General features: G+C 39.9%; 1 protein-coding gene, 1 non-coding gene and 1 pseudogene across 5 annotated transcripts; 2 read left to right on the top strand and 1 right to left on the bottom strand.

The window, feature by feature from the left end:
• The first annotated feature begins 26,205 nt into the window (after nucleotides 1-26,205).
• PIK3C2A (phosphatidylinositol-4-phosphate 3-kinase catalytic subunit type 2 alpha) lies at nucleotides 26,206-143,368 on the top strand. 4 transcript variants are annotated; one of them, XM_021925998.2, is made up of 34 exons: nucleotides 26,237-26,345; nucleotides 40,757-40,848; nucleotides 63,031-64,160; nucleotides 77,963-78,072; nucleotides 82,923-83,080; nucleotides 85,106-85,226; nucleotides 86,209-86,320; nucleotides 87,919-87,998; nucleotides 88,130-88,193; nucleotides 94,496-94,639; nucleotides 95,997-96,045; nucleotides 96,134-96,344; nucleotides 98,753-98,875; nucleotides 101,002-101,169; nucleotides 107,658-107,769; nucleotides 108,140-108,285; nucleotides 110,638-110,826; nucleotides 111,604-111,697; nucleotides 112,178-112,272; nucleotides 112,923-113,103; nucleotides 116,143-116,247; nucleotides 117,971-118,063; nucleotides 120,094-120,223; nucleotides 125,382-125,518; nucleotides 128,160-128,329; nucleotides 129,255-129,411; nucleotides 130,748-130,857; nucleotides 133,466-133,673; nucleotides 136,445-136,569; nucleotides 138,571-138,688; nucleotides 138,779-138,851; nucleotides 139,192-139,301; nucleotides 139,389-139,514; nucleotides 140,038-140,634. In XM_021925998.2, exons 3-34 carry the CDS (start codon nucleotides 63,096-63,098, stop codon nucleotides 140,218-140,220), a joined length of 5,067 nt encoding a protein of 1,688 aa, XP_021781690.2. In that variant the 5' UTR covers nucleotides 26,237-26,345; nucleotides 40,757-40,848; nucleotides 63,031-63,095; the 3' UTR covers nucleotides 140,221-140,634. The 4 variants fall into 4 exon arrangements, with proteins under 4 accessions (XP_021781689.2, XP_021781691.2, XP_021781690.2 ...); XM_021925997.2 differs by lacking the exon at nucleotides 40,757-40,848 and having other exon boundaries at nucleotides 26,206-26,345; nucleotides 140,038-143,368; XM_021925999.2 differs by lacking the exons at nucleotides 40,757-40,848; nucleotides 101,002-101,169 and having other exon boundaries at nucleotides 26,206-26,345; nucleotides 140,038-143,368.
• LOC116269751 lies at nucleotides 39,708-40,465 on the bottom strand (annotated as a pseudogene).
• LOC116269839 lies at nucleotides 114,860-114,971 on the top strand. Its single transcript, XR_004177659.1, has one exon. It is a non-coding gene; the product is annotated as a U6 spliceosomal RNA (small nuclear RNA).
• Nucleotides 143,369-144,179: the final 811 nt, after the last annotated feature.

The raw sequence follows: 144,179 nt of genomic DNA, 5'->3' as shown, positions 1-144,179 counted from the left end.
GGTGCCTGTAATCCTAGCTATTCAGGAGGCTGAGGCAGGAGACTCTCTTGAACCCGGGAGGTGGAGGTTGCAGCGAGCCTAGATTGCACCACTGCACACCAGCTGGGGTGACAATACGAGACTCCGTCTCAAAAAAAAAAAAAAGAATTTTATGACAAAGTATTTACCAAAACATTATTTGTAACAGTAGAAAATTGGTAAAAACCTAAAGGTATAATAATAGAAGATATATTAATTATGGTATTTCAACTGGATGGGCTATAACGCAGGCATTTAAAAAGATGTTTCTGAATAATTTATAAACCCCTAGAAAAACACTTAATAATATAACATTGTTATTAAAAATTAAGACATAGGCTGGGTACGTGGCTCACATCTATAATTCTAGCACTTTGGGAGGCTGAGGTGGACAGATCACGTGAAGCCAAGGGTTTGAAACCAGCCTGATCAACATAGCAAGACCCTATCTCTACAAAAAATAAAAAATAAAATTAGCCAGGTGCAGTGGCGCATGCCTATAATCTTAGCTACTTGGGAGGCTGAGACAGGAGGCTCACTTGAGTCAAGGAGGTCAAAGTTGCAGTGAGCTATGATGACACACCATTGCACTCCAGCCTGGGCAAAAGAGCAAGACATTGTCTCCTAAAACAAAACAAGGCTGAGTGTGGTGGCTCACGTCTGTAATCCCAACACTTTGGGAGCCAAGGCAGGTGGATCACTTGAGGTCAAGAGTTCAAGACCAGTCTGGCCAACATGGCGAAACTTCGTCTCTACTAAAAATACAAAAATCAGCTGGGTGTGGTGGTGGGTGCCTGTAATCCCAGCTACTCGGGAGGCTGAGGCAGGAGAATCCCTCAAACCGGGGAGGTGGAGATTGCACTGCACTCCAGCCTGGGTGACAGAGCGAGACTGTCTCAAACAAAACAAAACAAAAAAACCCTACAAAACATAAAATTGGATATACAATATGATTGCAACACACACACACAAACCTAGACTTAATTTTTTAAAAGTCAGGGGGAGGAAATAAACAAAAATGTTAATAGAGGTTAGTTACCTTTGGTTATGAGAGTACAAGAAGACTGGAATTATTTTCCCTCATTCTTTTTTTTTTTTTTTTTTTTGAGATGGAGTCTCGCTCTTTTGCCCAGGCTGGAGTGCAGTGATGCTATCTCGGCTCCCTGCAGGCTCCGCCTCCCAGGTTCACGCCATTCTCCTGCCTCAGCTTCCCGAGTAGCTGGGACTACAGGCGCCTGCCACCGCACCTGGCTAATTTTTTGTATTTTTAGTAGAGACGGGGTTTCACCATGTTAGCCAGGATGGTCTCCATTTCCTGACCTTGTGATCTGCCCACCTCGGCCTCCCAAAGTGCTGGAATTACAGGCGTGAGCCACCGCGCCCGGCTCCCTCATTCTTTCCATATGTATTTTTCAATCTTTTTTGTAAAGAACCTACTGTGTATTTTCCTGTTGTTTCTTCATCTGTTTTATTGCCCTGTGTAACTCTTAGAGCCCTGGGCAGCAGTGTCACAGCAGCTGTGCTGTGGAAGGATTAGTATAACACCAAAGGAATGGAGAACCCAAGGAGGACTCATCCAAAGCTAATATCAGACAATGTTTCTCATGCAAACTTTTAATTTGCTTAGAATCTGTAAAAGTTACATAAGTCCCTAAATGACAACGAAGTAGCAGGCTTAGAAAACAACCTATCCACATTAAAGGAGACTAAGAACAGAGCTCCAAGATCAGAGCATCTCCAGGAAAACATGAACTGTCTGATGTTTGACTCTAAAAGCCTGCAATGAGAAGCTGTTGGAGTTTATGGGAAGAATTAGCAATAGATATATAGAAAATTAAGTCAGGCATGAGCCACCCCAACACTTTGGGAGACTGAGGCAGGTGGATCGCCTGAGGTCAGGAGTTCGAGACCAGCCTGGCCAACATAGTGAAACCCTGTCTCTACTTAAAATACAAAAAATTAGCTGGGCGTGGTTGCTGTAATCCCAGCTACTCAGGAGGCTGAGACAGGAGAATCTCTTGAACTGGAGGGGCAGAGGTTGCTGTGAGCTGAGATTGCCACATTGCACCCCAGCCTAGGCAACAAGAGCAAAACTCCGTCTCAAAAAAAAAAAAAAAAAAAAAAAGAAATAAAATAAAATTAAATTAAATTAAGCAAATGTTAAAATGAGGCAATTATTAAATCTGGAGAAAAATAAATGTTAAGGAAACATAATTTATGTACAATACATGGCTCAGTAGTAAATGATACTTAGTCATATTGAATTAACTAAACATGTTTACATAACTATACTGGAAAAAGGGAGGAGTGAAACAGAGTGATTGAAGGATGCTAAATCTTTTTCTGCCATAATTACAAAATAATAATAATTTTAGAAGATAAATTAAGAAATAACACTATTAGGCCAGGCGCAGTGGCTCACGCCTATAATCCCAGCACTTTGGGAGGTTGTGGCAGGTGGAAACCCCGTCTCTACTAAAAATGCAAAAAGTAGCTGGGGGTGGTGGTGCATGCCTGTAGTCCCAGCTACTCGGGAGACTGAGGCATGAGTATCACTTGAACCCGGGAGGCAAAGGTTGCAGTAAGCCAAGATCACACCACTGCACTCCAGCCTAGGTAACAGAGTGAGACTTTGTCTCAAAAAATAAAAAATAAAATAGGGTGGGCACGGTGGCTCATGCTTGTAATCCCAAAACTTTGGGAGGCCGAGGCTGGTAGATCACTTGAGGCCAGGAGTTCCAGACCAGCCTGGCCAACATGGTGAAACTCTGTCTCTACTAAAAATACAAAAATTAGTTGGGCATGGTGGCGCATGGTTGTGATCTCAGCTACTTGGGAGGCTGAGGCAGGAGAATTGCTTGAACCCGGGAGGTGGAGGTGGCAGTAAGCCGAGATCATACCACTGCACTTCAGCCTGGGGGACACGGGGACTCTGTCTCAAAAAATATATATAAAATAAAATAACACGATTAGCATATTACTTAATAATGTGGGTTCATGGACCAGAAGAACAACTAAAAGTATTGAAAATGGCTGTCTGTAGGGAGCAGGATCGGGGGACAAAGAGGATAGAATAGGGCTGAGGACATTACAAACCTTGTAGAACTGCATTATTTGACTTTTTAACCTTATGCAGATTTCATGTTGATTAAAAAAGAAACCACAGAACCACAATGAGATACCACCTGACACCCATTAGTATGACTAATATAAAAAGAAAGAAAATAGAAAATAGTAAAGTTTTGATTAGGATGTGGAAAAATTGGAACCCTTATTTTCTGTTAGTGGAAATGTAAAATGGTACAGCCACTATGGAAAACAGTATAGTGGTTCCTCAAAATATTAAAAGTAGAATTACTATACAATCCAGCACTTCTACTTCTGGGTGTATGCCCAAAAGAACTGCAAACAAGGTCTGAAAATTTTTTTTTATATATCCATGTTCATAGCAGCATTATTCATGATAGGCAAAAGGTGGAAGACAACCAAGTGTCCACCAAATGCATACCACAACATGTGGTATACATATGCAATGGAATATTATTTAGCCTTAAAAAAGAACTTCTGAGACATTCTACGACATGGATGAACCTTGAGGACATACTGCTAAATGAAATAAGCCAGTATCACAAAAAGGCAAATACCGTATGAGTCCACTTATGTGAAGTACCTAGAGTAGTCAAATCCATAGAGACAGAAAGTAGAATTGTGGTTGCCAGGGACTAGGTGGGAGGGGGAAATGGGAGTTATTTAATGAGTACAGACTTTCAGTTTCTCAAGATGAAAAGAGTTCTGGAGATGGATGGTGGTGATGGTTGTGCAATGATATGAATGTCCTTAATATCACTGAACTGTATACTTAAAAATAATTAAGATGGTAATTTTTATATCACTTTATTTTTTTGTTTTTTTGAGACAGTCTCATTCTGTTGCCTAGGCTGGAGTGGAGCGGCATGATCTCGGCTCACTGCAACCTCCTCCTCCCAGGTTTAAGTGATTCTCCTGTCTCAGCCTCCTGAGTAGCTGGGATTACAGGCATGTGCCACCACGCCCAGCCAATTTTTGTATTTTTAGTAGAGATGGGGTTCCGCCATGTTGGCCAGGCTGGTCTTGAACTCCTGACCTAGGTGATCTGCCCACCTCAACCTCCCAAAGTGTTGGGATTAACAGGCTTGAGCCACTACACCTGGCCCATAAATGGGTAAATTTAAGCTGAGTCTTCAGCCTCAAATAATCTTTACACAAATTGACATTCTGTGCCTTGAAAAGGACTCAAAAAAGTGAAAGTTTTCTATTGTGACCTGTCTCAACTTCAGATTTATGCCCTGAAGTCTCAGGAAAGAGCGGCTCAGGGATTCCAAAGGAAGGCGGAAATACAATACTTCGGAAATTAGACGGCATTTTCTTTGAAACAGGAATTTCTTTGCCTGAACCTCCCATTTTTGTTTGTTATTTTTCTTTCTTTCTTGTGTTTTGTTTTGGATTTTTTGTTTTGCCTTTAATCAACATGGACCTGGCTCCCTCTGCTGGAGCTAAAGTAAAATGCTGCTTTAAAAATCAATTCGGGGCCAGATGCCTTGGCTCACACCTGTAGTCCCAGCACTTTGGGAGGCTGAGGTGGGCGGATCACTTGAGCCCTGGAGTTCCAGACCAACGTGAACAACATGGCAAAACCCCGTCTTTACAAAATACAAAACTTCACCAGGTGTGGTGGTGTGTGTCTGTAGTCTCAGCTACTTGGAGGCTAAGGCAGGAGGATTGCCTGAACCGGGGAGGCAGAGGCTGCAGTGAGCAGAGATGGCATCATTGCACTCCAGCCTGCAAGACAGGAGTGAAACCCTGTCTCAAGGGAAAAAAAAAAAAAAAAAAAAAAATTAGCTGTACACATGAGTCCTAGCTATTTGGGAGGCTGTGGTAGGAGGATTGCTTGAGCCCAGGAGTTTGAGACCAGCCTGGGCAAGATGATGAGACCCCCATCTCTACAAAAAAAGTTTTTAAAAAATAGCTGTGTGTGGTGGCAACTGCCTGTAGTCCCAGCTACTCAGGAAGCTGAGGCAAGAAGATCCCTTGAGTCCAGGAGTTGAGGCTGCAGTGAGCTATGATCTGGCCACTGCACTCCAGCCTGGGCGAGAGAGCGAGACACCGTCTTGCTCTGGTGATTCATTACCATTGAATCTCTTGAATTATATCAATATTGGGTACCGAATGTCTCCTGTGTGTACAGCAATATTCAGGGACCTGGAGGAGGCTAAGAACTGCCATGTTTCTCCCCTCAGGATCTGTGGGTTTATTGTTTTGTTTTGTTTTGTTTTCGAGACAGTCTTGCTCTGTCACCCAGGCTGGAGTGCAGTGGCACAGTTTCGGCCCACTGCAACCTCCGCCTCCCAGGTTCAAGCGATCTTCCCACCTCAGCCTCCTGAGTAGCTGGGATTACAAGCATGCGCCACCACGCCTGGCTAATTTTTATATTTAGTAGAGACTGGGTTTCACCATGTTGGCCAGGCCGGTCTTGAACTCCTAACCTCAGGTGATCCACCCACCTCGGCCTCCCAAAGTGCTGGGATTAAAGGTGTGAGCCACCATGCCCAGCCATGGATCCGGGGTTTTTAAGGGAACATGGATGCTGTATACAGCGATTAGCATGGTGTCTAACATGTAGTAAGTCCTCTGTGGATGTTCACTTACTTCCTTTTTCCGCCCCTGAGTGCGGCTTCTGTTCAGGGCTAGAACCTCTGATCCAGGCCTGGTGGAACTTTTTTTTCAGATGGATTCCTCCTGGCCTCTGCTAAATTGTCAATACCATGAGAACAGGAACCAAGTCTTATTCATGCTCCATCCCTAGTTCTTAGGATACCTGGCACATGAAACACACTCAAAACATTTTGTTGAGTTAATGATGTCTCAAGGAAACTTACTCTACCCGTTGCTTGCTCCCATTGTTTAAAAAAGGGAGGTGACCGGCTGGGCGCGGTGGCTCATGCCTAAAATCCCAGCACTTTGGGAGGCCGAGACGGGCGGATCACGAGGTCAAGAGATTGAGACCATCCTGGCGAACACGGTGAAACCCCGTCTCTACTAAAAAAATACAAAAAACTAGCGTGAGGTGGCGGGGCGCCTGTAGTCCCAGCTACTCTGGGCTGGGGCAAGGAGAATAAATAAACCGGGGCAGAGCTTGCAGTGAGCTGAGATCCCACCACTGAGGCTCCAGCCTGAAGTGACAGAGCGAGACTCCGTCTCAAAAAAGGGAGGTGACTGACATATTTGTGATTGAGAAACCATACACTAAAATCCCAACACTTTGGGGAGGCGAGGTGGGATCATCTAGGAGGTCAGGAGTTGAGACCAACCCTGAGTAGCATGTGGAGAAACCCCATCTCTACTAAAAACACAAAAAAATTAGCCAGGCATGGTGGTGGGCATCTGTAGTCCCAGCTACTTGGGAGACTGAGGCAGGAGAATGGCATGAACACAGGAGGCGGAGCTTGCAGTGAGCTGAGATGGTGTCACTGCACTCCAGCCTGGGCGACAGAGCAAGACTCCATCAAAAAAATAAAATAAAATAAAGGGAGGTGACGCCAGGTATGGTGGCTCACGCCTGTAATTCCAGCAGTTTGGGAACCGAGCTGTGTCGTTGCCACCTCTCCAGCCTGGGTGACAAGGTGAGACCTATCTCCCAGGAGGAGGTGAAACATATATCTTCCCTATGGCTTGACTTTGCTAATCCAGAGTGGTTCTGTCTCAATTCCCACCACTCCCCTTCTTGTCCTTCTATCATTGCCCACTTGCAAAAAATCAGCTTTCTTTCTTCTCTTCTTCTTTTTTTTTTTTTTGAGACAGTCTTGCTCTGTTGCCCAGGCTGGGGTGCAGTGGTGCGATCTCTGCTGCCACAGCCTGCTTCCAGGGTTCAAGTGATTCTCCTGCCTCCAGCCTCCCGAGGTAGCTGGGACTCCAGGCATGCACCACCATGCTCGGCTAGTTTTTGTATTTTTAGTAGAGATGGGGTTTCGCCATGCTGCCCAGGCTGGTCTTGAACTCCTGGCCTCAAGTGATCAGCCCACTTTGGCCTCCCAAAGTGTGGAATTACAGGCATGAGCCACCGCACCTGGCCTCTTCTACCCTCCTCTATTCAATTACTGGAGGCCTGCAAATGAAACTGACAAAAGACCAATAAGAGAGTTTATGCATGCGATGCACATATATGTGGGAATGCTCAGTAATGAGTAACACAAAGAGGTGGCTAGAATTTGTGGCTTATGGCTGGGCGCGGTGGCTCATGCTTGCAATCCCAGAACTTTGGGAGGCCGAGATGAGTGGATCACTTGAGGTCAGGAGTTCGAGAGCAGTCTGTGGCATGGGTGAAACCCCTCTACTAAAAATACAAAATTAGCCTGGGGCGTGGTGGCAGCACACACTGCTAGTCACGGCCACTTTCCGGGAGGCTGAGGTGGGAGAGTTGATTCAACCCAGGAGGCGGAGGTTGAAGTGAGCCAAGATTGCACCATTGCACTCCAGCCTGGTGACAGAGCAAGACTCTGTCTAAAAAAAGGGTTACACAGCTGGCTATATCTAACAGTAGAGGAAGGAGGAGGAAGAAAAGGACAAAGAGATTTTTAAAGGAAATGTAAGTGGGTTTTTTTGTTGTTGTTTTTTTGTTTTTTAAGGCTCAGAGTCTCTGTCGCCCAGGCTAGGCTCTGGCTGGTGCAATCTCAACTCCCTAAGCTTCCGCCTCCTGGGATCTCATCTCCTGCCTCAGGCGGCCACCTGGTGCTGGGACTTGGAGTGCTTACCTACCCCTGGCCCCAATTTTGTGACCCTGGCTCAAGTTGGGATTTCACCATGGTGGTCAGGTGTCTCGAGGCTCCTGGGCTGCGTCTGCCTCCTCCCGGGCTCCCAAAGTGGACTGGCGTGTTACCACCAACTGGTGGTTTGGAGAACTCAATGAGGGGTTAAGAGTTTGTGATAATATGTGGCCATATAACTAAGTCTTTCTGCCTTCTTCAGGGCCATAAGACTTCCCTAGAGGGAGAATTCATGATAGCCTCATTTCTCAGAAGTTACTGCTTTTAGTCAGATAAGGGAAGCTCCGAGAAGAATTCTTTATGAATCTATTGAATCTCAAATGTGTTCTGCTTACAATAATCTTTATACTAACTCTGGAGTTCTGAATTAGTATAAAGGTTCTTGCACCCTCATGAATATGAGACTATTTAAATCCCTTGCTGATATCCAGATTCTACTGCCTGTGCCTTCAGTGTTCCCCTAACAATCTATTAGCCAAATAATTTAAAACTTACAAAGTAACTGGGGAAATCCATCTTGAAACATGAAACAAAGAGGTATCGAGGCCTTTAAATGTGCTGAGTGACTAGGTTCAGACCAGATAGGAGTAAATTCAGGAGTATCAAAAAGGGAATATTCCTTGGAGTTAGAAGAGGTTTTCTGCAGTTCCTAGGCTCAACAACTTATTCATGCATCTGAAGACCTGGATTGCTGGGAACAGTGGCTCATGCCTTAATCCCAGCTACTCAAGAAGGTAAGGCAGGAGGAGGTTGAGGCTAGGAGATAAAGACCAGTCTGAGGCTGAGCATGGTGGCTCACACCTATAATCCCAGAACTTTGGGAGGCCAAGGCAGGTGGATCACGATGTCAGGAGTTTGAGACAAGTCTGACCAACATGGTGAAACCCTGTCTCTACTAAAAATATAAAAATTAGCTGGGCATGGTGGCAGGCGCCTATAGTCCCAGCTACTCATGAGGCTGAAGCAGGAGAAGCACTTGAACCTGGGAGGTGGAGGGTGCAGTGAGCTGAGGTCATGCCACTGCACTCCAGCCTGGGCAATAGAGCAAGACTCCATCTTGGAAAAAAAAAAAAAAAAAAGACCAGCCTGAGCCACACAGTGAGATCCTGTCTCTTAACAACAACAAAAAAGCAAAGAACATGGTACTTACCCTCATGGAGTTCACCCTCTAGTTGAGTAGACATATAACTACCAAAGGAATAAATTAAGATAATGATGACAGAATATAGCGAAGAAAGTAAGCAGGGTGCTGTTTATATGTGAGGTAGTGTGGGACAAGAGTCAGCTTTAGAGAGGATGAGGGTCAGGAAGTCTCTCTGTGTAGCTGGCAAGGAACTAATAAGGAGTCTGTCAGGAAAGAACATTCCATGCTGACAGAGCAGCTAGTGCTGAGGCCCTTCGAGGAAGATTTGGCAATGAGGAGAAGAAGGAGTAGAGAATAGCTTAAGAAAAAGCAAGGGTGGGAGCGGTTTGCAGCATGGGTTGGAGGAGAGAAGCAGTGGAGTATAAAGAAAGAAACAAGGCCAGGTGCGGTAGCTCATGCCCGTAATCCCAGCACTTTGGGAGGCCGAGGTAGGCAGATCACCTGAGGTCGGGAGTTCGGGACCAGCCTAACCAACATGGAGAAACCCCATCTCTACTAAAAATACAAAATTAGCCAGGCATGGTGGTGCATGCCCGTAATTGCAGCTACTCGGGAGGCTGAGGCAGGAGAATCACTTGAACCCGGGAGGTGGAGGTTGCAGTGAGCTGAGATTACACCATTGCACTCCAGCCTGGGCAACAAGAGTAAAACTCCGTCTCAAAAGAAAAAAAAAAAAAAAAAAGCTAGGTGCAGTGGCTCACGCCTGTAATCCCAACACTTTGGGAGGCTGAGGCTGGCGGATCATGAGGTCAGGAATTTGAGGGCAGCCTGACCAACATAGCAAAACCCTGTTTCTACCAAAAATACAAAAATTAGCCAGGCATGGTGGCACACACCTGTAATCTCAGCTACTTAGGAGGCTGAGGCAGGAGAATTGCTTGAACCTGGGAGGTGGAGGTTGCAGTGAGCCAAGATCGTGCCACTGCACTCGTGGCTGGCGGCAGAGCAAGACTCCATCTCAAAAAAAAAGAAAAAAGAATAGAAACAAACATGAATTCTAATGCAAAATTTTTAATGAAAAATATGCAATAATAGTGTTTAAGGGTACATGTATCTCAACATCTTTTGTTATTCCAAATATTTGAGCATTACTTTATATCTAAGCATATACATGTGAGTACATGCTCAAACATATAATTCCTATGTTTCTAAAGTCTTTGAAGCAATTTACAGAAATATAACATGAAATACATTAATAGGTTAAATAATTGGTGTGGAGGAAAGAAGGCAAGCAGGAGAAGGAAAATAAGCTAAAACCAACTGTTATGACACACAAAACTGCATATTATATAGTTCTAGACAATAGCTAGACCTGGGCCATAAATCTGATTCTGAGCTTCCAGGGACAAAGCCATAGGGAAATCTGAACAATGATTGATGAAATTTACTTTCCCTATGGAGTCTGGGTCTGTTGCCCAGGCTGGAGTGCAGTGGCACAATCTTGGCTCACTGCAAGCTCCGCCTCCCAGGTTCACGCCATTCTCCTGCCTCAGCCTCCCAAATAGCTGGGACTATAGGCGCCTGCCACCACACCTGGCTAATTTTTTGTATTTTTCGTAGAGACAGGTTTTCACCATGTTAGCCAAGATGGTCTCGATCTCCTGACCTCAGGTGATCTGCCCGCCTCAGCCTCCCAAAGTGCTGGGATTACAGGTGCGAGCCACCACACCTGGCCAAAATAAAGTAGCTCTTAAGAGAAATATAGCTTCCTGGTAATAAGATCCGAGAGAAATTTTCCCTAATTATGAGTCACTCTATAACACAGTGGTCAAAGTCCTCAACAATATCTTTACAATAACTACAACAGCAAGATTCCTAGGGCCATCTCTTACAACCAGCTTTGGTGTGTAAAACCAAAATGCAATTTAGCACAAGCAATTCTACAAGAGACAGGGGCAATCCAGCTACATAGCTTATTCTAATAGTCATAAATAAGGGATAACGTTTACATTGTTTAGAGAAGTGGATAGATTACTTATCTTTCAAGTAATCCCCAGTGAGTGTTATTTTTTTCACTTGAGTTTTTGATGAATAAAGTGCAGAGAAAGTTTGAAGTTATTTTTCTGGTATGAAACTAGAATGGAAATGATTTTGCTGCTGAGTAATAGTTGATTTAGCACTCAGTGGAGCTGAAGGTAGGACTGACATTCTTTCAGAACAATGAGGCATCTAACAGTGTGATAGCCCCAAAAGAAGGCCATCCTACTGCCATTTGGAAATGGGCCTAAGAAGTTGTATGTGCAAAGACAAGACTTTCTTCAGAAAATAGATCTAGACTCACTTAAACACATGGACAAGTGATGTCTCAGGCCCCAAAGTTCTTCCACACAAATGTAGTCGAGGTCATTCTAGCTCCCAGAAGTCAAGAGAATATCTTAATAAATTAGTTAAGAAATTTACTTACCAGATAAGGGCATTATTTGTATGCTATTTAAGTTTTCTGACAACAAATCAAAATATTGGAGAAAAGTTACCAAAAACAATATTTGAATGAAAAAAGAGTTGTTCTCAAGTCACGCTTTCTGACAATAATTATGCAGAAAGACTGGATGGTAATAATACCATATCTACAACATAAAAATAAAGGACTTTTCCTTCTTAACAAAAGACCATGAACTAAGCTCATCTAAAAGTTGTTTCAGTTTGTTAAGGAGCACCTTTTGAAAAAAAAAAGGAAGTTCTCTCCTTGAACCAATAAAGTTATCTGATCTGCTGGCATGACAAAGACTGGCTAGCTGGTTACCAAACCATTTTTTTCCCCTGTGGGACCAGAGTTCAGCTACATTTCCCAGCTTCCCTTTTAGTTAGTCATGGGCAAGTAGTTCTGACCAGTGGAATTTGATGCATTTAACCTTCAAATGAAGGTACAAGAAACCTCAGAGTGATCCTGATATACTGACGAGAGCAGACTTTCATCATTCTGAGTTTCTCAACACCCAACCTTATATTGGGCTTATGTGGAGACAAATACTCTCCTATTGTGTTAAGTCATTGAGGTTTCAAAGTTTATTTTTACAGCAGCTAGCATATAGTCAATATAGCATTTAACTAATAGTCAAGAATTATACTTCTAGGACAGGCGCAGTGGCTCACGCCTGTAATCCCAGTACTTTGGGAGGCCGAGGTGGGCGGATCACCTGACGTCAGGAGTTTGAGACCAGCCTGACCAACATGGCAAAACCTTATCTCTACTAAAAAATACAAAAATTGGCCGGGTGTGCTGGTGGGCACCTGTAATCTCAGCTACTGGGGAGGCTGAGGCAGGGAGAATTGCTTGAACCCGGGAGGCGGAGGTTGCAGTGAATTGAGATTGTGCCACTGTACTCCAGCCTAGGTGACAGAGTAAGACTCTGTCTCAAACAAACAAACAAACAAACAAACAAAAGAATATACTTCTTACATTTCAACTGTTCTGTACAAAAAAAAGTCTTTTAAAAAAGAAAAAAAGAATATACTTCTACTCTATCTTAGAGTAAGTCTTTTTTTCCCCCCCTGGCTGCTGGGTGACATGCAGGCCCAAATAAGTGTAATTTTTTTTTTTTGTTTTTGAGACGGAGTCTCGCTCTGTCGCCCAGGCTGGAGTGCAGTGGCCGGATCTCAGCTCACTGCAAGCTCGCTCCCAGTTTCATGGGTCTCACCACTCCAACTCGAGTAGCTGGACATGAAGCCGCCACCTAAAGCTAAACTAGTTTTGCCATTTTAAGTAGAGATGGGTTTCACCGTGTGCCAGGATGGTCTCGATCTCCTATTCTCGTGATCCGCCCGTCTCGGCCTCTAAAGTGTGGGGATTACAGGCTTGAGCTACCTGGCTTGACCAAGTGTAATTTTTTTATAAGAATTTTGCACTCCTACCTCTCTGCGCTTCGGTTTGTAAGATATGGGGTAGTAGCAGCACTTACCGCTTTGCAGGTTTTTCCTAACAGAGTTCAGGCTGTATTTAGTGCATGTAAAAGTACTGTACTCCTAACAGTGCCTGACAAATAGTAAACATTTCATTCATGTTAACTATCATTGTTATTATTACAAATCTTCCTAGTGGTATTAAGATGTAGCTTCCATGTAAGAATATCCCAAATTTTTTCTAACTCATTCAGACTGCAATTACAAATGATGTCACATTTATGTTTCTGTCTGCATAGTGCTGATCCATGCCTCCATCACTGTAGAGATTCAGTACATTTCTCAGCACCCTGGGTTGTCTCATACATGCTCCGAAATTGTTTTTCCTCTCTGACCTCCATATTGTTGTCAGCCCACCATGTTTGAAGCTCCTGGGGCAGAACTGGGGGCAGAATGAGGAGAGCTTGCTACCATGAGTATGCTGATCCTGCCCAGAGATCCTGCCTCTCATTTGTCCCCAAGCTGCAGACACTCAGAATGCCAAAATAGACTTCTATCCACTTGTAATTGTTTTTTTTTTCCTAAATTTGCTTTAACTTTGGAATTTTGTGTAATAATTTACTTCATTTGGGGAAACATTAGAAACACATCTAAAAGATTACCTCAGATATCACAGAAACAAATTTTACTTATTTTTTCATTGTCCTTTTTATTTTTTTGAGACAGAATTTCTTTCTTGTTGCCCAGGCTGGAGTGCAGTGGCGCGATCTCAGCTCACTGCAACCTCTGCTTTCTTTTTGGGCTATCACACTGCATTCTCCTGCCTCAGCCTCCCAAGTAGCTGGGATTACAGGCATGTGCCACCACGCCCAGCTAATTTTGTATTTTTAGTGGAGGCGAGGTTTTACCATGTTAGTCGGGCTGGTTTCAAACTCCTGACCTCAGGTGATCCACCTGCCTTGGCCTCCCAAAGTGCTGGGATTACAGGCGTGAGCCACCGCGTCTAGTCACTTATTGTCCTTTATCAATCATCAGGCTTATCGGAAGGGGAGACCAGTTCACACCACTGAATCCCTCTTCCCAGTAATTCCTGGTCAATTACCTGGGTCTACTTCTTGTCCATATACTGGGTCACTACCGTATACCTAGAAACTGCTCCCAGGCTTGGTGGCAGGGATTAATAACCTGGGGGTATATAGACCTGTCTCACCCAAAACTCCCTTCCCCAAATAAATCAATGGAGGGAATTCAAGAGGCCTATGAACTTGAATGGGAAGGAAAAAATATCATGTCTTCATCTTCACTAACCTCAAATAGAAACTTAGCAATTCCTTCCCTTACTAATGTAGGCCACAAGTCATAGCAGTACTAGCTATATCTGTAACTTTGTCACTAACAGATACCCCAGATATTTCTTTTCTTTTTCTTTTTTTTAAATGGAGTCTCGTTCTGTGGCCCAGGCTGGAGTGCAGTGGTATGATCTCAGTTCACTGCAACCTCCCCCTTCTGGGTTCAAGCAATTCTCCTGCTTCAGCCTCCCAAGTAGCTGGGCTTACAGGCATGCACCACCACACCTGGCTAATTTTTTATATTTTTGGTAGAGATGGGGTTTCACCATGTTGGCCAGGCTGGTCTCGAACTCCTGACCTCAGGTGATATGCCTGTCTCGGCCTCCCGAAGTGCTGGGATTACAGGTGTGAGCTACCGTGCCTGACCACATCCCAGATATTTCTATGTCATATTATTGCAGTTAAAAATATCTTGAAATATCATTTGTGTTCATATTGCTATGAAATTATGGTAGTCATTAGACTGCCATTAGATCTTTTTATTTTATCAACAAAAAAGCGTGTATATTTTATCCCATATGCTGATTTAATATTTTGAGAACTGTATTTCACTATAATAGGTTTCCAATTCTATTTTAGCTTTGTATGTAAAAACATTTTTCTGAGTAGGGGGTCTATAGACTCCCTGACTGCCAAAAGGGTCCATGGCATAAAAAAGGAAAACCTCTGGGATTTGGACTTGATTGGATTTGACACTTACCTCTACAACCCCATGTATTTTTCCTTATTTACTCTCCTCTGTAGTCCCAAAGGACAAACATTCAGACGCACTGACATGCATTCCCCAAGGCAGCATGGTAAGATGATTAAAAGCTCAGACACTGGAGTCAGCCTGCCCTACTCTACCACTCATTAATCATGTGACCCAGGCAAGTTACTTAACCTCTCTGTGCCTCATCTTTTAAGTGTGAATTATAATTGTCCCTCATAAGGTTGTTCTGAAGGTTAAATGAGTTAATCTATTAAATGTTGGTTGGGTACAGTGGCTCATGTCTATAATCCCAGCACTTTGGGAGGCTGAGGTGGGCGGATCACTTGAGTCCAGGAGTTCAGGACCAGCCTGGGCAACATGGCAAAACTCTGTCTCTACAAAAATATACAAAAATTAGCTGGGTGTGGTGGTGTGCACCTGTAGTCACAGATATTTGGGAGGCTGAGGTGGGAGGATTACTTGAGCCTGGGGAGGTCAAGGCTGCAGCAAGCTATGATCATGCCACTGCACTTTAGCCTGGGGAACAGACTGAGACCTTGTCTGAAAATAAAATAAAATAAAATAAAATAAAATAAAATAAAATAAATATCTAGCACAGAGCAAGCTCTCAGCAAATGTTAGCTGCTCTTCCAAGTACCTATCACCTGTTTCTTTATGACATTTCTGGGGAGGGGAAGAGGAGAGGAGAGAAAAGAGTAGGTTGGCTATTCCTCTTGTGAATCACAGCCTACACATCATACTTTTATGGTGCACAAAATAGACATCCTTTTTAAAAGCACACCAAAGAAACAGCTGATAGTTCTTTGAAATTTTTCTAACTTAAATTTAGGTTTTATATAGTAACTTACAACTGAATTTTAAAAAATGATTCAGTGCAATACAAATGCTCCTCACCACTGGGTACAAAGCAGGGCTTCCACTGAAATATTAGTCTTTCATAATTCATGCTCAGGCCAGATGCAGTGGCTCATGTCTCTAATGCCAACACTTTGGGAGGCCAAGTGGGGAGGATTGCTTGAGCCCACAGGTTCGAGACCAGCCTGGGCAATATGGTTAGACCCTGTCTCTAAAAAAATTATGTTAATTAGTCCAGTGTGGTGGAGAGCACCCATAGTCCCAGCTACTCAAGAGGCTGAGATGGGAGGATTGCTTGAGTCCAGGAAGTTGAGGCTGCAGTGAGATGTGATCATAGCACTGCACTCCAGCCTAGGTGACAGACTGAGATCCTGTCTCAAAAAAAAAAAAAAAAAAATCATGTGAATTTCTATACAAGAGGTGAGTCTTGGCTATGTTGTTTTAAGTGAAGGGGAAAAGGTATTAAATACAAACAGAAGTAATTTCATTCAGTCACTTAACAATTATTAGGTTCTCTGAGCCAAGCACTGCTCTAGATGCAAAGGAATTAATGGTGAACAAGACAAAGTCCCTGCTGTCATTGAGCTTACATTCTAGTGTGGGAAAACAAACAGCTAAAATAAATAAGAAAAGTATCAGGAGGTAGTCAGTGCTTCACAGAGCATTAAAATAAAGTCTTGCTATATATATAGGGACTAGGTGAGTGTTTTAGACTGGGTGGTCAGAGAAGTTCTCAGGAGGTAACATTTAACCAGAGATATGAAGGCCAAAAAGGAGCCAGTCACACTCAAAGGGACAGCATTTCAGGCAAGGGAATAGCTAGTGCAAAGTCATCAGAGCAGGAGTGAGCTTGCATATTCTTGGCTGTTTAGGAATAGAAAGAAGGCTGCTGTTGCTGGAACACAGTGGTCAAGGGGCAGAGCGATACAGGAGAGGTAAACTGGATCAGGTCTGCAAGGCTTTGGAAGCAAAGGGAAGGTTTATTCTAGGTGCAATGGAAAGCTACTAGAGAATTCAACCAGTTGGTGAGGTGATCTGATTTACCTTTTATTATCTTTATTTTGTAAGAGACATGGTTTCCCTTTGTTGCTCAGGCTGGAGTGCAGTGGTCCAATCATAGCTCACTGCAGCCTCAAACTCATGAGTGCAAGGAATCCTCCTTCCTCACCTTTCTGTGTAGCTGGGAGTACATCACCATGCCCAGCTATTTAAAAAAATTTTTAGAGATGAGAATCACTATGTTGCCCAGGCTAGTCTCAAACTCCTGGGCTCAGGCAATCGTCCCACCTCAACCTTCTTAGCAGCTGTGATTTACAGGTGATTTATCATTTCATTTTATTTATAGACAGGGTCTCACTCTTGTCACCCAGGCTGGAGTGCAGTGGTGCGATCATAGCTCACTGCAGGTTCGAACTCCTGGGCTCAAGTGATCCTTCTGCCTCACCCTTCTGAGTAGCTGGGACTACAGGCATGCACCACCACACCCAGATAATTATTTTATTTTTTGTAGAGATGGGGTCTTGTTATGTTGCCGCGGCTGGTCTCAAACCCCTGGCCTCAAGTGATCATCCTGCCTCTACCTCCCCAAGTGTTAGAGTTGCAGGCATGAGCCACCCACCCAGTGATTTACCATTTCAAATCACGCCAAGAATTGCATGGAGTACAAACTTAAGGGGTTAAGACTGCATGTAGCAAGACCAGTTAGATGGTGGCTTAGACTAGGATTACAGCAGTAACATGGCAAGAAGGGTCAGGTTTGGCTTTAGGAGGTATTTTGGAGATAGAGCCAGTAGGAACTATTAACTCGGATATGGGAGAATAAGAGGAATCAAGGATGACTCCTGACCCTCTGGCCTATGTAACTGGGCTGATGGTGCCAATTATTTAGGTGGGTAAATCTTGGGGGCAATGAGGGGATGCGGAAGTAGGGAACAGATACAGGGTGATAAATTGAGAATTCTCAATTTGTGCTCATTTTAATTTTGAGTTGCTTATCAAACATCCAAATGAGGTAGACAGTTACACAAATCTAGAGTTCAGAGGACGGGTCAGGGGCTGGAGATAAAAATTTCAGAATGATTGACTTAGGAATGGTACTTAAAACCATGGATCTTGGGTGAACTCACCTCACCTAGTTGAACCATAAAATCAAAGAACTAAAAAAAAAAAAAAAAAAAAAAGAGGTCAGGCACGGGGGCTCATGCCTGTAATCCTAGCACTTTGGGGGGCCAAGGTGGGTGGATCACCTTTGGTCAGGAGTTCAAAACCAGCCTGGCCAACATGGTGAAACCCTGTCTCTACTAAAAATACAAAAATTAGCCAGGTGTAGTGGCACACGCCTATAATCCCAGCTGCTCGGGAGGCTGAGGAAGGAGAATCGCTTGAACCCAAGAGGTGGAGGTTGCGGTGAGCCGAGATCAGGCCACTGCACTCCAGCCTGCGCGATGGGAGTGAGACTCCATCTCAAAAAAAAAAAAAAAAAAATGCTGAAGATGAAGTATTAGAGCTCTCCTACCTTTGGAAGTCTGATAGAAGGGAAGGAGCTGATAAGAGACAAGAGGTAAGCAGGGAGGCAGAAGGAAAACTAGGGGGATCTGGTGTCATAAAAGCCTGGAGAACAAAGTGCTTCCAGGAAGGAATGGTCACTACAGTCAAACACTGCTGAGTGGTCTGGAAAGATGGGGACAGAGACTTGACCAGACTTGGGCAAGATGTGGGTCACTAGTGACTTGATAAGAGACATTTCAGTATACAGAGGATATAAAATCACAATAGAGTAAGAAAGTAGGGTCAGCAAGTACAGGTAGTTCTTCTGAGTTTCATTATAATAGGAAGCAGGGAAGAAGGCAGAAGCTGGAGAAGGTGTAAGGTTAAGGGAGAGAGGGAAGTTATGTGTGTAAGTGTTAAAGGGGGAGAGACCGGGTGGGGGGGCTTCAAGAAGAGAAAACATAGACATCAACTTTATTTTATTTTTTTAAAATATTTATTTTAAGTGATATTTTCACTGTGTACAAAATTTCAAGGTTGGCATTTGTTTTCTTTTAGTACACTTGATCCTTGAACAGTGAGGACATTAGGAGAACTGACCCCTACACAATTGAAAATCTGTGTGTACCTTTTGGCTCCCTTAAATTTTTTTTCTTTTTTTTTTTTTTTTGAGACAGAGTCTCGCTCTGTTACCCAGGCTATAGTGCAATGGTGTGATCTCAGCTCACTGCAATCTCTGTCTCCCAGGTTTAAGCAATTCTCCTGCCTCAGCCTCCCGAGTAGCTGGGACTACAGGTGCGCACCCCCATAACCAGCTAATTTTTGTATTGTTAGTAGAGAGGGGGTTTCACCATGTTGGTCAGGCTGGTCTCGAACTCCTGACCTTGTGATCTGCCTGCCTCGGCCTCCCAAAGTGCTGTGATTACAGGTGTGAGCTACCGCACTCAGCCAACATCAACTTTAAAAACATAGACATAAACTTTAGTTTTATGCAGACTAAATATACTACATACCAAAATTACCAAGCTCTCTTATGCTTCTTTTTTTATTTTACTTTAAGTTCTGGGATACATGTGCAGAATGTGCAGGTTTGTTACATAGGTATACACTTGCCATGATGGTTTGCTGCACCTACTTCTTTTTTAATTTGAAAGTAATACATGCCCATGGTAACAAAGTCAACCTGTACAACAGGAGTATATAGTAAAAAGGCTCCCTCCTATTGCTGACCTTCAGGCTCCCAGTTCCTCTTTATATACGTAGCCACTATTGCCAGTTTCTTGTGTATCTTTCCAGAGATATCCTATGCTATTACAACACATTCCATTTTTTTAACATAAATACTGGCATGCCATAGATTACTTGGCAACTTGCCTTTTTCCCTTAATAAAATATATTGGAGATTATTCCATATTGGAAAATTTTCTTATTGGTACCTCTTTTTAACAGCTGCATAGTATTCCATTTTATGATATACCATAACCTATTTACCCATTCCCTATTGATGGGCATTTAGTTGTTTCACTCTTTTCCTATCACATGAGTTTTATGGTGTGGGGACAAGAGTGACTGTATTTTAGATGCTAATCTGCCATGTGACTCCTGACTAACCCCCAATCCAGGAATACCTACCTCCAAGATGTCTAGTTGATTTATTACTCTTTATGTAGAAACACCTATTCACTGTAAGTTTTGTCTTTCCTTCAAAACCACCCCGATGTCATTGCATAAATCACAAGCTATGAGATCCATAACCATCTACACATTTCTCCCAGAGCATGTATGATTCAAAATATAAGCCCTGGATTAGGGAGTTTGTGGTGTGAAGATCTACCTGTCTTGTGGCCACCAAAGACCATACTTTTGTCCATAAGCTCCCTAATAAAACACTCTATACCGACAAACCAGATTTGTCTCCCTTATTCTTTGGTTTCTTGGTTCCTTTTGTGTCTGCGGGTTGCTTTGCATATATAGCCCTTTCATGGAACATATGGATGGAATTGTGTACCCTCCTCCCAAACTCATATGATTAATTTCTAACCCTTAATATCTCAGAATGCGATCTCATTTAGACGCAGGGTCTTTACAAAGTAATTAAGATAAAATGACATCATTAGTGGGGGCCCTAATCCAATATGACTAGTCTCCTTAAAGAAGCAGAGATTTGGATAGAGACATTTAAGGAGGGAAGATGATATGAAGACAGGAGACAATGACCATCTACATGTCAAGGAGAGAGACCTGGAACAAATTATTTCCCTGGCAACCCTCAGAAGTTGGGTCCTCTGAAAGAAGCAATCTTAGGTCAGGTGCAGTGGCTCACACCGGTAATCCCAGCACTTTGGGAGGCCAAGGTGGGCGGATCATCTAAGGTCAGGAATTTGAGACCAGCCTGGCCAACATATTTAGACCCCATCTCTACTAAAAATATAAATATTAGCTGGGCGTGGTGGCGTGCATATAGTCCCAGCTACTTGGGAGGCTGAGGTAGGAGAATTGCTTGAACCCAGGAGACAGAAGTTGCAGGGAGCCGAGATCGTGCCACTGCACTCCAGCCTGGGTGGCACAGTGAGACTGACTCAAAAACAAAAAAAGAAGGAACCAATCCTGGTGGCATTTTGATCTGAGACTTCTAGCCTCCAGCATTTTGAGACAATAAATTTGTTGTTTAAGCCACCCAGTTTGTGGTCCTTTGTTATGATAGCCCTACCAAACTAATATGAAGATGGTGCTCTAATGAATATATTCATATGTATGTATTTTTCACAAAGATGCAGGTATATTGGTAGAATTCAAAGAAGTAAATGTATCACCTTTCAACCTATGATACTTTACCTCCTCTTCAAATTTCCTCAACTAAATCAATTATATTCCCCAAGCCCCTCTCACCTAGTCATAGAATGGCCAACAGCAGACCCTGAACACATTAACTTCTTCCATGCCTCTGTATCTCTGCACACATCCTTTGCTTTTCCTGGAAAGCCCTTTCTCCTGAAATGCTCCTGAAAAACTTGAATACAACTACTCATGTACTGCCTCTTCTGTGGAACCTACTGTGGTAGGCAGCCACTAAAATGAACTCCAATGATCCCCACCTCCTGCTATTCACACCTTTTTGTATTCGTCACCTTTGTGTATTTCCCTTTTCTTGAACGTGGACTGAATTTATTGACTCACTTCTAATAAACAGAGTATGGCAGAAGTGTAAGACCATTTCTGAGATTAGGTTACAAAAAGACTGTGACTTCTTTCCATGGGTGCTCTCTCTCATATACTCTTGGTTCTCTTGCTCTCTTTCTTGGTCACTTACATTGGGGAATGTCAGTTCCCATGTTGAGAGGAAGCCCTGGGGAGAGGACTGCCTATGTCGGGAGAGATCAAGGCCTTCTAACAACCACATGAGTGAACTTGGAAGTGGATCTCCCCCCATTCAAGCTCTTAGATGGGATTGGCAGCTGACAGCTTGACGGCAATCTCGTGGGAAATCTTAAATCAGAAACACCCACCTATGCCATGCCAACATGCCTGTCCCACAGAAACTGTGATCTAGTAAATGTTTATTACTTTAAGCTGCTAAATGTTGGGGTAATTTGATATGCAGCAATAGATAATGAATACATTTTCCATCTTCCCTCTTATCTTTTCTCCAACCTTTCAGAGTTATTTGGGCTTGCCTCTAGTAGTGCTCATAGCACAATATACTAGTTTTACTTCTAAGTTGTTCTCCCGTACTGGACTGTCTCCAAGGCCAGGAACCCTAGCTCAGTCAGCTTCACATTTATGTGTCTTTTTTTTTTTTTTAGATGGAGTTTCGCTCTTTTTGCCTAGGCTGGAGTGCAATGGCACGACCTTGGCTCACTGCAACTTCCACCTCCTGGGTTCAAGTGATTTTCCTGCCTCGGCCTCCTGAGTTGCTGGGATTACAGGCATGCACCACCGCACCTGGCTAATTTTGTATTTTTAGTAGAAATGGGGTTTTGCCATGTTGGCCAGGCTGGTCTTGAACTCCTGACCTCAGGTGATCCACCCACCTCAGCCTCCCAAAGTGTTGGGATTACAGGCGTGAGCCACACATTTATTGTGTCTTATCCAAGGTTCAAGCCACTGTCATCACTTCCCTACACAGTTGCAATAAACTCCAGACTGGGCTACCCAAATCCCCTAGACCCTTCTAATCCTTTCTCCTCCTAGCTCTATGAAATCTTTCAAAAATGCAACTCTGATCACTTGAAGGCTTAAAATCTTTCTCTTCATTCTCAAGATAAAGACCTAAATTCTTAATATAGCCTCCCAGGCCTGGCATTATCGTCCTGTCTCACTATAGTGCCTAAGATGCTTCTGGCCAGGCACAGTGGCTCACACCTATACTCCTAGCACTTTGGGAGGCTAAGTGGGAAGATTACTTGAGGCCAGGAGTTTGGGACTAGCCCAGGCTACATAGTGACATGCCATGTCAAAAAAAAAATTTTTTTTAATAAAGATACTTCCTTCTTCTCAGTATAACAACAACACTAGCCTCTCAGTTCCTCAGCTGAGCCATGCTCCTTTCTCAGTGTCTTTGCACACACTGTCCCCTCTGCCTGGTATGCTTTCACCCATCCTCAATTTCTACTTATCCTTTAGATCTCAGCTCAATGTCACTTTGTCAAGGAAGGCCTTCTTGTCTTCTATTCTAAATCAAAGAACACTGTAGTTTTCCTTCACACTGCTTATCATAATCGGGATTAAATAATTGGGCACAGTGGATCATGCCTGTAATCCCAGCACTTTGGGAAGTTGAGATGGGAGCATCGCTTGAGGCCAAGAGTTCCAGGCCAGCCTGGTCAATATGGTGATCTGTCTCTACTAAAAGTGCAAAAAATTAGCCAGATGTGGTGGTGTGCACCTGTAATCCCAGCTACTCTGGAGGTTTGAACCCAGGAGATGGAGGTTGTAGTGAGCACAGATGGCGCCACTGCACTGTAGCCTAGGCAACAGAGTGAGACTCTGTCTCAAAAAACAAAAATATATAAATAAATAGTTTGGTATAGTACCCAGCAGAGTCCTTCTACTCAGATGGGGATACGACATTGAGAAAGGGAAAAAAAAAAAACCTAACTATTATACTTATTAACAGCATTTTGTAGATGTTAAAATCTCCTTGGCCCGCTGGGGGAACTGTGAGGTTAAAAGAGCATGGGTTGTGCAGCCAGACCCAGTTTTGGATCCCAGCTCTACTCTTTAGTAGCTGTGTGACATTGGGCAAGTTACTCTCCTCTCTGTTCCTCAAATTTCTCAGCTATAAAATTAGGATATAATAATTATATCTTTTAGGAAGGTGGTTGGAGGAAGTCAATGAGACTCATAAAGTCAATGAGACTCATAAAACATGAAGAACAGGGCTTGGCCTTAGCAAATGCTAATCATTGTACGCCACTATATTTTATCTGTGGTTAAAAAAAAAAAGATTGCCCATTTCTCATGTGGTGCTAGAAGAGGCTGGGGAATATTTGTGGTACTGGGAAGTTGTCTGTGGGAAGTTAGGATTGAAACACTTAAAAATGTAAGGCCTCTGCCTGTAATCCCAGCACTTTGGGAGGCCAAGGCGGGCAGATCATCTGAGGTTGGGAGTTCGAGACCAGCCTGACCAACATGGAGAAACTCTGTCTCTACTAAAAATACAAAAATTAGCTGGGTGTGGTGGCACATGCCTGTAATCCCAGCTACTCAGGAGGCTGAGGCAGAAGAATCGCTTGAATCAGGGAGGCGGAGGTTGTGGTGAGCCGAGAGCACACCACTGCGTTCCGCCCTGGGCAACAAGTGTGAGACTCCACCTCAAAAAAAAGAAAAAAAAAAAAAAAGTGAAGCCAGTGGAAGAAAGGAAACAGGAGAAATGGTTGCCACGTATGTTCTAGTTGGTTCCAAATGACAGCAGCACCAGTTTGTACTGTCTCCCAGAAGTCTGTGTTCCTACTGTTTACATATGCATCTTCACAAGCCATTGCTGACAGATGAGATATGCTGAGAGAGGGTTACCTGTTCTGGTTCTTGACACCTGGCAACTTGAGAAAGCTAATTTTTTTGGAATCTGGAAAACCATCAAACTCCTTTTCTTTCTCTTCACCTTATTGGGAACCTTTTGGTTGATGAGAGGCTACCATGGATCAGCCATTCAAAAGCTATAATAATGAAGTGGGAACTGCAACAAGGAAGTGACTCAAGAACCAGGGCCCTCTGCTGCTGGGACTCAGGGGAAATATTTTTCATTAAAAAAAAAAAAAAAAAAAAAAATTAGAAAAAAAAAATCCAGTCTGTCTGGCTGGATCAAAAAAAAGAAAGGAGGAAACAGAAAGAAAGAGAAAGGGAGAGAGAGGGAGAGAGGAAGAAAGAGAAAGAGAGAAAGAGAGAAAGAAAGAAAGAAAGAGAGAAAGAGAAAGAAAGAAAGAAAGACAAATAGTTACCCTTCCCTGAAGACTCAGTGTTCTCTCAAGGCCTCTTCCTTCTTTCCTGAAGGCACACTCAGTTCTGGAGCAGAAGCTAGGAAGCTACCCTGAGATAAATCACTTTCCCCACCCTTTTTAATCTTGTGAAAGAGTTGCTGCCAATTTTAGAATTCCTCCTGTGATCAGAAGATAAAGCAGAACAATGCTGCGGAACTAAGTTGATTTCTAAGGGACATTCTTCTAGAACGTGTAGCCTGCCTGGAAGTGTGTGTGCATGGAGGAGGGGCGGGTCTGGGGGGAAAGAAAGGAGTAAGAAGTGGGGGTGCACAAGAGCCGGTAGCTACAGCCATAAGAAATAATCACACATTTGCTTCTAGAATTCCCCATAGAATAGAAACTCCATCCAATTTTCCCATCCCTGGGGAGGTGTAGGCATGTTTATTACAGCGCTATGAGGGATTCATCCACTCCACACTCCCCATTGCCCTAGCCCCCTTTCTCCGACCCCCGTCCCAGCCAAATCAGACCATTTTTTCTTTCCCGTTATTTGCTGAAGGTTCAACTTCTCTTAGAGCCTTCTAATTATGCGTATATACATATAGGCTGATAATTTTTAGTTTAGGCTGAGAAATGCAGGCTAAATCAGTCTGCTACATTAGATAGTGAACGTCTGGATGATGTGGACCCCCTTCTCCTATTGCTTAAAGGACAATCTGTTGTAAAACGCTATGGAATCTTTCCTCTCCGCTTAACATCTTTGTGCCCCAGAAGCACCATCTGTAAATGGGGATAATTTTCCTATCTCTTCCCATGGTTACGTAATTTTTAAATCTCACACATGAGGACCAAACGACAAGCATAATCTCATTAAATTCTCAATAAGAAGGTATTATTATGGACATTGCATGTGAAAATACTTTGTAATGTAGAAAGAGTCGTCTGGCTGTGAGTTATTATCATGGGGATATCTTCCTTACCTGGCTGTTGTGAGGATGAAACGAGACGCCGACCTGAAAGCGTTTTACGTGCTATCAAGCATTTTACAGAAACCACGTGATAGGCTACTAATTACCCACCGTACACCACCTGACCCACCGTGAGGCCTCGGTAAATGCTGGTTGGAGTGGAGAAGTTTAAGTCTCGCCTGTTCCTTTCAGTCTTCCAATCACAAAGTAATCTCGGCGCCGCCGGGGGCCAAGACACAAATCTGGGAACCTCAGCCTAGACGGAGGAGGGTGCGGAGTCCCGGGAGGGGGGTAGGAACAATAGGGTACTTCAGTGCCCAGGCCCGGTTTGCGGGGCTTCGGACCCAGGGCCCGAGGAGCGGCCAGCTGGGGTGTCCTGGGAGCTCCCCTCCCCAGGTCTGGGGTGTGCACGGAGAGGGTCCGGAGCCTGCTCAGCATTCCCCGGGAGGGATCCGGACCCTGGTCCCCTGGGCTTGTGCTCCCCAGCGCCCCAGCTCCCTTGCTCACGCCACACGGGCAGCGACAAAGCCCCGCCCGCCCGCTCAGGTAGGCCGTCCGCGCCAGCCAATTCACAACAAGCCCAGGCGGGGAAGGCGGTGCTTCCCTGGTCGGAAGTGACGTGCTGGCTTGGCTGGCTGTGGAGTCGGCCGAAGCTTTCGGCGGCGGCTGAGCCAGCTGAAGGGAAAAATGGCTCGGACTGTGGCGGCTTCGGCGGCTCAGGTTGTAGTACAGGCGGAGGCTCAGGCAGCTTGAGGTGAGGAGCGGTCGGTGCGGCTGGGGACGATATTCGGGATCCTGCTCTGCGAGGGTGGAGAGGGGCCCCGGGGTTCCCGGGCTGGAAGGGTCTCTTGTCGCGGCCCCCAGTGCCTTGGGTGCCAGCGTCTGACCCTCCATCCCGTGCTCTTGGCGCTGCCCAGCCCGACTCCCCTCCCTCCGGGCCTTACTTCCCCGCAGGCCGTCGGCAAGTGCTGCGCTGGAGGTGCTAGGAGCCCGCGTCCCCACCAGGCCCCTCTTGTCGGGAGCAGAGGTGCGCCTGGGAGTTAGTTTTGTCCCACAGAAGGAGGGCAGGCCCCCTGGCCCGCCGGCCCCCCTCCCCCGTCTTGTCCCGCGGGACCGGGCTGGAGCCGCAGTGGCCGGTCCTATTCTCTTGGCGGATTGTTCTGGCGAGTGTGTGTGTTGCACTTCTCAGTGACGGCCCCTTCTTTCACCTCCTGTCCCATGTCTGGCTCTGGGGACCAAGGATACTTTTTCTTCTCCCCGGGCCCCCCACTCCCACCGCGTTGCCTGTAGCTGCGAATCCACTTGCTTTGGGAAGACTTTTGTTTCAGTGTGTATTTAGCGCATCATCCTTCTGAGAGAGGGGTCAGATTAAAAAATACTAACTTAACTCTTCCTGAGGGACGGAGGAATAATAAATAATTGAAAAAAAAAGGCACATACTTATTTTCCTCACTGAATTTTTGCCTTTAAAAACGAGATTCTCTAGCTGTGGAATTATTTTGCAGGGGGCGGGGAGGAGGGATTGAGGAGGGAAATGAGGAAGGAGAAACTAAGGAAAAAAGTCTGGAGATGAACGTGGAAGAGAGAGCCTGTTGTGGTTCTTTTCCTATACTGGCCTGATATAAATTGAGGTTATAATTATATTCTTATTTTGAACAGTGGGGGTTTGAATTAAGTGAAACGAAGGAGGCCTTCCTCTTTGAACAAGATTAGTTATTAAAGAAATGTCCTGAAATCTTTCCTAGTGGGTTTCAGGCAGAAAAGCTCTATTGGGAAAATTTTTAAATATATTGTAGCATCAAAGGCCACAGCATAGAAGAGATGCAAGAAGAAAGCTGTTTGCAGGGGAATGGTGAAGACATAGTAGAAAGGGGGAAGGCTGCACAGAAGTCCAGGAACTAATTCCAGGAGAGACTTTGTACCTTTGCCTCCTTGGCTTATGGTTCAGGTCTCCACAAGAGACTCCTTTAGCAGCTCTGCCATAGTTGGGGTTGGTGCTCTTTTTTTTTTTTTTTTAATTTACATGGGGTCTCACTGTGTTAGCCAGGCTGGTCTACCATGCCCAGCAGAATGGTGCTTTTTTTTTTTTTTTTTAAATTTGATCTAACCCTATCTGGACAGGATGGTGCTCTTATTCACAGTAGCAAATTAGACGAAAGGACCCTAGTTGAGGTATACAAATTTTATATTTATTTTTATGCAAGATATTTATTTAATATCAAGACAGTGGATACATACTGAAAAACAATGTAACTGAATGAAAATAGAGAAATTTTATTTGTTAACTGAAATTTAGTTCAAAAGTGATTTTACGTAGGTACAAAGCACATGTGGAGTTTCTTCCATAAATTCCATACATTTTGGCTAAATTAATGTATTCTAAAGCAGGTTTTTTCTTATCAAAGTCTGTTGGTATTTGTGTTTTATATGCATGTTTCCTGCAGTTTTCTTTACAAATGACATGTTTTAATGTTTTCATCCACAGATTTTACAATTTTTTCTGTTTTGGTTTGTTTTGTTTTTTGAGACGGAGTCTTGCTCTGTTGCCTAGGCTGGAGTGCAGTGGCACCATCTCAGCTCACTGCAACCTCCACCTACAGGGTTCAAGCGATTCTCCTGCCTCAGCCTCCTGAGTAGCTCGAATTACAGGCACGCACCACCAAACATGGCTTATTTTTGTGTTTTTTCAATAGAGACTGGTTTTCATTATGTTGACCAGGCTGGTCCTGAACTCCTGACCTCAAGTGATCTGCTCATCTTGGCCTCCCAAAGTGCGGGGATTAAAGACTTGAGCCAGTGCGCCTGGCAGTTTTATCTGTTTTTTTTTTTTTTTGAGACAGAGTCGGATCTCAGCTCACTGCAAGCTCCGCCTCCCGGGTTCCCGCCATTCTCCTGCCTCAGCCTCCCGAGTAGCTGGGACTACAGGCGCCCGCCACCTCGCCCGGCTAGTTTTTTGTATTTTTTAGTAGAGACGGGGTTTCACCATGTTAGCCAGGATGGTCTCGATCTCCTGACCTCGTGATCTGCCCGTCTCGGCCTCCCAAAGTGCTGGGATTACAGGCTTGAGCCACCGTGCCCGGCCTTATCTGTTTTATAGAATACAAAAGTTGGCATGTTTGCATGGAGGAATTTTAGAAACTAACTTTTTGTAACGAGTAGCTGTATACTAAGTTTGTTTCTTCTGCAATTAATAGTTCTAAAATTTTCAATTAATTGAAGATTGCTTGCATTAATTCCCATGTCCAGGACTCTTTCTTTAATCTACCACACAGTTTTGCATTTAGGTAAGCACATTCAATAAGTGAACTTATACCTAAAGAGAGTGTTGAATTTCCTAGGAACTCAAGAGTTCTTATAGAGCATCAGAGCAGCAGTAGTGCAAAGCATTTTTTGTAACTTGTCTTTCTTTGGTAACATAAGTTATTCCTTTTCCTTTTTTTTTTTTTGAGACAGAGTCTCGCTCTGTTGACCAGGCTGGAGTGCAGTGGTGCGATCTCAGCTCACTGCAACCTCCACCTGCCGGGTTCAAGCAACTCTCCTGCCTCAGCCTCCCGAGTAGCTGGGACTACAGGCATGTGCCACTACGCCCAGCTAATTTTTGTGTTTTTGGTAGAGACAGGATTTCACCATGTTGGTTGGCCAGGATGGTCTTGATCTCTTGACCTCGTGATCTCCCCGCCTCGGCCTCCCAAAGTGCTGGGATTACAGGTGTGAGCCACCACGCCCGGCCCTTTTTTCTTTTTTGAGACAGCCTCACTCCATCACCCAGGCTGGAGTGCAGGGGCATGATCTCAGCTCACTGAAACTTCTGCCTTCTGGGTTCAAGCAGTCCTCCTGCCTCAGACTCCCAAGTAGCTGGGATTACAGGTGCACACCACCATACCCAACTAAGTTTTGTATTTTGGTAGAGGCGGAGTTTCACCATGTTGGCCAAGCTAGTCTCGAACTCCTGACCTCAAGTGATCCACCCCCCTTGCCCTCCCAAAGTGCTAGGATTACAGGTGTGAGCCACTGCACCTGGCCTATGCATTGTATTAATTTTGCATCTTCCAAAAATAATTTAAGACAGGCAAGTAATAAAGGTGAATGCTTTTGGGTGGTGCATCACATTGTAGGTGATTTCATTTTAGTAGTTGTACCTGCGTAGGGCTAAAAAATAACCCTCTGAAAGCTCTGAGAGTGCTGGAGGGCCTGAAGGAGTGCCTGGCACTTCAAAAGTTCCCAGGGATAAGAAAAATGAGACAGTGCTTGATCTCAAGAAGTCCTCATCCATTTGGAAGACAAACATACATTTTATAACAGTATAATTATAAGGGCAGGCTAAATAGGATATGGTCACCTGGGCTAGGATATGGAAAAGGAATGAGTGGGTTTGAGGAGGAAGAGGATGCTCAAGTTGAGTCTTAAATGATTAATTCCTTCTATTCATAAGGGCAGGATGGATAAAAGTGATCAGGTTCTAGGCCCTGCTCTGCTTCTATCAAGCAGTGAGATATTGAGCAAACTGCTTAATACTTCTGGTATCCATTTTCCTTATTCAGGATTTGACTACATATATAAAGCTGTACATTAGAAATATGTGAGCCAAAAATGGGAGTCACATAGGTAGGAGATTTTACATTATTTTTTTCTCCTAAATCTTTTAAATTTGGTGTATGTTTCATACTTGGTACATCTCAATTTGGAACAGCCACATTTCAGGCATTTAATAGCTCCATGTAACTAGTAACTACCATATTGGACAGTATAGATCTAGAGGTTGGGTGCGTTAGTGCATGCCCATAGTGCAGTGCTTTGGAGGATCGAGGCAGGAGGAGGATCGAGGCAGGAGGATCTCTTTTTTTTTTTTTTTTTTTTCCTTTGAGACGGAGTCTTGCCGTGTCGCCAAGGCTGGAGTGCAGTGGCATGATCTTGGCTCACTGCAAGCTCTGCCTCCCGGGTTCACGCCGTTCTCCTGCCTCAGCCTCTGGAGTAGCTGGGATTACAGGCGCCCGCCATCACACCCAGCTAATTTTTTGTATTTTTTTTTTAGTAGAGATGGGGTTTCACCATGTTAGCCAGGATGGTCTCTATCTCCTGACCTCATGATCTGCCTGCCTCAGCCTCCCAAAGTGCTGGAATTACAGGCGTGAGCCACCACACCCGGCCAGCAGAAGGATCTGTTGAGCCTAGGAGTTTGAGACTGCAGTGAGCTATGATCACCACTGCACTCCAGCCTGGGTGACTGAGTGAGACACTGTCTGAAACAACAACAACAACAAAAAAGATCTAGAGGCTATTCTGTCTTGGTTCCCTGCTTGAAAAAGGAAAAGGAACTCCAATGAGAAAATTATCACTGGTAATTTATAATTTGTAATCATTTTGATGGTACTTGTATATGATGTTCTTTTGATGAGAATTATGGTCATACTTGCAAGTATTGCTGTAAGTATCTTTCAGGTTGTTCATAGGATTATGGTTGGGAGGAGAAGAAATGTCTTTGTTTTCTCTGCCTCTGTAGTGGAGTCATATTTTTGTTATCTTTATTTTGTTCATTTATGTATACTTTGTATCTTTTTTTTTCCTGCAGTATGTTCTTTCTTTCTTTCCTTCTTTTTTTTTTTTTAAATAGAGATGTCTCACTATGTTGACTAGGCTGGTCTTGAACTGCTGGCCTCAAGGGATCCTCCCATCTTGGCCTCCCAAAGTGCTGGGATTACAGGCATGAGCCACTGCACTCGGCCTGCAGTTTGTTTTTCTTAGGTGATGGATTTAAAACACAATGAGAGAGTGCATATGGACATTTTAGAAAGTTAAAAGGAGATTTATACAATTTTAAACTACTTGGATTTCTTAAAATCTTAAACTGAGCTGTTTGGGTACAAAAACAAATGGGATTTATAAATCCTCTTTTAATAGATTTGAAGGCAGTTATTGTTGGCTTAGCAGCAAGTATTTATCTTTTAACCTTGAGACTGCATTAAGATAGTGTATAATTAACATGCTTACTGTTAAACATAAGGCTTTCTGTTAGTATTACAGTATAACAGTTACATTATTTATATGACTGATGTGCAATGTTGGTTCACTTAATTTGCTGTGCATTGAGTTTGTTTAAAAAACACTAGTGGCTAATTTTAGACAAGATAACTATGACTGACAATACTACATCTTTACACTTGTATTGACTGATGGTTATAGCTTAGCTAACACTGTTTTCCCTCCAAGACCTTATTACCTGTGAAGTAAATACAGCAAGTATTCTCATTTTGCTGAGGCCCAAAGATGTTGTGACTTACTTAACATAATAAATTAGAAGCATTGCTTGAATTCAGGTCTTACAATGCTAGGCCCAGTGTTCTGGTTTTTTTTTTTTTTTTTTTTTTTTTTTTTTTTTTTTTGGAGGCAGGGTCTCTCTGTGTCGCTCAGGCTGGAGTGCAGTGGTTCCATCTCAGCTCACTGCGACCTCTGCCTCCCACACTCAGGTGATCCTCCCACCTTAGCCTTCCAAGTAGCTGGGACTACAAGCACGTGCTACCATGCCTGGCTAATTTTTGTGTTTTTTGTAGAGAAGCGGGTTTGCCACATTGTCCAGGCTGGTCTTGAACCCCTGGGCCCACCTTGGCCTCCTAAAGTGCTGAGATTACAGGCATAAGCCACCACGTCCAGCCCAGTATTCTTTTCTTTTCTTTTCTTTTTTTTTTTGGAGATGAAGTCTTATGCTTGTCGCCCAGGCTGGAGAACAATGGTGCAATCTCAGCTCACTGCAACCTCCGCCTCCTGGGTTCAAGCGATTCTCTTGCCTCAGCCTCCTGAGTAGCTGGGATTACAGGTGCATGCCACCATGCTCGGATAATAGTTTTTGTATTTTTAGTAGAGATGGGGTTTCACCATGTTGGCCAGGCTGGTCTCGAACACCTGACCTCAGGTGATCTGCCTCCCAAAATGCTGGGATTACAGGTGTGGGCCACCGCCCCTGGCCCCAGTATTCTTTTCATTGCATCTCTTCATATGGCATTTGAGTGTTTAGATACACAGTACAAACCAGATTTTTGCAGTGTGTAATAAAGAAATGGTTACTTCCTGGCTTTAGGAAGTTTATATACCAACTAGGAGAGACCAACTAACTACAATCCATGTAGCAAAAAGTACTTCAGTTATTTGAAAAAAAATTGTTACAGGAAAGAAAAGATGTAAGGGATAATATAGTCAAATGGAAAATAGATAAGAGTTAATTAGACAAGATTTTTGAGTAAAGAGTTTAGATTATAAATCCTCACTATAGGAAGAAGATGATGAGGTGTTAACGATAGTGTTATTTCAATGCACAGAGAACAAGGGAAAACGTAGCTAAGGGAACATAAAATGTATGTTTAGGAAATAGTTTTTTTTTTTTTTTGAGATGGAGTCTCCTTCTGTCGCCAGGCTGGAGTGCAGTGGTGCGATCTCGGCTCACTGCAACCTCTGTCTCCCGGGCTCAAGCGATTCTCCTGCCTCAGCCTCCCAAGTAGCTGGGATTACAGGCACACATCACCATGCCCAGCTAATTTTTGTATTTTTAGTAGAGATGGGGTTTCACCATGTTGGCCAGGATGGTCTCGATCTCTTGACCTCATGATACGCCTGCCTTGGCCTCCTGAAGTGCTGGGATTACAGGCATGAGCCACTGCGCCTGGCCTAGGGAAGGGTTTTCAAGGCTTATTTTTTATTTTTATTTTTTAGGTGGAATATTGCTCTGTAACCCAGGCTGGAGTGCAGTGGCACGATCTCAGCTCACTGCAACCTCTGCCTCGCAGGTTCAAGCGATTTTCCTATCTCAGCTTCCTGAGTAGCTGGGATTACAGGCATCTGCCACCACATGTGGCTAATTTTTGTGTTTTTAGTAGAGACGGAATTTCACCATGTTGTCCAGGCTGGTCTTGAACTCCTGACCTGAAGTGATCCGCCCACATCTACCTCCCAAAGTGCTGGTATTACAGACATGAGCCACTGTGCCTGGCTTGAATAGCCTAGTTTCATCTGACTAGATCTCATAATGACATTCATCAGGCTAGAATTCTTTTTTTTTTTTTGTTTGAGACAGAGTCTCGCTCTGTCGCCCAGGCTGTAGTGCAGTGGCGGGATCTCAGCTCACTGCAAGCTCCGCCTCCCAGGTTTACGGCATTCTCCTGCCTCAGCCTCCTGAGTAGCTGGGACTACAGGCGCCCGCCACCTCGCCCGGCTAGTTTTTTTGTATTTTTTTAGTAGAGACGGGGTTTCACCGTGTTAGCCAGGATGGTCTCGATCTCCTGACCTCGTGATCCGCCCGTCTCGGCCTCCCAAAGTGCTGGGATTACAGGCTTGAGCCACCGCGCCCGGCCATCATCAGGCTAGAATTCTGTGCATAGTGAAATATATGACATGATACTACAATTGTTAAGGATTCTTTTTGAAGAGCATACTTATTAAGGTATAATTTACATATAGTAAAATTCATCTGTTTTAGGTGTAACGTTCTGTATAGTTCTGCTAAAACAGATGAATTACAAAAAACAGTGACAGTTGTGTAACTGCCACCACCACGATTAAGATACAAGACATAGAATATTTCCATCACTCCAAAAATTTCCATAATTATGCCCTTTTGAAGTAAATGCCTTCTGCCCACCCCTCACTCCTTGGCAAGAACTCTTTTGTTTTTTATCCCTGTAGTTTTGCCTTTCCCAAAATGCCATATAAATTGGCATCACACAGTGTATATAGCCTTTTGAGTCTGGCCTCTTTCACTTAGCATAACACTTTTGAGATTCAAGAAGAAGTCTCTTTTTTATTAATAAACTATTTTTTAGAAAGTTTATGGAAAAATCGTGAAAGAAAATTTGTAACTATAGTACAGAGAAATCCCTTAAACCCTGCACCTAGTTTCCCCTATTTTTAAATTTAAACTACTAATTTTTGCTAATTGTCAAACCTGCAAGGTTCTAGAATTACAGTTTGTTGAAAATGGGAAACAATGTGAAGATTTTGATGAAGACAATGACTTTCTAATTTTTTTGTTTGTTTGTTTTTGAGATGCAGTCTTGCTCTGTCGCCCAGGCTAGAGTGCAGTGGTGCGATCTTAGCTCACTGCAGCTTCCTCCTCCTGGGTTCATGCGATTCTTGTGCCTCATCCTCCCAAGTAGCTGGGATTACAGGCACGTGCCACCATGCTCAGCTAATTTTTGTATTTTTGTATTTTTTGTATTTTTCACCATTCCAAACAGAAACTCTGTAGCTGTTAAGCAGGTACTATTCATTCTCTTCTCGACCCAGTCCCTGGTAACCACTAATCTACTTTTTTTTTTTTTTTTTTTTTGAGATGGAGGCTGGAATGTAGTGGCGCAATCTCAGCTCACTGCAACCTCTGACTTCCGGGTTCAAGCAATTCTGCCTCAGCCACCCTAGTAGCTGGGACTACAGGCATGTGCCACCACGCTCAGCTAATTTTTGTATTTTTAGTAGAGACAGGGTTTCACCATGTTGGCCATGATGGTCTCAATCCACCCGCCTTGGCCTCCCAAAGTGTTGGGATTACAGGCGTGAGCCCCTGTGCCCAGCCTCTATTTTTTGTCTCTGTGAATTTACCTTTTCTAGATCTTTCGTTTAAGTGGAATCGTGTAATATTTAGCCTTTTGTGTCTGACTTATTTCACTTAGCGTAATGTTTTCAAGGTTCATACATGTTGTAGAATGTATCATTTTTATGACTGAATCATATTTAACGTACCACATTTTGTATATTCATTCATTGATGGATACTGCATTGTTTTCACCTTTTGGCTATTATAAACAATGCTGCTATGAGTATTAGTGTACTCCTATTTTCAGTTCTTTTGGGTATATATCTAGGAGTGGAATTGCTGGGTTGTTGTAATTCCATATTTAATTTTTTGAAGAAACACTAAAATGTCTTCCAAAGTGGCTGTACCATTTTACATTCCTCTAGCAGCAAAGTATCAGGGTTCCATTTTTTCTACATCCTTGCCACCACTTGTTGTTTTCCTTTTTTTTTCTTTTTCCAGTTACAGCCATTCTAGTAGGTTGACTAGTGATATTGAGTATCTTTTCATATGCTTATTGATAATAAGTTGGCTTTTTTTTTTTCTTTTTGAGACGGTGTCTCACTCTGTTGCCCAGGCTGGAGTGCAGTGGTGTGATCTCGGCTCACTGCAACTTCTGCCTCCCAGGTTTAAATGATTCTCCTGTCTCATCTTCCCAAGTAGTTGGCATTACAGGCACCTGCCAGCATGCCTGACTAATTTTTGTATTTTCGGTAGAGAGAGTGTTTCACCACGTTGACCAGGCTGGTCTCGAATTGCTGACCTCAAGTGATCCACCCACCTTGGCCTCCCAAAGTGCTGGGATTACAGGCCTAAGCCACAGCGCCCGGCCTAAGGTTGCTTTTTTTTTTTTTTTTTTAAATGAGGTCTTGCTGTGTTGTCCAGGCTGGGGCACAATGGCTATTCACAGAGACAGTCGTAATGCAGTACAGCCTTGACCTGATAGGCTCAAAGGATCCTTCTGCTTCAGCCTCCAGAGTAGGTGGGAGAACAGGTGCATGCCACCATGCAAAGTTAATGGTAGCAACATATTGATGCTTGTTTCAACAATGGTCAAGGCAGGGTGATGTTAACATTTTTTAAAAGGAAAAATAATTGGATGGCAACGTGTATTTTAAAATCCCTATTATATGCTAAGCATTTTATTATATAATTTTATTTAACTCTGAAAATACTCTATTATCTGTGTTTTACAGATGAGAAAATTAAAGACAAAGGGAGATCAAGTAACTTGCTTTAAAAATCACAGAGTTGACCAGGCAATGTGGCTCATGCCTGTAATCCCAGCACTTTGGGAGGCCGAGGTGGGTGGATCACCTGAGGTCAGGAGTTCGAGACCAGCCTGGCCAACATGGTGAAACCCTGTGTCTGCTAAAAATACAAAAATCAGCTGGGTGTGGTGCTGGGCACCTGTAATCCTGGCTACTTGGGAGGCTGAGGCAGGAGAATCAGCTTGAAGCTGGGAGGTGGAGGTTGCAGTGAGCGACAGAGCAAGACTCCATCTCAAAAAAAAAAAATCACAGTTTGTAAGAGGGAAGTCTGATATTTACTTGCTGCTACATGGTTCTTTCTCCTCTCCGCTACCACTATTATATAAAACTAAGAATTTAATCTACATGTTGATGTCATGTGAAAGTAAGACTTTTTTAGTCATAGAAATTGATGGAGTTTGGGGGAAGATTCCAGAAGTATTCATGTCAGTTTTTCGTTATTTATTATTTACTATTGAGGGTTTCTCAGTTGCAACTCAGTTTTATCTTCTTTCTACCTTAAGCCATGTTAAATGCAGGTATATACCATAACATTTAACACAGAAGCTTTACTGTTATCTGTCATGTTGGAATTGGGGTGATGTCAAAGTTTATTTAATGATTCATGTCAAATGAATGAACAATGAAGTAGATCAAAGTTCAGTAATTATCTCCACAAATCAGTACTACTGTTGGGATTCTGAGTTAGATTGAAAACTTCTTGGTGAGCAAAATGTCTTTCAACAGGAATCTCTTGCTGTGACTATATCCCATTTCCTTGTCCCCCTCCCACATACATACAGTGATACACATATGCAGACATAGAAAATTGGCCTTGTTGGATTCCCTGGTTGTGAATCACTTATGTGTAGGAGGTTGCTCCTAAAGACTGAAGATGGGATAATGACTACTAGTGGATATTAAGCTACAGTGCAACCACTGCCTTTTGTCAAAATAGAATTAAGCCCTCTATTAATGTGCTTGTAGTACTTGTGCAGTGGATAATCGTTTTAATAGAGTAATATGGAGGCTAAAGAATGGAGTGGGGGCCAGGTGCAGTGGCTCATGCATGTAGTCCCAGCACTTTGGGAAGCTGAGGTGGGTGGATCTCTTGCGCCCAGAAGTTCAAGACCAGTGTGGGCAACATGGTGAAACCCCATCTTTATGAAAAATACAAAAATTAGCCAGACATGGTGGCATGCACCTATAGTCCCAGCTACTTGGGAGACTGAAGTGGGAGGATTGCTTGAGCTGGAAGGTGGAGGTTGCAGTGAGCTGAGATCATGCTACTGCACTCCAGCCTGGGCAACAGAGCAAGACCTTGTCTCAAAAAAAGAAGAAGAAGAAGAATGGAGTAGGAGGCAGGTTAGGCTCACCTATCTTTTTTTTTTTTTTTTTTTTTTTTTTTTGAGATAGAGTCTAGCTCTGTCGCCCAGGCTGGAGTGCAGTGGCGTGATCTTGGCTCACTGCAGCCTCTGCCTCCTGAGTTCAAGCTATTCTCCTGCCTTAGCCTCCTGAGTAGCTGGGATTATAGGCGAGCACCACCATGCCTGGATAATTTTTTATTTTTAGTAGAGACGGAGTTTCACCATGTTGATCAGGCTGGTCTCGAACTCCTGACATTGTGATCCTCCCACCTCAGCCTCCCAAAGTACTGGGATTATAGGCGTGAGGCCCCGCACCTGGCCAGGCTCACTTATTTTTAAACGTGTGACGAAGCTTGGGAAGACTCTCCACTTTTCTCATGTCTCACTCTTTTTTATGTCCAGGTTGTGGCTCCAATTTTTTTTTTCCCTGACTACCCTATTAAAAATAGTATCCTCTCCGGGCGTGGTGGCTCACACCTGTAATCCCAGCACTTTGGGAGGCCGAGGCAGGTGGATCACGAGGTCAGGAGATCGAGACCATCCTGGCTAACACGGCGAACCCCCATCTCTACTAAAAATACAAAAAAATTAGCCGGGCATGATGGCGGGCGCCTGTAGTCCCAGCTATTTGGGAGGCTGAGGCAGGAGAATGGCGTGAACCCGGGAGGCAGAGCTTGCAGTGAGCCGAGATCGAGCCGCTGCACTCCAGCCTGGGCGACAGAGCAAGACTCCATCTCAAAAAAAAAAAAAATAGTGTCCTCCCCAACTAAATCATTCTCTCTCACATTACTGTTTTTTTCTCCTATGTCATTTACTGTCTATATGTATCATTTTGTTTGCTTGTTTGAATCAAATCACTTCTTAACATTTCCATTGCTGTTATCCTAGTCCACGTCATTATTCTAGACTTTTTCAGCTACCTGTTAATTGCTCTCCCAGTTTCCATTTTTGTTTCTTATGCCTATTTTCCACAGAACAACAGGGATCTTGAGCAATGTAAATAAATCAGATCGCATGACTGTGTCTGCCTAAAATTCACCCAGGGATTCCTATTATACCTAAAATTCAGTATAGCATCCCCCTTCTTGGGGGTATATTAAATTTAATAATTAAAAAAGTTTTTATTGATAGATGGAGATTTTAAGATTTTTTTGGAGAGAGTTCTGATTTTTGATAGTTGAGCTTAGTCATTTAACTTGTTTCTGATTTTTTTTCTTTCTTTTCTTAATCCCCAATGTGATAGTATGTTTTTTTTATTATTATATATTTTTTTCTTTCGAGACGGAATCTTGCTCTGTTGCCCAGGCTGGAGTGCAGTGGCGCTATCTCAGCTCACTGCAAGCTCTGCCTCCCTGGTTCACGCCATTCTCCTGCCTCAGCCTCCTGAGTAACTGGGACTACAGGCACCTGGCACCTCGCCCGGCTAATTTTGTATTTTTAGAAGAGGTGGAGTTTCACCATGTTGGTGAGGCTGGTCTTGAACTCCTGACCTCAGGTGATCCACCTGCCTCGGCCTCTCAAAGTGCTGGGATTACAGGCGTGAGCCATTGCACCAGGCTAGAATGAATCTTATCATCCAATGTCTAACAACTTTATATACTTGAGAAATTGAAGCTCAGAGAGGTGAAGTGCTTTATTCAAGTTGAAATAGCTAATTAATAATAATAGGGTTGGGGCAGAAACTCAGTTTTTCTTTTCTTCTAATTCAAAGTCCTCATTTGTTAGTTTGTGATGCCTATATTTAGTGATTTTTTTTTCTTCTTTTTCTTAAGCTGTGGCTCCCGAAGCATCTAGAACCGGAAGCTATATTCAGCAATTTTTAAGTTGAATTTCTGTTAATACTTTTTACAAATAGCACAGGAGGTGAGGACCCCAGCCCCATGCAGATGGCAGCCCGGGCAGGTTGCACCAGACCTTCTGTCCTCACGTTGGCAGACAGATACCTACTCTGAAGCCTTTGTAGGGGCCTGAGCACCTTTGTGAACCTGAGCCGGAACTGAAGCTGGAGTTGATCCTGGGCCTTGGTTTGATCCTTGGCCTTGGCCTTTGGCCAGCACAGCCCGAACCTCTTGGCAATGTGGGCACAAGCACGCTTCCTAGGCTTGGGGTGGGCAATGTAGGCAAGTCATTGGAGCTTGCTGCTGACACCCTTTGGGATCTTGGGCTTAACCTCCTTTACGAGGGCCTTCATAGCCTCAGCACGTGGACTGATGGCCTTGGCATTGTCGGCCTGGATCTTCTTTAGGCCCTTCTTGTTGTGCTTCTTGGCAAAGCACATGTTCCTCAGGAACTTGGGGTCCACCCCCTTAAGAGATTCGTATCTTTGTGATCAGGGTTTCTTTTCTAAGACAGAGTCTTGCTCTGTTGCCAGACTGGAGTGCAGTGGTGTGATCTCAGCTCACTGCAACCTCTGCCTCCTGGATTCAAGCAATTCTTCTGCTGCAGCCTCCTGAGTAGCTGGGACTACAGATGCACGCTACCATGCCAGCTAATTTTTGTATTTTTAGTAGAGATGGGGTTTCACCACGTTGGCCATGCTGGTCTCGTTCTCTTGACCTCATGATCCACCCGCCTCAGCCTCCCAAAGTGCTGGGATTACGGGCGTAAGCCACCACGCCTGGCTTGATTGTGGTTTCTTAATACCATTTCTGTGCCATTTGTGGGAATGGTTGTATGTGGTGTGGTTCTTGGACTTGGCCATGTCTGCACCTTAAGCCGTGGCTCCTGAAGCACCTAGAACTGGAAGCTATGTTCAGCAATTTTTAAGTTGAATTTCTGTTAATACTTTTTCAAATATAAAACTTAGTGGGATAACAAAGCTGATTTCTAAGGAAATATTCTTCAGGGAATTTCAGTTTCTAACTACAGCGTAAAAATCTCTTATTTCAGGATTAGTTTTTATTGGAAGAATGTCTTAGTTTGTTTTCTGCTGCTGTAACAGAATACCACAGATCGATACTTTATAAAGAAAATACATTTATTTGGCTTACAGTTCTGGAAGCTGGGAAGTCCGAGGGCATGGTAGTACCAACATCTGCTTGGCATCTGGTGAGGACATTCTTGCTGTGTCATAACATAGTGCAGGTGAGCATATATGATAGAGAGGAAATCTGACTGAACTCATCTTTAGTCAGGTACCCATTCCTATAGTTATGGCATTAATCCCACAATTATGACATTGTGTGAGTGCACTCCCACAATCATGGTCATGAGGACTATTCCCTCCTGGCCTAAACATCTCTTAAAGGTCCCACCTCTTAATATTATGACAATGGCAATTAAATTTCAACATGAGTTTTGGAGGGGACATTAAAACCATAGTTGTTTTCATAGTTACCACATAATAATTGGCTGAATGTTTAAAGTCAAATAATGTATTTGCTATAAAAGGTTGACTAGTGATGAGGTTTCAATAACAGTTGTTTTGTGGCCAGGCATGGTTGCTCACGTCTGTAATCCCAGCACTCTGGGAGGCTGAGGCAGGCCGATCACTTGAGATCAGGAGTTTGAGACTATCCTGGCGAACATAGTGAAACCCCATCTCTACCAAAAATAAAACATTTAGCTGGTTGTGGTAGCACACACCTGTAATCCCAGCTACTCAGGAAGCTAAGGCATGAGAATCACAAACCTGGGAGACGGAGGTTGTAGTGAGCTGAGATCGCACCACTGCACTCCAGCCTGGGTGACAGAGCAAGATTGTCTCAAAAATACAAAACAAAACAGTTCTTTTGTGGGGATTATTTGTAGTTGTTGGACCAGAAGCAATTATTTTTTTATACATTAAAAGAGTTATATAAAATATGAAATGGAGATGTACAGTATAGTAACGTAGCTTATTCAACTTGTTAAATTAAGTCCCCTGTTCTGATTTAGATTGACCCACAATGTTGAATTTAGCTTGGAGAATATAACTTTACTATATCAGCAATATTCCCCAAAGAGCAGGAGTGCCATCTTTAAACATATGGTTAAACAAGTAATAGGAGGATCCATACATTTCTATTACACCTCAATTATTAATTAATTAATTAATTTATTAAAACAGGGGTCTCACTCTGTTACCCTGGCTGGAGTGCAGTGGTGCAAACTCCGCTCACTGCAACCTCTGCTTCCTAGGCTGAAGCTTTCCTCCCACCTCATCCTCCTGACTAGCTGGGACTACAATCATGCACCACCACGCTGGCTAATTTTTCTATTCTTTTTTTTTTTTTTTTTAGGTAGAAGCAGGGTTACTTTATGTTGCCTAGGCTACTCTCAAACTCCTGGACTAAAGCAATCTGCCCGCCTCGACGTCCCAAAGTGTTCAGAGTACAGGCATGAGCCACCACGCTTGGCCAAGCCTGAACTTTTAGCTAGCTTTCATCATTGAATGAACCTAAAACTTTTATGAAGATCCTCTCCGAGTTAGCTAAACTCTAAAGTTTGAGGACACAGTCTTCCAGAAGACCACTTTCATTTCTGACACCAACTGCAAGTCTTTGGGAGCTGGGGAGGTTCCCAAAGTTTTGATAACTTGCTAAAAAGATGCTAGGAGAACTCACTGCTAAGAGCTATTATGTTCATGGTTACAGTTTATTTCAGGGAAAGGATACAGATTAAAATCAAGGCACGGAGCGGACCCAAGAAACCAGGTTTCGAGGGGTTTTTTTTTTTTTTTTTTGAGACGGAGTCTCGCTGTGTCACCCGGGCTGGAGTGCAGTGGCGCGATCTTGGCTCACTGCAAGCTCCGCCTCCCGGGTTTATGCCATTCTCCTGCCTCAGCCTCCGAGTAGCTGGGACTACAGGTGCCCGCCACCGCGCCCGGCTAGTTTTTTGTATTTTTTTTTAGTAGAGACGGGGTTTCACGGTGTTAGCCAGGATGGTCTCGATCTCCTGACCTTGTGATCCACCCGCCTCGGCCTCCCAAAGTGCTGGGATTACAGGCTTGAGCCACCGCGCCCGGCCAAGAGGGTTTCAAATGTTGGAGCATCTGGTGTTTGCTCCCCATTAAGTCAGGAGGTGTTACTCTCAGTATCAGTATGTGACAGTATGCATGGACTATTGCCATCCGGGGAAGCTCACTTGTGCCTCAGTGTCCAGATTTTCAAATTAGGACTTCATTAAATAGGTATATTTGATTGATGGGTTGCCCACATAGTTGAACTCAGTCTCCAGGTTGGATTCAGACTGATACTGGGTGACCCAAAGTCCCATCCTAAATCACATGGTTGGCCTTTCTGGTTGGCCAACCCTGCCCAGAAAGACACCTCTATTTAGTATGACATAGATTACCTCTCAGGAGCAGAGGGCACCTGTCTTTGGGCAAGGCTAAATTCTTTAATAGGTAGGATGTAAAATTAAAACTTACCTCCATGGTTTCTTTAGGAACAGACTTTGTAGATAATAAATGGATTTGATCCTAACTCCATGTATTAATAAGAACTGACATAATTTCTTTCAAGTAGTCACTTAAACTACATTATAACCTCATTAGGTGAATCCTCTACTATATTTTTATCCTGCTTGGGCTTCACTGAACTTCTTGGTTTTGTTTGGTTGATGTCTTTCTTCACTTATGGAGAGTTCTGGCCATTTCCTTTTAAAATATTTATTCTATTTCATTCTCTCTCCTCTCCTTCTTGGACTCCAATTACACATTATATTAGACCATTTGAAATTGTCCCACAGAACTTAGACATGCTGTTGTATCCCCTTCCCCTCTTTTTCTCTGTTTCAGTTTGGATATTTTCTGTTGATCTGTCCTCAGGTTTGTCAATCCTTCTGCTAAGTCCATCTAATTAATTATTGATTTCAAATATATTTTTCCTTTCCAGTATTTCTTCTCTATAGTTCCTATTACTCTGCTGAAATGTCTCATCACTTCATACATATGGTCTGTCTTTTCTACTAGATCATTTAATATTTTTATCATAATTTTTTGTTTTTGAGACAGAGTCTCGCTCTGTCACCCAGGCTGGATGGAGTGCAGTGGCGCGATCTCAGCTCACTGCAACCTCTGCCTCCTGGGTTCAAGTGATTCTACTGCCTCAGCCTCCTGAGTAGCTGGGATTACAGGTGCGCACTACCACGCCTGGCTAATTTTTGTATGGTGTTTCACCATGTTGGCCAGATTGGTCTCAAACTCCTTACCTGAGATGATCCACTTGCCTTGGCCTCCCAAAGTTCTGGGATTACAGGTGTGAGCCACCGCACCCAATCTATCATAATTATTTTAAAGTTACTATTTTTCTTTTGAGATGGAGTCTCGTTCTGTTGCCCGAGCTGGAGGGAAGTGGCATGATCTTGGGTCACCGCAACCTCTGCCTCCCAGGTTCAAGCGATTCTCCTGCCTCAGCCTCCTGAGTAGCTGGGATTACAGGCACGCGTCACTATGCCCAGCTAATTTTTGTATTTTTAGTAGAGACGGGGTTTCACCATGTTGGCCAGGCTGATCTTGAACCCCTGACCTCAAACGATCCACCTGCCTTGGCCTCCCAAAGTGCTGGATTACAGGCATGAGCCACCGCGCCTATCCTAAAGTTACTATTTAATAATAATTCCAACATTTGGAGCATCTTTGAGTTTGCTTATTTTGACTATTTCCTTTACTTTTATTTACCATTGGTCACATTTTCTTGCTTCTTTGTATATCGCATAATCTTTTGTTTTATACCAGACAACTTCTGTTTTTTTTTTTTGTTTTTTTTTTTGTTTTTTTTTCTGAGACACAACCTCACTCTGTGACCCAGGCTGGAGGCAGTGACTCAATTTCGGCTCACTTTTTAGTTTTTCATACTTCTCCAAAACTGTCTTCTTTTAAAATCACTAATATTAGGGAGGGGAAATATGACTGCTAATGAGTGCAGGGTTTCTTTATGGGGTGATGAAAAGTATTCTGAAACTTAGTAGTAGGTGATGGTCACATACCTCTCAATATACTAAAAATACACTAAAAACAACTGAATATACTAAAAACAACCGCAATCTCTGCCTCCCAAGTTCAAGCAATTCTCCAGCCTCAGTCTCCTGAGTTTCTGGGAGTACAGTCCTGTGCTACCACGCCCGGATAATTTTTGTATTTTTGTATTTTTAGTACAGATGGGGTTTCACCATCTTGGCCATGCTGGTCTTGAACTTCTGACCTCAGGTAATCCACCTACCTAGGCCTCCCATAGTGCTAGGATTACAGGTGTGAGCCGCCGTACCTGGCCTGTATACCAGACAACTTCTATAAAACAAAGGAGAACCTGAAGTCTACTTATTTTTTACTTAATATTTACCTCCAAAATGCCATTTATTCTGTCTGGCCACTAAATTAAGTCTAATTTATAAGATGAGTAAGATGAGTCTGTGCTTTGTTGCAGCTGTAGTTTGATTCAGTTTACCACTGGGTCTAAATACTTTGGGGCAGAATTATGACTTTCTCCTCAGCAGGATTTGGGATTTAAGCACTATTATGATTTCAGGTCTGTTTTGCCAGCTGAGCTGCCAGCTTTTTAGGTCGCTGGGAGGTTCTCTTTGTTCTTTAATTGTGCCTCTTGCCTTTTTGTGTCTCAGGAGATCTCTGCCTTGCTGCTCTTACCCTTGCCTCAGGAGGGCAGCTGTTTTACATTCTGTGAAGGCTTGGAATGCCTTGGAGGGCTTTTTCTCAGTTCTTGCCTCCACAGCCTTTGGTAGCCGAAAGCTTAGATTACCTCAGATGGATTTCTGTCTGCTCACTTGCCAGCCTCCTTTGGAAGATGACTGCCTTGTACTTCAGGGAGGCCTATATACTTCAAATGGGATCTCTTTCAGTTCTTCTGACCTGTCTTCAGCTTTCAATGTACTACCTGTGTATTTAGTAAGATCTGTAGGAGAGTTGGTAGATGGGTTCCGTGTCTGGGGCTCCTTGTAATTCTTATTCCAGCACATTAGACTACTCAGCTTTACCTCCACCATGCCTTGGAATTTTAATCTGTCATGCTAGCCTACATTTGGCATTAAAAATTTCTTAAAAGTCTGGTTTGTTTCTTCTTATCCCTATCTATAGTACATTTTCTCCTGCTGCTGCTGCACCAGGGAAGAGAGTAGTATTGGGCCTCTCTCTCCTATTAAAGGGCAATCACTTTCTGAAATTTAATTCATTAGGTGTTTGTGTGTTCTCTGTTCTGTGACATTTCTTTTTCTTTTTTTTTTGAGACAGGATCTCACTCTGTCGCCCAGGCTGGAGTGTAGTGGTGCATGATCTTGGCTCACTGCAATCTCCGCCTCCTGGGCTCAAGTGATTCTCCTGCCTCAGACTCCTGAGTAGCTGAGATTATAGGCATGCACCACCACGCTCGGCTAATTTTTGTATTTTTAGTAGAGATGGGGTTTCACCATGTTGGCCAGGCTGGTCTCGAACTTCTGATCTCAAGTGATCCATCCACCTTGGCCTCCCAAAGTGCTGGGATTACAGGCGTGAGCCACCATGCCCGGCCCCAAAATCCCTGTATTTATCATCTTTATTTTGAGGTAGTAAAACATGCAAATGATGAAAAATTTAAAACTACTGAAATTTAGCAAAAAGTAAATCTGCTTCCTACCATTGGCTCCCAGCTGTCCCTCATTTTTAGTTATTGACTTAGTAGTTTCTTACTTTTATCACCGTAGTCCCCTAAGGCGTCTCTTCCTTTCCAAGTAAAACCTTTCTATCTGTGTTTCTGATAGTATCCTATTCAACTATATCCAGTTTGTGAGCGAGTATGCATCTTCTGTCTCTGTGCGTCTCAGTCTTTTTCCCTGAATCCTTCCCTTCAGTCTGTGGCCTTCCCCATTTTAAACAGCCATTCTGATACCACCTCCTCCTATCTACCTCTCTCTCCTAGTTCCCTCTGAAAGAATAATATACTCTTGTTACTTATAATTCCTTACTTTTAGTTTTTCATACTTCTCCAAAACTATCTTCTTTTAAAATCACTAATACTAGGGGAAATGTGAAACCCTGCCAATTAGAAACTCTGCTAATGGGTGCAGAGTTTCTTTATGGGGTGATGAATGTATTCTGAAACCTGGTGGTAGTGATGATAACACACCTCTGAATATACTAAAAACAACTGAATAGTATACTTTAAAAGTGTAAATTTTATATTAAGAGTTATATCTCAATAAAGCTATTATTGTAAACATCACTGAGTTCTTAGACCTAGTGTTTTTTTCCAGTCCTTATCCTATGTCATCTTTCTGTAGTTTCTGACAATATTAACCATTTCCTCCTTAGGATACTCTGTTCCTTGTATTTATTTGATACCGGTCTTCATTTGCTAATGGCGCTCATGATTTTTTTCTTGTTTCTTTTTTATCTTCACTCTACACATTCTCCCAGGGCAATCTTCAACTACTTCCATGACTTCAGGTCTTCAGCTGTACACATAGATAACGCCTAAAGATTTATCTCTAGCCAAATTGCTCTGTTGAGCCCAAAGCCAGTATTTCTTTTTTCTTTTTCTTTTTTTTTTTTTTTTTTTGAGACAGGATCTGCTCTATCACCCATGCTGGAGTGCAGTAGCACTAGGGAGCCTTGATCTGGCTCAAGCAGTCTTCCCACCTCAGCCTCCTGAGTAGCTGGAACTATAGGCCCGCACCACCACACCCAGCTAATTTTTGTATTTTTTATAGAGATGGGGTTTCAGTATGTTGTCCAGGCTGATCTTGAACTCCTGGGCTTCAACTCCTGACCACTCGCCTTGGCTTCCCAAAGTGTTGGGATTATAGGCGTCAGCCACCGTGCCCGGCCAAGGCCGGTGTTTCTATCTCCAAGCAGACATGAACTGTATTTCTCACAAGTACTTCAAAATAGGAATGTGTTTTGGTCTGACTAAAAAGGGCCTTGTGGCTCTGAAGAACAATTCTGAGATATACATATGGATTTTCTTCTCTTAGAGGAAGACATTGATGGCATATTATTTGGCACATTTAAGATGGCTTCTAAATACTTTAAAAATGAATGCAACAAGAGTGGGTTAAAAATCTATTGTATCTCTTTATTGTATCTCTTAGGTTAAAATACTCATTTTGAATGTGATATTTTTGTTCCATATTAGATTTAATTTCACCTATTTGTTTAACAAATACTTGAATGAAAGCTTTGTTATTCCAGGACTAGAGTGCTGGGACTATAGCAGTAAACCAGACAAATAAATCCCAGCTTCATGAAATTTATAGCCTAGAGGGGGAAATGCAGACAATAAACAAAATAAATAAGTAAATATATAGTATACTAGATGGTAGTAAATGCTGAGGAGAAAATTAAGGTAAGGTGATAGGCAGTGGAGTTGGAGAAAATTGTAGTTTTAACTCGGTTATCAGGGAGGACTTTACACAAGTGTCACCTTCTCAGTGAAGACTTGAAGAAAGCAAGGGATTAAGCCATTCAGCGATTCAGGGGAAGAACAGCCTAGTCAGAGGTAACAGAAGAGCAAAGGCCGTGAGTTGGGAGCATAAGGTGTTTGAGGAACAAGGGGGCCAGTGTGACGGAAGCAGTGCAGAGTTACAGGAGAGAGATAATGAGAGGCCAAATATTAGTGTGCCTGGTGGGCCATTGTAAAGATTGTACCTTTTCTCTGAATGAGTTAGGAGCTGTTGAAAATTCTGTGCAGAGGAGTGACAGGTTCTAGGTTTTTCAAGATCACTCCAGCTACTGTGTTGAGGATAGTCTGAAGGTGAGGAATGGAGGGGTTATAAATATAGCAGGGAAACAGTTTGGGGAAGGCTATTTCAATAATCCAGGAAAGAACAAGAGGTGATGATTAATTGGTCTAGGATGATATTGAGAACATAATGAAGGAATGTTTACGTTCAGAAATATTTTGAAGATAGAGCCTGTAAGTTTCTGTTAAGTATCTGATATAGTGACCACTAAACATTGTTGCCTTCCTGATAAGCTATAATTGAATTAGAATTTTCTAATATAATAGAAATAAGCAAATTTACTAGATATGCATAAAATGATGAAAGTGTATAATCGTTTCTCTCACTGATTGTAATATCTTATTACAGTAAGATATTATCTTACTACAGTAGTTTTCCCACCTTATCTTTGGTAGGATATGTTCCAAGATCACCAGTGGATGCCTAAAACTTCGGATAGTACCAAACCCTATATATACAGTCATATGTTGCTTAACGACAAGGATATGTTCTAAGAAATGCATCAGTAGGCAATTTTGTCATTGTGTGAATATCATAGCAAGTACTTAAACAAATCTTGATGGTGTAATCTATACACCTAGGGTATGTAGTATATAGCCTTTTGCTCTTAGGCTACAAACCTTATGGCATATTGCTGTATGTATATTAAATGCTGTACATACTATAGCATGTTACTAAATACTGTAGGCAGTTGTAACAATTGGTAACTATTTGCATATCTAAACATAGAAAAGGCACAGTAAAAATATGGTATAAAAGATTTTAAAATGCACCTGTGTAGGGCACTTAACTATGAGTGAAGCTTGCAGGACTGACAGTTGCTCTGGGTGAGTCAATGAGTGAATAGTGAGTGAATGCAAAGGCCTAGGACATTATACTACTGTAGATTTTATAAACACTGTACATATACTATCCTATATTTGCAAAAATATATTTTTCTTTTTAATTAAAAAAAAATCTTTTTTAGACAGTCTCACTCTGTTGTCCAGGCTAGTGCAATGGTGTGATCACAGCCTGGAATTATTGCAGCCTGGAATTCCTAGGCTCAAATGATCCTCCTCCCTCAGCCTCCTGAGTAGCTAGGAATGTAGGTGTGTGCTACCACACTCGGCTAATTATTTTTTAAACTTTTTGTAGTTGAGGAAGGTGTTCTTGCTACATTGCCCAGGCTGGTCTCAAACTCCTGGGCTTTAAGGATCCTCTCCTCTTGGCCACCCAAACTGCTGGGATTATAAGCATGAACCACCATCCCCAGCTGTTTTTCTTTCTTTAGTAATAAATTAACCTTAGCTTACTGTAACCTTTTTACTTTATACACTTTTTATTTTTATTTTTTTAACTTTTGACCCTTTTGTAATATAAGAACATAGTACAGCTATACAAAAATACTTTATATCCTTATTCTACAAGTGGCTATTTTCTATTTTTTAAATTTTTAATTATTTTTTACTTTGTAAACTTTTTTGTTAAAAACTAAGACACAAACACACGTGGTAGCCTAGGCCTACACAAGGTCAGGATAATCAATGTAGCTGTTTTCCATCTCTACATCTTGTTTCACTGGAAGTCCTCAGGGGCAATAACATGCACGGAGCTGTCATCTCCTAGGATAACAATGCCGTCTTCTGAAATACCTCCAAAAGGACCTACTTGAGGCTGTTTTACAGTTAACTTTTTTTTCTCTTTTTTTTTTTTTAAGTAGAAGGAGTGTACTATAAAGTAACAATGAAAAATATAGGAAACATTACTAGGAGTTTTTCATCTCTGTTATAACATTATAATCTTTTTTTTTTTTTGAGACAGGATCTTACTCTGTGCTCAGGCAAGAGGTACAGTGGCATGATCATAACTCACTGTAACTTCAAACTCCTGGTTTCAAGTGAGTCTCCTACTTCAGCTTCCCAAAGAGCTGAAATTGAGTGGCTAGAACTGCAGGCATGTGCCACCATGCCTGGCTAATTTTTTTTTTCTTTTTAGGAGGATTCTCACTATGTTACTCAGGCTGGTCTCAAACTCCTGGGTTTAAGTATTCCCCATCCTCGACCTTCCAAAGGGAGGGTGCTGAGACTATAGGTGTGAGCCACCACACCTGGCCCATTATAATCCTGAGGGCCCACTGTCATATATATGGTCTGCTGTTGACTGGAGTGTCATGTGGTACATGACTATACTGTTTTTTCCTGTATGTACATACTTACGATAAAGTGGGTTTTTTTTTGTTTTTTTGAAACAGAGTCTCTTTCTGTTGCCCAGGCTGGAGTGCAGTGGCATGATCACTGCAACCTCTGTCTCCCAGGTTCAAGGGATTCTCCTGCCTCAGCCTCCCAAGAAGCTGGGATCACAGACGTGTGCCACCACACCACGCCTAACTCATTTTTGTATTTTTAGTAGAGACGGGGTTTCACCATGTTGGCCAGGCTGGTCTCGAACTGCTGACCTCAGGTGATCCACCCACCTTGGCCTCCCAAAGTTCTGGGATTACAGGTGTGAGCCACTGTGCCTGACCAATAAAGTTTAATTTAAGTTAGGCACAGTAAGAGAATAACCATAAGTAATAATAGAATAATTGTAACAGTATACTTTCATAAAAGTTATTTAAGACTTATGAATTGTTGATATCTGGAATTTTCTATTTAATATTTTTGGACCACTTTTGACTGTGGGTGACTGAAACCTTGGAAAGGGAAACTATGGATAAGGGGGAACTTCTGCATTCATTTTTTAATGTTTTACTTGTGTTTTAAAATACATTGAGGCCAAGCTTGGTGACTCATGTCTGTAATCCCAGCACTTTGGGAGGCCAAGGCAGGAGGATTGCTTGAACTTAGGAGTTTGAGACCAGCCTAGGCAACATGCATGGGAAAACCTCATCTCTACAAAAATTACAAAACTTAGCTGGGCATAGTGGTGCATGCCTGTAGTTCCAGCTACTCTGGAGACTGAGGTGGGAGGATTACCTGAGCCTGGGAGGTCGAGGCTGCAGTGAACTGTGATCATGCCACTTCACTTTAGCCTGGTGACAGAGTGAGAACCTGTCTCAAAAATAAATAATAAATAAATAAAAATGCGCTGAATGTTTTACATAAATTGATCATGTTATGTGCAGTGCTCATTAATTCACAGATGATGAACATTTGAGAAACTCTATTTTATAAAGTTTGTTATAGTCTTATCCTTTCCCCATATCTCTTAATGAGTAAGGGCAGTCTCCTTAATTTAGCCTCTAGATTGGCAGATCAAAGGGAGACAGTATAGCTTTTATTTGTATTTTTTAATGTTATCACTAAAAAAATAAACTTTCCAAGTTGAACTTTTTTTTTTTTTTTCTTTGAGGCAGGGTCTTGTTCTGTCATCCAGGCTGAAGTACAGTGAATGATCTTGACTCTCTGCAGCCTCACCTTTCTGGGCTCGAGTGATCCTCCTACCTCTCAGCCTCCAGAGTAGCTGGGACTACAGGCGTGCACCACTATGCCCAGCTAATTTTAAAATTTTTTGTAGAGATGGGGTTTTGCCATGTTGCCCAGGCTGGTCTCAAACTCCTGGGCTCCTCTTGTCTCAGCCTCCCAATGTGTTTTGTGAGTCACTGCACCCAGCCAAGAGTAGATTATTCTTTATGGTTAAGTAATGCACAGAAAGTGCATAAATCATATATGATTACTTAACAAATAATTATAAACACTTGTGTAACCAGTCACTAGGTTAGGAAGCAGAATATTGCTAGTACCCGAAGTCCCCACTATATTTTTTTCTGATTATAACTTTCTCTATCAGTAACTACTATTCTAACTTTTTTTTTTTTGAGACAGTTTCACTCTTATTGCCCAGCCTGGAGTACAATGGCATGGTCTTGGCTAACTGCAACCTCTATTTCCCAGGTTAAAGCGATTCTCCTTCTCAGCCTCCCGAGTAGCCGGGATTACAAGCATCCGCCACCACACCTGGCTAGTTTTTTGTATTTTTAGTAGAGATGGGGTTTCTCCATGTTGGTCAGGCTGGTCTCGAACTCCTGACCTCAGGTGATCCGCCTGCCTTGGCCTCCCAAGGTGCTGGGATACAGGCGTGCACCACCACCTGTGATAATCATTTCCTTCACAGTTTTGCCATAATGTAAGCATTCTTAAATAAAATAGTTTTTCATGTTTTTGAACTTTGTATGAATCAAATCGTGTGTGTGTGTGTGTGTGTATATAAATATACCAAATGCTGGGATTACAGGTGTGAGCCACCGCACCTAGCCTTTTTTTTTTTCTAGTAGTTGATTTTAATGTATTAGAAAGATTAGCTCTTTGTGATATGAATAGCAAAAATTTTTTCTTGGTTTATTGCTTTTCATTGACATTTTTATGGTTCTGTTGTTTTTATGTATTTATTTCTGACAGAGAGTCTGGCTATGTGGCCCAGGGTGGAATACAGTGGCACGATCATAGCTCACTGCAGCCTTGACCCCCTGGGCTCAAGCAGTCTTCCCATCTCAGCCTCCAGAGTAACATGTGCCACCACGCCCTGCTGATTTATATATATACATATTTTTTTCCATAGAGATATGGATTCACCATGTTGCCCAGGCTTGGTTCAGTTATTTTTATTTTTGGTTTTCATTGCCTATAGCAGTGCCTGATGCATAGTATACACCCAATAAATATTTACTGAGGAAATGAATACATTCACTGGTGCTTTTTTGCCAAACAAAAGTTATTTTAAAAGATGTTTGTGTGCTTGAATCTTTTCACATGTGGCTTCTAGATTTTGAGTCATATTAGGAGGCCTTTATGCTGAGGTTACAACGGAATTCTATGTTGTCTTTTGTTTTCACGATTCAATTTCTTTACACTTATTTAGAGCCAGGACAGTGGCTCACACTGTAATCCCAGTGATTTGAGAGGCTGAGGTGAGAAGATCACTTAGGACTAGGAGTTCGAGATCAGCCTGGGCAATATAGCCAGACCCTGTCTCTATAAAAAATGAAAACATTAGCCGGGCCTGGTTATACTGGTAATCTCAGCTGCTCGGGAGGCTGAGGCAGGAGGATCCCTTGAACCTCTAGGAGTTTGAGATTACAGTGAGTTATGATGATGTCACTGCCCTCCAGGATCAGTGATAGAGTGAGACCTTGTCTCTATTTTTAAACATTTAATCTTTTTGTAACTTATCCTTGGTGGTTGATTGTGAACACGTTTCTCTCTAAATTGTTAACAGTTTTCTAAATCTTAGAATATTAAGGTAATTAGGAGTATATACTTTAAAAATTAAAAAATTATAAAGGATAAGACCTCATTTAAAGGCTATAGGTTGGCCAGGTACAATGGTGTACACCAGTAATCCCAGCGCTTTGGGAGGCCTAGGTGAGAGGATTGCTTTGAGCCAGGAGTTTGAGACCAGCCTGGACAACATGGTGAGACCCTGTCTCTACAAAAAATTTAAAAAGTAGTTGGATGTAGTGGTACATGCCTGTAGTCCCAGCTACTCGAGAGGTTAAGGCAAAAGGATTGCTTGAGCCCAGGAGTTCTAGGTTACAGTGAGCTATGATCGAGCCGCTGCCCTTCAGCCTGTGCAACAGAGCTAGACTCTGTCTTCAAAATAAATAAATAGGCCAGGTGCAGTGGCTCACACCTGTAATCCCAACATTTTGGGAGGCTGAGACAGGCGGATCACCTGAGGTCAGGAGTTTGAGACCAGCCTGACCAACATGGTGAAACCCCATCTCCACTAAAAATACAAAAATCAACCAGGTGTGATGGCTAGTGCCTGTAATCCCAGCTACTCTGGAAGCTGGGAAGCAGAGGTTGCAGTGAACTGAGATTGTGCCACCGCACTCCAGCCTGGGGAACAGAACAAGACTCTGTCTCAAAAAAAAGTAAATAATAAATAAATAAATAAATAAATAAATAAAGACAGTAAGTTATCTGTGGGACTTAAAAAAATAAAAAGAAAATTTTGTTCTCCCCCAGAATAACAGGAATTTGAGATATTTTTTTGGCATGTGGAAAGAGATGACTGTTGAGAAGATACATTTTTCCTTACCACCCAGAAAGCAAACATACTTGTTCACCATGTTTTTTTGTTCCTGTTTCTCTCTTCATAAACTGTAACCTTGCACTGTTCACTAGATACCTTTGGCTGCTGAGCACTTGAAATGTAACTAGTCCAAATTGAGATGTGCTAATGCATAATATACACCAGATTTCAAGGATTCGTGTTTTTTAAAACCATGAAATATTTCATTCATATTTTATATTACCTGTTAAAATGACAATATTTTTCATATATTAGATTAAATATCTTTTTTTTCAAATTAATGTAGCTGTAGAAACTTTTATATGTGGCATTCATTTTTTTCTTTTCTTTTTTTTTTTTTTGAGGATGAGTCTCCTCTGTTGCCCAGGCTGGAGTGCAGTGGCGTGATCTTGACTCACTGCAACATGCACCTCCAGGGTTCAAGCAGTTCTCCTGCCTCAGCCTTGGGAGTAGCTGGGATTACAGACACCCACCACGATGCCTAGCTAATTTTTGTATTTTCAGTAGAGACAAGGTTTCACCATATTGGCCATACTGGTCTCAAACTCCTGTCCTCAGGTGATCCATCTGCCTTGGCCTCCCAAAGTGCTGGGAATACAGGCATGAGCCATCGCTCTCGGCCTCTTTCTGTTTCTTTTGGACAGTGTTACTCTAACCTAATCACATCGAATACCTGGACATTCTTTTATTTTTGTCTTTGTGACAAATTTTTATAGTTCCTAACACCAGAATACTTGCTTTCTTTCATCAGATGACGTTTTTTCCTTCCATGAATCAGTAGAGTTAGGAGAATATTATCTTGTCATGTACTGGAGTTTTTCCTTTTAACAGAAATGGAACAACTTTTACTTTTAGTTTTCTATTACCATCTCCCTCCTAGTTTTTAAGATAATCTGCTCCCCCACCCCACCTGTTTATTCTAAACTCAACCATGTTATTTTTTAGTAAAGTTTGAATTATTAATAAATGAGTCATTTTAGCCTTTTTTTTTCCTATTTCAGAATTTGAGCTTCTCTTTGATAAAAGGAATGGTGTCTTATGTTCTCTAGTCATTGATGCATTCATTCAACTGCATTAGAAGTTTGAGAGTAGACGATGAAAAAAAGTTCTTGCCCTCAGTGAAATTACAAATTTGCTAGTCATCTGGTGATGATAAATTAACTGATAAATTGGTACATGTTATTTTTATTTTTATTTTTATTTTTGAGACAGAGTCTTGCTCTGTCACCTAGGCTGGAGTGCAGTGGCGCGATCTTGGCTCACTGCAAGCTCCACCTCCCGGGTTCACGCCATCCTCCTGCCTCAGCTTCCCAAGTAGCTGGGACTACAGGTGCCCCGCCACCACGCCTGGCTAATTGTTTGTATTTTTAATAGAGATGGGGTTTCACCATGTTAGCCAGGATGGTCTCGATCTCCTGACCTTGTGATCCACCAGTCTCGGCCTCCCAAAGTGCTGGGATTACAGGCGTGAGCCACCACGCCCGGCTGGTACGTGTTATAACTAAATAACAGTATTAATTACCTCATGATATAATTAAAAGAAACAAATTTATTAAAATAACGCTATGATTGAAGATGAAAGTTGATATTTATAGTAGATAGATTATAGTAATTTAGACACTCAGATAACTTTAAAGTACATTGTGGAGAATTAGTTCTGCCTGAATTTGAGTCCTGATTTCATCACTTGCTAGCTGCTGTGAGACTGAGCAGATTACATAACTTGTATGCTTAAATTTCTTCATTTGTATACTAAGGATACTAATAGCTACTTTATAAAATTCGTGAGGATTAAATTAGTTAATGCATTGCTTAAAGCAGTGTTTGGCATATAGTGTCTATAAATCTCTCTGCATAGATAGAGATATGCAGATATTTGCTACAGTTTTATCAAATACTTTCCATGGTTACTGCAGTCGTAATTATTTTATTTTGGTTTGGTTTTTGTTTTATTTTTTAGAGACAGAGTCTCATTCTGTCCCCCGGACTGGAGTGCAGTGACACAATCATAGCTCACTGTAACCTTGAACACCTGGGCTCAAGTGTTCCTCCCACCTCAGTCTCCTGACTAGCTGAGACTACAGGCATATTCCAACACATCCAAATAACTTTTATTTGTAGAGATAGGGGTCTTGCTATGTTGCCCAGGCTGGTCTTGAACTCTTGACCTTAAGTGATGCTCCTGCTTTGGCCTGTCAAAGCCTCAAAGTGCTGGGATCATAGGCCTGAGCTGCCATACTCAGCCCATAATCTTTTTTTTTTTTTTTTAATTTTTGAAATTTATCTATTTATTTATTTGTAGAGAGGGGTCTGACTATGTTGCCCAGGCTGGTCTGGTACCCATGGGCTCAAGCAATCCTCCTACCTCAGCCTCCCAAAGTTTAAGAGTCACCTCGCCCAGCCCATGATTTTATTTTTAATGGTGGTATAATATTCAGTTCTGGCTGGGCTTGGTGGCTCACGCCTGTAATCTCAGCACTTTGGGAGGCTGAGGCAGGTGAATCACCTGAGGTCAGGGGTTTGAGACTAGCCTGGCCAACACGGTGAAATCCCATCTCTACTAAAAAAAATATATATATATATATAAATTAGCTGGCATGGTGGTGGGCACCTGTAATCCTAGCTACTCAGGAGGCTGAGGCAGGAGAATCCTTTGAATCTGGGAGGTGGAAGTTGCAGTGAACCGAGATCACGCCACCACACTCCAGCCTGGGCGACAGAGCAAGACTCTGTCTCAAAAAAAAAAAAAAAATTCAGTTCCATGGAAGTACCATAATTTATTTTACTTTAAGCTTTATATTCATTTGGGAGGACAAATATCTGTATTGTTCAACTCAAATAATTCTTTTTTAGTTTTCTTAGTTGTCTTGAAATTTTAAGATCAGGAAAACATTTAGATGGGTAGCAGCACCGACTTGCTTTTTTCTGTTTTCTGGGGTTTAAATTTAAATTGTAAATGACTGTCTAACACAGAAGAAGCCAAGAACTTTTAAATTAATTCTTCTGTTTTGGGATATGCAAATGGTGTCCAAACGTTTAACTCAATAGTTTAATTACCCACTTTTGAAGAATTTTAAAGTAGCTACAGCCTTGTGATCTTCACTGGGTTACTTTATGTTGAGAAAATTTTGGCAGATGATTTGCAGGCCTCATTCAAATACTAGTTATATTGTCTTTCTCAGCTTGAATTAAGGGGACATTAGCATTGAAGTTTTCATTTTGAATTAGGATGTAGGAAATTATTTCCTGCTAAATGTTTGTCATCAAATGAAGTTTTATTTTTAAAAATTAATGGAGCATGTCAATGCAGCAGCCCCAGAAAAATAGCTGAAGCACAGGGTTACTTTTGGACAAACTGTTAAGTTCTTTTATTGCCATTTTAGTATACATGCATGATAACCTCTTGGAAAACTAAAATATGGTAACTTAGCTGGTAGCATTCAGCTCACTTTTACTACTTAGAGTTGAATTTACTTTAGCATGTACTACTTTGGTTGTTGGTACTAGAAACAGGGCAAGCAAATAAATTGGTGATGTGAGAAAAACCCATACTCAATATTAAAATATATTTCAAATGACTAATTTTATACTTTTATCAGTAAATGAGAGTTAACATTCATTTGAAATACTTAGAACAAGTGTATTCTCCAGTGAATAAACTATTGTAAACTAATTTTAAAAAATCTAGATCCTTCTTTCAGAATAATGCTGCATTGTTCATTACCAAATGTGGCAACAAGGAGACTACTTAAATAACAAATTGACATTATGCTTGTGGAAGATGAATTATATCTAAGTAGCCTTTCTCTTTGTAAAATGCTATTGTGTTATTTTGTTTTGTTTTGTGGTATTGTGTTTTTTGAGACAGAGTTTCGCTCTTGTTGCCCAGGCTGGAGTGCAATGGTGACCTTGGCTCACTGCCACCTCTGCCTCCCGGATTCAAGGGTTCTTCTGCCTCAGCCTCCTGAGTTGCTGGCATTACAGGTGCATGCCACCACACCCAGCTAAATTCTGTATTTTTAGTAGAGACGGGGTTTCACCATGTTGGCCAGGCTGGTCTTGAACTCCTGACATCAGGTGATCCACCTGCCTTGGCCTCCCAAAGTGCTGGGATTACAGGCGTGAGCCACTGTGCGTGGCTGCTATTTTGTTTTAATACATCTGATTTTATGAAAAATAGGCAGTATACTTTGGTGTTCCACGATAGGTGATTATACTTGTTTTATTTTTCCTACCATATATCCATCCTCTTGTGCCACTGGAAATGCCTTCTTTAAGACTGTCCAATAGCCCTCATTCCCTCTTGTTAAAACACATGTTCAGCCAGGTGAGGTTGCTCACGCCTGTAATCCCAGCACTTTGGGAGGCTGAGGCAGGCGGATCACTTGTGGTCAGGAGTTCAAGACCAGCCTGGCCAACATGGCAAAATGCTATTAGTCTCCACTAAACTTTTTAGTCTCTACTAATAATACAAAAATTAGCCAGGTGTGGTGGCAGGTGCCTGTAATCTCAGCTACTCGGGAGGCTGAGGCAGGAGAATTGCTTGAACCCAGGAGGCAGAGGTTGCAGTGAGCCGAGACTGTGCCACTGCACTCCAGTCTGAGCAACAGAATGAGACTCTGTCTAAACAAACAAAGAAACAAACCCCACATGTTCAGTAAATTAAGTTTTCATTCATTAAGCAAGGTACTTTTAAATGTTATGGGGAACTCCAAAAATAAACAAGTAGGCCTTTGCACTTAAGCTTATTTTAGTCTGTTGGGTGTAGACACATAGGTTCACAGATTCTGTGTTCATCAGGACATTTTTTGTTATGGCAGAAGCTTATTTTAAACTGGCTTAAGCAAAAAAGGAGACTTACTGGCTTACATAAATGAAAGGCTGGCTTTGGGCTTGGTTGGATCCAGATGCTTAATGTAATATTAGCCAGAATCTGTCTTTCTTCGTTTTATCTTAGCTCTGCTTTCCTCTGGATTGGATTCATTCTTAGGCAGTATCTCCTCAAGTGGCGACAAAGACGGCCACACCAGGGCCAGGCTTACATCTGAGTTTAGTAAGCTCAAAGAAGAGCTTTCTTTCCAAATAGTTTCAGCAGAAGTCCAGGAGTTAACTCTGATGGGCCAGATTTGAATCTTCTGGAGTGGATGGGGGTGGGGGACAAGGGTAGAGATGGCCAGTTCTATTTTAACTATGTGGGATAAAGGGAGATCAGTCTCCAAAATGGAAGCTGTAGGTTCAACAACGAGAAGCAAAGATGTTGATAGGCAAAAACAGCAAAAGGTCTACAGAAGTGAAGAAGAGAAAGCTGTGATAAAAATGTTTTGGTTAATCTAAAAAGATGAATTCTGATAAGAGCTGCTTAGGGAAAGCTAAAGAGAGGAGACAGTATTTGAATTGGGCCCTAAAGTACAAGTGGAGTTTTTCCAAGGCAGGATGTGTAAAGAAAAGATTTTCTAGGTCACTCATTGGAGAAGTATGGCATTGAAAAAAGAAAATTAAAATGGAAGCTTCTGGAATCTAAAGGGGAATGTTAAGATTTCTCCCCCACTTCAATATGGAGAAGACTTAAGCATTTTTGTGGCACAGGACCCTAAGCAAGTAAATAAGTTAACAATGCAAAGGAGGTAATCATTGATGAAGAAGTGGAGGGGAATTCAGTGGTGTTAAGGATACACATAGAGGAGGTCTCCTTAGAAAGGAAAAGAAAACCATTTGTTCCCTGAGGATAAGTTGAGGAAGGTGGTGGTGGAAGTTAAAACAGAAGTTTGTTGCTAAATAGTAAAGTGGCTTGCACTTTGTTTTCTAAAAGTAATAAGAAAAAGTTTATCAGTTATCTATTGCTATATAGCAGATCATTCCAAAATGATTCTGTAGGTTATCAATTTGACTTTAGCTCAGCTTGGTGGTTTCTTCTGCTGGTCTCACCTTTGGTCACTCATGGAATTGTGGTCATCTGGAGCGTGGATGGATGGTCTAAGATCCATGTTTGGTCTAAGATCACATGTTTGGTGGTTTGTGCTGGCTGTTAGCTGGCCCCTGTCATCCACAGTGAGCATTCACATAGCAGTGGCTGCATTTCAAGAGACAAAGAACTGAAGTAGTAAAGCCTTTTAGGACCTAGATTTGGAACTCCTATTCCCACAGTGTCACTTCCATTTCATTGGTAAAAGCCAAGTCACAAGGCCTGCTCAGCTCAAGAGAGTAAAGAAATAGAGTCCTCCTCTTTATGGGAGGAGCAACAAAATCATGGGAGTATGTGTTGAAATGGGAGGAATTTGTGCTCCTCTTGTTCCCTACTACCTAGCCTTTTATTTTGAAAATTTTCAGACTTGGCAACCAAGTTAAAAGAATTTCAAAGTGAACACTCATATTTGTATCACCTAGATTCTACTATAAACATTTTTCTTTTTTTTTGAGACAGAGTCTCGCTCTGTCACCCAGGCTGGAGTGCAGTGGCGCGATCTCTGCTCTCTTCAAGCTTATCCATCTATTCTGCTGTCCATTAATTCATCTTTTAAAAAAATGCATTTCAAAGTAAATTGTAAGAGCGAGGCACAGTGGATCATGCCTGTAATCCCAGCTGAGGCAGGAGGCTCGCTTGAGGCCAGGAGTTCAAGACCAGCCTGGGTAACATAGTGAGACACACCCCCCCATCTCTAAACGTCAAGAACAACAAATTGTAGACATTAGTACTTTCCTCTAAGTACTTTGTGCATATTTAACAAGAGTTCAATATTTACAGCATTTTCTTTTGATATAAAGTTTACATACAGTAAAGTGTGCATATTTTAAATATACATTGTGCCCATGCTTTGTAGTCTACCACAGAAGGGAAAATAATTGTATGAAGGATTGCAAAATAATACCCCCCAAGAACATTCCAAGAACATCCTTTGAATTCCTCTTTCTTCATGACCTCCTCACTAATGTTTTTTTGTTTGTGTAGTATTACCTCAACACTTCGATTTTTGTTTGTATTATATTAGAGTTTATTTTGTTTTTTTCTACTTCCTTGCATCACGCATATATTGAGCATATATGGTAGACAAGCACTGTGTTTGCTAGAAAGAAAGACCATAGAATGTAAACAGGAGCTCTCTTGCTTTCTAGGTATTTAAACTAGATGTATCACAAACCAGATTAGATTAATAATATGTACCATTTATTTAATGCTTATGCCCAAAGCCAATGATAAGCACTTTTATGTGTATTATTTCATTTAGTTTGTATACTAATTTAGATTGATACTTTTTTATTTAAAAAATTAGGAAAGTAAGACATACAGAAAAGTTTTCATTTGCCCAAGGTTGTATACCTTCTTTTTATTTTTTTTGAGACGGAGTCTTGCTCTGTTGCCCAGGCTGGAATGCAGTGGCGGGATCTCAGCTCACTGCAAGCTCTGCCTCCCAGGTTCATGCCATTCTCCTGCCTCAGCCTCCTGAGTAGCTGGGACTATAGGCGCCTGCCACCACGCCCAGCTAATTTTTTGTATTTTTAGTAGAGACGGGGTTTCACTGTGTTAGCCAGGGTGGTCTCGATCGGCTGACCTCGTGATCCGCCCATCTTGGCCTCCCAAAATGCTGGGATTACAGGTGTGAGCCACTGCGCCTGGCCGGTCACCTTCTTAAACTAAGGTGATGTGACTCCAGAATCCATATTTAACCCTTTTATCATATTGTTTAGAAGGAGGAAATGTGCTCTGTGTTACAGAGTAGCTAAGCAACCTTTCAGTTGGTCATACTGCTTCACAGGGTAATCTTGGTCTGAATTAAGTGTTTGTCTTAAATAGAGGAGTATAAATTTTTGTAAGCTAATCTATGACAAAGTAATCTTCTTTTCATGAATAAAAATATTTAAGGATTTTGAAAAGGAGAAATTTTGGTATTATAACTATTGATTTAACTGCAGATAATCAGAATAGAAATGTAATTAAAACTATATGACCAATTCAGCTGTAATTTAATCTTTGAGTGAAATATTACCTCAGAACTTCTAATAAGCCTTAACACTTTTGTCTTATTATTCAAATCCATGTTACATTATACATTTTTAATATTTCTGGAAGATTATTAAACCTTAATCAGTTTTGCACATAGTATTTTGATAAAATAATAGTTTCCTATTTTATTAGCTAGGTATTGGATGTTTTTATTGCTAATTGGCTTTTGAGCAATTTAACAAATAGCAAAAGATCAAAAACCATTTTGACTTGCTATTTCTGCATATCGGTAAACCCTGTCTGAACTTTTGAAAATATGTGACTAGCTCTTAAGTCATTTCATGCTAAGAATTCTGCCAGAAGTACCACTGGTTAATGGCAGCCATTGTGACTGCTAAAATGAAAGTTAATTTACTGTGCCAGCTTTCCAGTTGGGTCAGGAAATGGGGTTAAAGTAATGTGTATCTGAACATCTTCTGTAACCCAACAGTGTATAAGGTGTTAAGTGTTCCTTCACCCAGATTTCATCCAACTGTTTTTGTTTATTTTATAGTGTATTTTTCTAAGTGGCTTTAAGTCCTATATCATATGGGGTAGGTTGCAAACAAAATATATTTATGTTTAGAAATCTAATTGAGTGTTATGTTTATTTTTATGTATAGCTCTTGCTATTTTGGAAGCTACAAGAAAAAAATAGAGGAAGGAAGGTTTGATCTTTTTGGTGGACATGGCTCAGATATCCAGCAACAGCGGATTTAAAGAATGTCCATCTTCACATCCGGAACCAACAAGAGCAAAAGATGTGGACAAAGAAGAAGCATTACAGATGGAAGCAGAAGCTTTAGCAAAACTGCAAAAGGATAGGCAAGTGACTGACAATCAGAGAGGCTTTGAGTTGTCAAGCAGCACCAGAAAAAAAGCACAGGTTTATAATAAACAGGATTATGATCTCATGGTGTTTCCCGAATCAGATTCCCAAAAAAGAGCATCAGATATTGATGTAGAAAAGCTCACCCAAGCTGAACTTGAGAAACTATTGCTGGATGACAGTTTTGAGACTAGAAAAACACCTGTATTACCAGCTACTCCTGTTCTGAGCCCTTCCTTTTCAGCACAGCTCTATTTTAGACCTACTATTCAGAGAGGACAGTGGCCACCTGGATTATCTGGGCCTTCCACTTATACTTTACCTTCTATTTATCCTTCTACTTACAGTAAACAGGCTGCATTCCAAAATGGCTTCAATCCAAGAATGCCCACTTTACCATCTACAGAACCTATATATTTAAGTCTTCCGGGACAATCTCCATATTTCTCATATCCTTTGACACCTGCCACACCCTTTCATCCACAAGGAAGCTTACCTATCTATCGTCCAGTAGTCAGTCCTGACATGGCAAAACTATTTGACAAAATAGCTAGTACATCAGAATTTTTAAAAAATGGGAAAGCAAGGACTGATTTGGAGATAACAGATTCAAAAGTCAGCAGTCTACAGGTATCTCCAAAGTCTGAGGATATCAGTAAATTTGACTGGTTAGATTTGGATCCTCTAAGTAAGCCTAAGGTGGATAACGTGGAGGTATTAGACCATGAAGAAGAGAAAAATGTTTCAAGTTTGCTAGCAAAGGATCCTTGGGATGCTGTTCTTCTTGAAGAGAGATTGCCAGCAAATTGTCATCTTGAAAGAAAGGTGAATGGAAAATCCCTTTCTGTGGCAACTGTAACAAGAAGCCAGTCTTTAAATATTCGAACAACTCAGCTTGCAAAAGCCCAGGGCCATATATTTCAGGTATAGTCTTTTCTTACTAACTTTTGAAATTTAGTATAACAGAGTTCATATTTGTGTACGTAATTTGTTAAGAAAAAAAAATTTTTCATTTTGAATTTTTTCTTTGCTCTCAAGTGTGCTTTGATTGTGTGGCAAAGGATTAAATGTGATTAGGCCAATTGAAAAATTGCTTGCTATTAATATTTTTCCAGGATTGTAAATAAAAAGCCTCTAATGAAGGATCTGGCTGTCACTGAGAGGCATTTAAGATATTTTAAATTTGTCTGACCATGTCTCCTCATTACATATGATCCCTTCTTTCTCTTCCTTATTCCTTTTATTTTTTTAACGCAGATAAGGAATTTTTATTTTTAGTCCCATTATGGAAATTCTCATGCATTTTGTTTTGTTGTTTTTAACCATGAATCAATGAATGAAAAAATAACCCCAGAGAGAGAAGAGCAACTTAAAGGACTCTCCCTTTAAACACTTTTATCGATAAAAGTGAAGAATGAAATATTACCATTGCGGATTTGTGTTTTGCTCTTCTATCTGTGTAACCTAGGAATGTTTAAGCCTCATTCTCACTTTAGTGTGAATTATATCATTCAGCTAATTAGATCAGCACCTGTCTACTATTTTGTCATTGGGAGTTAACTAGCATTTAGATGGGGAAGGAGGGATGGATTTTGCATGATTTGGATCGGTTTATGCTGAATTGTTGACTTTATTTATTATTATTTTGAGACCGAGTTTTGCTTTTGTTGCCCAGTCTGGAGTGCAGTGGTGCAATCTGGCTCACTGCAACCTCCACCTCCCAGGTTGAAGCGATTCTCCTGCCTCAGCTTCCTAAGTAGCTGGGATTACAGCATGTGTCTACACCGGCTGATTTTGTATTTTTAGTAGAGACAGAGTTTCTCCATGTTGATCAGGCTGGTCTCGAACTCCTGACCTTAGGTGATCAGCCCACCTCGGCCTCCCAATGTGCTGGGATTATAGGCGTGAATCACCACGCCTGGCCGAATTGTTGACTTTAAACAAAACCATTTGGATGTCTGGAAAGAAGAGAAATAGGTGTTAAGAAGGTTTAGACAGCATGATGACTCACGCTTGTAATCCCAGCACTTTGGAAGACTAAGGTGGGAGGATCACTTGAGCCCAGGACTTTGAGACCAGCCTGGGCAACATAATGAGAACCTGTCTCTACCACAATTATAAAAAAAATTAGCCGGGCATGATGGCATACTCCTGTGGTCCCAGCTACTTGGGAGGCTGAGGTAGGAGGATCGTGTGAGACCACGAGGTTGAGGCTGCTGTGAGCCATGATTGCACCACTGTACTCGAGCCTGGGCGACAGAGCAAGACCCTATCTCAAAAAATAGGGGTGGTGGGGGGAAGGCACTGGTCCCCCTGATCTTCCCATCCTGCAGGGTCCAGGTCACTGCTGGATTCATATTCAGATCAATTTCTAACAGGCAGATGACTTCCTAGCTGTGGGTCTCTATTTTATAGGTTTCTCATGAGAGAAACGAATTCTGTGTTTAGTGCCTGGAATCAGGATTTGAGATGTAGTCTGGATTTAAGATGTCAACTGTTTAGAGTTGTTTGGGAAGGGCAACTCCCTTGAACCTGGAGAAAGACATTGGGGCTCTGAAAAGTTAGTCTTGCTATCAAAGAAAAGGAAGCCCCTTGTCTTGTAGGGAGCTGAGCTTAGGCTCAACCCTTGCACTGGGAGAAGGCAGAGCCCCACAATGAATGCATTGTAGCTACGATAGATTGTCTTGAAGTTAACACAGATGTTTATAAATTACCTTATATCTTAAATTCTGAACTTCCCATTGTTGAAAAGTCATTTACCTACTGAGAGAAATAGATTGTCCCAGCTGAGCTGATATTACCATTCCAGATGCATTGTAGTCATCATCTTAAGCAAGTTGAGGTTTCTGGGTAGGTGGGTTATTTACTGTCCACAGCTCCAAGACTGGGATTCGGAAAGCAAGAACTTACATGATTTTTATCTATGTTGTACGTATTCAAACTGAACTCTATTATTATTTTTTACCAATATGTTGCCAAAGCCAAAGGACTCTTCTACATTTTTTTTTAATCACTGAGACAGAAAGCTCACAAGAATCCTGTGAGGCCAGAGTATGACCCATCCCTATTTTACAGTTGAGGAAATTGAGATGTAAATAAGTTAAAAGGAATTATTGTTAATATTTTGGTGTAATAATGATATTGCAATTAATTAAATGAATCATATTTAGAGATATATACTGTAGAATTTAAAATGTAATAAAATCAAGTGAGGTGTTGGGGTTTAGAGGGCTTATAGATGAAACAAGATTGGCTATATGTTGATAATTGCTGAAGCCAATGATGGATACCTGGGTGTCTATTATTCTACTTTGTGTATATTTGAAAATTTCCATGATAACAAGTTGGACTGACATTCAAACCCATCTGACTCTAAAAGCCCTCCCCAGCTTTTTTTTTTTTTTTTTACTTTTTTGAGACAGAGTTTCTCCTTGTTGCCCAGGCTGGAGTGCAATGGCGTGATCTCAGCTCACTGCAACCTCCGCCACTGGGTTCAAGTGATACTCCTGCCTCAGCCTCCCAAGTAGCTGGGATTATAGGCATGCACCACCACGACCGGCTAATTTTTTATTTTTAGTAGAGATGGGGTTTCTCCATGCTGGTCAGACTGGTCTCAAACTCCTGACCTCAGGTGATCTGTCTGCCTCAGCCTTCCAACGTGCTGGGGTTATAGTCATGAGCCACTGCGCCCGGCCAGCCCTCCCGTTTTCAAACTCCGGTGATACAACATGCTATTTTGGAAGGAGTAAGTTCCCTGTCATAGGAGATATTCAAATATGGTTCAAATGGCTTCCCAAATTTAGTTATATGTCACCGTATCCTACAGAGTTTAGGCCTACTCAGTCCTGATTTGGAGGAAGGGGTGCCAAAGGACAGTATGAAATTTCAGGGGGAAGATAACCAGTTTTTGCAAAACTTTCCCTAAGTGATTCTAATGCAGCAAATGTGTTACTCCCTTGGACCTGCATTTGGGACCTCTTGACTAGATGACTTTAAAGTTTCTTCATACTTTAGGAGCCTACAAGGTTGGGAAAATGACAAGACAAATAGCAAAGTGTAAAAATAGAGTACCCTGGGAACAGTTTCTTTTCAGCTCAAAACCCAAAGCATAGGTTGCTAATGCTTTCATTGCAAAACTCAACTTCCTGCCCCTGCTTGACCTTTTTAGTTTAGATTGGTCACTTCTAGTTCAACACATGTGTTCTCCACCCTTTCCTTTGGTGGGACAGGGGTGTGACACCCACGTAAGTCTCCCTACATTTATTTTTTCCTATGTATTAAAATATTTGTCATAGTGCCATCTTGATATTTTCCTTATTTGGGGTGCTTTCAGAAAGTATCTTGGAGGAATAATGAGGATGGGTAGTTTCCTAAAGATAGGAAGAAGTTTGCCCAGCAAGATCTGGGTAATCAGGTCACATGGTTGTTACAGAGAGCTGCTAGTTGCTCAAATTCTAGGAATTAATTAACTAGGCTGCCAGCCAGGATTAGTTTTAGCAGAAACACATTCCTAGATCTTAGTTAAAAAGTATAGGGGAAGGATTAAAGTAGTAAGCAAATGAATTATGAGAGATATGAGCCAGAAACTGGGTAAGCAATAATATGACTTGATCAGGGGATCAATCAGAGATTGGAGCTAGATTACTACAGTGTAACATGTCAACAGCTTTACTGATAGCGTGCTATCAGAACTGACGTGGCTTAGGGTACTTGCCAGTCTTAGGGGAGTCTAATTGCAGCATGGCTGAGGAAGTGTTCATCATCCCATTATACTCTAATTAAACCCCATCTAATAATTTTGTTTGAGTATATCCTAAGAGGGGCCACCAGTAAGGAAACTGAAGTGTGTCTTTTTTTTTTTTTTTTTTTAAGACAGGGTCTCACACTGTTTCACCCAGGGTGGAATGCAGCAGTGTGATCACGGCTCACTGTAACCTATACCTCCCAGGCTCAAGTGATTCTTCTAATGCAGCCTCCTGAGTAGCTGGGACTACAGGTACATGCCACCACACCCAGCTAATTTTTTTAGTTTTTGTGAAGGTGAGGTCTCCCTATGGTGTAAGCCATTGTGCCCAGCCTAGAGTATGTCTTGAAAAGAGAAGACTACAGTTTTCAGGATCTAGAACTTATGCCATTTAAGGAACTGTTGGAGGTATTTTGTCTGAAGAAGAGAGTATTAATTGGAGTTAAATCACTGAATCTGAGTTTCTTTATCTATGAAATAAAGTTGGCTAGACTAGATCCCTTTCAGAAATAATAGTTGAAATTTGGGAAGTTGCTATGTGGAAGAGGAAGTGGACTTTTTTTTTTTTTTTAAGGTTTTGTATTTTGGACATACATTTTCAAACCAATTCAGAAAGTAGAATACCTGAAAGTCATGGTGCTCTTATTATGAAATATTGATATACTAATTTTTTCAGTATGTTAAATATATTAAGTATACTACTTTGTGTTACACTAGATGACAATCTGTGCTAGATTTTAATAGAAACAACTGGTAGAAGGGTAGGTGTGGTGGCTCATGTCTGTAAACCCAGTGCTTTGGGAGGCCAGGTGGGAGGATTGCTTGAGGCCAAGAATTTGAGACCAACTTGAGGAATGTAGGGAGACCCGTGTCTATGGGAAAAAAAAAAAAAAAGCTGTGTGTGGTGACGCACGCTGGGACTATAGCTGTTCTGTAGTCCCAGCTACTCAAGAAGCTGCGGTAGGAGGAGCTCAAGCCCAGGAGTTTGAGGCTGCAGTGAGCTATGATAATAAAGCCCTTGTACTCAGCCAAGGCTATAGAATGAGACCCTGTCTCTAAAAAACAAAGAGAAATAACTGGTAGTAAGGGCTGAAAGTTAAAATACATTACAAAGAAAAACTTAAAATTAAACAAGTCCTATTTATTTGTTTGTTTTGTTTGTTTGTTTGAAACAGGATCTCGCTCTGTCACTCAGGCTCTGGAGTGCAGTGCCACTATCTCGGCGCACTGCAACCTCCACCTCCCAGGTTCAAGTGATTCTCCTGGCTCAGCTTCCCAAGTAACTGGGACTACAGGTGCATGCCACCACGCCCGGCTAATTTTTGCATTTTTAGTAGAGTTGGGGGGGGGTCACACGATGTTGACTAGGCTGGTCTCGAACTCCTGACCTCAAGCGATCCACCCACCTCAGTCCCCCAAAGTGCTGGGATTATAGGCGTGGGCCACCGTGCCTGGCCAAACAAGTCCTATTTGTTTATATATTTTTTTCTGTGAATTGAGAATTCAGTTTAGTAGCTTAATTTTAAAATCCATTGTCCTAAAAAGTAGAACAAGAACCAATGGGGAAGAAAATTCAGGGAGACAGGTTTCATGGTTAAATATCTACAAAGGAACTTAGAAAGAGACATTTGATGATGGTTGCTCTCAGGTTGTGTTAAGAGAAAAACTTTAGACATATTTAACATAGTTTAATTCAGCAAAGAAGAGGTCACAATCGGGCAGCCCCTGAACTAGAATGGGTTCAAGGAGACTCCAGTGCAGCCATGTGGTGGAAGATTTATGGTCAGAAAAGGAAAGTGATATACAGAAAATGGAAATGAGGTACAGAAACAGCTGAATTGGTTATGGCCTGACGTTTGCCTTATTTGAATATGTTTTGAACCGTTGGCCACCCTTGATTGGCTGAAACTTGGTGATTGGCACAAGAGTAGGTTACAGTTTGTTTACATGTCCAGCTAGGTTACAGTTCACTATGCATGGAGAAATTGTTAGGCTGAACTTAAAATGTGTTAGGAGGCAGGTTTAGGCTAAATTTAACAGTTGTAAACACAATTATTTGATGACTTAGAGGCTTGGCATGCACCTGTTATAAATGCTACAGATAGGATTTTTTTTTTTTTTAAAGACGGAGTCTCGCTCTGTCACCCAGGCTGGAGTGCAGTGACGCAATCTTGGCTCAGTGCAACCTCCACGTCTCGGGTTCAAGCAGTTCTCCTCTCTCAACCTCCCTGCCAAGTAGCTGGGATTACAGGTGCCTGCCACCACGCCCGGCAAATTTTTGTATTAAAGGGGTTTCACCTTTATGGTCAGGCTGGTCTTGAACTCGTGACCTCAGGTGATCCACCCACCTCAGCCTCCCAAAGTGCTGGGATGACAGGTGTGAACCACTGCACCCGGCCCAGAATGGATTTTTGTATAAAAAAGTTCTAAGCCTTCTTGTTAGTGCTAAGATTTCATTTTGTTTGTGTACAGGAAGATAAAGTTTGGTTTGATGTAGACCAAAATAGGGAGATAAACTGAACACTGGTAATAGGCTGACTTTGGAAATCCATGGCACAATTCATTGACATGGAGCTTTTAATTTTTCACACACCATTCATCTCTACAAACTTTTTCCTCATATTTTTTATTGGAAAATAATTTGCAATGCCTATTCTTTATAATTATTTCACATGCTTAAGTGTTCATTTCCTGTAAGAATTTTATGCTTTGTAGTGAAAACTCAACACAGAGGGTATTTTTCTTCTCACTCAGCAAGCTTACTTCCTGTTTCCATCTAGTGTCCTTTGTTTTATTAATAATACTCTAAATACTTTAGTTCCAATTTTTTTGTGACCAAAACCAGTAAAAGACATAATACTTAAAACTGTGTCTTCTGGCAATTTAAGTTTAAATCAGGCTTTTAGTTAATAGCTATGAATTTAAATACCTTGAGCAGATTTCAAAGAATTTTAGTAATGGATCGAATTATTTTCATAGAATTGGCTTTGCAAAGTTCTGTGGTTGTAAACTCTTTCTAAAAGTTAATTGTATTAACATTATAAACATTTCCCCGTTGGCAAAGCATCTATGATTAATTTTAAAGAAGAGGGAAGGTTAAACGACATGTGATTTTCTTGCTCTGGCTGAGTGTATTTGAACAATACAGATAAGTTTCTTTGGGGGGAGAAAAAGTCCAAATAAGGATGTAACCAACTTTCTTCTGAAAAGTAACATGTATTTAATGTTTAAAGTGTATTTATTGAAAACTTGGTGGTGTATTCCATATAATTTCTGGGTAATAATGACATGAACCTTGAACTTGTATAGGTATAAATCTTCCCCATATTCTTGTAACTACTTTACAGAGTATTTATTGATAAATTTTTGTGAATTGTTTTAAACCTCCACCACTTTCCTTAAACCTCCAGACTTACTCTGCCAATTCTCTACCTTTTTTTTCTTTTAAATCGAGGTCAAGGCCATCCATGTGTGAACTGCTCACTTCACATTTCTCTCATCTTTTTGGTTTGAAAAGAAGAGATGTTCCTTCCCTTTTCCAAAACTTAACTCTTTTTCTTGTTCCTGTTTGTTCCTATCTTCCCCAAAGTTATTACTGTTTGTTTGGTTTTTTTTGTTGTTTTGTTTTGTTAAGGCAGAGTCTTGCTCTGTCATCCAGGCTAGAGTGCAGTGACACAACCTGGTCTCACTGCAACCTCTGTCTCCTGGGCTCAAGCCATCCTCCTGCCTCAGCCTCCTGAGTAGCTGGGACTACAGGGGCATGCCATCCTACCTAGCTAAGTTTTGTATATTGTGTAGAGATGGGTTTCACTATGTTGCCTAGGCTGGTTTCCATCTCCTGGACTAGAGCTATCCACCTGCCTCCCAAAGTGCTAGGATTACAGATAGGAGCTACCACACCTGTCCTTAAAGTAATTACTCTTTAAAAAGGAATTTGTACTCACTGCCTTTCCAGTCTCTTGCTCTCCTCCTCTTATTCTCATTATGTTATAGAATTGCCAATCCCTTGACCATATTCACCATTTAGCCCTTTTGCTTATTTAAAAAAAATTTACTACATCCTTTTCTTGAAACTTCTGTTGCCCTGGGTAAATCTACTTCCTATTTTTCTTCCTGTGATTTTTTTTTTTTTTTTTTTTTTTTTGAGACGGAGTCTCACTCTGTCGCCCAGGCTGGAGTGCAGTGGCCGGATCTCAGCTCACTGCAAGCTCCGCCTCCCGGGTTCCCGCCATTCTCCTGCCTCAGCCTCCCGAGTAGCTGGGACTACAGGCTCGCCACGCCCGGCCGGATTTTTTATTTTTGAAGTAGAGGCGGGGTTTCACCTTGTTAGCCAGGGATGGTCTCGATCTCCTGACCTCGTGATCCGCCCGTCTCGGCCTCCCAAAGTGCTGGGATTACAGGCTTGAGCCACTGCGCCCGGCCCTTCCTGTGATTTTTGACTCCTTTTTCTTTGTCTAGCCTTTAAACATAGGCATTCCTCCAAAGGTTTTGTTCTTGGTTGTCTTTAATAATGCTTTACTTGTTTTCCCTTGGTCAGTGCTTTATTCTTGAGGCTCCAATGTACTTAGATTGAAAGCTACTGATCTAGACCCTTATAGTAATGTGACTCCTTGGCTGTCTATGATGGAGATGCTGTGATGGTTAATTTTATGTTTCAGCTTGACTAGGCCGTGGGGGGTGTCCAGATATCTGATCAGACATTATTCTGGGTATGTCTGTGAGTGTGTTTTTGGGTCAGATTAATGTTTGAATTGGTCAGCTGGATAAAGCAAATTCCCTGCTTAATGTGAGTGAGCCTCATCCGATTAGTTGAAGAATGACCCTCCCAAAAGTAAAGGGGAAACTCCTCCTGCCTGACTGCCTTCAAGGTGGAACATCGATTTTTTTCCTGCCTTTGGACTAAAATGGAAGCATTGGCCCTTCCTGGGTTTTGCAACTACACCATTGCTCTCCTTTGTCTCCAGCTTGCCAACTGCAGATCTGGAGACTTGTCAGCTCATAATTGCATAAGCCTTTCCATATATATGAAAATAAAGAGATGTCCCAGTTCTGTGCCTCACAGATACGGGCCCTTATGTCTCCCTTAGCTTCCCAGAGAGACTGTTTCCTCTTAATGGAGCTTGACCCAAAGACTGCTGACTGAGAATTTGCTCTCTCAGTGATCCTGATGGATGCTGACAGCAGTTAACAGAGAGAGAGAGAGAGACAGAGTTCCCTGTAAAAAATTACAGAAATTGGATGATCCCTAAATCTTTGTCTCTAGCTCTGGAATAGAATATTTCTGGAGTAGAACATTTCTAGACGATGACCTATCATCTATATGGGTTTTCTAACACAACATATTTGCTAGAGAACTTTGTATCTTCCCGTGCAAACTTCTTTCTTTGTTCCACGTATTGGCTAATGCATTGGCGGTGTTTTCTTATTGATTATCATATATCTCTTTCATTTGTTAAAAAGTGTGCATGGTTATGCAATGTGAGGACTGCACACATTAATCATTTGTAGACTTCACCATTAAAGAACTTGAGCTAGAAAGGGGAGACAAGATGTGAATGTGTGTAAATGCAGTACAAAATAGAAAGTCTTGAGTGCCACAGAAGAAAAGTCTGTGCAAGATCAATGGAGAAAAGAGATGATTTGATGCTTTGGTTTGTTTGTGTGGAGTTTGGAGGTGGGGTGGGAGTATGGGTTAAGGGAATATGTGTAAAATATATGTATTTTTTATTCCAGAGAGAGCAGAGGGAAAAATCCAAAACTGTTAATGTTAATGTTTGAGGTGAAATATTGGCAGCCTAGCTATTTTTTACCCTTTACAGACAAAACATTTGAGTTAACTTTCCGGATTCTATTATTACCTTGATATATGACTAGATAATTATTATATTTAGTTTTTGTTAATTCAAACTCATAACTTGAATAAAAGGAAGGACCTAATTCATGAGAGACACAGCAAAAAATACAACAATTATTATTTTTTTAAAATCTTAAAATGCCACCTAAGGAGATTCAGAATCTGTTTTTAAAATAAGTAAAACATGAAGAACAGTTCTTCAGGGAAAGATGATTCTTAGGTGCAGCAAAGCTTTAGGTTTTCCCAGCACTGCTCCCACAAAGGTCACAATGTTGTTTTTCACATTGTGTTTCTAGGGATTTTTAAGCATATTCTTTTGAGAGACAGATTAGCATGGTGATTAAGCATGTGACATTGAAGCCAGACTGCCTGGGTTGAAATTCACACTCTGCCTGTATTATCTGTATGACCTTGTGAGTTAATTAACTTATCTGTGCCTCATTTTTTTCATAAAATGGGAGTAATAATAGTTCCCACCTAATAGAGCTTTTTTTGATAAATAAGTTTATAAATGAATGAGTGCTCCTAGATATATTTATATTATATATACTAAGTATATATTATATATACATACGTATTTTATATATATATTTTTTGTGTGTGTGTGTGTGTATTTTTTTTTTTTTTTGAGATGGAGTCTCGGTTTTGTTGCCCAGGCTGGAGTGCAATGGCGCGATCTCAGCTCACCGTAACCTCCGCCTCCTGGGTTCAAGCGATTCTCCTGCCTCTGCCTCCCAAGTAGCTGGGATTACAGGCATGTGCCACCAGGCCTGGCTTATTTTGCATTTTTAGTAGAGACAGGCTTTCTCCATGTGCGTCAGGCTGGTCTGGAACTCCTAACCTCAGGTGATCTGTCCGCCTCAGCCTCCCAAAATTCTGGGCTTACAGGCATGAGCCACCGCTCCTGGCCCAAATGTATATATTTAAAAATATAAATTAAATATTTAAAAATATATATTTTTTAATTTTTTAGTTTTAGATTTTTTTGTTTGTTTGGTTTTTTTTTTTTTTTTTTTTTTGGAGACAGGGTCTCATTCTGCCACCCAGGCTGGAGTACAGAATGCAGTCATGGCTTACTGCAGCCTCAAACTCCGGGATTCAAATGATTTTCCCACTTCAGCCTCCCTAGTAGCTGGGACTAAAGGCACATGCCACCACACTCAGCTATTTTTTGAAGAAACTTTTATAGAGACAGGGTCTCACTATGATGCCCAGGCTGGTCAAGGACCTGTGCTCAAGTGATCCTCCTGCCTTGGCTTCCCAAAGTGCTGGGATTATAGGTGTGAACCATTGTGCCCAGCCTAGAAAAGGCTGATTTTATAGAATCAAATATTAATGAAAATGACTGCTACTCTTTTCGGAAGGTTATTGAAGGAACTACATATTGTCTTATATTTTTAAATGTTTTATGATTTCTATGATAGATTCATTGGTTATATGTAAGTGAATTTTAACTTGTTTTGGGGGGAGCAAAAGTTCACATTGAACTAATGACTGAATGCTTCTAAACTGGATACAAAAATACAAAATTCAACAAAATGCTATTTGTGTTCTCAAGGAGTTTTCACATTAGGACAAATATAAAACAGGATTTAATAATACGATGTTTGGTTCAGACTAAGTACTTAGAAGTATGGGGGGAAGAATTCCTTCATACTGAGTAATCATGAAGGGCATTGCCGATGAAGTTGCATTCAGTTGGACCTTTAAAAATTAATAGATTTTTGACGAATGTGGTGAAGGAAGTTTAAGAGGAAGGTGAAGGGAAAGGTCCAGAGGCAAGATAGCTTGATTTGTGTTTTATAGGAACAGGATATGATTCAAGCTAACTGGAACATAGAAATCTTTAGGGAAGTTCTGGGAAATAAGATTGGATTAGATTGTGGCAGATTTGGAGTGTGAAACCAGAGGATTTGCTAGGAAATATCAAATCCCATTCTTTAGAGTAATATAGTCTCTCGTAGTGGTTGCTTCTGTAATACAAACTGATTGATGTGTGATAGGTAGCTATGAGACTGATGTCAGTATAATGGGGAAATAGCATTAGTTCAGACGTAATCTTTCCCAGCATATTAACTTTTTGAAATAATCAGAAACAAACTTCTCACAACCTAAGAGAAAGCTTTAGCACTATGAAGATATAAGGAAAACACTGAGAATTCTGCAGAAGTGTCCTCTTATTAGTGAAAATGAGTGGCTTCAGGAACAGTTTCACATTCCACAGTATTAATCTGTCAGGTGTAACAATGTTTGCAGACCAAGAAGCTGCAAAAACATTTCTCTTTGAATTTTTTTTTTGAGACAGAGAGTCTCACTTTGTCACCCAGGCTGGAGTGCAGTGGTGCGATCTCGGCTCACTGCAACCTCTGCCTCCCAGGTTCAATCAGTTCTCCCGCTTCAGCCTCCTGAGTAGTTTGAATTACAAGTGCCTTCCACCACGCCTGGCTAATTTTTGTATTTTTAGTAGAGACAAGGTTTCACCATGTTGGCCAGGCTGGTCTTGAACTCCTGACCTCAGGTGATCCACCTGCCTCGGCCTCCCACAGTGGTACTGTGCTTTTAACTTCATTGCAATTATTGTTGACTAGAAGCATATGTCCTGAAGAATTCATATCTCAAATGAGGAAACAAGAGCCCCAGAGTTTTAGGCTTCAAAGGATGTAATGCTAGATGCAAATGGGAGCAGACATTTAACTGTGCAATTATTTTTATAAGAACCTGTTATTGTTTGAGTTAGGGCTTTGATTACAGAGTTATGTTGATATAAAAAAATTATTTTTATTTTTAGAGAGATGGAGTTTCACTGTATTGCTTGCACTGGCTTCAAACTTCTGGACGCAACTGACCCTCTTAATTTAGCCTCCTGGGTACCTGGGACTACAAGTGTGCAATACCACACCTGGCTACATTGATATTCAGTAGTCCACCTTAACTCTCTTTTCCCCAGGAGACTTGTTACTTTTTAGTTGTGCTTTTGTAGAACTCGAAGTATTTATTTTTTTCTCCAAGTGTGTATATCACATTCTAGCAGAAAGGGCTCTGACATGTTTTAAAGGAAGGAAACTCATAAAGGAATTGTTGACCTAAATTTTCAGTTTAATTTTCTCACACAGAATCATCTTGTGTGCTGAGGCAGGCAGATTGCTTGCTTGAGCCCAGGAGATTGAGATCATCCTGGGCAACATGGTAAAACCCCGACTCTACAAAAAATACAAAAATTAGCCAGGTGGGGTGGCCTATGCCTGTAGTCCCAGCTATTTGGGAGGCTGAGGTGGATCACATGACCTCAGGAGGTCAAAGCTGCAGTGAGCCATTGTTGAGCAACTGCACTGTAGCCTAGGCGACAGAATGAGTCCTTGTCTCAAAAAAAAAAAAAAAGAAGAATCTTTTTGTGTGCCATAGTCACTGAAAAGTGTTATAGCTCTTGAAATGTATGCACTTTGTTCTCACTGAATTTTGAATTGAGAATGTTCCAATTCTAATTTTAAAGAGAATTTATATTTGAAATTTGCCCCAAATCAAGTGTTTTTATGTAGTGTCAAAACACTCTCAATGGACTCTGCTGTTGGGCTATGCTTGGGTGGTGAATTGATCTCCCTGAAAGCTGTAAACAGTTTTTGACCAGACGTAAACTTAACTTTTGAGGGATTGTGAGGATGTTTGTATACGTTTATTAACCTAGAAAATGCCCATTCTCTTACATAAAAAACCATCTTCTTTCTTGGAATTTGGGGCCTAGTTGAATATATAGAATTTCTGACTGATTAGAAGAGTCGTAAATGGGCTTGATCTCTTCATTTTCTTAAAACAGAGAGTCCTTTAATTTCATTTAGTTGTAAAATTTCTAAAGTGTCTATTTTAGGAATATTTGGAATGGAAAGGTCTTTGTCTTTCCATTCTTACTCTAGTACATCCTGTTTCTACTACTGATCAAGTAAAACCAATGAACTAAAATCAGGCTTAGTTGACATTACTTTTACAAAGATAGAAATATATAATTTAAAAATTTGTTATTGATATGATTTACTTCCATAGCTTTGTACATATTTTCATAAAAATGTGTTTGTGCTGTGCTGCTATGTAGCATTTTGTGGATCTTCCACTGTTAAGATAAAAACACTCTTTTAGTTACAGAAAGACCCAAATGGGACCAGTAATTTGCCAACTGGAAGTTCTCTTCTTCAAGAAGTTGAAGTACAGAATGAGGAGATGGCAGCTTTTTGTCGATCCATTACAAAGTAAGGAATTTTTCTTTATAAATGTTCGTTTGAAAAATTGACTTGAAAACCAGTTTAGTGCTAATAATGATAAAATTTTAAAAATTTTAATTATTTTCTTCTTGTGGCTAAAATTTCAAGTCAGAGTTAATTGGCACGTTACCACAAACTACAGTTGAACTTATGTCTTCACCTGTTAGATTTCTTAATATTTGGAAGAAAAAGTTGAGGTCAGACAGTAGACTTCTGATACTATAATAACCAGTAAAAAATATGACTTACCTGTAAATTTCAGTACACTTAAAAAATACCTACTTTTGTCTTAGACTTAATTTTGCTGTAAACTTTCTAGCATTCAAAATACTGTCTTACACATTGAAGAGATGATATTATAACAGGCAAGTTTAGAAGAGCAAATATATTTCTGAAGTTTAGAGAAACACATTTATAGAATGTTCTCTCAATCTTAAATGTGTCTAATATTCATTATAGGTGAGGAAACTGAGACTCAGAGAAGTAACTAACAAAGTTTACTTGGCTAGTCAGTAATATCAATAATAGAACCAAGTCTCTTTTGCTTCTGGTTAAGCATGTTTTCTTCCCATTATATCACTATATTAGTCATGACTTCTGTTACAAGTGCTAAAACCCATCTTGAACTTAAAAAGGGTCATGTTCACAACCCAAATAGCAGATAGAGGAAGGATGGGGCAGAGTTCATTAACAGCAAGATTCAGGAATTCATTACTATAAATCATCCCTCCTTCCTTCGATTCACCTTGTCCACTCCCTTTCCTTTCCTTCTCCTTCCTCACTTTTCTTCCTCTGCCTTTCCTCCATGCAATTGAATGGTCTCAGTAGCAGAGAAGAAAAAGGAGTCCCCTTAGCGCTAGCCAGATAGGAAAATCCCACAGGAGGGAAGAGTGGAACAACAATCCTTGTGGCCAAGAGGATGAGAGATCTGTTATCTAAAAAAGGGAAGTAGATCACCACTGAGAGATTTTTTTCTGAATCCAGCATTGTCTTCAGTGTGGTCTGCTTTAAGCATAGCAGGATTTGGGGTTCCCAGAACATTTTTGAATATATACATTATTTTAATGTTAAAGAACTTATATTTAATGAGATTTTCTGGACGATTGGTGATATTTTATTAAAACTCTGTCTTCCTTTATGTTACCTTTTAACCAGCATTTCTTTTCTTCAGAATACCTTAGGAAAAAAAATATTATCAGTAGAGTCACTTTTTCTTGGCAAAGGTTACTCTCCCCAAACAGGCCTTGTATTTTTCTGTTAGGCCATGTTAAGTAACTACTACATTTAAGCTTTGCAAGTTGAGAAGTTAGGTAGCTGAGACCTACCTTTTGTCTCCCATTTGAATCATAGAGCTATTTATACAAACTCTGCCACTAATTGAAAATGATTGTTTTTGTTTACACACACACACATTTATGTGGTACAAAACTGCAAATGGATTAAAGAGAGAATGAGTTCTTTTTGTAATTTTATTTTCATTAGTAGACTATGATTGTAACAAATATTAGAGCAGTAAAAAGTACTGGTGTTTTTGAAGCCATGTTCTAGGAACTTCTCTTGTTCCCCTGTGGTGACCATGGAGATTGAGGTGAGGAGATGTACTTTGAAATTAGTGGCTCTATTTTTTCCCGTATGCTCATTTTGCAGCGGATTTTTAAAACAAATTTTAGGCTTTTAATTAGAGAGCCAGTTCTTTGCTTTTTGAGATCTCCAAAAATTATTCGTTTAAATTCAGCTGTGAAATTAGTGTCAGGCTGTCAGAATGATATTTGTTTATAGTTAAGATAAAATACAAAACAGACTTGGAATTTATTAGCAGTTCTAGGTATTGGTTCTTGTTGTTGTTTCTCATCTGTGAAATTAAAGAGTTGGACTAGTGATTTCAAAGATCTCTTTCAGTTTAAGGTTCTGTAATACATTGATTCAGGACTACTTTATTATTGAGTTTTTGTCTTATTTCTTTATTTTTTTCGTTTTACACCTATCGTAATTGACAAAGCTTGCTATATCTACTAGTTACAGGTGCTGAAAATGTTTTTTTTTTTTTTTTTTTTTGAGACGGAGTTTTCACTCTTGTTGCCCAGGGTGGAGTGCAGTGGTGCGATCTCGGTTCACTGCCTCCTGGGTTCAAGCTATTCTCCTGCCTCAGCCTCCTGAGTAGCTAGGACTATAGGCATGTGTCACCATGCTCAGCTAATTTTTTTGTATTTTTAATAGAGACAAGATTTTACCATGTTGGCCAGGCTGGTCTTGAACTCCTGACCTCAGGTGATCTGCCCACCTTGGCCTCTCAAAGTGCTGGCATTACAGGCATGAGCTACCGCACCCGGTCAAGAAAGTTCTTTTAATAGTGTTAAATACCAGTAGAAGTTAGTGCCACTTTATTTGTGGTCCTTTAGGATAAGATGAGAAACCACACTCTACACCTGTCTTTCTGAATAGCTTTATGGTCATATAATATTAATATATATACTATTTATATCCTATACTAGTATCTTGACCCCAAAAACTTGCTATGTGTTTTCAAGGACTTCAACTCTGCATTTGGTTAATTTTATTCTAAGTAGTGCTGATATACTTTCCTATAGAATAATGTTAATTCATTTGAAATCTTTCAAAACCCTCATTTTTATCTCTTCTCCTCTTTATATTCTGATTTTGTATGATTTGGTTATCTGTGCAGAATTTTAGTCTGATTGAGCACACAAAAGTAGAAAAATAAACCATAAAGGATTTTTGTTTCTGCATAGAGATACTGAATTTCCTAAACTGTAGATCTACACTAAACAGACAAAGCCTTTTATTTGGGTGATAGGGGAGTAGAAATTTTAGAAAAAATAAAAATTAGAGTTAAATACTCTTTATAGGTAGTTACTTAAGAACATCAAACTGTGATGTGTGGCTTAGAGTATCCATAAAAATACCTTATCTGGTGTATATTTAAAGTGAATAATTTACTCAGACAGCAGTTATTCATTTAGTAGCTTAATTTGATTTTGTATGTTTAAATGTTTAAACATTTAGTTACAAAAAAACCCACAAAAAAAACCTCAATTGTAAGGAATCTTACATCTTACGTGTTTTGTGGTTTTTGGCAATTTTTATAAAGCAAACAAACCATGGATTAGAAGAAATCAATTTTACAGAAAAAGGAAATCAGTGTATTTTCTGGATCTGGTATCTTCCATGGTACCAAGTAAATACAAAAAGGACCCATTATAAAAACATTTCTTAAATTGTGATAAAATATGTGTAACAAAATTTACCATTTTAACTGGTTTTAAGTATACATTTCAGTGACATAGTTACATTCACATTGTTGTGTAAAAGAAAGGACTTATTTTAAGAAAGGGAAATGCAGGTTTCCTCCTCTCAAACAAAGCTAAGTTTTATCACTGGAATTTTTGTCTAATAAATTCTTTTCTTAGCTATCAAAAATTTCTGCTTTTACTTTTGTCATCCTTAACGGTTTCTGAAAATTGAAAGCTTGCTTAGATGTAGAAAAAATTCTCTAACATTTCATACATTAATTTCTTGATTTGATGTGAGCATCTGTCTTAGTGTTTGTATTACTATAAAGAAATACTTGAGACTGAGTAATTTATAAAGAAAGGGTGTATTATATTTTTAATATTGGATCCTTTGTGTTGCTTAAGAGTTCAGTGCAAAAACCAGATTTATTCCTTCACTAACTCATTTATTTGACAAGAAGGTTAAAGCACTTACCATGTACTAGGCACTGTTCTAAATGCTTTATAAACTAAATTCACGTAATTCTCACAACAACCCTATCAGGTAAGTAGTAGTATTACCCCCAGTTTATAGAAGAAAAAACCGAAGCAACAAGGAGATTTAATATCTTGCATAAGTTCACACAGCTAATAAGTGGTATAATCAGGATTCAATATAAGGTAATTTGGCTCTAGAGGATATGCACTAATGCTTACATGTGCTACTTCTCCAGAACCTTTTTCTGTCAACTCAAGCTGTTTTATTCTACTTCCGTGACCTGATTATTTTAATCTCTACAGAAGCAAGTATATAATACTTCTAGCATTCATTCCATTCATAACCCTATGAAAAGCAGGTAGGAGGACTGGTCCCTGTCTTCTAACCTCTAGAAAAAAATCAGTTTAAAAGAGCTCACAAGTGTAAAGAAGTTATCAAATCTGTCTTTGTCTTATGATAACAGCAGTGCTGGCTGGAGACGAGCCATACACCACATTCATATATTTAATTTTAAACTGTGTTGCTCCTATGAATACCTTCACAGGCAGTTCTTTCGATTCCCTAAGTTTTAGAAATCACTTTGAGGGAAGAAAGGCCTTGGAGCACTGTAAAAAACCATTGTCTGTATTTTGTTCGTTATCTAGCAGCCAAAAACAACGTTTGTAGGAAAAAGGTCCTTAGAAGAAAAAAAATTTTCAAGACAACAAACATTTTATCCTTATGGCCATCACAGTTTTAGGACTACATTGCCTATAGAATCATTTAACAGGTACCATTTTGTGTACTTGTACTGTGTGGCAAAAGATTTTTAAGCAGAGGACCTCATTTAAAATGCCATTTATCCAAGCATGTGCTTGGGTAGTGTTGATAATGTTACCAAAGCTATCCTGGCAGTAGGTCGTCTCTTCCTTTTCCTTGGGTTTCTTTTATTTAAAAGGAAAATGCTGGTATTTGGAGTTTCAACAGGAGTTCATTCATTGCAGTTTCATGAGCTGCTTGAGTTGGACAATGACACAGAACTGAGTGGCTATAAACATGTAAAACCTTGTTCAGAGCCCTCAGATGAAGTTTTTTAAAAAAGAATTTAATTTCTTCTTTCTTGTGAACAGATTGAAGACCAAATTTCCTTATACCAATCACCGCACAAACCCAGGCTATTTGTTAAGTCCAGTCACAGCACAAAGAAACATATGCGGAGAAAATGCTAGTGTGAAGGTCTCCATTGAAATTGAAGGATTTCAGCTACCAGTTACTTTTACATGCGATGGTAGGTTTATGGTTCCTCAAGCCTCTTGTTTTGTTCTGTAAGGGGGAAATGTTTAAAATATCAATATTGGCCGGGCACGGTGGCTCAAGCCTGTAATCCCAGCACTTTGGGAGGCCGAGACGGGCGGATCACGAGGTCAGGAGATCGAGACCATCCTGGCTAACACGGTGAAACCCCTTCTCTACTAAAAACTACAAAAAACTAGCCGGGCGAGGTGGCGGGCGCCTGTAGTCCCAGCTACTTGGGAGGCTGAGGCAGGAGAATGGCTTGAACCCGGGAGGCGGAGCTTGCGGTGAGCTGAGATCTGGCCACTGCACTCCAGCCTGGGCGACAGAGGAGACTCCATCTCAAAAAAAAAAATAAATAAATAAAATATCAATATTATCATTCTTTTAATAAACCAATTTTGTTATCATATGTCTTTTTGTCATTCATATGGATACTTTTCTGGTTAGAACTAGTGGGGAATCAGGTTACCTTTATAAATAGATAATTATCTGAAAAGTGCTGAGTAACTTTTTGTTAATCAGTGGCTCTTGGCCAAGGCCCAAAAGCATTGGATAGAAAAGCTAATTATAATCTAATTCTTTATTTTTATCCTTCATTTTATGACAGGAAGCATGCTTGCTTATAAAGAGCTGTCAGTGAAATTGAAATTCCAGATATCTTGCTAAGTTCTTCTATGGAGAAGATAATTTTTTTTTATTTTAATCCTTTCTTCCAAACTTGGTATGGGTGTCCTCTCTAGAGATGTCTGTAGGAATTTTTTTCTTATAGTTTTACAAACTAATTTTATTTCCTTGCAGAGTTTATTGCATTTCATAATATATATTATCTTAACAGGATTCCAACCAAGGAATGAGATCCTTTATTTCTACAGTACTTTGGCCTAAGAATTATGCAATTTTTATTCTTTAATGGTTATGACTAGGAATGTGTCTAATATTCAGATACATTCTTTCTAGCTTTGTACTTCTGAAGGCCCTTTGAAAAAATATAAATCTGAAACCGAAAACCATCAGCTACTGTAACAATTATTCTTTTAGTTGTTAAAGGAAAAGTTTTGTGGGTTTTGTTGTTGTTGTTGTTGTTTTTTGAGAAAGAGTCTCACTCTTCCACCCAGGCTAGAGTGCAGTGGCATGATCTTGGCTCACTGCAGTGAGGGTGAGAGTTAGACCCCATCTCAAAAGTATAACCTACCTGCTGTATTTTTATTTTTCGTTGGAAAATATACCAGGCAAATGTCAAACATTTAAAATGGTGAATCATTTTCTTGTAATTCATTTTAAATCATTGTTTGCTAGATACTGCTAAATATCATCTGTGGGGGATTGGTTCCAGGACCCCCTTCAGATACCAAAATCCTAGGATGCTCAAATCCCTGATATGACATAGTATTATCGTATAACTGATACACATCCTTCTGTATACCTTATTTATTTTTGGTTTAATTTTTAAATTTTTAACTTGCATGGGTACATAGTAGGTATATATATATTTATGGGGTACATATGATCTTTTTTTAAAGCATCAAAGGGAAGGGGTAAAATGATGTTTTGATACAGGCATACAATGTGTAATACTACCGTATACTTTAAATCACCTCTAGATTAGTTATATTACCTAATGCAATGTAAATGCTATGTAAATATTTGCTATACTGTATTGTATATGAATAATGACAAGGAAATGACAAGGAAAAAGTGTGTACATATTCGGTACAGATGCAGTTTTTTTCTTTTCAAATATTTTTGTTCCATGATTGGTGAATCCACAGATGCAGAACCAACATATATAGAAGGTCAACTGTGTTAAGTTAAATAAAACATGTTATTAAAATTAGTTTCACCTCTTTCGATTTACTTGTTTCAGTGTGGCAACTAGAAAATTTGAAATTATATGTGTGGTCTACATTTGTGGACTGCATTATATTTCTATTGTATACTGCTGTCTTAAATTATAAGTAATACAGTCTTGAGTAAGTATGAATGAGCAAAGTGCAAATGATGACTAACTCTTTTACAGTGAGTTCTACTGTAGAAATCATTATAATGCAAGCTCTTTGCTGGGTACATGATGACTTGAATCAAGTAGATGTTGGCAGCTATGTTCTGAAAGTTTGCGGTCAAGAGGAAGTGCTGCAGAAGTAAGTTTATTTAACTACTGAGCAACATCTTTGACAATTTCATTTTTAATGGTTTAATCTAGAAAAATTTCAAGTTGAATTTATAATGCAGAAATACGTTGGGTCCTATTGAATTGATTTATCGAATTAGTAAACTTTTATTCAAATATATGATGTCTAAGATGTCATGTCTAAGACAGTGGTGGGGGTTCAGAGATAAGTGAGACATTGTATTCCCTTAAGGAGCTTGTAGTCTTTACAGGAAGAATTTCAGGCAGCTGGTTAATAAGTGATATAATGGGTCTTTCTTACTGTAAAGAGTCGATAGTCACATCATTATAGACTCTATTTTCCTTTTGCAACATGCACTGTTACTTTATGCACAGTAGTCAGCTGTGATTTCCTTTTAGTTGCCTGAAATAATCGTTATATGAATCTTTTTCTTACCCAGGTATTTATTATATCTTTTTTTGAGACAGAGTTTCACTCTTGTTGCCCAGGCTGGAGTGCAATGGCACGATCTCGGCTCACCGCAACCTCCACCTCCCGGGTTCAAGCGATTCTCCTGCCTCAGCCTCCCAAGTAGCTGGGATTACAGGCATGTGCCACCATGCCCAGCTAATTTTGTGTTTTTACAAAATACGGCCCTTTGGTCAGGCTGGTCTCGAACTCTCGACCTCAGGTGATCCACCTGCCTTGGCCTCCTAAAGTGCTGGGATTATAGGTGTGAGCCACCATGCCCAGCCTTGTAATTTATTATATCTAGCATTTAGTCTTTTCTTATTTCCTTCTTCATCTTTGTCTTCCTCTTCTTTTTTTTTACATTGACTCTTCTCCTACAGAATAATTTCTCTGTTTAAATGCTCAGATTTGATTTAAAAACTGTCTCTGTGTTTTACCATTCTCTTCAATTTCTGATGCAGGTGCAATTTAAATTTTACCCTCACCTTTATAATTTCTAATTTGAATAGAATAATAGTGAATAATTAATATATCTTAACAGTAATCATTGCCTTGGAAGCCATGAGCATATTCAAAACTGTCGAAAATGGGACACAGAAATTAGACTACAACTCTTGACCTTCAGTGCAATGTGTCAAAATCTGGCCCGAACAGTAAGTGTGTACCTTATAACTGAATTTCATTTATTTGAATCTGAATAATTCTGCTAATTTGCCAATTTTCAACTTGTACATTTTATGTGATTTCATAGTTGGAATGGGGTGATGAACTCATCCTCAACAGTAATCTTCTTAGCAAATGAGGGAGGATCTTCAATCATGAAGGTTTAGGTAACATAGTCCTTAGAGGTAGAGGCATATTTGAAAATCAAAGTGGAGAAATTAAACATTTGGTTGGTAATAGCTTTATACATGAGTGAAAACATCAGGGTGAGTCAGGGAAAAATGAGGAAGAAGGAAAAATTTTGAATACTAAATATTGGTTGGGGATGAAAAGAAAATCCACATTGACCTTTGTACCAAACTGAGAAAAATAAATTATTCATCACAAAATGAAAACTAATTCCCTGTTTTAAAAGTTCACTACTTCAGTAGGTGGATGTTCTTTAAAAAAAAAAAAAAAAAAAAAAAAACTTTCAATGCTTTCTTTTGAGGTTAAAGCAAAATAGAATGCAGGAAATGTAACCATTTTGTTTTACTGCATGAACCTTTGGTGAACTTATGATTGAAATTTTAATCTCTAAAGAGAGTTATTTTTCATTTGGTAGAATTTTGGATGGAAAAATATCAGTGATGTCTGTTTTCTTTTTTTCTTGGTTTTCTTGAGTTTTGCTTTTATGTTAGGGGTAGAATTCATTTCAATTGGGTAAAGACTTTCATAAAATTTAGTACATTTTGGCAGTCATTGGTAACTTTTCTTTTCAGTTTCTTAAGGAATGATGTCCTTTTTTTTTTTTTTTCTTTTGGAGACAGAGTTTCCCTCTGTCATCCAGGCTGGAGTGCAATGGCGTGATCTCAGCTCATTGCACTTCTGCCACCCATGCTCAAGCAATTCTCATGCCTCAGCCTCTGGAATAGCTGGAACTGTGGGCATGCACCAACCCACCCAGCAAATTTTTTTTTTTTTTGTATTTTTAGTAGAGACAGGGTTTTGGTGTGTTGGCCAGGCTGGTCTCAAACTCCTGGCCGCAAATCATTCGCCTACCTCAGCCTCCCAAAGTGCTGGGATTACAGGCATGAGCCACCGTGCCCTGCCAGGAATGATGTTCTTGACTACATTTGCATAATGTAGACCTAGGGTAGAAGAGACGAGTACCTTGTTCATGACAGGGAGTGGGAGGAAAATTGATTATCATTAGAAAAAATAATGCAGAAATTTAAATGACCTCTTCCCCATCTGTTTTCTACCCCATATTCATTTGGCTATCAGCCATCTTTAAAGTATTTTTAGCTCTCTATTCACTATATATACAACAGAAATAGTTTTTGTTCCAAAAGCTATTTATATATCTGAAAGTAGACTTGAAAGCATTTATGTTTTCCATTTAACAAACAAGTTTTTTTTCAGGATGTTGACTCACTTTTTTTCTGAGTCAGTTATAAATAATATTTAATTCTGATAGAATTTTATTTTCAGTTCTCGGAAAAACACTTTGGTTTCAAGATTTTATCATACACTTAACTATATTTAATTTGACAATAGAAAGACCAAAGAGTGGATTTGATTTTTTTGTGTAAATGTGTTTGTTTAGGCAGAAGATGATGAAACACCCGTGGATTTAAACAAACACCTGTATCAAATAGAAAAACCTTACAAAGAAGCCTTGACAAGGTATATAATCTAAAGCATTAATTGCAGGTTTTCAGACTTTGTTTTTGGATGCAAATACACTTATTTTGGTGATTAAAACAATCATTTTGTGTGTAGCATCCTTCAGCCACAATAACTGCTGTTTCTTTCAGACACCCAGTTGAAGAACTCTTAGATTCTTATCACAACCAAGTAGAAGTGGCTCTTCAAATTGAAGTAAGTCTTAATTCACATTTTGGCATAATGACTTAAAGATTCTTGATTCTTCTTTCTCTTAAATGGTAGTGTTGGCATTAGAGTAAATATTTTAGGACTTTAAAGACTATATTCTTTTTAATTTATAAAGAAAATAGGTTTAATTGACTTACAGTTCAGCATGACTGGGGAGGCCTCAGGAAACTTAAATCATGGAAGAAGGCACCTCTTCACAGGGCAGCGAGAAAGAATGAGTGTCGAGCGAACGGGGTCCATTATAAAACCATCAGATCTCATGAAAACTCACTATCATGAGAACAGCATGGGGGAAACCACTCCCATGATTCAGTTATCTCCACCTGGTCCCGCCCTTGACACGTGGAGATTATTACATTTCAAGGTGAGATTTTGGGGGGACATAGAGCCAGACCACATCATTGTGCCCCTGGCCCCTCCCAAATGTCATGTCCTCACATTTCAAAACACAATCATGCCCTTCCAATAGTCTCCCAAGGTCTTAAGTCTTTCCAGCATTAACCCAAAAGTTTAAGTCCAAAGTCTCATCTGAGACAAGGCAAATCCCTTCCACCTATGAGACTGTAAAACCAAAAGCAAGTTAGTTACTTCCTGGATACAATGAAGGTACAGGCGTGGGGTAGAGACAGCCGTTCCAAATGGGAGAGATTTTCCAAAACAAAGGGGCTAGAGGTCCCATGCAAGTCCAAAATCTAATAGGGCAGTCGTTAAAGCTTAAAGACTTTCTTTTTTTTTCTTTTTTTTTTTTTTTGAGACTGAGTCTCCATGTGTTGCTCAGGCTGGAGTGCAGTGGGGCAATCTTGGCTCTCTGCAACCTCTGCCTCCTGGGTTAAAGTGATTCTCCTGCCTCAGCCTCCTGAGTAGCTGGGATTGGAGGCATGCATCACCATGCCTGGCTAATTTTTATGTTTTTAGTAGTGATGGGGTTTCACCATGTTGGCCAGGCTGGTCTCAAACTCCTGACCTCAAGTGATCCTCCCACCTCAGCCATCTAAAGTGCTGAGGTTACAGGCGTGAGCCACCGTGCCCAGCCAAGACTATATTCTTGACATTGATGTTTCATGTCTTGTTTTCGGACCTAAGTTACGTCAAAAGTTTTCAGTAATGCTTAAATTAACATGTTTATTCTCACTTCAGCTCTATTGCTAAGAAGAACCTTCAGTTCAACTCTAAAAGCATTTATTGGATGCTTACTATATGCTGAATGCTAGAGTTTTGAAAATGAATGACCTAGTCCCCACCTATCAGGAACTTAAAAACTAGTGGTGAGGGATTTAAACAAAACTTCAATATAGTGTAGTAAAATGTATTATAGAGGTATGCCTTGGAGTTAAGGAGATTAAGGAAGGGCACCTTACCTAAATTGAGGGTTCAAGGAAGGCCTCTTAGAAGGGATGTTGCCTGAACTGTCTTATACAGTACGAGTTAGCAAGAAAAAAATTGGGAAGGCTATATAAACAAAAGCAGATAGGTGTGATATTTACATGGAAGTATAAGCAATTCTGTGATAGAGTACAAAGTATAAAATGAAGATTGGCAGATGACATGGGAGATAGCTATGTGATTATAATCCGTGATAAGGAATTTTACTTTATCTTCTAGGTCAGGAGACCATATCCAGTCTACCTTCTAATTTGTAAATTAAAAAAAAAAAATTTAACAAAACCACACACCTGGTTGTTGTTGTTATTGTTGTTGTTGTTGTTGTCATTGTTTGAGGCAGTCTCACTTTGTCACCCAGGCTGGAGTTCAGTGATATGATCTTGGCTCACTGTAATCTCTGCCTCCCAGGTTCAAGTGATTCTCCCACCTCAGCCCCCCTAGTAGCTGGGATTACAGGTGTGTGGCACCATGTCTGGCTAATTTTTGTATTTTTGGTACAGACAGGGTTTCACCATGTTGGTCAGGCTGGTTTCGAACTCCTGACCTCAAGTGATCCACTCGCCTTGGCCTCTCATAGTGTTGGAATTACAGGCATGAGCCACTGTGCCTGGCCCCATACCTTTTTTTTTTTTTTAACATATTGTCTCTTGTCATTTACATTTATGCTCCAACAGTAGAGTTGAGTAGTTGGAACAGAGATTGTATATCCTGCAAAACCTAACCTGTTACTGTGTGGCCCTGTACAGAAAAAGTTGGCCGACTCCTGCTCTAGCCACTTAAGGTGTTTTTAGCCTAGAGTGGTTTGGGTGAATTGTTTAGTCCTGTGATCTGAAATCGCTCTGGCTGTATTGTGGAAGTTAGATTTCAGGTTGGGATTGGTTTCAGAGCGAATATTTAGAAAGGTTTTTATAGTAGTCCAGGTGAAAGATGAAGAGCATGGAAAAGTTTAAAAGGAAAGAACTGATTAACAATATTTAGGAGATAAAATTGGAAAGATTTTAATAGGTGATGAGATGTGAGTGAAGGGGAAATAGTATAAGTGTAGGATGGCTTCCATATTTTTATCTACTAGTATATTCTTATCAACATATAAATATATTTATTAAAAAATATTTACTGAATATCTCTGGTAAACTGGAGTTTACTAGAATCTGGAGTTTCGTATGGAGTGTCCAGGCTAGAGATAATAAAATTGGGAATCATCAGAATATAAATTGTATTTTGCAGCCATAAGACAGGATGAGGTCACCAGGAAAATCATTGTAGATGAAGAGGAAAAGAGTTACCCATCCTAAAAAAAAAAAAAATCCCCACCCCGCCCCCCGCTGCAGGAGCCACACCATTTCTCTATTCTCCTTGCCACAAAAGTTCTGAAAGTTAAGTGGTTTTGCTGCTTCCATTTCCTTTCTTCCAATTCTCTTATATGCCCACTCCAATCAGTTTAGTACTTCCCCGAAACTGTACTTATTAAGGTCATCAAGGACTTCCATGATCCTGAATTCAGTAGTCAGTTCCTAATCTGTTGATCGATTGATGGATGGATGGATGACAGGGTGTCACTCTGTCGCCCAGGCTGGAGTGCAGTGGTGTGATCACAGATCACTGCAGCTGCAACCCCCTGGTCTCAGGTAATCCTCCCACCTCAGCCTCCTGGGTAGCTGAGACTACATTCCATGCCCAGCTAATTTTTATGTTTTTTGTAGAGACACGGTTTCCCTATGTTGTCTGGGCTGGTCTTGAACTCCTGGACTCAAACGATCTTCTTGCTTCAGCCTCCCAAAGTGTTAGGATTACAGGTGTGAGCCACCGTGCCCACCAAATCTTTATTCTTTTCAACCTGTCTGTATTTTTTGATACAGTTGATCATGTCTTTCTTTTTGAAATACTTAGTTGGCCTGTGGGATACCACCTTCTTGCTTTCCTTATTTCCATTAGCTGTTCTGTCTCACTCTTACTTGTGGCTTCTTCCTTATCTTCCTGCATATCCCCAGGGCTCAGTTCTAGAACCTCTTCTCTCTGTATTCACATCCTAGGTGATCTTGGTATATCCCTATACTCATTGACTCTGAAATTTATATATCTAACCTTAACCTTTTCCCCAACTCCAGACTCAAATTATCTATTACTTGACATCTTTATGTGAATATCTAATTAATTGACATCTCAAATTTAAGATGTACAAAACTGAATTTTTTATAGTACCTTTGTGTCTATTCATCCATCGGCCTTCCCTTTCTCTTTTTAAGAGTTTTTTTTTTTTTGAGACAGAGTCTCGCTCTGCCGCCCAGGCTGGAGTGCAGTGGCCGGATCTCAGCTCACTGGAAGCTCCGCCTCCTGGGTTTACGCCATTCTCCTGCCTCAGCCTCCCAAGTAGCTGGAACTACAGGCGCCCGCCACGTCGCCCGGCTAGTTTTTTGTATTTTTAGTAGAGACGGGGTTTCACCGTGTTAGCCAGGATGGTCTCGATCTCCTGACCTCGTGATCCGCCCGTCTCGGCCTTCCAAAGTGCTTGGAATTACAGGCTTGAGCCACCGCGCCCGGCCAAGAGTTTATTTTTTAAGAGCAATATTAGATTCAGAGCAAGCTGAGAGGAAGGTGCAGAGATATCTCGTATACCCCCTTCCCTACACATGCATAGCCTGACCTCATTATTTCCCTTTTTAATAAATGGCAACTTTGTCTTCCATTTGGTCAGGCCAAAACCCTGGAGTCATCCTTGACGTCCCAAGAAAAAGATCTTATACATTTCACATTCAGTCTAATTCTGGTCAGCTCTACCTTGAAAATACATTTAGAATGTGAGTGCTTTCATCACTACCAAAGCTGTACTCTAGTCAATTACAGTAGTTTCTTACTAATCTCCCAGTGTCTACCCCTACAGTATGTCTTCAACAGGCAACCAAAATGATCTTTTGAAAATAAGTCACTAAATGGAATGTGATATCCTGAATTATATTCTGGAAAATAAAAAGCTCATTAGTGGAAAAGTTGGTAAAATCTGAATAAAGTTTAACATTTACTTAATAGCAATATACCAGTGTTAATGTCTAGCTTTGACAAATGTAACATGGTTTATGTAAGATTTACTTAGTCTAGTTTTCCAGCTTTATATGGGAACTTTGTATTATTTTTATAACTGTCTGTAAATTTAAAATTATTGAAAGGTAAAGATTTTAAAAATGAAAATAGGAAAATTAGCTGGGTATGGTGGCGTATACCTGTAATCTCAGCTACTCAGGGGGCTGAGGTAGGAGAATTGCTTGAAACCGGGAGGCAGAGGTTGCAGTGAGCTGAGATCACACTGCTGCAGTCCAGTCTGGGTGAATGAGACCTGTCTTAAAAAAAAAAAAGAAAAGAAAAGAAGAGCAGGAAGCAAAATAAGAGAAAATCAAAGGCAGAAGGTGGGGCTTTGAAAAGATAAAGTTTGTAAATCCTTTAAAAAATGTTAGATCATGTCACTCCTTCGCTGAGAATCCTGTTTACTATCTTACTTAGTAAAATTTAAAGCCCTAATTGTAGCTTCAAGGTTCTACACAGTATGACTCACTACCTCTCTGATCTGACTTCTTATCACTTCCCTGTCTTTTTTCTCTGGTTGATTATCTGCCAGTTATGTTCCGCACTGGGGACCCTTGTGCCTGTTGTTCCCCTCTAAATGCTTTTCCCTGAGACATTTTCATGACTCAACACTTTTTTAAGGTCGGTGTCTAGCTCTAGTATCAGAAAGGAGAGCAGAAGAAGGGTGGATTTGGAACTAATAGACAATATATTGATAATTGGCACTTAAAGAGTAATGTAGGCTGGGCGCAGTGGCTCATGCATGTCATCCTAGCACTTTGGGAGGCTGAGGCGGGCGGATCACCCAAGGTCAGGAGTTTGAGACCAACCTGACCAACATGGCGAAACCCCATCTCTACTAAAAATACAAAAATTAGCCAGGCATGGTGACAGACACTTGTAATCCCAGCTACTCGGGAGGCTGAAGCAGGAGAATCACTTGAACCTGGGAGGCAGAGGTTGCAGTGAGCTAAGATCCTACCACTGCACTCTAGCCTGGGCAACAGAATGAGAGTCCATCTCAAAAAAAAAAAAAAAAAGCAAAGTAATATGAAGTAATATAGGAGAATGGCATGACCTTCAAAACTGGAAAGGGTTTTGCGTGAAGGTGAAGTAAAAGGAAGCAGGAAGTATAAGTCAAATAAGCAAAAATGAGGAGCTAGAAAACAGGCCCTGAGGACTGCAGGGTAATTGGGTATTTGAGAAAATTAGGTGGTTTCATTTCGGCTTGAAGGTGAAGGTTTATAGTAGCCAAGCCTCAAGGGTGGAAAAATTTAAATTTTAAAGGGGTGGTATAGTACTGAGTTTCAGCCCATTCTAACAGTACTTGGCATAAAAGTTTGGCGTAAATGTTTTATGAATTAATACATTATATAAGAATGTTTCTTAATGAGGTATGTACTTCTCAGGTAAACGTTGCCCAGTGTTATTAATATGTGACTGACCTCTAAAGAACTTGGTTTTGATACCAAATTTTTGCAGGAGGAAGAGAAGGATTATTTTCAATGTGGAAATTATTTCCAAATGAGAATAAGAAAAATAAAAGCTCTAGTTTTAGTGATTTGTTACTAATTTACGCTTCTACTTCTGATTCTAATGGAAAATTAATAGCAATTTGCATATGAATAATTGTGTCAGATGAAGTGAAAATTAACCAGGCCTTGCCTTTTCCTACTTTGAAATAAACTATGCAATTGAAAAGCTATCTCATTTCTTTTCTTTTTCATCACAAGAGAGTAGAGAATGTCTGTTAGGGATATCTAAGATATCTAGTTTCTGACTTCGTCTCTGGAATTGGTCCTTTAAATTTCACCTACTTATTTTTATTTTATTTTGTGTTTTTAAAGAACCAGCACCGAGCAGTAGATCAAGTAATTAAAGCTGTAAGAAAAATCTGTAGTGCTTTAGATGGTGTCGAGACTCTTGCCATTACAGAATCAGTAAAGAAGCTAAAGAGAGCAGTTAATCTTCCAAGGAGTAAAACTGCTGATGTGAGTATTTTTGGTAACTAGGATTTTATTACATGCAAATATGTACTTAAACAGGAGATTTTTGCCTTCTCCTAGACAAAATATTGTCATTTTAACTTTGGCTTTTACTTTTGGGTTGAATCACTTACTTGGTTAGGTGGGGATTCCTTGGTAAGAAGTTGGGTTGCCTTGGAAGAGCTTTATGAGAGTTGACATTCAACAGGTGGATGTCAAACTGTGAACCCTTTGTGTATAGAGGAGGACCTCTGGCATAAATGAGTTGGTTTGGGGTTTAAGGATAGGTATTGAGCTTGCAAGACCTGGAGGACAGTAACTCTCACTTCTCCCTTGGGGTGGAAGCGTCCTGATTATTAGTGGGGGAAGTTCTACTTTGGCTAATACTCTCCCTGTTGAAAAGACCAAGGGCCTCAGCTATAATGCCTCAGAAGCAGCCAATTTAGGGGCCTTGCCTTTAGATTATACTGTTGGTTTTAATAAAAGCTGTCCCTCATGGTATTTCCCAGGAGATTTAATTAACTTGCTTCATAGGGACATTTTATCTTTAATTGCAAGGATGAAAGAAGGGGTGCATCTCACAGGCCACAATAAATATAAAGGATAGAAAAGTTATGTTGATGGTGTGCCCCTCGATATCTAGAAGATAACATAGTCCATGCATTCTCAGACAGATCGTGTCCGTATGGTATGTAGCAATGCGGGTTTCTTTTTTTCTACTTTTTTATTTGCTTCTTTTTAGAAACTTATACATATACACACACACACATATATACATATATATACACATATATATGTGTATATATATTTATACACACACACACATATATACACACACACACATACATGAAATTACTTGGAGGTGATCAACTACCATGGACCTAATTTTGTCTAAGGCTTCTATTTATTTTACCCATTTGCTGGATAAAGGAGCAGACAGCAGATGGGGGGGGAGTCAGTTTAGATATATATAAGCACTTTTTTGGGTCACCAGCCAAGTGGTAATAAATAGAGATCTAGATTTTTTTCTTTAAGGATATTCTTATGTTGTTTTAGAGCTACTAATGGAAAATAAAATACTGCACTTATCACTTCTAGATTTCAAATTAATATTAACCAAGCAGCTTTTGTTGTGTTTCAGTGATATTTTACAGTAGTTTTTAGTGATTCTGATTTTCTTAATACTAAAAATAATCTTGGTTTGTGGTTTTCCCTTTCTTTTTGCATTATTTATTTATTGTTTTATTAATTCTGTAGATACTTGGGAGGTTTCCCCTGGAAAAAGTTTCTTCGACATAGTATTTGACATTTTATATTATGTCATAGGCAATTTTCTGACTATTGTGTGTGTGTGCCTGTGTAGGTGACTTCTTTGTTTGGAGAAGAAGACACTAGCAAGAAGTCAACTAGGGGTATGTGTTTAAATCTTTAAATTTTAGCAATAATCATCACCTTTTCAGAGAATCTATTAAATTTTTCTTTTTTTTTTTTTAAATCTAGGCTCACTTAATCCTGAAAATCCTGTTCAAGTAAGCATAAACCAATTAACTGCAGCAATTTATGATCTTCTCAGACTCCATGCAAATTCTGGTAGGAGTCCTACAGACCGTGCCCAAAGTAGCAAGAGTGCCAAGGAAGCATGGACTACAACAGAGCAGCTCCAGTTTACTATTTTTGCTGCTCATGGAATTTCAAGTAATTGGGTATCAAAGTAAGTAACTATTTAAACAGCCGGGCATGGTGGCTTGCACCTGTAATCCCCGTGCTTTGTGAGGCCACAGTGGGAGGATTGCTTGAGCCAAAGCATTGGAGACCAGCCTGGGCAATGTAGCGAGACCTCATCTCTACTAAAAAGAATTCTTAAAAAATTAGCTGGCCAGGCACAGTGGCTTATGCCTGTAATCTCAGCACTTTGGGAGGCTGAGGCAGGTGAATCACCTGAGGTCAGGAGTTTGAGACCAGCCTGACAAACATGGAGAAACCCTGTCTCTACTAAAAATACAAAATTAGCTGGGTGTGGTGGCATGTGCCTGTAATCCCAGCTACTTGGGAGGCTAAGGCAGGAGAATCGCTTGAACCCAGGAGGTGGAGGTTGCGGTGAGCCGAGATTGCACCATTGCACTCCAGCCTTGGCAACAAGAGGTAAATCCATCTAAAAAAAAGAAATAGCCAGTGGTGGTGTGCACCTGTAGTCCCAGCTACTCAGAAGGCTGAGGCAGGAGTATTGCTCGAGCCAGGAGATGAAGACTGCAGTGCGCTATGATCATGCCACTGCACTCCAGCCTGGGTGACAGAGCAAGACCCTGTCTCAAAAAAATAAAAATAAAACATAAAAGAAAATACGTGCAGCTTTATCTGGCAGCTATTCTGATCTTGTAAAATGTCAGCAACCACTGTTATCTTGGTGTTTAAATGACTAACCTTTGTGATTTTCTTAAAAATTACAGAGGTGTTTGAAGCACTTCCAGTAAAGAAAATGTAATTCTTGCATGCCAAAAGCAGGAAAATATAGCAGGAAAACAGAGCAATTGTAAATTAATAAATATAGGCAGTTTAAGACAGGTGTTCGTTCATTCTTTTTTTTTTTTTTGGAAATGGAGTCTTGCATTGTTGCTCCCTGCAACCTCTGCTTCCAGGGTTCAAGCAATTCTTGTATCTCAGCCCCCTGAGTAGCTAGGATTACAGGTACGTACCATCATGCCAGGCTAATTTTTGTATTTTTAGTAGAGATGAGATTTCACCTTGTTGGCCAGGCTGGTCTCAAACTCCTGACCTCAAGTGATCTGCCCACCTCAGCCTCCCAAAGTTCTGGGATTACAGGCGTGAGCCACCACACCTGGCCACCAGTTTTAGTGTATTTGAAAATCAATGTATGAACTGAAAAGTCAGAAATATTTTTAGTGAAATAGTTTTATAGTAGCTTAATGCTGTAAAAAAGTCTACTGAAGAAATATCAAACAAGTTTTGCTTAAACTGGGCTTTAGATTAAAATATAGTAATTTAGTGACTTAAATGTGGTGTTTTAATTTATTCAATAAATATTTATTGAGCACCATCTGTGGGCAGTATTCTTAGTACCGGGGATTCGGTAGTACAAGGCAGCAAAAAACCTGTACTCTTCTGGAACTTGCATTTAAATGGATATTGACGGTATCTGGAGGTATTTCATTACAGGGATAATAATCTCCACATTCTCCATAGGCACACGCACACACACACACACACATTTGTACATAGACATGCACAAATATACATAGGGACACTAATGAGGTGAACAAATACTCGGTAGAAGACAATACAGAAAACAGTGATAAAGATAGAAAGTAAGTGAATAAAATGCTGACGTAAATAGGAGTAAATGGAATAAAGTTGAGAAAAATAACCAAGTAGTTAGCTTAGGGTTATTGTGTGAACCAATAAAATTTGATTTGAAATAAATTTAGAATGATAAATAAATTGTATATATGAACAAAGTGGTTAACATGTAAGGCTAGCAGTAAGTTAGATTAAGTAAAATACAATTTTATTGAATCTAAGACTCCTGCTTTACAAGATTACCTGACTGTATCCAACCAGCTGTGTACTTGGCAATTAGTGGCTGAGTCACTGCAATCTAATGAGAGAATACAATAGCATCTGTCCCCATAAATGGAAGACTCCCAATAGACTAGGAAGATTGGCTTAATGCAAGTCAGGCACATGCTTAGCTGACTATTTCAGTAGCTTAGCAAAGGAAAATGCACCAAGGGAAGGTAATGTTTGTACTCTTTCTACCTAGAAATGAATAAATACATTATTCAGTGTCGTTCAACTAAAATCTGAAGCTAATAACTAACTGGGCACAAAATTAAATTGTCCAGCTGGTGTTATTATGACCATGCTTTAAACTGGGACCTAGGAACATACATTCCCCTTTTTATCCCCTTTACCAAACCTCTTTTCTATTTTCATAGAATTTGCAGTGGTCGAATTTCAGATGGATTTCTAAAAATTCAAGTGAAAGGTGACCAGATTATTTCAGATATTAGTCTCTTTGGAGGAAGAACTGCTAATGTATTTGTATTAGTTAACTAATTTGTATTGTCAAGATAGAAATCAAGTTAAACTTTCTTTTCTCAGTTATGAAAAATACTACTTGATATGTTCACTGTCTCACAATGGAAAGGATCTTTTTAAACCTATTCAATCAAAGAAGGTTGGCACTTACAAGAATTTCTTCTATCTTATTAAATGGGATGAACTGTAAGTGAAATTTCTGGCTTTTTATTCTTTCGGTGTGTCCTGTTATCCTAACTTTAATTTTTATTGTAATTTTCATTGAAATTCATTAACTTCTTACTTATGTCTTAAGATCTCTTCTAGATATGATTTTGTAGAACAGACTGAAATTCTCATTAAAAAATATGAAATATCCTTTTAAGCCTTCATATTATTAAATTGCAAAAACATATCATTCTTTTTAGACTTTGTCAAATTAAAGATATAAATTTATAGTTATAGAAAGGAAGGAAAGTTATAGAAAGGAATAAAAGTTCTAGAAAGACAGTATTTTATAGCATTGCTTCAGTATTTATTCTGTAACACTATATAACAATTCTGGCTCTTAGATTAATCAACACTTAACCAAAAAAGTTATTTTTATTTATTCATTTTTTTTTGAGATGAGTTTTGCCCTTGTTGCCCAGGTTAGAGTGCAGTGGTGCAATCTCAGCTCACTGCAAGCTCTGCCTCCCGGGTTCAAGCAATTCTCCTGTCTCAACCTGCTGAGTAGCTGGGATTACAGGCATGTGCCACCACGCCTGGCTAATTTTTTGTATTTTTAGTAGAGTTGGGGTTTCACCATGTTGGCCAGGCTGGTGTTGAACTCCTGACCTCAGGTGATCCGCCCACCTCAGCCCCCCAAAGTACAGGGATTACAGACGTGAGCCACCGCGTCCAGCCGAGAACAGTTATCTTAAATCCATGTACAAGATGATGTTTTGTACTATTTATGTTTTTTAAATAGTGTTTTTCTTTTTTTTTTTTCTTTTTGAGATGGAGTCTTACTCTGTCACCCAGGCTGGAGTTCAGTGGCACGATCTCAGCCCACTGTAACCTTAGCTTCCCGGGTTCAAGCGATTCTCCTGCCTCAGCCTCCCAAGTAGCTGAGATTACAGGTGTGTGCCACCATGCCTGGCTAATTTTTTTTGTATTTTTAGTAGAGAAGGGGTTTTGCCTTGTTGGCCAGGCTAGTCTTGAACTCCTGACCTCAGGTGATCCGCCCACCTTGGCCTCCCAAAGTGCTGGGATTACAGGTGTGAGCCACTGTGCCCGGCCTAAAATAGTGTTTTTAAACTAAGGGAACTCTCATTATTTAGGCAGATAGACAGTTGCAGAACTTTTTACTATTTGTTCCACATTTATTAAATGTTTTCCTATTGTCATATTTTCTTTTATATTATAAAATAATACATGTCTGTGAAAGCAATCAAATAACACAAAAATGCATATAAGTAGAAAGTGTCACTCTGTTTTCAACATTTGCTATCTCAGAGTGCCTGCTCTTGACTTCAAGTGTTCTTTCAGACTTAAAAAAAATAATGCATTGGTAAACATATGTCTGTTGGTGTATATACTTTTTTTTTTCATGGGAAAGAAGAGAGGGAGGAAAGGAAGGAGGAAGGAAAGCTGTTTGTGTATATACTTATTATATATGTTTGTGTGCATTCTTATATCCCAAAACAGAAATTCTCATAAACATTCATCTGGTTTTTCCAAAAGGAAGTAAAAATGACTAATATTATTTTGCCTGGAAATTAACACTAGAAATCTCAAAGGCATCTGCAAGTCTTTAAAGAAAGAAATGTTATATTTTGAAATTTTATACTGTTAATAAAATTTGTTTATTTAAAATTTTTAATAGGACAAGTTAGCCAGACTTCTGTTTAGCTAAAGTTTACTCAGTATTAAAGATTATTTGAGGCTGGTGTGGTGGCTCACACCTGTAATCCTAGCACTTTGGGAGGCCGAGTGGATGACCTGAGGTCAGGAGTTTGAGACCAGCCTGGCCAGCGTGGTGAAACCCCGTCTCTACTAAAAATACAAAAATTAGCCAGGCGTAGTGGCGGGTGCCTATAATCCCAGCTACTCAAGAGTCGGAGGCAGGAGATCACTTGAACCCAGGAGGCAGGGGTTGCCGTCAGCCAAGATCGTGCCATTGCACTCCAGCCTGGGCAACAGAGCAAAAACGCCGTCTCAATAAAATAAAAATACCAAAATAAACATTATTTGAAAGGTTAAATACAATACCTAAAATTGTCAGTCTCGTTAAAGTGTTAAATTTCACATTCAATCTAATTTGTTCTATTAATACATTTTTCCCCCCATAGAATCATTTTTCCCATCCAGATATCACAATTGCCATTAGAATCACTTCTTCACCTTACTCTTTTTGGAATTTTAAATCAGAGCAGTGGAAGTTCCCCTGATTCTAATAAGCAGAGAAAGGGACCAGAAGCTTTGGGCAAAGTTTCTTTACCTCTTTTTGACTTTAAACGGTAAGTATTACTGAGTTGTAATGATGAGTCACTATGGACACATCTGCACATCAGAATTGGCTAGATGACAAGGAGGTGAGGGGAGGAACATAGATGAGTGAATGAGCCTCTTCAGTTTTTCTAATGTGATAAAAGGAGATCAGTTCAGAGACACGGATTAGAGGAAATAAAAGTTAATCTGCTGTAGTCTGAACATATCTGACTAGGTATGCACAGCTTTGTTTGCCACTCACTGTTCCATGGAGAAAAGCAGCAGCCAATGACTGTCATTTATATAAAGCACTATATTGTTGACATAATACCACAGTCTTATAAATTCCGTTGATACTAACCAAAGAACTTGGTTTTCCCTTTTCCTGTTTCTTTCCTACTCTTCTCCAGTTTCAGAGAATCTATAGGTGTACATTATTCCCTTCCTTAATTCTCTTTAGTAATCTATCCCTTACTGCCAAATGTCCCTAGTCTTTAATTGCCATACATCCCACAAGTATGCAAAACTCTATTAGGGATTCTTTCCCTTATCTTTAGGGGTAAAGGAATTTCTTTTGAGCTTGGTGTCTGTTAATAGCCACTGGGATAGCATAATCTATCTGGCCTTTTAGCTGAATATTTTAATTATGTTTTAAGGAATAATGTTTCATGAGATGATCAAGAGTTTTCCAAAGGAAAAAAAAAATTGGGTAAGTTTGGGATATGTTACATTCAGCACATGGGTGCATTCTGGAGAATAGATGATGCACACTGGCATATTAAAGCATCTCTAGGCAGGGCTCCGTGGCTCATGCTTGTAACCCCAGCAATTTGGGTGTCCGAGGTAGGCAGATCACTTGAGGTCAGGAGTTTGAGACCAGCCTGGCCAACATCGTGAAATCCCATCTCTGCCAAAAATATAAAAATTAGCTAGGTGGGCCTAGAGGCACACCCCTATAATCCCAGCTACTCTGTAGGCTGAGGCATAAGAATCACTTGAACCCAGAGGCAGAGGTTTCAGTGAGCCCCTCCCCTCCTGCCGCAAAAAAAAAAAAAAATCTCTAAAGTTCTAAAAGAAAAATTTTTAAAAAAGGAGAAAAAAGCATCCCTAAAGCTTTGTAGTCAAGAAGCCTATTTAACTGCGTCTTATGACAATATATTTACTATAATAACAAACACTTATATAGCACTTACTATATGCTAGGTATTCATCTGAGTGCTACACAGGTATCCTTGTATTTCTCACAACTGCTCTATGAAATAAGTGGTGTTCTTATCCCTTTTTACAGGGGGGGATATCAAAGTACAGAGATTAAGTGACTTTCCCCAGGGCACTTAGCTAACACGTGGTAGAATTGGGATTTGAACCAGGCAATTTAGCTATAGGGTCTACATTCTTAACTATTACCCTATATTAACATACTCAAACTTAGTTGATACCATGACACTTTTTTGTTGTTCTAGAATATATCTTTTGAAACCCTGTGTTCCAAGGGAACCATTTGGGAAATGGTTTAATAATAAATCTATTTAACTTAAGATAAAACAAATACTGAGAATGAAAATTTCTGCTACTCTAATACTTTTTCTTCTTAAATGGCAAATACCCCATTTGATTTGCCAGTAATCATCTGTTGACAATAATAGGATGTTCAAAACACTGACTTTACAAATTTGTTCTTGATGTGTTCCCATGTGCTTAAAAATAACATTTATTGGCTGGGCACAGTGGCTCACACCTGTAATCCCAGCATTTTGGGAGTCTCAGGTGGGTGGATCACTTGAGGTCAGGAGTTCGAGACCAGCCTGGCCAACATGGGGAAACCCCATCTCTACTAAAAATACAAAAATTAGCCTGATGTGGTGGCGCACGTCTGTAATCCCAGCTACTTGGGTTGCTGAGGCAAGAGAATAGCTTGAGCCTGGGAGGCAGAGGTTGCTGTGAGTCAAGACTGTGCCACTGGACTCCAGCCTGGGTGACAGAGCAACACTCCATCTCCAAAAGAAAAAAAAACCACACATTTATTTAAAAAATATTTTTCTTTCTTTTAATCACTTCCCCCATATTCGAGGAGGCAGTATAAGATTTTTTGTTCTCTACATTTTGGTGGGTTCAGATTTTAATATCTGACATAATTTTGAACTACCAAAGGCTAAAGAAAGGCAGTTGAAGGGATTACTATTAATAGTGTGTATTAGGAACCTTTTGCTAAATATAATACATTACTACTCTAAAATAGAATATGCTGATAATACTGTGAAGAATTGTGTTCTCCACTGTCTGATAAATTAGTGTCAGAGAGCAGTTATGTGAAAGTTAAATATAATTTCATCATTATCATTAATTTTTATAAATAAATTCTGAAAACCTTCCTGCTCTTGAAAGCACCAGGAGTCTTTGCATAATTAGAGAACTATCTACATTTTGCCACTTTTATTGTCTAGTAATAAATGGTTTTGTTAGATAAATGATATAATATTCTTTCATAATTCAGGAGACTGTCAAGCGAAGGGCAGTTGACTTCTGCTAGACATTTAAATACTTTGCATCCAACACTCTGCTGTTAAAATAGTGAATAGATTGTATTAAGCTTGAGACTGCCAAGTAGTGCAGGCGACCTAGGTAATGTTAGGACTTCGCATTCAAGGAATACTCAGAAATTAAGAGAGAAGATGATTAAGAGAGATGATGATTATTATTATACTTTGTTTCTCTACATTAGCACGTTTCTCTACATTAGTACATGTAGAGAAACAAAGTGTATAATATAGTCGAGTTAACCACTGTGTTATAATGATTAGTAATCCTAGTCTTGAAATTCTTTATTTCTGTTGAAGGTACAATCTTATATGACCTAGTGGTCACTATTATTGAAGCCAAATGACTCAAAGGCATTTCATGCAGCCTTAATAACAAATGAGTTCTTTTTTAAAAAACTTTTCTTTTCTTTTTTTTTTTTTGAGATGGAGTCTCACTATGTTCCTCAGGCTGGTCTCAAACTCCTGGCCTCAAGTGATCTATCTTCCCACCATCTGATCCCAGATTATAGGCGTGAGCTACCATGTCCAGCACAAATGAGTTCTTAACTAATTTTTCTGAAAACTGGCATATAAACAGAATTAAGCGGTTAACCCGTCTTTCCTTTACAGTTGTTTCGGAGGGTTACCAAATAATTTATGTAGCGAAGTTTTTTTTGTTCTTGTTTTTGTTTTTTGAGATGGAGTCTCACTCTGTCACTCAGGCTGGAGTGCAGTGGCATGATCTCGGCTCACTGCAACCTCTGCCTCCTGGGTTCAAGTGATTCTCATGCCTCAGCCTCCAGAGTAACTGAGATTACAGGTGTGTGCTATCACGCCTGGCTAATTTTTGTATTTTGGGTAGAGACAGGGTTTTGCCATGTTGGCCAGGTTGGTCACAAACTCTTGGCCTCGAGTGATCCACCTTCCTCGGCCTCCCAAGTGCTGGGATTACAGGCGTGAGCCACCGCGCCTAGCAGTAATTGATATGACAACTTTTTTTTATAGAAAATCTTTAGCCTGTTATGGTGGCTGAGGCCTGTAATCCCAACACTTTGGGAAGCCGAGGCGGGAGTTTGAGACAACTCTAGCCAATATGACGAAACCCTGTCTGTACTAAAAATACAAAAAAGTTAGCCAGGTATGGTGGCTCGTGACTGTAGTCCCAGCTACTTGGGAGGCTGAGACAGGAGAGTTGCTTGAACCCGGGAGACGGAGGTTGCAGTGAGCCAAGATTGCGCCACTATACTCCAGCCTGGGTGACAGAGCAAGACTCCCTCTCAAAAAAAAAAAAAAGAAAAAAAGAAAATCTTTAGATAATAGATGCAGAAGGAATGATAGATCTAGAATATTATAATTTTGCAACCCATGCTGAAATAATAGATTTTGGCTAGGGTTTCTCAATCTTGGCAATATTGACATTTCAGGCCAAATAATTTTTCGTTGTGGAAGACTGTTTTGTGCATTGTAGGATGTTCAGCGGCATCCCTAGATTCTACCCACTAAATGCCAGTTGTCCCCCTCAGTTTACAACCAAAATTATTTGCAAATTACCAAATGTCTGCTGGAAGGAAAATCACTCCCAATTGAGAACTGTTGATCTAAGCAGTGATCATCAGTACCGCCTTTTTTGTTTTAAAACCTTACAGTCTGAAAATGCCTTCCTGAAACCATTACATAGTTTTTCTGCAACTTCATAATTGATGGCTTAAACTGATAGCACTTGAACTAAACTGATCAATAGTAACATCACAGAGAGATAACACAAACAATGTGTACCTTTTAATTTGATAGGATAAGAAGTGGTATACAATACCAACTGCGAAATAGTAAGTGTTCTTGCCAAAGAACTAAATCTGAATCAAATCAGGCCTCTAGGTCTAACTTCTTCTGTGTGGAAAATACAGGAGGACATGTTAAATGACACCGGAGGAGTATAACCAGCAAAATTCAGGATATAGAAAATTCTACAGAACAAAAGGCCTGGTATCATCAACAAATAAATAGCAAGTGGAGAAAAAAAGAGAAGGAGACTAAACAAGAGTTAACGAACTTTTTCTGTAAAGGGTGCCAGATAAAAGTAGTTTAGGCTTTGCAGACCTTATAGACTCTTGTCACAAATGCAAAAGCAGTCATAGACAGTACATAAACTAATGAGCATGGCTGTGTCTGGTAAAAGTTTACTTACAAAGCCAGGTGTAAAGGCCAGTTTACACGTGGCTATAAATAAACTTTGCAAAGGCAGGTTGGAGTTTGCTGACCCTGAATTAAAAGATGTTTAAAAAGACATCCAAATGTATTGTGCCACTGTACTCCACTCTGGGCGACAGAGCAAGACTCCGTCTCAAAAAAAAAAAAAAAGAGAGACATCCAAATGCAAGTGTTAGGCCTTGCTTGGATCTTGTTTTAAGCAAATCAACTGTTTTTTAAAAACATCATTTATGGGACAATCAGGGAAATTTGAATAGTGACTAGGTATTTTATGGTCTTAAGTAATTATTGTTAATTCTTTTAGGAGGGATAATGGTATTGTACTTATTACAGGAAACTTTATTTTTTAGCGATATGTAACAGTATTTATAGATGAAATAATATCAGGATTTACCTTAAGTCTAGTTGGAAGTAAGGGTGGTTCTTAGACATAACGGACTATAGCCCGGTGTGGTGGCTCACACTTGTAATTCCAGCAGCTCAGGAGTTCAAGGCTGCAGTGAGCTGTGATCACACCACTGCATTCCAAGCAGGGCGGCAGAGTGAGACCCTGTCCCCATATATATGAGATGGATTACAATGTATCAAAGATTCAAAGCCTGTTTGTCAAGAGAAAATCTTAAAACTGGAGTCTAGTTTTGGTAAAGATATTTGCTGTTTGAATAAAATGAACAAATATTTGACAAACTTTATAGTTTTCTGCTTTTGTATATCTTATGTTGTTTTTCAGAAATTTCATCTGTGTAAAGATATGTCAATATCTTTGAAAGAATGTTTTGATTGAGTAGGCCACAAATTAGTAGTCTAGGGCAGGGGTCAGCATACTTGAGCCCATTGCTTCTTTTTATAGATACAAATACAGTTTGTTAGAGCATAGCATGCATATACATTTATGTGTTGTTCATGGCAAATTTGAACTACAACAGCAGAATTTAGTCTTGCAGCAGAGACTGTATGGTCCACAAAGCCCAAAATATTTACTCTCTGGCTCTTTATAGAAAAAGTTGGCAGACCCCTAGTCTAGAAACAGATAAAACTTCTCATATCTGGCCAGGTGTGATGGTTCATGCCTGTAATCCCAGAACTTTGGGAGGCTGGGGCAGGCAGATCACATGAGCCTTAGGAGTTCAAAATGAGCTTGGGCAACATAGTGAAACCCCTTCTCTACAAAAAAAAAAAACAAAAAACAAGAATTAGCTGAGCATGGTGGCATGTGCCTGTAGTCCTAGCTACTTGGGAGGCTGCGGTGGAAGAATCATCTGAGCCCAGGGAGGTCAAGGCTGCACTGAGCCATAGTTGTGCTACTACACTCCAGCCTGGGTGACAGCAAGACCCTGTCTCAAAACAAAACAAAAAAACTTGTTTTGTTTTCTTTGGCATGTATTTTTGATCTAATGATTAAAGTCAGCAAGCAGTTCTGTAATCCAGACCACCACCTTGATGATGTATTTCTTTGTAGAAAATCTTCAAAGACTATTCTTAACCTTCCTATTTATAGAAGTTGTTTTCTGAGTCCTTAACATTTTTTGTGTTCTGTCCTCAACACCATTTTCCCCAAGATAATGTCCTTTAATTATCCCTCTCTTTGTTCTCACCCTACACTTCAATATTTACCCTACACCTAAAAAGTTTCGGTACAATGTGGAGAGTGAATCCTTCTGATATGTTCTTAAAAGTATCCTTTTTATTTAGTTGATCTAATACTAACTTTTCAAATTCATTACATGTGTTGTGAATTTTGAATTAATTTTTAAAATGAAAATCACATTATTCTTTTTACATCTATGAAGGTTTTTAACATGTGGAACTAAACTTCTATACCTTTGGACTTCATCACATACAAATTCTGTTCCTGGAACAGTTACCAAAAAAGGATATGTCATGGAAAGAATAGTGCTACAGGTAATGGTTACTTCTTGACATGTAGAGAAGTGTAAATTGAAATTTCTTCATAAAATGTGTGTGCGTATACCATGACTTGGGTTGTTAAAGAAACCTAACTGATCTTGTTTTAATCTCAGGATCTATCTTCTATTTTAATATCAATATTTCTGAGAAGCAGTAAAACATGCACTGTACTCATCCCAAGAAATATGTTTGTGGTATTGAGAATTACCAACAATGGTAATCAATTGCAACAAGAAGCATTAATTTAATATTCAATGTAAATACACCCTGATTGCTAAGAAAAAATCTATTGTCTTAAAGACAAAGAGGTTAATGTGACAAATATGTAGACTCTAATTTGATCAATTTCTGTTAAATTTTAAAGGTTGATTTTCCTTCTCCTGCATTTGATGTAATTTATACAACTCCTCAAGTTGACAGAAGCATTATACAGCAACATAACTTAGAAACACTAGAGAATGATATAAAAGGGAAACTTCTTGATATTCTTCATAAAGACTCATCACTTGGGTATGCTCTGTTTATTCTGTTTTGGGCTAAGTATCTCCTATAATGTAAAGGTCAAGTTAAGGCTTACATTAAATATCCTGATTCTGTTCATGATTTATCAGCTTTCTTGGTGTGGAAAGTTTTCTATTTACTTTTTTTCCTTTTTTTTTTTAAAATAATCTACAAAATTTTTGTCTCGAGGGCCAGCTAGTATTTAACTTATTTTTAAAATTATATAAAAAGACTATATAACTGCATAAAAGTTTAGAAATTTGTCAAGTCAAACCTTTTTACTTAAACAAAAAGCAAACAATAGACTGGCAACTATATTTACAATAAATATCAAGAGTTTTTTTAACCGTAAAGAACTTCTTATTAATAAGATTAAAACCAACAACTCAGTAGTCAAGGAGACTAAGTATGAACAAGCAATTTTTTTAGAAAAATACAATGCTTTTAAACAATCTGAAAAGATGTTCAATTTCTCAGTAATCAAGGAAATATAAATTAATTCAAGATACCATCTAACACATCAGAGTGGCAAAAATTAAAATACTTTGTTAAAAGTGTTGATAAGGATATATAAAATGGGAATTACACATTTGCAGAAGTACAAAAAGCTACGTCTCCTTTGGAGAGCAATTTGGCAAAATCTACAAGGTTGTAATGTGTATATTCTGTGACCCAGCAATGCCATTTCCAGTTATATAAAACTCTTTTATATTTTCTTATGGAGACAAGAATATTCACTGCAATATTTATTTGGATTATTGAAAAACTGTTTGGAGACTAGGCGTGGTGGCTCATGCCTGTACTCTTGACACTTCGGGAGGCTGAGATGGGAGGATTACCTGAGCCCAGGAGTTGGAGACCAACCCTGACAATATAGTGAGACCCTGTCTCTACAAAAAAATTAAAAGTAGCCAGGCACAGTGTTGTGCATCTGTAGTCCCAGCTACTCAGGAGGCTGAGGTGGGAGAATTGCTTGAGCACAGGAGGTCGAGGCTGCAGTGATCCGTGATCTCATCACTGCACTGCAGCCTGGGCAACAGAGAACACCCTGTCTCAAAAAAAAAAAAGAAAAGAAAAATTGATTGGAAATGTCCATCAATAGGGATTAAATTAAGACACATTTATCTGGTACAGAACCATGTAACTATTAAAAATGAGATTATAGACTGAACGTGGTGGCTGACGCTTATAATCCCAGCACTTTGGGAGGCTGAGATGGTGGCACACACCTGTAATCCCAGCTACTTGGGAGGCTGAGGCAGGAGAATCACTTGAACCCGGGAGGCAGAGGTTGCAGTGAGCCGAGATTGCGCCACTGCACTCCAGCTTGGGTGACAGAGTGAGACTCCGTCTCAAAAATAAATAAAATAAAAATAAATAAAAATGAGATTATAGTTGTATGTACTAATGTTTAAAATAGGTTAGCTGAAGAAAACCAGGAGTAGAATCGTGTATATAGTGTTATTACCATGAAAATAAAGGAAAAAAGAGGATCTACATATATCCACATTTGTGCCTTTGTATGAATAAACTATCTCTGGAAGATCATACAAGCTTAGGTGTTTGCCTCTTGGGAGGGGAATTAGAAGGAGAGAAATTTCACTATGTACCTTTTTCAGTATTTGAATTTTTTCATTACTCCACATGAAATGAATATATATATATATATATATAAAAATTAAGACACATTTATCTGGTACAGAACCATGTAACTATTAAAAATGAGATTATAGACTGAACGTGGTGGCTGACGCCTATAATCCCAGCACTTTGGGAGGCTGAGATGGTGGCACACACCTGTAATCCCAGCTACTTGGGAGGCTATATATATATAGATGGATAGTAAAATAGTGAAACATTTCATTCATGTAAACATTTGTGATTAAGCTTAAAACAATTAGGATCTTCAAGTCCTTTTTCATTTTGAGTATTTCTCAATTGAACTGTATAAATATGTTCCAAAATTTTATAGTAGTTTTTTTTTCCCCATAGCATGTGATTTTATTTGTATGAAATGGATGAAATCCTTGCTGTCTCTTAGGGTGGGATCTGCTTTTTCAGCCTGATTTCTAGTGCCTGGCATCTCATTAGAGCTCAATAAATTTTTATTATACTGAATTATCCTTCATTTTCATAACTAAGGCTCTTTTATCAAGACATAGTCATTTCTTTCAGTTCCCAGATTAGCATTAATTACTGGCATTTGCCGTACATTGCATTTTTCTATTCCAAATTAGTATTAATGATTTTACGAAGAAGTAGCTGTCCCAAATAAATAAATTTCTTCTTTATATTTTTAATCATTGAGATTATATCATTATGCTATCACTGAGAAGTAATTTAATTCTATTATATCTGCAGACTTTCTAAAGAAGATAAAGCTTTTTTATGGGAGAAACGTTATTATTGCTTCAGACACCCAAATTGTCTTCCTAAAATATTAGCAAGTGCCCCAAACTGGAAGTGGGTTAATCTTGCCAAAACTTACTCATTACTTCACCAGTGGCCTCCATTGTACCCACTAATTGCATTGGAACTTCTTGATTCAAAGTAAGTCAAATACATTTATTTGCTATTGTTTTATTGTCAGTTTTTCCATTAAGGTATGTTGCCAGAAGTATTTCCTTTCCTTTTAACATGAAAGCAATTCAATATAATGCAAATGTGTAAATGTATATTTGTAAAAACATATCTTCTGCATTGAAGTTGTCAGTAAAGCATTTCATGTCCTTTAGAACTAGCCTAAAGAAAGGGTTAGGTTGTAAATTTTGAATAATTTATATTTTTATGATGTGGGCCAAAATTAATTTTTGTAAACTTAAGATTCCTAAATAGGCCAGGCGCGGTGGCTCACGCCTGTAATCCCAGGACTTTGGGAGGCCGAGGCAGGCGGATCACAAGGTCAGGAGATCGAGACCATCCTGGCTAACACAGTGAAACCCCATCTCTACTAAAAACTAGAAAAAATTAGCCTGGCATGGTGGGCGCCTGTAGTCCCAGCTACTAGGGAGGCTGAGGCAGGAGAATGGCGTGAACCCGGGAGGCGGAGCTTGCAGTGAGCTGAGATCGTGCCACTGCACTCCAGCCTGGGCGACAGAGCGGGACTCCATCCTCCCCCCAAAAAAAAGGCTCCTAAATAATCCCTAAATTGAATCTGTATAGCACAATAAGATTGTCTTCTTACAAAAAGAAGGCATACATTGCTTTTGAATAAAAGAGTTATCTTAGTGTTCTTTGTCAGGACCAGATTGAGATTGTGTTTTCAGGAAATAGAGCTTCACTGGAAAGAAATCACTGTCCAATCTTGGTTTTATGGTAATCTTCTAGATTTGCTGATCAGGAAGTAAGATCCCTAGCTGTGACCTGGATTGAGGCTATTAGTGATGATGAGCTAACAGATCTTCTTCCACAGTTTGTACAAGTGAGTTTTTTTACTAGATTACCTCCCTTTATACTTTCACTCTAGTTTTTGATGGGAACTTGCTAAGGGATCCCCCTTCTGTTTAGGTTAAAGGTAGTTTTGTAGTGTGGGAACACTGAGGGGCATTGCATTTGGATTTAGTGTGAATTTTTTCCCACTATTGTCATCTGCCACATTTGAATATTGTATACAGGTACCTGTATTTTTAGTTTTCAGACTTTTTAGAACAAACCAGACTTGAGCTTTTCCTTGATTTTTCTTTACTGGTGAGTTGAACATAGCTAACGAATGTTATTCTATACTTTTGTGCTTGATTTATTCATTTGGCATAGGTTAATTCATCTATCTAATTTTTATAAGTATCATCTTTCATCAGTAAGAGTAATACTTGCTTTATATAGTTTCTCTTTTGATAGTTTTATTGGAACAATTTAGCATGGGGACGGACCACTAATAATTCTTACTTTGTTTTACGTGTAGGCTTTGAAATACGAAATTTACTTGAATAGTCCATTAGTGCAATTCCTTCTGTCCAGGGCATTGGGAAATATCCAGATAGCACACAATTTATATTGGTAAGATTTAAATTCTATTAATTACAGTATTTCCATTCCTAGAATTTATAGAAATGCCATACTCTGTAAGTCTAAATGGCATGCCACAGTACTTATTGTGGATACCAGATATTTTATTGAAGTTATTATTTTTAAAGGAGCTAAATTTACCCTCTAATGCAAAAATTTGAAAACCCTCATTGCAAAAATTTGGTATCTTATAGCTCTATAATAATGAATGGGTTTTGACTTGCTTATGTAGCTTAAAATAAATTTCTGGTTATCAAAAATTGAGGCCAAGCGTGATGACTCATGCCTGTAATCCCAGCACTTTGGGAGGCTGAAGCTAGTGGATCGCTTGATCTCAGCAGATTGAGATCAGCCTGAGCAACATGGTGAAACCTCATCTCTACCAAACATACAAAAAAAATTAGCCGAACATGGTGGTGTGTGCCTGTAGTCCCAGCTAGTTGGGATGCTGAGGTGGGAGGATTGCTTGAGCCTGGGAGGTGGAGGTTGCAGTGAGGCAAGATCACACCACTGGACTCCAGCCTGGGCAACAGAGCCAGACCTGGTCTCAAAAAAAAAAAAAAAAAAAAAATTGAACTTATTTTTCCAAGAGGTTCACCTAGTTCTTAGAAGTGACTAACATAAATATTTTGCTGTATTAGGCTTCTCAAAGATGCCCTGCATGATGTACAGTTTAGTACCCGATACGAACATGTTTTGGGTGCTCTCCTGTCAGTAGGAGGAAAACGACTTAGAGAAGAACTTCTAAAACAGACGAAACTTGTACAGCTTTTAGGAGGAGTAGCAGAAAAAGTAAGGCAGGCAAGTGGATCAGCCAGACAGGTATGTACCCATAAAAGGTAATATAAATGTGTCGATGTTAAAGGAAGGATCTTTATGGTGCTGACTGATTAAGTTGCTACTCTTTATTGGTAGACTCCCAGTAGAACTGTAACTATACCCATGCTATTTGGGGCAGATAAATTCAAAGATTGTTTAAAATATATAGGAACATATTTCACAACCTGTTAAAATCAGTGATTTTCCCATGCTTATTTATTTCCATGCTTATTTATTCCTTTCTGATGAAAATTGTTTTCTTGAATTCCTTTATCTCCATTATCAAAGTCCACAGTATTTTCATCACACCAGAAAGAAAGCATGTCCCCATTTTCCCCTCCCAGCTGCTAAACTGTTTTCTGTCAATATGGATACGTCTATACTTCTATATGAATATTCTGGACACTTCATGGCCTTTTCTATCTAGTTTCTTTCACTTAGCATGAAGTTTTCAGAGTTCATCTATGTTCCAGCATGTTTACTACATGCCGTTTTTGGTTGAATAATATTCCATTGTGTGGATATACCACATTTTGTTTAAACATTCATCAGTTGGTGGACATTTGGGTTGTTTCCACTTTTTGACTATTAATAATAATACTGCTGGCTGGGCACGGTGGCTCACACCTGTAATCTCAGCACTCTGGGAGGGCCAGGCAGGCAGATCACGAGGTCAGCAGATCAAGACCATCCTGGTTAAGAAGGTGAAACCCCATCTCTACTAAAAATACAAAAAATTAGCCAGGCATGGTGGCGGGCACCTGTAGTCCCAGCTACTCGGGAGGCTGAGGCAGGAGAATGGCGTGAACCCAGGAGGCGGAGCTTGCAGTGAGCCGAGATTGCGCCACTGCACTCCGGCCTAGGCGACAGAGCGAGACTCCGTCTCAAAAAAAAAAAAAAAAAGAATAATACTGCTATGAATATTCACGTATAAATTTTTGTTTAAACAATTGTTTTCACTTAAGAATGGCATAGCTAGGTCATGTGGTAGTTCTCTACTTAATTTTTTGGGGAATCATTAGAATTATTGTCTGTAGCAGCTATATCATTTTACATTCCCACCAGCAATATAGAAGGGTTCCAGTTTCACCACATCCTCACCAACATTGTTTTTTTTCCTGGTTTTTGATTATAGCCATTCTAGTGGGTGTGAAGCAGTGTTTCGTTGTGGTTTTGATTTGAATTTCCCTAGTAACTAATGATATTGAGCACATTCTCATATGTTTGTTGGCCATTCGTATTTCTTCTTTGGAGAAATATCTATTCAAAGTCCTTTGTCCATTTTAAATTAGACTGTCTTTTTGTTGTTGAATTGTAAGCGTTATTTATATATTTCGGATACTAGACCTTTATCACATACACTATTTGCAAATATTGTTTTCATTCTGCAGTTGTCTTTTTACTTCCTTAATAGTGTCCTTTAATATATTAATACAGAAATGTTTAACTTTAATGAAGTCCATTTTATCTGTTTTTTTCTTTTGTGGCTCATGGTTTTAGTGTCATATCTAAGAATCCATCATCAAATCTAATGCCATAAAGATGTTCACCTGTGTTTTTTTCTAAGCTTTTCTAGTTTTAGCTCTTATGGTTAGATCTTTGGTCCATTTTGAGTTAATTTTGGTATGTGGTATGAAGTAGAGGCCCAACTTTATTCTTTTGAATGAGGTTATCCAGTTGTCTTAGCACCATTTGTTAAAGAGACCCCCTCCTTCCTCTTGAATGGTTTTGGCATACATGTCAAAAATCAGTTGACCCTGTGCTTGCTTCGGCAACACATACACTAAAATTGGAATGATACAGAGAAGATTAGCATGGCCTTTACACAAGGATTACATGCAAATTCACGAAGTGTTCCGTTAAAATTTTTTAAATAAAAAAAAAAGTTGACCACATATATGGGTTTATTTCTAGACTCTCAATTCTATTTCATTCATCTATATGTCTATCCATATGCTATATTTGGTTGTTTTTTTTTTTTTCCTTTTTCCTTGAGACAAGGTCTCTGTTGCCCAGGCTGGAGTGCAGTGGTGTGATCACTATTCACGACAGCCTCAACCTCCTGGGCTCAAGTGATTTTCCCGCTTCAGCCTCCCAAGTAGCTGGGATCACAGGTGTTTGCTGGCTTTTTTTTTTTTTTTTTTTTTCCTTGTAGGGACAGGGTTTTGCCATGTTGCCCAGGCTGGTCTTGAACTCCTGGGCTCAAGCAGTCCTCCTATTTTGGCCTCCCAAAGTCCTAGGATTACAGGTGTGAGCCATCCACCCAGCCTATACTTTTTTAAATTACCATAGTTTTATAGTAAGTTTTGAAATTGGACAATGTGAGTCCTCCTACTTTGTTCTTTTTCATTATTATTTTGGCTATTCAGGGGACACTTGCAATTTCATATTAATTTTAGGAACCATGTATCCATTGCTGCAAAAAGGCAGTTGGAATTTTGATAAGAACTATAGATTAATTTGGGGAAGTATTACATACAATCTTAATTATAAACTATTACCTCTATATACATTGTTTACCTATTTTCTCTTTACTAAACAATACTGCGACGAACTTTGGTTGGTGTGTACATTTTTACTTCTTTGCTAGTATTTCTTTCAGAAAATTCCTACAGGTGAAATAGCTGAGTCAAGAGCAACATATATTTTTAGTTATAATAGTTGTTACATTGCTCTACAAAAGAAGCTACACCTGTGTACACCTCTCTCCCTACCAATAAATTATGAAATTGTTTTCTAACACAGGATTTTGTTTTAAATTTTCATTTGATAGGTGAAAAACTGCGCTCATTTTTGTTTGGTTTCTATTTCTTTTACTATTAGTGAGCTTTAACATTTTTGTATACATTGGTTGGCCAAATGTACCTTTGCTCGCTATATTTATAGCCTTTGGCCATTCTAGTTTTGTAGTAAAAATTAACTCTCTTTAGTAACAACCGTTTTTTGACCATTTGACAACTGGGCATTTTATGAATTTAACTTGTCTGAAAAATAGATCTTCATTTTCATTATGTACTTACAGTATCACATCTCTTTCTATAGGTTGTTCTCCAAAGAAGTATGGAACGAGTACAGTCCTTTTTTCAGAAAAATAAATGCCGCCTCCCTCTCAAGCCAAGTCTAGTGGCAAAAGAATTAAATATTAAGGTGACACATACAATACTTATAAGTTCATATTACATTTGAAAATAATAGGAAGAAGGCAAATGGGCAGGTATACTTAAGGCAAACGAAGGTAAAACCTGCATAGGTTGGTTATAAGCGTGGATGGTTGTGATTAGGATCCATATTTATCTTAGCATATTTTTTACCTAACCACCATTCCTGGAGAAAAAAAAAAAAAGTATACAATTATTTACTGCCTTGGGCTTCATTTTTTTAAATTGGTCTCACCGTCTTTTTTTTGTTGTTGAGACAGTGTCTCACTCTGTTGCCCAAGCTGGAGTGCAGTGGTGCGATCTCGGCTCACTGCAACCTCCACCTCCCGGGTTCAAGCAATTCTCCTGCCTTAGCCTCCTGAGTAGCTGGGACCACAGGCACACGCCACCATGCCCAGCTAATTTTTGTATTTTTAGTAGAGATGAGGTTTCACTTTCTTGACCAGGCTGGTCTCGAACTCCTGACCTCGTGATTCGCCTGCCTTGGCCTCCCAAAGGGCTGAGATTACAGGCATGAGCCAACATGCCCGGCCTTTTTTTTTTTTTTTTTTTGAGACGGAGTCTTGCTCTGTCACCCAGGCTGGAATGCAATGGCGCGATCTCAGCTCACTGCAACCTCCGCCTCCCAGGTTCAAACAATTCTGCTGCCCCAGCCTCCCGAGTAGCTGGGATTACAGGTACCTGCCACCATGCCTGGCTAATTTTTGTATGTTTAGTAGAGACGAGGTTTTGCCATGTTGGCCAGGCTGGTCTTGAACTCCTGACCTCAGATGATCCACCCGCCTTGGCCTCCAAAGTGCGGGGATTACAGGCATGAGCCACCATGCCTGGCCAGTCTCACTGTCTTAAATCAGCTTTTTAGTCAGTTTCATTTTAAAAGTAAGATTTGATCATTGCTAATAAAATTTTTAGTTTTTATGAATACTTCCATGGATAATTAAAATAGTACCATAAACAGAAGAATGGAGGTCTCACCTAAGATCACAGTGATTTAGAAGAAGGAAAAGGATATCACAAGATGTTGTGTTCTGTTGATGGATTAAGACATTTACAAAGCTCAAACTTTAAAAGTTTGTGTCTCAAGTTTTTGCTTCTCTGCCTAGCAAGAAGATGTTTTAGTCAGATATGCTATGTTTAAGTTTCAAAAAGTATTTTTACATATCTGTTATCTTCCAGAGAGTCTAGAAAAGCAATTCTAAATTAGCCGGGCGTAGTGGCGGGCACCTGTAATCCCAGCTACTCGGGAGGCTGAGGCAGAAGAATTGCTTGAAGCCAGGAGGCAGAGGTTCGACCTTGAACCTGGGAGGCAGTGAGCTGAGATTGCACCACTGCACTCCAGCCCAGGCAACAAGAGCAAACTCTATCTCAAAAAAATAAATAAAATGAAAAAGCAATTCTCATGTGTTACTTCATTTGCTGCAATTCAAAGGAACAAGTGTTTAGCTGGGCCTGTAGTCCCATCTACTCAGGAGGCTGAGGCAGGAGGATAGCTTGAGCCCAGGAGTTAGAGGTTGCGGGAAGCTATGGTTGCATCACTGCATTCCAGCCTGGGTAACAAAGCAAAACGCTGTCTCTAACAGAAATAAAGATAAAAAGTAAATCTAAAAAGAAGACACAAAGGAAGAAGTGAAAGGGGAAATGCGTAGGACAAAAAAAGAAATCTAAATCCATTTTTATTTATCTTTCTAATGCTTAACATGTTGTATTTGCAGTCGTGTTCCTTCTTCAGTTCTAATGCTGTCCCCCTAAAAGTCACAATGGTGAATGCTGACCCTATGGGAGAAGAAATTAATGTCATGTTTAAGGTGAGTAAATAATGTTACTTTTTTTTAATGGCAATTTAGAAATTTTTTTATCAAATTACTTTCCCAAAATTGCAAAGGTGATTTTATTTAATATATTTTTTAATTCTTTTATTTATTTATTTTTACACAGTCTTGCTCTGACACTCAGGCTGGAGTGCAGTGGTGCAGTCTCGGCTTACTGCAGCCTCCACATCCTGGGTTCAAGTGATTCTCCTGCCTCAGCCTCCCAAGTAGCTGAGATTACAGGCACCTGCCACTATGGCCGGCTAATTTTTGTATATTTTAGTAGAGACGGAGTTTCACCATGTTGGCCAGGCTGGTCTCAAACTCCTGACCTCAGGTGATCCACCCACCTCAGCCTCCCAGAGTGCTGGGATTACAGGTGTGAGCCATCATGCCCAGCCAAAAATTTTACGTGTTTTGATCATGATTTGTATAGTTTGAAGAAAGGACGAAGAATTTTAGTTAATTCAGTAAGTTGGACATGTGGAGGTTCATAAAGATTGCTTCTACTGAACCACCTTTGATATATATAATAAATTCCTTTGTACTCAGATCTGGTTTTGAACTCTATATTTTGTTTTATCGATGTAGGTGCCTTTTTCTAAACCAGTAACATCTGTTTTGAATACAAGAATTGTATGTGTTAAGTTTTATTTTTTTAATTTAATTTTTTTTTTTTTTTTTGAGATGGAGTTTGCTCTTGTTGCCCGGGCTAGAGTGCAATGGCGCGATCTCAGCTCACCGCAACCTTCACCTCCCGAGTTCATGCAATTCTCCTGCCTCAGCCTCCCAAGTAGCTGAGATTACAGACATGTGCCACCACATCCAACTAATTTTTTGTATTTTCAGTACAGACGGGGTTTCACCATGTTGGCCAGGCTGGTCTCGAACTCCTGACCTCAGGTGATCTGCTCGCCTTGGCCTCCCAAAGTGCTGGGATTACAGGCATTAGCCACCGCGCCCAGCCAAGTTTTAATATTTTTTAAGGCAAATTCTCCTTATTCTTTTCCATAATTTTCTTGGCTAGTCTCAGAATGTATTCATTATTATGTGTTTTTAAATTATTTTATCCAGTTTAAAAAAGAAAATGGAAACTTGTTCAGGTTTTAGTTAAAAAGTAATTCATTTTGGGAGGGTTAATTTTTTTAAGTAAACTTTTCATTTTGAGATAATTATAGATTCATAGGCAATTGTAACAAACTGTACAGAGGAATCCTGTGTACTCTTCCTCATAGTAACATCTTGTATAACTGTAGTGCAGTATCACTATCAGGATATTGGCATTGATACAGTCAAAATATAGAGCATTTCATTATCCCACAGATTCTCCATGTTGCCTTTTTAGAAAATTGAATATAGGCCAGTTGCAGTGGTTCACACTTGTAATCCCAGCACTTTGGGAGGCCGACGTGGGCAGATCACCTGAGGTCAGAAATTCGAGACCAGCCTGGCCAACATGGTGAAATCCCATCTCTACTAAAAATACAAAAATTAGCCAGGCATGGTGGCAGGCGCCTATAATCCCAGCTACTCAGGAGGCTGAGGCAGGAGAATCACTTGAACCTAGGAGGAGGAGGTTGCAGTGAGCCGAGAACACCCCTCTGCACTCCAGCCTGGGTGAAAGAGCAAGACTCAGTCTCAATAAATAAATTAAATAAATAAATAAATAAATAAATAAATTAAGTAATTGAGTATAATTCACATACCATAAAACTAAAACTTTCAAAGTGTACCGTTCAGGGAACTGAGATATGAAGAGGTTAAGTATCTTTCCCTAGAATGCTGCAGAAAGATAAAAAGGCAGTTCTGTTTTTCTCATCGGTGTGTGCAACCATGCCCACCTAATTTTTGTGTTTTTAGTAGAGGCAGAGTTTCCATCGTGTCGGCCAGGCTGATCTCGAACTCCTGACCTCAGGTGGTCTGCCCACTTTGGCCTCCCAAAGTGCTGGGATTACAGCTTTCATAGCATGTAATCTGTTAAGTCTTTTGGAGATGTACAAGTTTTGTTTTGTTTCCTTGATATCAAGGTTGGTGAAGATCTTCGGCAAGATATGTTAGCTTTACAGATGATAAAGATTATGGATAAGATCTGGCTTAAAGAAGGACTAGATCTGAGGATGGTAATATTCAAATGTCTCTCAACTGGCAGAGATCGAGGTAAGTTTATTAGCTGTGTCTTGATGTCTTATTTTTTTCCTTGAACTTAGCTTAAAGTGTACCTGCCCTAAAGGCTCTGATGCAGATACCCTGGTATCACAGTTGTTTCTTATTTTAATCCAGTGTTACTTTATTGATTGTTGCTCATTGTTAAGTCTCTTTTAAAAATAACTTAGTGGCCGGGCATAGTGGCTCATGCCTGTAATCCCAGCACTTTGGGAGGCCGAGGTGGGTGGATCACATGAAGTCAGGAGTTTGAGACCAGCCTGGGCAACATGATGAAATCCTATTTCTACTAAAAATGCAAAAATCAGCCGGGTGTGGTGGCGTGCCCCTGTAATCCCAGCTGCTCGGGAGGCTGAGATGGGAGAATAGCTTAAACATGGGAGGTGGAGACTGCAGTGAGCCGAGATTGTGTCACTGTACTCCAGCCTTGGTGACAGAGTGAGACTCTATCTCAAAATAAATTTAAAAAAAAATTTTTTTAAACTTAGTGTAGCCTAAATAAATGCTTTGCAGTAGCCAGAGGTGTCCATTAATTGACCCAGTGAGGATTTTATGGTCTTTAGCTTTTAAACTTAAAAATAATGCCATATCTCTGGATGCAGTGGTTCTCACCTGTAATCCTAGCGTTTTAGGAGGCCAAGGGCAGGAGGATCACTTGAGTCTAGGAGTTTGAGACCAGCCCGGGCAACACAGGGAGATCCTGTCTCTACAAAAAGAAATAGTCTTAGCTACTCTGGAGGATGGGGTGAAAGGATTACTTGAGCCTGGGAGGTTAAGGCTTCAGTGAACCGTAATCATGCTACTGCACTCCAACCTGGGTAACACAGTGAGACCTTGTCTCAAAACCAAATAAATAAATAAGGCCATATCTAAGTTAAATCAACTTTGATTTTATTTTTGTAAAATAAAATCATACGAAGTTCTTTTCTACTAATAGCAGATTTCTATCTTATTTGTTGAACCATTTTGAAATAATGTAAAACATCCTAATATCTGATATGCCATCATTATTCTTATTCAACAAATGTTTGTTGTTTACCATCTATAATGGTAAGAATATGTGGTACTTATATTTTAGAAGGAAGCAATAATACGTACAAGTAATCAGAGTATGCTTTAATAAGCTGAAAGCTCTAAAAGTTGTAAAGGCAATACTGTCAGGTTTTAAAGGAAAGATCATCTGCTGTTGGTGGAAATGAGAAACACTTCACAAATTCTGCGCATAGACACTAGGAAGTCACCTGAAAGATAATCATCCTTCCAATATTTGCCATTCAACGTATGCTGAAATGCCTATAATGAAGGGGAATTCACTGCATTTCAAGGCAGTTCATTCTATCCTGTGCAGCTCTGATAGCTATAGATTTCTTTTTCATATTCAGGTGATTAATGGGGACTGAGTCCTGGTGTCTTTTACCCATTGGTTACAGTTCTGTTCAGAGACTATCATATAATTAAATTAAATCCTTCTTCACCCTTACCAGTATTGTGGCCTCAGATTCTGAATTCCAAATTCTTCAGCCATTTATGAAAGATTACATTACCTTATCACCTTATTTTTCTCCTTGCAAATGATTCAGGTAATCTGTTGTCTCTAAGAATGGCACCTGGATTTTGTAGAATACAAAAGGGTGACCATAGTGTCACACATGTGAAACTATTCATAAATAAAATCAGTAAGTCATCATCGTACCAGCTCCTGCTAAGCCATGTCTTGGCCATCCTGTAACTTGTACATTTTCTTTTTCTTTTCTTTCTTTTTTCAGAGATGGGATCTTACTCTGTCTGTCACCCAGGCTGGAGTGCAGTGGTGTGATCATAGCTCACTGCAGCCTCAAACTCCTGGGCTCAAGAAATCCACTTGCCTCAGCCTCCCAAAATTAGCTGGATATGATGGCATGCACCTGTGACATGCCACCACACCCAGCTAACTTTTAAAAGTTTTTCATAAAGACAGGGGTCTCACTATGTCGTCCAGGCCGGCCTCGAACTAGGCTCAAGCAGTCCTACCACCTCAGCCTCCCAAGTAGCAGGGAATGTAGGCATGCACCACTGTGCCCAGCTATGTACTTGTACATTTTTGTATCTTAGAACCATGTGTAGGATGTTAGCTGTTAACTTTGTTATATTTGATACACTACTTTTCTATTCGTTGAGTTCGTTTTAAAACCTGATTTTTGAGTGTTACAGCTCTTTTAGATTTCACATAGCAGAGGCCGGGCACAGTGGCTCACGCCTGTAATCCCAGCACTTTGGGAGGCCGAGGCGGGTGGATCCCTTGAGGCCGTAAGTTTGAGACCAGCCTAGCCAACATGGTGAAACCCCACCTCTACTAAAAATACAAAAAATCAGCCAGGTGTGGTGGTGCACGTCCGTAGTCCTGGCTGCTGGGAGGCTAAGGCACGAGAATCACTTGAACCTGGGAGGCAGAGGTTGCAGTGAGCCCAGGTGGCACCACTGCACTCCAGCCTGGAAAACAGAGTGAGACTCTGTCTCAGAAAACAACCAGAAAAAAAGGAACCAAATGAATTCATTCTGCCATATGTAACTAGACTACTAGAATTAGAATCTGGCCCCACATACTTTCTATCCGGGTACCCTGGCAGCCTTGGTCAACTTCTGTTTCCTCCAATCCTTTGTCCAAAGCAGAGCTCTGTTTTCCTGTATTTTATTTTAACACAAAAATGCATCTCCTTCATTTTAAAAATATATCAGTTAATTTTTTAATTGTATAAATAATATTTGCATATAGTAGAATACCCAGGTAGTGTATAACAGAATAAATTGAAAAGTGTTCATTTTCTCTCATACCTTCATCCTCAACTCTATGTACCCTCTTTCCACGATATAACTACTTGTGTAGCCTTCTGGAAATGTTTTGTGTATATTCTAATATGCACAACCATCTTTCTTTTCAAACACAAAAGTACAGTTCTCCATCTGGATTTTGTCTTTAACATTATTTTTGAGATCTTTCTATCAAAGCACATAATTCCTCCCTTACTGTTTTTTTTTTTTTGTGTGTGTAAATATCACATAATTTATTTGTTTGATACTTGTTTGCTTTTTTTTTTTTTTTTGAGACGGAGCCTTGCACTGTTGCCCAGGCTGGAGTGTAGTGGCGTGATCTCAGCTTACTGCAAGCTCTGCCTCCTAGGTTCACGCCATTCTCCTGCCTCAGCCTCCTGAGTAGGTGGGACTACAGGCGCCTGCTACCATGCCCGGCTAATTTTTTGTACTTTTAGTAGAGTTGGGGTTTCACTGTGTTAGCCAGGATGATCTGGGTCTCCTGACCTCGTGATCCGCCTGCCTCAGCCTCCCAAAGTGCTGGGATTACAGGCATGAGCCACCACGCCTGGCAGATACTTGTTTTAAAGGAGTCAGAGAGAAAATAAAAAACAATTTGTTCAGCCAGGCATTTATATTTCAATTAGGAGGCCAAAACATATACTTGAGATTTAATCATATCACAAGGTCAGTCTTCATCTGTTCTTCCTTTGAAAGTACTAGTGTATTCTGGAAGATTCTTTTCTTGCCCAAATATATAATTAAAGAAATTTTTTTGTGCTGAAGTGGGATAGTGTGTATCTTATATGTAACTTGACCAGCTAGGTCAGTGTCTTCTTGTTTGTAATTAAAATAGTTTTCCTCACTGGGCACGGTGGCTCATGCCTGTAATCCCAGCACTTTAGGAAGCCAAGACAGGCAGATCACTGAAAGTTGGGAGTTCAAGACCAGCCTGGCCAACATGGTGAAACCCCATCTCAACTAAAAAAAAAAAATACAAAAATTAGCCGGGCATGGTGTTGGGCACCTGTGATCTCAGCTAGTTTTCCTTTGGGGATTAGTACATGGATGTATAGACTAGAGAGTCTCAAATAGTCAAAATTGGTGTTTACATGTTAGATACTTTTGAAAATAAAGAATAAGGGATTAGTACATGGATATACAAACTAGAGTCTCAAATAGTCAAAATTGATGTTTACATGTTAGATACTTTTGAAAATAAAGAATAATTTTGAGTGGTGGCCAGACTTGATTTTTTTTTTTTTTTTTTTTGACGACATGGTCTTGCTGTCGCCCAGGCTGGAGTGCAGTGGTGTCATCTTGACTCACTGCAACCTCTGCCTCCTGGGTTCAAGTAATTCTCAATCATCAGCCTCCCAAGTAGCTGGGACTGCAGGTTTGTGTCACCATGCCTGGTTAATGTTTGTAGTTTTAGTAGTGGTGGGGTTTTGCTATGTTGGCCAGGCTGGTCTCAAACTCCTGAGCTCAAGTGATCCACCCACCTCAGCCTCCAAAAGTTCTGGGATTATAGGCATGAGCCACCATGCCTGGCCAGACTTGATTTTTTTTTTTTTTTGAGATAGAGTATGGCTCTGTTGCCCAGGCTGGAGTGCAGTAGCTCTATCTTGGCTCAGTGCAACCTCTGCCTCCCGGGTTCAAGCAATTCTCCTGCCTCAGCCTCCTGAGTAGCTGGGATTACAGGTGCCCACCACCATGCCCAGCTAATTTTTGTATTTTTAGTAGAGACAGGGTTTTGCCATGTTGGCCAGGCTGGTCTCAAACTCCTGACCTTAAGTGATCCACCCGCCTCGGCCTCCCAGAGTGCTGGGATTGCAGGTGTGAATCACTGCACCCAGCCAGACTTGAATTTTTTTGAAAGTAACAATTGCTAGCTGGTTTCTTATGTCAAAGATTGAAAACTAACTTTTTAAAAGGCATGCAGCCATAAAAAAGAATGAGTTCATGTCCCTTGCAGGGTCGTGAATGAAGCTGGAAGCCATCATTCTCAGCAAACTAACACAGGAACAGAAAACCAAACACCTCATGTTCCCACTCATGTGGGAGTTGAACATTGAGAACACGTGGACACAGGGAGGGGAACATCACACACTGGGGCCTGTTGGCAGGTGGGAGGCAAGGGGAGGGAGGACAAATACCTAATATATACAGGGCTTAAAACCTAGATGACGGGTTGATAGGTATAGCAAACCACCATGGCACATGTATACCTATGTAACAAACCTGCACATTATGCACGTGTATCCCAGAACTTAAAGTAAAATTTAAAAAGTAATAATTTTAAAAAATGTTTAAAGGCTTACTTTGGGGAGACAGTTTTACTTAGCTTAATATTTTATCGTTAAAGGCATGGTGGAGCTGGTTCCTGCTTCCGATACCCTCAGGAAAATCCAAGTGGAATATGGTGTGACAGGATCCTTTAAAGATAAACCACTTGCAGAGTGGCTAAGGAAATACAATCCCTCTGAAGAAGAATATGAAAAGGTAATTAGCATGTCTCCTCATTCCAAAAAGCTTTGTCAAAAATGTATTACAGGCCGGGCGCGGTGGCTCAAGCCTGTAATCCCAGCACTTTGGGAGGCCGAGATGGGCGGATCATGAGGTCAGGAGATTGAGACCATCCTGGCTAATAACATGGTGAAACCCCGTCTCTACTAAAAAAATATGAAAAACTAGCCGGGTGAGGTGGTGGGCGCCTGTAGTCCCAGCTAGGAGGCTGAGGCAGGAGAATGGCGTGAACTTGGGAGGTGGAGCTTGCAGTGAGCTGAGATCCTGCCACTGCACTCCAGCCTTGGCGACAGAGCGAGACTCCGTCTCAAAAAAAAAAAAAAAAAAAAAATGTATTACAAAGGTTTTAAGTGCTTTCATTTTCCAGCTCTGGTGACTAATTAATCATTAAGTCAGGAAAAGAGCGTCTTTTTCTAAGTATAGGAAAGAATATAAAACAGAATGCATTTAATGGCAGGAATCTGAGTGAAACCAATGCTAAATTACGCCCCCAAAAAATTCTAAACACATACTTAGAGGCTAGCAAAACAGGCATTTTTCTAACCCAGAATGTTATATTTCCCAAAGATCTTGGAAGAAGTTAGGGAAATGAGTAAAACGGGCTGCATCATGTGGTATTTAAGAACATAAATTAGGGGCCAAACTCTCTGGGTTTGACTTCAGATCCCAAGTCACTCAGCAGCAGCAGGGCCTTATGCAAATTATTATTAGTATTATTTATTTATTTATTTATTTTTTTGAGATGGAGTCTCGCTTTGTCGCCCAGCCTGGAGTGCAGTGGCGCGATCTCGGCTCACTGCAAGCTCCGCCTTCCGGGTTCACACCATTCTCCTGCCTCAGCCTCCCGAGTAGCTGGGACTACAGGCACCCGCCACCACGCCCAGCCAATTTTTTGTATTTTAGTAGAGACGAGGTTTCACTGTGTTAGCCAGGATGGTCTCAATCTCCAGACTTCGTGATCCGCCTGCCTCGTCTCCCAAAGTGCTGGGATTACAGGCGTGAGCCACTGCACCCAACCTATGCAAATTTTTTACCATCTTTGTGACTCAGTGACCTCTGCTATAAGGTATTGTATATATTTTGGTATTATAGCATATACTATGGCTGTAAACATAAGCATTGAGATTTTTGTGAAAATTAAATGACTTAATGTATATGAAGTACTGCATAATGAAATTTGTATAATTGATAGCTCTTATTATTGGAAACATCAATTTTCTGTTTTGCTATTATTTAGAGTTACATATGAGGAAAGGGCAATTTTTCAGGACATAAGCCCTCTAATGATCCTAACTTGGCCTAAGGAAGACCCAAGAAAACTGAGTGATGATGTAGGAAGACTCCTGTTTTAATGTCATGGAGCTGCCTATTTTATGTTTCATTAATGGATCACCTCTATAGACATACACGTGCCATCTGTTGACCTACAAAGCTAATGCAGGGGAATTTTGACCTTTGTTAGATCTTTTAAACTGTGAGATCACTCCCTTTTCATACTTCTTTGTGGTCTGGGGAAAAAAAGCAGTGCAGCAGAAGCCAGTACTTGTTTTAGTAATGTTGGCCCTTTTGTGATTCCTGGTAAGGAAATAATTGCCAAGTAGCATACATTAAGCATCTTTTATGAATTTGGCTTTTTAATGTGATTTAATTAGTAAGAGGGAATATAACTTTGTGAAGTCATATTGCCTGGATTTGAATCCTCACTCTGCTACTTAATAATCTTGGGCAAACAACCTCTCTGTTTCAGTTTTCCATCTGTACAATGGTTATGATGATAGTACCGAAGTCATTGATTGATGTGAGATTCTTCTAAATATGTTGATGTATATACACACACATACATATATACACATACACACAGAGAAGTGCCTGGTTTGTGCTAAATGCTGTATAAACATTTGCTGTTATCATTATTGGTAATGATTTCTGGGAAATTAACTACATGGGCAAGTCAGGCCAAATGAATGTACCACTGAGAAATACATTATTTTGTAAAACTAAACTAAATACACATTCTTTATATTAAAGAAAAAGCTCATTGTATGTGTGTCTTGCTGTATTCTTCTATGTGATATTATATTAGTAATTTTAATAATCCCCAGGAGAGGGAGTACTTAAGATGACACACAGGGAATCACCACATGGGAAACAAACACATTACTTGTATTCTTGGATGTTTTCAGATATAAGCTGATTTTCCTTACACATGTCTTCCCTGCAGGCAGAGGAAAAAAAGCAAAAATCTTCTATCCATCATGTTTGTGGAATCCTGTACCTCCCCGATTCTAAGCAGCAGAGTCAGTGAGGTGCAGGATTCCACAAACATGATGCTTAAAAGCTGTTCGAAGGCAGCATGTACCTAAGTAGGGACTGGTAGGGATCCCAGACTTTTAAAAGAGAAAAGCTAGAGAAGGGGCAGTAACCAGCCTTAGAAGAGTGTTTTTGTTTTTGAAATATGAAAAGATTGGCTTTTATTACTGTATCCCAATTTGTATGCTATTGAGAGAGTGGATTACAATAGTGTTTTTAAAGAGTGATAAATTACTTTAATACTTATAAATTCTGCCTCCTTTAAAAATAATTCATTTTCTAAAATAATCGTATATGTTTTTTATAGGCTTCAGAGAACTTTATCTATTCCTGTGCTGGATGCTGTGTAGCCACCTATGTTTTAGGCATCTGTGATCGACACAATGACAATATAATGCTTCGAAGCACGGGACACATGTTTCACATTGACTTTGGAAAGTTTTTGGGACACGCACAGATGTTTGGCAGCTTCAAAAGGTATAATGTTATTATTGCTGTTGCCAAAGAAATGAGACACTTCTTGTTTCACAAATTAATGTTTGTCTCAAGCTTTGCCTTTTGCCTTCTGCGTTTTTGCCTTGTGGCTCCATTTGAACATAACTGGGGATGAAAAAGGCCCAAAGATGTAACCTTACCTGGTAGACAAGAATGTGTGTAAGTGTGTATAAACTTTGTTGGTTTTTTTTTTCGTCATTGTTGTTGTTTGTTTTTTTGGTTTTTTTTGAGAAGGAGTCTTGCTCTGTTGCCCAGGCTGGAGTGCAGTGGCGCGATCTCAGTTCACTGCAAGCTCCGCCTCCTGGGTTCACGCCATTCTTCTGCCTGCAGGAGTAGCTGGGACTACAGGCGCCCGCCACCATGCCCGGCTACTTTTTTTGTATTTTTAGTAGAGATGGGGTTTCACTGTGTTAGCCAGGATGGTCTCGATCTCCTGACCTCGTGATCCACCCGCCTCAGCCTCCCAAAGTGCTGAGATTACAGGCCTGAGCCACCACGCCCAGCTAAACTTTGTTGAAATGAATTAAGGTACATATATATATTTTTTATCTAGTTAGCAGTAACTCTTAGAAAGAAATGGTTTCGTGTGTATATAACAGCAGTAAGTAGTTTTCTATGTTTGTAACTACTGTTTGTTCTCTCTTTGGGTATGTGGATTTATAAATATCACCTTATTTTCATATATAAGGAAATTTCGTACATAAGTTCTCTCTAAATAATGAGATTATTATGTGATAGCTTTCTTGAAAATGTTATTTTAAAGAATTATAGAAATTCAAAAGTGTGGTATTAAGTTTCCTAGTTAGAAGTGGCCGTACCTCAGATAGCTTAGTTTAATAATCATGTAATAGCACTATTGGAGTATCTGCTGTAAATAATATTTTATATGTACTTTCATTTTAAATAGGGATCGGGCTCCTTTTGTGCTGACCTCTGATATGGCATATGTCATTAATGGGGGTGAAAAGCCCACCATTCGTTTTCAATTGTTTGTGGACCTCTGCTGTCAGGCCTACAACTTGATAAGAAAGCAGACAAACCTTTTTCTTAACCTCCTTTCACTGGTAACTATTCTTTATAAGCACTTAATTAGTTTTATATTAATGCATCTATGTTTCAATACCTAAAAAAGAGTATTTTGTGATTTTGGAATAAAATTTGCTGTAGTCACAAATGTCAGATACATTATTGCTCAAATATTTTAAACTTACTGCCATGTGAAATAAGCCAGACACAAGAGGACCTACTGTCTGACTCCGTTTGTATAAAATACAAAAAATAAGTCAGTAGAGTGGCTCCCCTTGGGATGGGAAGTATTAGTAACTGGACCCCAAGACAGGCATCTGAGATGCTAATGAATGTTTTGTGTATTAATATGGGTATGAATTGTGAACATTCACTCAGCTGTACAATGAAGATTTCTGTACTTTCCTCGGTATATATTATAGTTAAGTAAAAAGTAAAAAACACAAACCCACTATGATTATTGTGACTAAATTGATACAGTAATAAACAGAAGGCTACAATTATCTTAAGTGAAATAACTCAGAAAGTTAAATTTTGTGTGTTCTCACTTATAAGTGGAAGTTAAATGATATGTATACATGGACATAAAGAGTAGAATAATAGACACTCGGAGACTTGGGAGGATAGGAAGGGGGATGGCGGATGGGAGATGAGAAGTTACTTAGTGGGTACAATGTATACTATTCAAGTGATGCACTAAAAGCCCAGACTTTACCACTATGTGATACATATATGTACCAAAATTGTACTTGTACGCCCTAAATCTATAAAAGTAAAAACAGCAGCCTAGGCCGGGCATAGTGGCTCATGCCTGTAATCCCAGCACTTTGGGAGGCTAAGGCAGGCGGATTGCTTGAGGTCAGGAGTTCGAGACCAGCTTGGCCAACATGGCAAAACCCCATCTCTAAAAAAAAAAAAAAAAAAAAAAAAAAAAAAGTTTGCCGGGCATGGTGGTGCATACCTGTGATCCAGCTACTCAGGAGGCTGAGGCATGAGAATTGCTTAAACCTGGGAGGCAGAGGATGCAGTGAGCCAAGATCGCATCACTGCACTCTAGTCTGGGTGACAGAGTGAGACCCTGCTCCCTTCCTCCCCCCTTCCCCAAAGAAAGAGCCTAGACAAAAGGAGATCTGGATCTCACAGGTTTAATTCTATAAACTGGGTGTGTGACCACCAACAAATTGCTTGACTTCCTTGGCATCCATTTCCTTATTCGTAAGATAATCACCTAGGTCCCCAATACACTAATGAACCCCTCAAGACTGATTGTTTTTGTTTGCTTCAGTTCTGATTACTTGAGCAGCCCACAGGAAGGAGTGAGGAACACATTTTTTAAAAAATTTAACTCACAGAACTTTTTGTTTTCTTCTACAGATGATTCCTTCAGGGTTACCAGAACTTACAAGTATTCAGGATTTGAAATATGTTAGAGATGCACTTCAACCCCAAACTACAGATGCAGAAGCTACAATTTTCTTTACTAGGTAAAGCATATTTAAGTGTATTGCAGAAGGAACATAAAATTTTGCTTTGATTTGTTTTACCTTAGTTTAAACAAATGCTATTTATCAAAATTCTGATTTATAGGAACAAATTCTGATTCACAGTAATTGCACATAGTAGGCTGTCAAAAGTTTATTTGCTAATAAATGCAAAGGATTTGCAATAATATTTTTAAAAATATACTTATTTGTCAAAATATCTCAAGGTTTATTTAATATGTAATTTCAATGATAAAAACATTTTTCTACAGTGCCGTATACCATCTTTTTTAATTTTTTATTTTGAGACTGAGTCTTGCTGTTTCATCCAGGCTAGAGTGCAGTGGCGCAATCTCAGTTCACTGCAACCTCTGCTTCCTGGGTTCAAGCAATTCTCCTGCCTCAGCCTCCTGAATACCTGGGACTACAGGCACATACCACTAAGCCCAGCTAATTAAAGTCTGTTTCTAAAATGTTATCTGTACTAATCTATTTTTCAGGATTTTGTCTTAACAATTTCCATGGAGACCTTTGGTGTTTTTAATCCAGCAAACCCTGGTCACTGCTCCAAGTAAACTATTATATGGCATAGTACTTGAAACACATATACCAATGACTGGTATTTGAATTTGTTATTGCTTTAAAAACAGATCTTCCGGCCAGGCGCAGTGGCTCATGTCTGTAATCCCAGCACTTTGGGAGGTCTAAGCGGGCTGATCACCTGAGGTCGGGAGTTCAGGACCATCCTGACCAACATGGAGAAATCTAGTCTGTACTAAAAATACAAAATTAGCTGGGCATAGTGTTGCATGCCTATAATCCCAGCTACTCAGGAGACTGAGGCAGGAGAATCGCTTGAACCTGGGAGATGGAGGTTGTGGTGAGCCGAGATTGCGCCATTGCACTCTAGCCTGGGCAACAAAAGCGAAACTCTGTCTCAAAAAAAAAAAACAAAAAACACAAAAACAGATCTTCTTGACAAATATGTTCTAAAGGTCTGGTGATCAGGCTGGTTACTGACTACTGCTGCCACATCATCACAATACCTTAGCAAGGGTGGGTACCTGAGCTCATGTTCTTTTCTCTCCTTTTTCTCTTGCCTTCTTCCTCTCAGTGGAGAAGAGGTATAAAACACTGACTGGACTTCCCTAGTCTCAGGAGTCTGGGCTGAAATGAATTGAAGGAAGCTGATTTTTGTATAGCCTTCTAAACTAATCCTGACAATTTAGGTATTGATGGGTTTTCTTTTGCTTTGTTTTTTAAAAGAGATTCATTGGCTCCCCTGGGCAAAACTACAAAGCAGGCATGTATTCGCCTGCCTGCTCAGACTTCCATAACAAAATACTATAGACTGGTGGCTTAAACAACAGATATTTATTTTCTCACAGTTCTGGAGTCTAGGAGGTCCAAAATCAAGGTGCCAGCTGATTACATTACTGTTGAGGGCTTCCTTGCCAGATTGCAGATGGCCACCTTCACAATGTGTCCTCACATGGTAGGGAGAGCTAGCTCTCTCATCTTTTCTTAGAAGGACACTCCTATTGGATTAGGGCTCTACTGTTTATGACCTCATTTAACCTTAATTATTTCCATAAAGGCCCTATCTCTAAATACAGTTGCAGTGTTGGTTGGGGCTTCAATATATGAATTTGAGAGAACACAAACATTCAGTCCATAGTGGGGTAAAAGCCAGTGTTTGAGATTCTCTCACTTCTCTTTTTGAATATCCTTCTTTCTAGCTTCCTTAACCTTGTTTTTGAGACTTGTTTCCTTTGCTTGCCTAAAATGTTCTTTCCAGACCTACTTTCCAAACTCTCCATCCTGTCAAAACTTCTTTTTCCAACTGAATGAAAATATGATTACCTGAAGGAGTCTGACATGGAATTCTACAATTCTACTGTTCGATAGGAGAGGATTTTTAAAATTTGGATTACTTTGTTTTTGTGGGTTTTTTTTTTTTTTGGAGACAATCTCATTCCACCACCCAGTCTGGAGTACAGTGGCGCAATCTTAGCCCACTGCAACCTCTTGCCTCTTGGGTTCAAGCAATTCTCCTGCCTCAGCCTCTCGAGTAGCTGGGATTATAGGCGAGCACCACCACACCTGGCTAATTTTTCTATTTTTAGTAGAGACAGGGTTTTGCCATGTTGGCCAGGCTGGTCGTGAACTTCTGGCCTCAAGTGATCCGCTCCCCTCGGCCTCCCAAAGTGCTGGGATTATAGGCGTGAGCCACCGTTCCCGGCCCTTGGATTACTTTCTTTCCCACCTATTTGTCATCTTTCTCCTTTATTAAAAGGGAATAAATTAATAAAGACATATTTTTAGCATTATACCAATCGTCATCTATCAATAATAGCTCTTTAATTAGTCTTGGGGATCCCACAGGGTTCAAGAAAACCAAGCATGAATTCTTTCTTGGGCTAAATTATTTTGTTGGGGTGAGATGTATTTTAACAAATCTTTGGCCCATAGAACAAAGGGAATCCTTGGCAAAGTGACAATCTGCTTAATATTTTTAAAGGAACGAAAGTGGTTTTTGTCATTTATTACGTTGAAAGAATTTACTATGTGTTCTCATTTACTGTTAACAAATTTTCTGATTACTTTGTAGGCTTATTGAGTCAAGTTTGGGAAGCATTGCCACAAAGTTTAACTTCTTCATTCATAACCTTGCTCAGCTTCGTTTTTCTGGTCTTCCTTCTAATGATGAGCCCATCCTTTCATTTTCACCTAAAACATACTCCTTTAGACAAGATGGTCGAATCAAGGAAGTCTCTGTTTTCACATATCATAAGAAATACAACCCAGATAAACATTATGTAAGTTTGATTTCAATATTTATAAACAATGATGCATGTATTATTGTTGTCTTTTCTACTTCCTTTGCTGACTCTGCTAAAGTTCCAAGCATTTGTTCTATTCATGCTGCTTTCTTCCATGAATGGTCCATAAATAAGTAAATGTACTTGAAGCATCCCTAACTTTTTTGTATTTAATTCTTGCTATATTTACTTCAAACAATAAGGATGGAGTGATATTCTGTCTTTTAGAGACAAGGCTATAAGAATGATGCAATTCTGCTTTTTCTCATTCTTCAATTTTTTAATTTTTATTTATTTGGTTTTTTTGTTCTTCAGTTTTTTTTACATTTCAAAGGTAAAGTGTGCTTGTTGTACAAATTCAATCAATACAGAAGTATACAAAGTAAAAAGTCAAAGTTCCTATGCCAGTCTCTGATACAAAACACACACACACGTTGTCTTTGAACAGAAACAGGAACTTCAGCGTGCTTTTTCCCCTTCGAGACTATAAGCGTTATCTTTTTTGTTACTTTTCACCCTTGTGCTAACTTTTTTGTTAGACAATACTTTCCAGAACTGCCAGTTTTAAAATTTTTGGCAAATTGATAATCTTAAAAAGGTATTTTACTGTTTTAATTTTCATCTATTCTGTTAATAAATTTTAGTATCTTTTTGTATGTTTATTAAGTTATCTTAACACCATTTTATTGCATAATCCATTCTCTCCCCAATATATACTACTACCTTTAAGTTTATATATATGTATCTCCAAATTTATTTCTGGCCTTCTATAGATAGATCCTACTTGGCACCAGTATTATATTCTTTACAGTACTGTAACTTTATAAATAAAGTCCGGGTGCAATGGCTCACGCCTATAATCCCAGCACTTTAGGAGCCCGAGGCAGGTGAATACCTTAGGTCAGGAGTTCAAGAGCAGTCTGGCCAACATGGTGAAACCCCATCTCTACTAAAAATATGAAAATTAGCTGGGTGTGGTGGCATGTGCCTGTAGTCCCAGCTACTTGGGAGGCTGAGGCAGGAGAATCGCTTGAACCCGGGAGAGAGAGGTTGCAGTGAGCCAATATTATGCCATTGTACTCCAGCCTGGGTAACAGAGCAAGACGCTGTATCAAAAAAAAAAAGTTTAAATAGCCAGCAAAATAAGTTTTCCTTCACCACCGCTCCCCCCCCGTAAACCTTTTGCCTTTTTTAAAAACTATTTATTTATTTATATTTTATTTTATTTTGAGACAGAGTCTCACTCTGTTGCCCAGGCTGGCGTGCAATGGCACGATCTCGGCTCCTGAAACCGGTGCCTCCCAGGTTCAAGCAATTCTCATGCCTCAGCTCCTGAGTAGCTAGCTGGGACTACAGGCTGCCCAGCTAATTTTTGTATTTTTAGTAGAGGTGGGGTTTCGCCATGTTGCCCAGGCACATGGCCAGGTGAATTCCTGGCCCTAAGTGATCCACTCATTTCAGCCTCCCAAAGTTCTGAGATTACAGGCGTGAGCCACCATGCCTGGACTATTTTATTTATTTATTTATTATTTATTTATTTATTTATTTTTGCAACGGAGTCTTACTCTGTCGCCCAGGCTTGAGTGCAGAGGTGCGATCTCAGCTGACTGCAAGCTCTGCCTCCTGGGTTCACGCTATTCTCCTGCCTCAGCCTCCCAAGTAGCTGGGACTACAGGCGCCCGTCACCACGCCCCGACTAACTTTTTTTTTTTTTTTTTTCTTTTAGTAGAAACGGGGTTTCACCGTGTTAGCCAGGATGGTCTCAATCTCCTGACCTCATGATCCACCCGCCTCGGCCTCCCAGAGTGCTGGGATTACAGGCATGAACCACTGCGCCTGGCCACCTGGACTATTTTTATTTTTACTTTTTGAGAAACGGTCTCGATCCGTTACCCTTGCTGGAGTGCAGTGATGCAATCTTGGCTCATTTGGCTGGCTTGGCTCACTGTAGCCTTGACACCTGGGCTGAGTTGATCGTCCCATGTTAACTATACAAGTAGCTGGGGCTACAGGCATGTGCCACCACAGCTGGCTAATTTTTATATTTTTTTATAGAAACAGAACCTTACTATGTTGCACAGGCTGGTCTCTAACTCCAGGGCTGAAGTGATCCTCTCACCTTGGCCCCTCAAAGTGCTAGGATTATAGGCATGAGCAACTGTGCCTAGCTTACACTTTTAAGTTCTAGTTTATATATCTTAGGATGGTTATGATCACTCTTAAAATGTAGTTAGATGTGCTATAAATACAATGACTTGTATTTGCTTTTTCCTATTGTTGACATATATATTACCAAGATAAAAGTACTTGAACTACATAGAAAAATTAAGCTATAAATTTCTTTTCTGTCAGGAAAGGAGGTTTTATTGCTTCTTGGTCTTTTACCTAAGATCAATATAGGAAAGAAGTTTTTTTTGTTTTGTTTTTTTGACCCGGAGTCTCGCTCTGTTGCTCAGACTAGAGTACAGTGGTGCCATCTCGGTTCACTGCAACCTCTCCCTCCTAGGTTCAAGTGATTTGCCTGCCTCAGCCTCCCAAGTAGCTGGGATTACAGGCATGCACCACCATGCCCAGCTAATTTTTGTATTTTTAGTAGAGACATGCGTGCTTTTACTGTGTTGGCCAGGCTGGTCTCAAACTCCTGACCTCAGCTGATCCACCCACATTGGCCTCCCAAAGTGCTGGGATTACAGGCATGAGCCACCGTGCCCGGCCTAGAAAGGTTTTAAATATAAATTTTATGTGTTTATGGTGTGATTTCTTTTCAGATTTATGTAGTCCGAATTTTGAGGGAAGGGCAGATTGAACCATCATTTGTCTTCCGAACATTTGACGAATTTCAGGAACTTCACAATAAGCTCAGTATTATTTTTCCACTTTGGAAGTTACCAGGGTATGTATCCATCCTTGTACATTAATCCTTTTTGTAGGAAACAACTTGTTATCAAATGTAGGTGGAAAGCTTTGTGTTAACACTTAGTAAGATATTATCAGCCATGTGTGGCTTATTTTCCTTTGTATCACAAGGACCTAATACAAAAGTAGACATAAACAAGGAACTATAAGTTTTTGTTGAATGAATAAATGATCAGGATGTTAAAATATGAGATTTTCTAGACTTCTAACTTTTGTTAAGCTTTAACTTTGCTGTCTCTACCATAATAAGCAACACAAAATAGTAATTTGGTATCTTGGTTTTGAAAAAAGTCATATGCGGCCACGCATAGTGGCTCACACACTTATAATCCCAGCACTTTGGGAGTTAGAGGTGGGGAGATAGCTTGAGTCCAGGAGTTCGAGACTGGCCTGGGCACCATGGCGAAACCCCATCTCTATAAAAAACACAAAAATTAGCTGGGCTGGTGGCACATGTCTGAAGTCCCAGCTACTTGGGAGGCTGAAGTGAGAGGATTGATAGATACCAGGATGTTGAGGTTGCAGTGAGCCAAGATCACATCACTGCACTACAGCCTGGGCAACAGAGTGAGACCCTGTCTCAAAAAAAAGAAAAAAAAAAAGTCATATGCTAAATCAGTGCAGAAATAATCTATCATGGGCCATACTGAGCTCCTCTGATAAAAAAAACTGAAGCATGGCCATGGGCAGTGGCTCAAGCCTGTAATCCCAGCATTTTGGGAGGCCAAGGTGGGCAGATCATGAGGTCAGGAGATCAAGACCATTCTGGCTAACATGAAGAACACCGTCTCTCCTAAAAAATACAAAAAATTAGCCGGGCGTGGTGGCAGGCGCCTGTAATGCCAGCTACTCAGGAGACTGAGGCAGGAGAATGACGTGAACCCAGGAGGTGGAGCTTGCAGTGAGCTGAGATCTTGCCACTGCACTCCAGCCTGGGCAACAGAGTGAGACTCCGTCTCAAAAAAAATAAGTAACTGAAGCAAACACCATCAAGACTGTCAATCAAAATCTTAGTTTTGTATCAGATACCCTTTGGGAGTCTTCAGTTTTAATGTAGCTCAATGACCAGTAGATTTCCTGTGTCGAGTTGTTCATATTTTCTTCAGACTAGATTTCAAAAGTAAGGAGGAGGTGAAGTGGGTATTAGAGTTTGTTTCCATGTACAGTTTCATTTTTCCACTGCTACCAAAATAAGTGGAATTAAGATTATCCTTTCAGCACCTTACTTAGGCCTTACGTTATTATTTGTGGATTTTACTGGTGTATATATAATAGTTATGGCTGATTGAGTAGTGATTTTTTTTTTTAAGGGATCAGATCTGGATAAAATATTTGAGTGATTATAACTTGAGAAGAAATAGTAGAAAATAAGTATTAGATAGGTGCAAAAGTAATTGCGTTTTTTGCCATTACTTTTAATGTCAAAAACCACAGTTACTTTTGCACCAAGCTAATAATAATAAGTATAGGAAATCAACACATACCTTTTCAACCAATGCTCATCAAAGGATAATGGGTAACTAAACTATGTCATCTGCAATACTTTGAAGAGAAATCACAAAAAATTACTTATTTTATTTTATTTTGAGATGGAGTCTTGCTCTATCACCCAGGCTGGAGTGTAAGCAATCTCTGCTCACTGCAACTTCCACTTCCCAGGTTCAAATGATTCTTCTGCCTCAGCCTCCCGAGTAGCTGGGATTATTGGCATCTGATTATAGGCATCAGCACGCTAATTTTTGTATTTTTAGTAGAGATAGGGTTTCATCATGTTGGCCAACCTGGTTTTACACTCCTGACCTCAAGTGATCCACCTGCCTTGGCCTCCCAAACGCCATGAGTCACCACGCCCGGCCACAAAATATTACTTTGTAATGGATTAAGACTACTTTGTCTTTAAGTATATATAAAAAAAGTGTATTTCTAAAGAAATATTGTACTTATTCAAATCCCACTTGTTTTTGTTGTTCTTTTGTAGCTTTCCTAATAGGATGGTTCTAGGAAGAACACACATAAAAGATGTAGCAGCCAAAAGGAAAATTGAGTTAAACAGTTACTTACAGAGTTTGATGAATGCTTCAATGGATGTAGCAGAGGTAACCTTACTAAATGAGAAGTAATAACATCTTATACCTTTTGTGTTACATAATATTTAAACTAATGAATTGTTTTCTCTTTATTCTTAGTGTGATCTTGTTTGTACTTTCTTCCACCCTTTACTTCGTGATGAGAAAGCTGAAGGAATAGCTAGGTCTGCAGGTGAGATTATTTTTTTTCTCTTTATTGGTAACTCATGATCTGCAAGTCTGTAACTGCTCAATGAATGTGGTAGAATGACAGCAGGCTTACTAGCTGTAGTCTGAGAATGGGAGGAGAGTATTCTTTCTAAGCCAGTCTATTTCTGAATAAATATAACTTTCCTAATAGATGTGATTACTAAAGAAGTATAAATCAATGACCTACCAGGTTGTTTACTCTTTTTTCCCCTCCCTTCTATGTACCCCACATGTGACAGTCTTGAAAATACAGCAAAAATCCTTTTATTGCAGCTTGAACCACTACAACAAATAAATAAAGATGAAAATATTTGTATTTTCAGATGCAGGTTCCTTCAGTCCTACTCCAGGCCAAATAGGAGGAGCTGTGAAATTATCCATCTCTTACCGAAATGGTACTCTTTTCATCATGGTGATGCACATCAAAGATCTTGTGAGTGATTACAAAGAATGATGGTTATAGAGGAAACCCTTACCTTGGTAGGAAGCATTACTATTAAGGGACTGTTTTTCTTTTTAGGTTACTGAAGATGGAGCTGACCCAAATCCATATGTCAAAACATACCTACTTCCAGATAACCACAAAACATCCAAACGTAAAACCAAAATTTCACGAAAAACGAGGAATCCGACATTCAATGAAATGGTAAGTTAAAATCATTTCTAGAAGTTACCTTGGTTTATTGAGTTTTTTTTTAATTTTAATTTTTAAGTTCTGAGGTACATGAGCAGGATATGCAAGTTTGTTACATAGTTAAATGTACCATCGTGGTTTGCACACCTGTCAACCCATCACCTAGGTACTAAGCCCAGCATGCATTAGCTATTTTTCCTAATGCTTTCCTTCCCCCCATCCCATCCCCCAACAGGCCCCAGTGTGTGTTGTTACCCTCTCTGTGTCCATTGTTTTGAGATTTTAAATTTTAAAACATTTTAAGGCCAGGCGCAGTGGCTCCTGCCTGTAATTCTAGCAGTTTGGGAGGCCGAGGTGGGTGCATCACTTGAGCTCAGGAGTTTGAGACCAGCCTGGGCAACATGATGAAATTCCATCTCTACAAAATTATGGTCACTCTTTGGCTAATATTGTCACATGTTTTCACTTGAAATGTTCCAAGAAACCAAACAAACTTTAATTTGTGATTTACTGTTTCTTTTTTCCTTTGTTGTAGCTTGTATACAGTGGATATAGCAAAGAAACCCTAAGACAGCGAGAACTTCAACTAAGTGTACTCAGTGCAGAATCTCTGCGGGAAAATTTTTTCTTGGGTGGAGTAACCCTGCCTTTGAAAGATTTCAACTTGAGCAAAGAGACGGTTAAATGGTATCAGCTGACTGCAGCAACATACTTGTAAACTAGTGAATGGCTGAGCTTTGGAAGTAAGAACAGTTATAAACGTGCATGCATACATGCACACACACACAGACACACACACACTTGTTAATTTTGTACAGTATTTTTATACTTGGACAGAACTTATAAAATTAAATATACTTGCTGCATTTCAATACATCTGTTGGACCAACAGTCACATAACTAACCTTTTTGAATTTTTGGAAGCCATTGCTGTTTTAAAGTCATTATACAGAATGCTACAAACCCTAAACTTAATATATACTAATCCCTGAAAAAGACTCTGAGACAGTACTGTGTCAGTTCAGCCACCTATTTTGCATTGTTTTCTATAAGGAGACAGAGCATATGTGTTTTCCTGTTATGCACCTTTTATAGCCTTTACCACTGTGTAATGTTCACAAACACCAAAGTAAAGGAAAAATGCAGGATGTTACCATAAAATCCAGCTGCTATTCATGGAGCTGAAAAACAAAGCACAAATAATAGATAGCTATGTTAAGAACTACTAAGTAGTTTATAGAAGTAGGGAAAAACATAATACTGCTTTTTATTCATGTCTTTAAAGCCTTTTTCAGAATAAGTGCCAATCACTGATGTTGTAAATAATGGTGCCTTAACTTTATATGCTTCCCTGGCACTTCATTTCTGATTTTTTTCCTGGTTTGATAAATAATTAGTACATAGGTTTCACTCACTTTCCGCTTACTAAAGACAAGAAATTATGTACATGTACTAATGTTTTTCCCACAAAATATCCTTTACTTCTGATGTATGAATTAGTTATTTAAATGGTTAATTCATTTACGTTTTTGTTGCCGAATACCTGAATAAGACTCATCAATGTGATTGCACAATAAATTCCATAATTCCATTAAAATCCTACATTTATTCCCAGGAGTGGTAATTTCACCTCCCTACATCTATACTCCACTCCCTCAGTAAATAAGTGAAAATTGTTAACCCATGTGCCCATTCCTGAGTAGGGCAGACTCTTCACAAGAGGCCCATGACAAGAATTCTAGGGTCCAGATTGAACTTTAATATAGACCTTTGTCTACGTAGACCAGTTTGTCTTGTAAACTGTCTTACTTACATGTGTAAACATTTTACATTCACGTGAAAAGTTATTTTCCTTTATATAATAGGATTCAGAATCATAAGGGACAGGACTGAAATTATTCTACAGTAACCAGTAAGAGTAAGATTCGGCCGGGCGCGGTGGCTCATGCCTGTAATCCCAACATTTTGGGAGGCCAAGGTGGGCGGATCACCTGAGGTCAGGAGTTTCAGACCAGCCTGGCCAATGTGGCGAAACCCCATCTCCACACAAAAATTAGCCAGGCGTGGGTGGTGGCGGGCAACTGTAATCCCAGCGACTCGGAGGGCTAAGGCAGGAGAATCGCTTGAACTCAGTCACTGCCTGGGTGACAAGAGCGAAACTCCGTCTTAAAAAAAAAAGAAAAAAGAGTAAGATTTATTTTTATTAGTTACTAATTTCAGACACAATTTTGTTAATTTGGATATATATAATAATAACTCTCATGGTTAGAGTAGAAATTCAGATACTTTAAAAATGGTAATAGAAATTGTACCAGTCAGGTTGCTGTGAGAAAACTGACAAAATATGCAATAAAGAATACCAAGAGAAAAAGGACAATCGCCAATTCAGTTGCCCAGAACAGAATTTTTATGAACTGCACAAATGTTTAATGTAAATGGTGATACCTACAGGGAAGAAATAGAAAAGTTGGTAATATATCAGTGGGACGGGGTGGGGGAAAAACTTGAAATTTTTGGTGCCTAACACTAATGGTCCATATGTAGTTAAACCCATGAGTATGGTATACGAATGTCTTTTTTTAATGTTAAAATGTGTTGTCTATTTAATAAGTTAATTAAAATGCAGATCAAAGCACCGCCATTTGCTTTTTCCACAGATCATTAACATTTCCTCAAAGTGTGTAAGTACCTTTGCAAATGCAAATGTGCTAGTAATTTTCACTTAAGCTTTTGAGACTTAATTCCATTCCACCAGTTATCACTTAGCCACTGTAATTTAAAAACAAACAAAAACTGTCTTGGTAGAGGTCATCGTTAATTAGACTCAACATGTACTGCCTTTTTGCAGTCTATTGTGACAGTGTCTTTTAGCACAAATAATAGAGCTAAAAAATGTCCTGTCACTTCCATTATAAGAAATCTGGATTCATATCTAAAAGTATATATAATACTGTACTGTTAAGAGTTCAGAATAAGTGGTAATGTTTTATCTTAATTTAACTCATTTTGTGCCTTCTTTACTCATTCAAACACACATACATTTTACATATAGTTTATTTCTTTATGAAATGCTAATCTTCAGCCCATACCAAAAAATAAAAAAAGAGGGGAGCCTCTTTGCACTACTACTGTCAATCAATTTTAAATTAGTTGGATTTTTAAGCATTTTTTAAAAGCTGACATTAAAGTAAATCTGAAAAACAAAAGTTTAACAAACTGACCAAGACACTAATTTTTACGTATAATCACAATATTTTATACTCACCTTTATTGACTAAAAATAATTATGCTGCATGTTGTCCTGCATCAGAAGAATTATTTCTTCTTGCCAGTGTTTTGGGATTTGAAGATAATGGTTCACTCAAAGAACCTATTATTTTCTCTACTGAGGAACCCAATGTAGAACTTGCACTGATATTTTTATTACTGCCTTTATATGAATCTATAGGTATCTAAATGTTAAGGCATGTATGATCTTTGATTTCTTTTTTCAAATTAAAGTTGTATAAAAGTTTCAGTATCTTGCCTTAAATTAGTTGCCTATTTCTAGAATTCAAATATTGTGGCATTTAAAAAAGAAAACATTCACTTTTGAAACTTAGACTTCAGATCAAAAAGGACTGAACCCCCACTATCATAATCTATAAATTTATTGCCATGTTGTTTGACTAGCAGTGCATATATGAATGAATATGGTAATTAGTCTCATCTATAAGAACCAAATACTTTAATTATATTAAGGTAGTGAATAAAGATGTATAATATTTTTATTAATACCCTGAATATATTCAGTGGATTGAATGTGACTTCATAACTGTACTATGATTGTATTAAAATATTTCTGGAATAAAAGAACTCTGCTATCATTTCTTTCCTTGTTGACAGTATATACTAACATTTTTGGTTCCAGACTTTGCTACGAGCTCAATCTTGATGTTCTTTCCATCTCACCCAGGAGTTTATTAGGTTTAATAATCCTCAATTTCAGAACTAACCTGTCAGTTGCCCCTAAAAATGTTCAAATAGAGATTCTGACTTCTGTTACTTTTTTTTTTTTTTTTTTTTTTTGAGAGAGTCTCATTCTGTCTCCCATGCCTGGAGTACAGTGGCAACATCTCAGCTCACTGCACCCTCCATCTCCTGGGTCAAAGCAATTCTCCTGCCTCAGCCTCCTGAGTAGCTGGAACTACAGACATGCGCAACCAAGCCCGAGTAATTTTTGTATTTTTAGTAGAGATGGGGTTTTGCCATGTTTTCCAGGCTGGTCTCGAATTCCTGACCTCAAGTGATCCACCCACCTCAGCCTCCCAAAGTGCTAGGATTACAGGCGGGAGCCACCGCACCCTGCCTGAGTGTTACTCTTTGAAGGTGTGGATTGCAACCACTTTGCTACAGTCCCATCACTGTTTCTCAGAAGGGAAGTGCTTCTGTGAGTATAGTCCCTGGCCTTTGGTACTTTACTTAAGATATTAAGTAGTCCTGCAGCAGTACCTTCATCCTGTAATGATAAGTGTGAAGCTGTGGTTCTCTGACCCTAAGATGACATGTGAAAGGGCCCAGAGACCAGTGAAGAGCAATAACTCAATTACAGCCAGCTTTGGGGGTGACAGTTTCTGTCAGGAAAAAAGGATCTTTATTTCATCCTTACTCTTTTGAAAAACTTCATTATGCAAATCT

Source organism: Papio anubis, chromosome 12, assembly GCF_008728515.1.
Source record: "Papio anubis isolate 15944 chromosome 12, Panubis1.0, whole genome shotgun sequence".
Lineage (NCBI taxonomy): Eukaryota > Metazoa > Chordata > Mammalia > Primates > Cercopithecidae > Papio > Papio anubis.
Note: the sequence above shows the minus strand (reverse complement) of the source record. Positions and strands in the feature narration are given on the sequence as shown.

Coding starts and splice junctions, on each gene's coding strand:
- PIK3C2A (XM_021925997.2), top strand. CDS start 63,096: ATGGCTCAGATATCCAGCAACAGCGGATTTAAAGAATGTCCATCTTCA. Junction 85,227..86,208: donor CAAGAGGAAGTGCTGCAGAA/GTAAGTTTATTT, acceptor ATATCTTAACAG/TAATCATTGCCTTGGAAGCC. Junction 136,570..138,570: donor CCACTTTGGAAGTTACCAGG/GTATGTATCCAT, acceptor GTTCTTTTGTAG/CTTTCCTAATAGGATGGTTC.